Here is a 144,179-nt window from a genome sequence, read left to right on the forward strand (position 1 = left end):
ATTATTCTTATAATTCTAATAAATTTAAATTATATAGAAATTAATTTACAAAATGAAATTTTTGTTTTGCAATAAGTTTCTCTTTTTTTATAAAAAAGTATTTTTCATTGCTTTCCACACTTATTTTTGAAATATCACTTATTTTTGAAATATCCAAACAAGAAATCTCTCTGGCCAAAACAAAAGCATCCTTTAATTTTCTTCTTTTTTCACTTTTCTTACATCTCTTATTTATCTGAATCCAAGTAAAGTTAGGTATAACTACAACTATAATAAAACATTTTCATCTCTCCTGGGTTTCTTTTATTTACTCAAAAAATTTTTGCTTAATAATTTTTTTTTCAAAAATCAGTTTTAACTACCTGAAAGCAATAGTAACAGTAACAATATCTACATTTTTATTACACAACTACCATTTTATTTTTTTAATATTATTTTTGTCAACTTATTCTCACATATGTGATATACATTAAAACAATTCCTAAGAGATTGTTTTGTTAACATTGGCATCTTTTTATTGGTTGAATAAATTGATTAGTTTATTTATGTTAATTATAAATTTGGTCTTACATTAACATATAGATTTTATTATTTTTTTACTTTAAAAAAATTAGAAAAATCTAGGATATATAATACCAAAAAGTTCAAAAAAAAAAACAAATAAAAAAAATCTAGAAGAAGATAGAGACGTTGATAAAGAATAAGCAGAGGTATGAGAGATATATGGACAAAAAATGAGAAAAAAAAAAAAAAGATGTTGGCGAAGGAGAAAAAAAGGAGAAAAAAAAAACCAGGTGAAGGTTGAGGATTAGTTACATTTGAGTAATGGCCATTTGCATTTTATTTTCTTTAGCTTCATAGCAATAATAGTATGTCAAAGCTTTTGCTTTTGGGATATTGATATTTTTTTTATTTATTTTGGAACTAATATTTTACGATAATTTCAATTATTATCCATTTTGACTGTACTTAATTACTGTTTACTTGAAGTAAATCAACTTCTAATAATTGTTAGTAGATGGTCATCTAATAATTTAATTATATTAGATGTTCTTGCAAGAATTTTATTTTAACAATATGTGCAGATTAATCCCACACTAAACATGAAACTAATATTTGTATAAATAAAACTTGAGATTTTTAGAATAGAAACCTCAATTATCATATCAATAATAAAGTTTTAACTTTTAATTTCAATTATAGATTTAAATTCTAACCATCTCAAATATATATATATATATATATATATATCAGAAAACTTTTCAGCTAAAGCTAAAAGATCAAACAAATATTCAATCCTACAACAACGAATCCTCAAAGTCCTTCAATTTTTTCTTAATATGGGCATTTTCTATTTCAATTTTTTTTTCGGATTTTATGTGCTATGGCTATTTCTGGGTTTTGTCCTTTAGTTATGTCCATTCCCTTGCCCATCTCGCTGGGATATGTTGCGTTGGTGAGAAAACGAAAGGAAAAATTATAATTAAAGGAAATTCATTGTTAATTTGAATAATTTACTTCTGTTTGATATAAACTTCTCTCGGTTCAGCTAAGATTTATGAGCATCAGTTAAACAATCTTAACCTTTTTAATCTTTCATATGCTTATATTGGATATAAGAGCAGCTAAGCCAGGAACCATATTTTGTCTTTTATTTTCTGGGTTATCTAGGTTAATTGGTATTTCTGACATTCTGGATTGCTTGATTTTTTAAGTCCTTAGGGATTTCTTTTTATCTTTGATGATTTTCTGTTAAGCTTTCGCGGAAATTACATAGTTGTAAGTTACAATTTATTCTTGTAGTATGACAGTAGAAATTGCCTAATTTAATTTAACACGGTTTTGACAAAACTCTAGTGCCTATTTTTGCTACTATGTTTTATGGTTAATTCAATGTTTGTCTTCACCTGTGTTACTTGCTAATTAACTACCACATCGTAGAAAAAGTTGCAAACTTTTCTTATTTTCTCTCTTGTAATCTGGATAATCTTAGTTTTATTGGCTATCTAAGCACTCACATGATCATTTTATTGACAGCAAACTCCTCATGTCGATGGGGAAATACCTGATGTGAATGATGCAACCTTAGATAATGAAGTATCTAAAAGGTTGTGATCATATCATACTCACCATATCAATTTCTCATTGATTGTTTTATTTTAAATTGTTCACTACTTATAGTCTGCTTCAATTTAGGATTTTATTAAATAAAAACAAAGTTCAGTTTGGACTTCATTTTAGTCTTTAATTCTGTGGTTAGTGTATATTATGATGTTTAAGTTGTCTGTTTCTCTTAACAAAACCTTTGTGGTTTCTTTTCATTTTTGCAATAAGGTCTTTTGAATTTAGTTCCTCTTTATTGGCATTTGGCATCATGTGTTAAAAAATCATTTTGAGTTTGTGATGTTAATAAGAATACAGCTCTCCACATTGCCATCCTTATTGGGTCTGTATTTTTTAATTTTGTGGTTAGTTAAACAATGACAGATCTTGACGTTTGATTTTAAGGTGGTCAATTAGTATTATACTTTAATTTATCTTTTTCATACGGCATATTTTATGATACTTATTAATATAAAAATATATAAATGTGCAAAAATATGCATTAATAAAAATAACAAATTTATAAAATTATAAAAGAAAAATATTACAATGATAACATTAAATGTTAAAGAATAATATAACTTTTAAATTAATGATAATATTATTAATTACACAATCTTTCAATGGAATATTTGATTTTTTTTATTCTTTTGACACTTTAAAATTGAAATAAAAAATAACAAATCAATATTTTTATAAGCATCGATAGTTAAACAAATATTTTTATCAAACAAGAAAAATATATATACTTTTAAAAAATATTAAAAATTTTAAGAAAAAATTCATGGTACTTTTTAGCTTTTGAAATGATTCTAATATGATTTTTTTTATTGAAAAATTATTACAAAACAATATGAAAGAAAAATCTAAAGTAATTAAAAGTAAAATATGGTACCCAAGGAAAATTTGTAATTAGCTAAAACGAAAATAAAAAACACCAGCAGTCATGTAACCTATTAATTGAGTATTAAATTTCTAGTTTCAATGAACAAGATTTAATTTTTGATAAAAAAAAACACATTTAATACTTGGTTGAGACTTAGTATAGTTGATAAAGCTAAACAGTTAATTTGGTTTTTATTACAATCAGATGATTGTGATTTAAATTTATAACAAAAATTGTTGATTTTAAAGATTTATAAATAATGATTAGTGGGTACAATAAATAGACAAATAGAAATGGGAGTAGTGCTTTTAATAAATAAATAATAATAATGTTATTTTAACCCCTTTAAATTACAATGCACAAAATTAATTTATGAATTCATGATAAATAATATTAACATTTTGAAAGGGGCCAATTTAAATTTATTTAACACACACACACACATATATCTTTACTAAAAAAAGAATAAATATATACGCATTTTAAAGATTTTTAGAAATTTTGAAGGAGGACCAAGTCTCCTTCTTGCTCCTCTTATGGCCCGCCCCTGCAGTTAGATCTCAAATATGACATAAAGTAAAGATATACTTCCTTGTACAATAGTCGAAGATTTTGTATTTGACATCTAGCCTTTCATACACTACATTCCACATCTCACACATGCATATAAATTTGTTTGTATTTGTTTGGTTATGACAGTTTTGATTTTTGTTCAAGTTGGCCACTTATGGTTTAGATGAATTGCAAATCGAAGGTGATGGAAATTGCCAGGTCTTTGATTTTCTACTGTAATTTCTCATTTCTCTACCATTACCTTTTATACCAGCATTTATCATGCATATTATACCTATTTATATTTCCATATGTAGATGCATAATTGCACATATATGCCACAATGAGATTTCAATATGAAAGTCAATGATTCTTGGCATAGTTTCTATTTTCTTTGTCTAGATTGTCATAATATATCGATTCAAAAACTCGATCATTAGACACAAACATTCAAAATCGAGAAAAAATGAAAATTACCATTAATTTTTTTTTAGAGTGTGATTGGTTACAAAAAAATTTTTTTTTAATAAAACAATAAAACGAGCTTAAAATTTATTAAAAAGATAATTTCAATCTATGAAAATAGGATTGGGTTCAGGAGTTGGTTATGTATGAGGACAAATTAACATCCCCATAACACCCGTTTAAATCAATACCAATTAACCATGCGCTATCTATAATTTTGGACAACAATGATTTTTATTTAAGGTTTAATAATAATTTTAAAAAAAAGAAAGAAAATCAATTAAAAATCTTTATTTAGGAATATTGTGAAAATCTTTAGATTAAAGAAATATCTAATAATTCTCTAACGTATAGACAGAATTTAAAAATAGTTTTTTTCACCTAAGATTTATTGCAACATTCCTTTAAAAATAATAAAATAGCATTCTTTACAAATGATAATCATTAGCAATTCTCTAACATTTAGGCAGAATACTAAAAATTATATTTCTCAAAATGCTATTTTAATTTTATTATTAAATCAATTTTCAAAAGAAGCTTTTTATGTAATAAAAATGAAAAATACTATTATTAACCATAAACATCAATAATAAAAACAAGCATATAATTATGCAATAAATGCAAATATGTATACAAATATGTGTCATAAGTGATGAAGAGATCTGACTTAAGGTTTAACTCTAGCGTTTCGTCTAAGGTTTAAGGTTTCAATTAAGGTTAGGTTCTCACTAAGGGTTTTAGGGTTTACTTAAGGTTTAAGGTTTTATCTAGGATTTCTCTTTTTTGGGGTTTAAGTTTTCACTTAAGATTTTAGGGTCTCACTTAGGCTTTTAAGGTTTACTTAAGGTTTAAGATTTTATTTATGGTTTCTTTAAGGGTTTTGTTTAAAGGTTTCCTTTTAGGGTTTCACTTTAAGGTTTCATTTTAAGATTTGATTTTAGGATTCTACAAATTTACGAATATGGTAAACTTTCAGAGTAAGCTCATTTTTTATGATTTTTAAAAATTAATTTATATATTATTATTATTATTATTTAATAATTCTCCAACATTTATGCATAATTATTAATTTTAAAACATGATTTTTAATTCTTTCCAACATCTAAACAAAAATTTTAAAATTTTTTTTCTTGTTGAAGCTTTGCTTGTTAATAGAATTTTAAAATATCTTTTTTTTTAAATGTAAATTAGGATGACAATGCATGAATCGAATAAATTAACATAAATATGCTAATTAAAACGTTAATGCATGTGCAAAATTATTAAACAATCAAGATCAAACATAAACTAAAACAAATATATATTAATAACTATAATAAAAATAATAATAACAATAATCATGCAAAAAGCTATTTAAACATTCACATAATCTAAATTTTTTATTATTTAGATTTTTGTATTTATTATTATCTATTATTTCTTTTTTATCTACTTGTTTGTATTTATTATTGTTAATATTGTTATTTTCACAACCTCTGATCAAGTTCATATCGTGACTACAAACCAAGGAGACAAAACAATGAAACATTAAGGTACCCTAAACACAACCATTACTATCCCCACCTTCCTTGAAACACTAGCTTTCACCTATTTTCGCTATCTTCTCTCATCTATTTAAAGGTATGGAATATGAAAAACAAGACCCCTAGCTTTTAAGATTACATGCCCTGAACCTATGCTTTGATAAGCTCATTTTTTCAATTTCAAAAGTCGTTGGATTCACTTTGTTTTTATGAAATCCTCCATTATTAGTGTACATAAAAAAATTGATTTATCTATCTTGATCATACCTAAAAAATGTATGATAAATAATATAACTTTAACCTTTGCAAACAACATGAAGAAAAAGGAAACTAATCTATCAATGCAAAAAAATGAAGAATAAGGAAACCAAACTATCAGTACCAAAAATCATGGATAAAAAGACCGAAGCCTTAAGCTTCTACCTATTCTTTATGCAAATAAAAAAGATCGAAAACCATGAAGGTTAGAGCTTTGGGGTTTATTTAACAGAATTTCATATAAAAAGGAAGTAAGAAAAACATGGACTTGTCTTTTTTTTTTTTGTTTTTTCTTTTAGTTTTTTTTTGTCTTACGAGCCTTTTTTTCCTTGCCTAGTTTTCCTTTTTTTTTTGTTGAATGCTTCCCTTAATGTGTCTTTTTTCTTTTAGTTTTTACTTTTTTTTCCTACTGCTTTCTTTCCCTTTTTCTAATTTTTTTGCTTATGCCTGAAAACTCTCATCTCTCTTTTTTTTTTCTTTTTTTACTACTAGTTTTTGCTATGGTTTTTGCTCAGTTCTTTCTTTTGGTTCTTACTTCTTCTTTTTTTGTTTATTTTTCACCACTACCTAGTTTTTTCGCTGGTTATTCTGCCACCTCCGTTATTATTTTTTCTTTGTTGCTGTTCCCCATCCGGTTCTTGCTATTCACTTTTTTTTTCTATTTTTTCCTTTTCTGCTATTGCGGTTCTTTGCTTTTGCATCACTACCCAATTTTTTCTTTTTTTTTTGCTTCACCTTTCAGTCTTTCTATAGTTTGCTTTTTTTCCCTTCTTTGTTTTTTTTTGCTTCTAATGCTTCCCTCCCTCCTGAATGCTTTTTTTTTCTACCCTCCTCTTTCTTGCCTCACGCTCCTATGCACCATGCCATCAGCTTTTTTCCACGTGTTTATGCCGCTTATTTCCTCAGTGATTTTAGCTTTCACGTCATTATTATTTTTTTTAATATGTAACTTTACCTTAAACTTCCATGATACATCCATGCTAAACCAAATGGGCTTTAAAAAGGAGCCAAATGCTTGCTTCTTGTTTGGGCTCCTTTCATTTTGTTCTCATACTTTTTTTAAAATGGTTTTAGGCTTCCATGTTTTTATTTTAGGCCAAACTTTTTTTTTACTTAATTTTTATATTTTATATTATTTTGTTATATTTAATATTTTTTATATTTTTTATTTGTTTTTTATATTTAATAATCAACAACAAGCCTTTTTTATTAAGCCATTTTGGGCATTCATTTAAGCCTATACAATGGGCCTCACTATGGGACTTATATTGAGTCTCATCCTGAAGCATTTAAAAATGATCTGTTAATAAACTTAAAAAATTAATGATTGAGACCTAATTACAAAAATAAACATAATTTAAAAGGATAAAATATCTCATACAAAATTAAGTGTCTACATATATTTGCTATTTTTCTTGATAAATCTTCTATGATGTGTGTTTTTGAATAGTTTCGAGCATTAGCATATCAACTGTTTTGGAATCCAGACTACTACAAATATGTTAGGCAAATATCAACATGATATTTATATTTATCACATTGAACACATTTTTGTCTCCATTTCGCAAACTCATGGGATAAATATTTATCTAACAAGTAACTTAAGCCAATTATTTATAACTTGATATCTTGTTCAATCAAATTGTTAGTTTGACACCAAAAATTATAGCAAAACTTTATATGATTTCTTCAAAAAAAATTTAAAGCAATTAGTAATCATACTTTAAAAAAGTGCATTTCCTGAACTATATATTTGGTGGAGTACAATGTATGAATATGAATATTGGAGTAATTTTTCACATGTTCTAATTTTTGTAAAAGATAATTTTGTGGCCATCTCTAAAGTTTAGTTTCTCATGGTCTCTGATCACTAATCATTCGATCACTAATATTTTGTCCTTGTTTTATTTTTTAGCGATATGAACCTTAATACATGTGCTAGTGCGATACTTTTATTTCAACTTTCCTATCATCTTTATCTCAAAAGAATATCATGCCATTTCATAATGTGGGCTGGATAAGCAATAAATGAAGTACATTTCGAAAAGTTGTATGCAAGTTATGTCCCAATGACTAACAAAAGCTACCTAAAAAAGATGAAAAGGTTAAATAATGATTCTTGTTGAATTTCTCTTGAAAAATAGAAAGATTTGTTTAATGATTTCAAATGATTAAATGCTAACCCATTCTATGCAAAATCGTTTGTTCCACTAGGTTTGGGGAATAGGGAGATCATGTCACTCTCCAAGCTGCTACTAACCGCGTAAGTTGAAATTTCATCTTCTTACTTTTTAACTAAGTCTGTTTCAAGGTTAAGGATAGCAACGAATCGAATCATGTCGGATTTTTGTTCATCTTGAATTGACTTTTTATTTTTTATATTCGAACCTAATTTGATTCGACATTGTATAAAATATATTCGACCAGACTCGAAATTAATAAAATAATTTTTAATATAAAAATATTACTTTTAATATAAAGTATTATTTTTAATATAAATTTAAGATAAAATATTTTTAAATGTAAATATATAAATATATATAATATTAAATAAATAATTTTAAAAATTATATATACTTGAACCTGATTTTTTTTCTATTATCCGATTCGATTCAAAATCTAATTTTAAAAAAAATCGACCTTACGAGATCAAGTCAAAACCATCGAATTCGAATTAAACTATCATATCTATTCAAGCTATTGTCTGTTATTCGTTTCACTGTACAAACAGCTCAGATTTCACACTATATTTAAAATTTGAAGAGATATTATGAGCCTAAAGCAACTAAAATCAAGCTAACACAAGCCATATAATGAAACTTTACTTTGTCAAAAACCATTATAGAAGAGAGCCTTCTCTATCACTTTTAACTTGTTAATTTTGCTCTTATATTGAACTTATATTAGTATATTAAATGGAATTATAGTTTTTCCATCCTTAAAAATTAATAAATTTCCTATAGGTTTTACATCATTAAAAAAGTATCCTCTGTGGACCTGTTAAACTTTCTCTACTACTTACATTTAAAATGACATTGACTTAAAGTCTTTTTTTATTATAATCATCTCAGAGAATTTACTTTGTGAAGTACTATTTTGGATCTTCTTTAAAATCTTTTAATGAGCAAAAGTTTTAGCATGATTATTGCCATTGCATACTAGCTGATGTCTTTTACAGATGAGTTTTCAGCTTTTGATGTTGACCTTTGTGGTATCAATTGCAATTTGAAGCCAAAATTTGTCTAGTCACCTGTTTTGTGAGACATGCTACATTGAGATCATGCCCAAACAAGCAAGTAATACTAGAGGTAGATGTTATTTTTATGTATTGCCTGAATTCCCTTGTGGCTATCCTTTCTGTTACTTGATACAAATGTCATTCTCATTAGATTTTAAATTCAGCTTGCTTTCTCTTATAGTCGTTTTATTTAAGTAGTGGTAATGACATTTCTAAACTACATGAAAGGCTTAACAATGATAAACTTTTTCTTTCCACATGACCCTCAATGGTTATAGCATATCAAGGATATGATTAGCCTAAAGCAGAGCTGAGGTTTACCATGCTTGCTTCCATTTTTAAACAAGCTTTTTGCTAGCTCAACTTTGCTCAAATAGGTTTTTCCTGTTGTCAAGCCTACTCTAAGTAGAAGTTAAAATAATATTCATTTCAAAGTAATATTTTAAAATATTTTTGAAACAAATATCAATAAATGTCGATTATCTGAGTGCATTGGTTAAACCCTTACACCAAAGCTAAAAAGTTACTCCTCGTGGCAACCATAAATATTGCACATCTTGTCTTCCATTTATGGCAGTTGCTTGATGCTTAAAATTTGACGAACTTTACCTACTTATCAAAACTTAAGTATTAATTGTTGTAAATATTAGTAATGAACAGCAAGAATATTTGGCAAAGTTCACAATAGGTATATCAATATGGCACTGAACAAATCAAAGATGATAGAAGTATGCTTTATAAAGTTGCATTAACCAGGCACTTAAGATCACGAGTTACAATACCTATTTATGTGTAGGATTAGTGCTTACATATTTTTTTAAAAAGCACATCAAATTCATAGTCAACAAATTTTTTGAATTTTAAAAGTATGTAATGGATATATATCTAAAAATTATAGAAACTTTTGAAGATGATACTCTGCTATGTTCTTTTGACATGTAGCAGTTATTTCTCAATCAACCATATCAATTAATAAACTTGGTTGTATTCTATTATTACTTGGATTGGTTTGGAACCTTGTTGAGTTTTTACATAAAAAATATATAATAGTACCATATTACCAATCATGCATGGTCTCTTTCTCCAATTATAAATATTAAGAAATTGGGGTCCAGCCTCATGTAAGTGATTTTGGACCAAGTAAAGGTCATGGGTCTTGATCTTTCATTTTACACAGAGCCTTAGCTACTTAATAAAAAAGAGGTGGGGTTATTTTAAGGGTGTGTCGAAAATCAAGTAGAGAAATAAGAGAAAGCCAAAAAAAGCAGAGAGAAAAAAGAGAAGGGAGAGTTGGTTGAACGAAAGTCGATCCGTGGTCCAATTGAGTTGGAACCTTGTCATGAGGTTTATGATTCAGAGTTCTACATTCTGAACAGTGAAGATCGGGTTTGAAGCTTTCTAGGAACAAATCTAGAGTGTATTTGTTGAGTCACTTATTTGATGAGATTTCTTCAATTGTTTCTCTAGTTGTTGATTAGCTCTAGTTTTAGCTAGAGAAGAACGTTGTATACCTATTATTTGATAGTGAAAATTTTTTTGGTGGTCCGCGATTTTTTCTTTCTACACTGGAGGGTTTTTCACATAAATCTTGATGTACTTTATTTTTCTTGCATTTTTTTATTATTGATTGTTGTTTATTGCTTCTGTATTGTTGCGATTATTGCTTCAAGCACAACAAGTAGTATCAAAGCGAGGGTTATTTTGAGACATCGATATAGAAGCAACCCAAGATAGAAGTAAATTCTGTTTGAGATCATGGAGGGTGATACATGTTCCATGATAAAATTGAAAGCATCGAATTATTCAATTTGAAAGCCTATGATAGAGGATCATCTATACTGTAAAGATTTGTATGAGCCAGTATTAGGTGATTCGATTAAACCAACAGATATGAAAGATGAAAGCTGAAAAAAGCTAGGTAGAAAGACGCTGGCTACAATCAAAAAATGAGTTGATATCAACGTGTTCTATCATGTAGCGTAGGAGTCAGCTGCTCACATTGTTTGAAAAAAATTGACAGCATTGTATGAGAAAAAATAGGTATGAATAAAGTTATGCTTGTTAAAAAACTTACAACTTTACAGTACATGAATGGATGATCTGTTACAGAGCACTTGAGTAATTTTTAAGATATATTTAATCGGATGACTACTATGGAGCTTAAGATGGATGATGAAATAAAGGTGTTATTTCTTTTGGGTTCATTCCCAGAGAGTTGGAATACTCTAGTTGTGACTGTTTTTAACTCAACTCCTGATTATAAGGTGGCATTGGAGATGGTAAAGGACAATATGCTTAATGAAAAAGCAAGACGAAAAGATGTAGACCTTAGAAATCAAGCTCTGGTCACAGAGAATAGGGGTAGAAACATCGATAGAGGTCAAGACTCAAAAGGTCGTGGTAAGTCTAAACATAGATCCAAGTCTAGAGGTAAAGTAAAATGTTTCTATTGTGATAAAGCGGATCATATAAAATGAAACTGTAAAATCTTGAAGTAAAAGTGAAAATATGAGAAAGGTAAGAGTTCAGATGCTGGCAATGTTGCAATAGTGAATTCAGATAGTGATTCAGTTACTTTAATTTGTACACACAGTGATTGTAATCATGTTAGTGATCTCAACATTGAATGGATAGTTGACACAGGAGCGGCATATCATTGTGTTCCTAAGAGAGAGTTGTTTACAACTTACAAAGTAAAAGACTTTGATTGTACCAAGATAAAAAATAAGAGTGTATCGTAGATTGTTAGAATTGGTGATATTATTGTACAAACTAGTACAGGCTGCATATTGACTTTGAGAGATATCAGACATATTTCAGATATGAGAATGAACTTGTTTGCTATTAATGTCTTTGATAAGAAGGGATATGAAAGTCGACAAAAAAATGGATAATGAAAGCTTCTCAAAGGATCTATGGTAGTTATAAGGGAAAAACTATGCTGCATAATGTATAAGACATGGATGCAATTGAACAGTAACCAGATAAATACCGTTGAAAATGATGCTTCAGCAAACTTGTGGCATAAGAGGCTGGCACACATGAGTGAAAAGGGGTTACAGGTTTTGACAAGACAGTCTCTTATTGCCTTGACCAAAGGTATGTCTCTTGATTTATGTGATGTAGAGTCTCAAACCAGGAGATCTACTAGAGAGCCCAGCCCATCTACCAGGTATCCAACTTCAAATTTTATTTTAGTTCCCAGTGAAGGGGAGCTAGAAAGCTTTCAAGATGTGCAGGTTACTTCGGATAGAGAGCACTGGTTAAAACAATGAAAGAAGAGATGGAGTCATTGCGAAAGAATGGTACTTATGATCTTGTTAAACTTCCAACAGGGAAGAGACCATTAAAGAATAAATAGGTGTTCAAGTTGAAAAAAGATGGTGACAAACTAGTGAGGTATAAAGCTCGATTGTAGTAAAAAGTTTTTCTTAGAAATCAAGCATCGATTTTGATGAGATTTTTGCTCCAGTTGTAAAGATAAGTTCTATTCGAGTGGTACTGGGATTGGCAGCTAGTTTGAATCTTGAGCTTAAGCAACTTGATGTTAAAACTAAATTTTTGCATGGTGATTTACATGAAGACATTTATATGAATCAACCTAAGAGTTTTGAAGTGAAAGAAAAAGAGCACTTAGTTTGCAAATTGAAGAAAAACTTGTATGGCTTGAAACAAGCTCCGCGACAGTGGTATAAGAAGTTTGATTCTTTTATGGTGAGTCATAGCTATAAAAGAACAGCAGCGGATTCTTATGTGTATGTTAAATAATTTCCTAATAGTAACTTTATTATCCTATTATTATATGTTGATGATATGTTGATTGTAGGATAAGATGCTAGTATGATTTGCACATTGAAAGAACAATTGTCTAAGTCTTTTGATAGGAAGGATTTAGGTCCAGCAAAGCAGATTCTTGGTATGAACATTATCCGGGATAAGAGAGCTAGAAAACTATGGTTTTCACAGAAAAAATATGTTGAACGAGTGCTTGGTAGATTCAACATACAACATGCTAAATCAGTTAGCAGTTCACTTGCCAACCATTTTCATCTAAGTAAAAAATCTTGTCCAGTGTCTAAGGAAGAGCAACTAGCTATGTCTAGTAGTCTTTATTTTTTTGCAATCAATTCTTTAATATATCTTATGATTTGTACAAGGCCTGACATTGCTCATACAGTTGGTGTAGTGAACAGATTTCTTTTTAATCCGAGAAAGGTTCACTAGAAAGCAGTAAAATGGATTTTTAGATATTTGAGGGGTACCTCAAAAATGTGCTTGACTTATGGAGTTTCACAATCAATTCTAGATGGGTTTACTGATGCTGACATGACAAGCGATCTTAATGGTAAAAAATCTACTTCAGGGTATTTATTCACTTTTACAGGAAGAACTGTATCTTAGCAATCTAAGTTGCAGAAGTGTGTTACTTTGTCAACTACAGTGTTGAGTATATTACAACAATCGAAGCATGTAAAAAAATGCTTTGGATGAAACATTTTCTTCTTGAATTGAGGTTAAATTAGAAAGGGTATGTGATATTTTGTGATAACCAAAGTGCTTTAAATTTGATTAGAATGCCATGTACCATGCTAGAACAAAGCACATTGATGTTAGATATTATTGGTTACGTTCAGTGATTGAAGAACAGCAGATGCTATTGAAGAAAGTCCATACTGATAAAAATATAGTAGATATGTTGACTAAGATACTTCCTAGGAAAAAGCTTGAGCTTTACAGTAACTTGATCGGAATGAGTTTTCTGGCCAAGGTAAGTTTCAAATGAAACTGCTATGGTAATGAATCTCCTCCTAATGGGGCTAGAGGGAGAGATTATTAGGAAAATGAGGTCCAACCTCATGTAAGTGGTTTTGGACCAAGTAAAGGCTATGGGCCTTGATCTTTCATTTTACACAGAGCCCTAGCTACTTAATAAAAAAGAGGTGGAGTTGTTTTAAGGGTGTGTCAAACCAAGTAGAGAAAGAAGAAAAAGCCAAAAAAAATAGAGAGAAAAAAGAAAAAGGAGAGTTGGTTGAATGGAAGTCGATCCATGATCCGATTGAGTTGAAACCTTGTCATGAGGTTTATGATTCAGAGTTCTACATTCTGAACGGTGAAGATCAGGTTTGAAGCTCTCTATGAATAAATTCATGGTGTATTTCTTGAGTCACTTATTTGATAAGATTTCTTCAATTATTTCTTTAGTTATTGATTAGCTCTAGTTTTAGCTAGAGAAGAACATTGTATACCTATTATTTGATAGTGAAAATTTTTCTAGTGGTCCGTAATTTTTTCCCTCTACACTGGAGGGTTTTTCACGTAAATCTTGGTATGCTTTATTTTTTCTGTATTTTTTTTATTATTGATTGTTGTCTATTGCTCTGTATTATTGTGATTATTGCTTCAGGCGCAATGATAAAGTCCTAACTACCAAATCCCATATCCATATAAGGCAATCAAACTCTTTTTATCATCAGTTTATGCTAATGTTTCTAAAGAAAATATTTATGGAAGTTGTTTGTTTTCCATTCAATTATTTATTTATTTTTGACATTTTTACATGACAATAACCATTGATATGTAATTCAAAAGTTTGGCTGATCGAGCTTTTGGAATAAAGTACATTATAATTCATTGTATGCAAAAGGAGGTAAGACCATTTTACTAGTTTCGTTGCATTTCTTTTTTAGTACTTCACCTTTAACCTTATTGTTTTTATGGCATCGGTCAAATTAATAAACTCCATCCTTTCATTGGATATATATGTTAACAAATATTCCTACCAGAGCACCAAGAATAAAACATTGGCTTTTATAGGATCTATGATGCATTCACCATTTATATATCGACTTTATGTATGTTTTCTTTACTTTTATACTACCTTCAAAACTAGAGGCTGCTATTTAAACTTTGTGGCCTTTCGATAACTAAAATTTTACTTTGTTTACAAATAATTGGTGTTCATAACAATATAGAAAGCATTGCTTATGCAATCACTTTCACTTAACAAACATCCTCTGAGGCTATCTTGAAATATATGTATCAACAACTTCTCATCTTGAGCATGGACAATCATTTTATGGCAGTATATGGTAACATGAGTTATCGAACATTTTGTCCCACCATATTTTTCAGATTTGGAGACTTTAAATTTCAAGTGACTGACCACATTTAAGACTAAGCAAAGTTTAGGTACATCTATAGAGCTAAAATAATCCATTCCCTCGATAGCTCACACTTTCTCTTCTAAAAGATTCATTTTGTTGCAAGTTTGACTCTTTCATAACCTTAAAAATTTTCGTCTTTAGTTTTTCTTTCTTTTTAAGTTTATCAAAGTCGAGAATTTTAACTAGGTTAGAGACTTTCACCCTAAAGATAGGTTTAATGTAATGATAATACATAATTATATAGTAATTTTGTATATCAAAATGAGTGCAAATATTTAAAATTTCATTGATTTTGGTGCCTTAATGCTAATTTTGTGATTTTAGGGTTTAAAGTCTATAGATAAGGAAAACATACAATCCATGCATGTAAAGGCATATTCGACCATACAAGATCAAAGATTAGCCAAACCTCATTGGTTCAAGGCCATTCAACCATGTAGCCAAAGAAAAATTGTACATGCATATGGACTCTACACCATTCGACCAAAAGAGGTTGAACTCCATCATGACTTTTTTACTTAGCCTTGAAGAAATTCAAAAGCATAAAAACTCTGATCTCCCATATCCATTCGACTAAGACAAAATCCAAAAGGACTTCAAGTAATTTCAAGCTCACATGTACATTACCCTATTCGACCAAAGATCTTTTCATGTAGACTCTTTTATGTATCTATTGAAGAATTATGATAAACGAAAGACTCTTGCTATTTGAATGAAAGGAATTTGGATGGAATTCAACTACCTTATCTTGTAATCTTACCTTCTAAACCTAAGATGAAAATGTGATTAAGATGGACTTCAAGAATGACCAACAACCAAGATTGTTTCTCAAGGACTCCATTTGGCCAAAACAACTTCACCATGAAGAATCCACATTCGGCCAAGCTCTTTAAAGATGAAGATTAGCTTAATCTTTTAGTATTTGAGTAGAAATCAAACTCTTGTATGTTTATCCCTTATAGTCGAACCTATGCCTATAAAGGCAAAGCCATTCACTTGTTTCATCATTCCATTCTTTTCCTTTCTTCTTTTTTTTCTTTCTTAGTTTTCTCTTTCGTTTATTTATTAGCTTAGATGACAAATTTTCGAATAACAAAAGCTTTATTTCTTTAAATTTAAAAAGTATTTATTTTCAAGATTTTTTTTCTTGAAAACAATATTACTTTATTTTCTTACTTTTGATTTCAAATCTTATTCTTTACTTCCTTTTTTACAATAAGCATTCTTTTATTTTACAAGTTTGATTCAAGCATTCCTACTCTATTGCAATACAAGTTTCGACCATCCTCATTCTTTCACATTCAAGTTTTTTAATTTCATGTTCAACAATTTCAAGTTTTCTTAGTTTTCAAGATTTCTATTCTTATTCTTTTTAGATATTGTTTTGGCTCTTGTCTTTAGCTTACCGAGTGACAATTAGATAAATGAGATCTAAGCCTACATTACTCTTATGCTTTCTTATTTTGTAATCAATCCTTAAATTCCATTTGTTTAGATATAAGATTTTAGGATCTCAACATTGGTACTTGATAGCTACTCAACAATTACAATTTATAATTTCTTAGGAAACGATATTGGAATACTTTCATTTTATTACTTGATCTGTGCACTTGCAAATCATACAAAAAGCAACAATCATGTAGTTACGAAATGATACTTCAGGAAATGTGTAAACATATGCCCAAGAAAATGACATATATGGGGCTTGTGCATCTTGAAAAAATTAGCCTTGATTTAGGCCAAATTAGGGAAGGTACAAAAGATCCACGATGTCATATCACTCATTTGAATTGGGAGTCTCCTTTATCGTCTTACCTTTGCCTAATTTTTTTAACATTTCCATTATCTTCGCCAACTCTTCCTTTATCTCTTCTTAAACCTTTTCAATCTTATCGATATGATTATTCTGTTCTTGTTTCATTTGCCTTGTTTGTGACCTGGTGTTATATGAATGATGGGTAGGTTGGATTGGAGTCTTTGATGGTCGAGCTATCCTTAAACTTTTGATTACTAAAAATTAAGATACTTATATTACTACATGCTCATGTCATGAATGAAAGATTATAAAAATTATCTTAATATGCAAGCACCAAGATTTCAAGTTAACACAAATGACATGAATGAAATGTATGAAACAAAAGCGAAAAATATGCAGCCTAATGCTATCTTGCTTTAAGCGTAAACAGATGAAAAAATCCAACTTACACTTTATCATACACTCAAAAATGACAATTCATGTGACACGATATGTACAAAAAATTAATTACCATGCAAGAAACACCAATTATTGTAAAATATAATTTAAATGTTAAGTTATTTCTACAAAAGGGAAGATAAGGCTCTAGCTACAAGTTAGGTTCCTTATGATTCACTACATAAGTATTTGGATTCTTATAATCTAAAGGTCCTCAAATTGCTTCTCACTATCATCCATGATGAACTAGTAAGGCACTTCAATTATCACTTATCATAAGCTACAAATAGAATGAGTTCAATTTAAGTAGAAATATTTTACTAGCCAATACGAAGGCATTAAAACATCATAAAAGCGTAGGTATTCTATTCCCTCATAAAGTAGCAAAGTTCGAGTGTTAAGCTCATATTATACATATGCACATGAATGACATAATAATAAAAGCTTGAAATATAAATAAAGAAAAAAATATTTAAAGGAAAAAAACACATTTATTAAGCTTGGATAATATAAATTTATTTGCTAACCTGACTCTTTATTTATCCTCAATGAAGTCGCCAAACTATTATAACGTAAAAATCTGTAAACTTGACCACTAGATATGAAATCATCATCAATCTTTTTCTAAGTACAATTGGCTACTTAACTGAATATGTCTCATTTTAAAAAGAAATCACAAACTTAACTTGGGTAACTTTAAAAGATAAATTCAAGTCTATGAAACCAAGTTAGATAAAAAAATACAGTTACTTATGAAAAAGGCTACAGTACCCTTATAATGCCCATCAAAAGATGATACTAACTATTTTCATGTTATCCATTTAGCCATAAAAATTTAAACGTATTACGAATTATTCTTAACTGACTCCAATATTTTGAAAAAAAATTAAAATAATTCTCTTACTTTTGGAGTATATAAGAAAGCAACTATTTCTTCTGCAGAGGTTCCATCGTCAGATGGTGTAACATTTATCTTACTTTTTGTGAAGTTTTAAAAAATTTTAATTTTAAAAAAAATTAATATTTCAACTTTTTTCTCAAAATATTGAAATCATTTTCTTTTAAGGAAAGATTATATTTCAACTATTTTTTCTACTCTTTGAATTTTTTTTTTTTTAGGAAAGATTGATACTTAAACTTTTTCCTCAAAAATATGAAATTATTTTTATTTAAGAAAAAATTAATATTTTAACTTTTTCTTTATTTTTTGAAATTATTTTGTTTAAGGAAAAAAATTAACATATCAACTTTTTTCTCAAATTTTGAAATTATTTTTTATTTAAGAAAAAATTGGTATTTAACTTTTTCCTCAAAATTTGAGATTATTTTTTTAAGGTAAAAAAACTCACTAAAAATTTTAAATAAATAAGCAAAATAATAAAAAAGAAAAAAATTACCAAAAAAAAAAATCTTTACTCAGCTCAAGGAATCAGCTTGGTGGGTCGATTGCAGAGACAAGATTCAGCTTGTGGCTTACTAAATGGCTTGAATTATGACTTGACTTGACTCAACAGTATACAAGTTGCTAGATAAAGCATGATCCAACAAGTTAGACCGTAGAACGACACCCGATTCCTAGTTCTATAGGTTCCAAAACCACATTTTTTTCCCAAGTATAAAAGCTCAAATTATTTTTTCATACTTTCTTTTCTTCCCCTCTCTTTTTTCTCTCTCCTTAGTACTTATTCTTTTTTTTTTTTTGTAGATTTCAACTATTGGAATCTTGAACATTGCCAGAAATGTCGTCGATTTTTGGGCTTATTATTGGAAATTGGGAAATTGATGCTAAAAGTACGCCAAATTTTGGAAATTATCGCTAAAAACCGAAGAACTTCCCAAAATCTTGTCAAAAATTTAGTAAAATTTTAGTAACCTTTAATATAATTTTGGTAACCTTTACTACTATTTTGATAACTCATGACATAATTTGAGTAACCATTTATATAACTTTGGTAATCTTTGATAAAATTTTAATAAGTTAGATATAATTTTGATAGCTTTTAATACAATTTTGGTAAGTTTTAATATAATTTTGACAACCTTTGATATAATTTTGATTTTGATAACCTTTTTATATTTTTTGTTAGAAATTTGATATATTTTGATAAAGTTTTATAAGCATCAATAAAATATTGATAACATTAGGTATTAGTTTGGTAACATGATATAGTTATAGTGACCATTCATACAACTTTGGTATCTTTTGATAAAACATAGATAACTTATTGATGTAATTTTGATAATCTTTCATACAATTTTGATAACATATAATATATTTTTTATAATCATTTATATAATTTTGATAACTTTTGACAAAATTTTAGTAATTTATTGGTATAATTTTGTTAAATTTTAATAAATTTTGATAACTTATGATATAAATAATTAGTATTACATACATAAATTAATGATGAATTAAAATAAATCAAACAAATAACTTTTTAAAAAAAAGCTAAAAGTCATACATCCTTAAAAAACTAAAACTATAAGCTTCAAAAAACAAAAATATAAAGATCATAGAAAATTAAATTATAGGAATATCATATGCACAATATAAATAGCAATTGAATATTATTTTAATTATATTTTATCAACATGGAAAAAAATTGTTTTAACTAAAAAAAGAAAAAGATATAATAATAAATGTCTACATGCTTTGATTGGAAAGAAATATGTAAAATTTAAGGAGCAAATGATTTTTATGTTTAAAATTGATCAAATTATGAATATAAATTAAAAAATAAAAGTGTTAACAACTCATTAAATTTACTATACAATTGAGAAAAAATAAATTATATTTTTAAAGCGCCAAAATAGGAAAAATTAGATAAGATTAAGGGTGAATTGAGATTTTGAAAGTAGAAGGGGGCAAGCATAGGCTACCAATACATTAAGAGTCAACTTAGTAGTAAATCTATGATAATAATAAATCAATGTAAACTTAGTGATAAATTATCAATAACTCAATGCTAACTCCGTTATAACTTAGTTATGAATCAATGACAACAAAAATTAATAATAACTTAATAATAAATCATCGTTAATTTAATAGTAAATTAGTGATACCTTAATAGTAAGTCATTCATAACTTAATAATAAATTAATTATAAGTATTAACTTGGTGGTAAATCATAGTTTCTGAACTTAGTGGTAAATCATCAATAACATTGTGCTAAATTGTTATAATAGTAAATCAATGATAACTTAGTAGTAAATCAATATTAATTTAATAGTAAATTATCAATAACTTTATAGTAAATCTTTTATAATTTAGTAAATCATTGACAATTTAATAATAAATCAATATATAACTTAGTAGTAAAATGTTATCTATCTATTTTATTATTAACTAGAACTCTTTAGTAAAATAAATTGTTGTGTTATATGGTATCCTCTACAATATTAATAACAACTAAACAAAAAATTATGGTCCTTAGGGATGCATTTAAAATGAAAGAGAAATTAGTCTAAACTTACTAAAAATATATCATAAAAATTATCCACAAGTTATTTTCTTAGGTACATATTATTTTTAAATCAAAATATAATAATAATAATAATAATAATAATAATAATAATAATAATAATAATAATAAGTTAGGGATGGAAAAGAAAACATTATATAGTTACTTTTTTTTTAATAGTAAATAGTATGCATGATCTTTAAACTTTGGGTCAAATTCTATATTAATCTTTAAACTTTAAAAAGTTTTAATTAAGACATCAATTGCCCAAACGTGTATCAATGTAGTACCTCCGTCTACTGTATCGTCTAAAATTGACGAAAAATCTAATGTGGCAAGATACTAACCTTATAATCAAGGACAAATGTACTGTAGGCCTTTCACATGGATTGAATGGGTGTGGCCCCTTTTCTTCAACCCCAAACAACACCATTTGTATAAAGTAAAAAACTTTAGAGTCGGCAGTTTCTAGTTTTCATTCTAAACTTCCCTTTCTTGTCCAACCTCTCTCTAAATTCCCTTTTCTTTCAAGCCCAATCAATATCAACAATACTAACCTAAAAGCTAGCGCCTACCACCATGAAATCATCCACCACTTTTGTTATTGATCGTCGATCTCACCAATGACCGTCGTTAGTCTCCGTGCTTATGCCAGAACTTCTTTCGAATCCCTTCTTCTCTTCACCAATCGAGACCCAGCTATAACCCAAATCTCAACGAATTTGACCTTTCTTTTTTTGTTTGGAAAACCCACACAAAACCGCCAAATTCTGCAAAATTTTGTTGCCAAACCCTTTTTTTGCAATGCCTCGCTTTTTGCATACGGCTTTTGTTTAATCTTAATGGGTTATGTTTTTTAGGTTGAAGCTTTTGATTTTCTACAAACTGATTTAGCTTATGATCAATTATCAGGTATAGTTACTTATGGGTTGTGAGTATGGATGATTTTGGGTTTACTTGAAGATGTTGTGGGTTTCTGCTAAATTAAAGATTATGGATTGATTGGGTAGTGGTTTTTTTATTAGTGATTTTTGGTGGATTTCTAAGTATGAATTTGATGAATTTTTTGCTTAGGGGTTAATTGAATTTGCTGCTGAATTGCTTCCTATGTGTATTGCTTGATATGTGCTTCATTGCTTATGTCTTTGATTGCTTCTTGTTTGTCTCTCCAATGTTTGATTCCTTCTTTGACCGAGAATTCTTTTACCTAAGATTAAGGACAGATTATTAACCTCACATGTAATAGAACTTTATAAGAGTAGGTGTCATGCCACGTTGGATTTTTTATCAATTTAGATAGTTCAACAGACAAAGGGACTACATTGATACATGTTTGGGCAATTGAGAACTCAATTAAAACTTTTTAAAGTTTAGAGACCATGCTAGCTATTTACTAAAAGTAACAACAATTTTACGATAATTTGATTTTAAATCAAAATTAAAAATTTAAATTTTCAGTAGCAAATAGATGAGAAGTAAAAGCTTGAATAAGTTTAATGATGATTGATTACCTTATAAATTTATAAAAATGAATATATAAACCCACCACTAAAGAACTAATAAGAAATCTAAAAAAAAAGCATAAAGTAAAAAAAAAAAAAGAAAAGTGCATAACTAGATTTGATTATGATAGAACACAATCCTAAAGCTAAAACTTAAAAAATGTATAAAAATTAATGAGATAATAACCTAACACTAGAATACTTGAAAAAAACTTTTAAATAAAAAATCAAAATAAAGAAAAACTATATATTTATTTTTATTAAAACTTCATTTTAAAATTTTTGTTATATTTATTTGCTTTTGAATATAAATTTACATTTTCAATTTAATTTAGTATTACAATAATTATTTCAATTTTATTACTACAAACAAATACTAAAATTATTTAATTACTAGATTTCAAGTCCATACTTCACTGCGAGAATAAAATAAAATTATATACTTATAATTAAGTTGCAAAAGTAAAATAAAATTATGTATTAATAATTTAAATATTGAAAAATGTATAAGAGAAATAGTTATGCAATTATTTATGTTTTGAATATTTACATTAGTTAAAGTTAATGATGATGAGATATTAAACTTATTCATTGAAGACTTATTTGTTTGTCATCATCATTGGATCACAAAAAAATAAGTAACCCTAGCTGTAACTCAGCATTCAACATGAAGAAATATACCTAATAACTTGAGAAAAAAAGAAAGATCTACCATAATTACCTTCAGATTATGTAAAAACTCAACTGTTAGTTCTCCTTCTCCATTGTTCAGCTCAATAAACGGTTGCTCAAAAGTATAAGCTTAAATATGATCATCAAACCCTTCCCAATACTAAGTTCTTAACTGCAAATCCATGCAGAACAATAAAATTTATGAGAATTAGTCTTGTAGACAATTAAAATTGTGAAACTGATGATTATGAAGAATCCAACTCAACAAACCAACGGTATCCATGAGGCATTTATCAAACAAGTCAGCTGTAATAATTGTTGATAAATTTAAAATATGCAGATAACACATATTAAACATAAAAGAAGATGAGCATAGCAGTCATGATTCAAGTTTCTACATGAAGAATGGTAAAGTTAAAACATACATACCATCAAAGACATAGAATTGGATTTGGACTCTGGTATTGCTAAGCTTATGGAAAGCGTCTAATCGCAAATTCTCTTACATACCAAGCAAAAAGGGCAGCTCAAATCTCCAGAAAAAAATCCCAAAAAGAATCCCCATTAGTAAGATAACAAAAAATTTTAATAACAATATACCATATAAATACAATAATGCACATGTATTCAATTTCACATTCATTTATGTCATATAAAACACCGAAAACTATTAAAAAAATCAATAAACCAACCTATATTAAAGTGGAATAGTTCATACTCAAGAGCCTCAAGTGTTATTGGCACTGAAGCTCCTTTAGGTAATCATACCACCTCTCTTGAAATTCAAAAGGCATTCCTTTAGCATTTTTAAAGTATGAATTCTTTAAGTAAATACGACAAACATGTAAACATCCATATAAACCCAATTGGCACTTCTAGATTCTCCCCTCACTCACAGAAGTAGGTGCATCTCCATCGCTAGGGAATCCCCACTTAACCACATCCCCATCCCTAGAAGAGCTAACCAACATGGGGTAGTGCGGGTGCCAACTACAATCTCTTACAGGTGATGTATGGTGCTTGAGTACTGCAACTTGGCTCCAATTACTTGTAAGGAAACCATTTTATCCTCAATAAAAAAGAATTTCACTGTATAGCACAAGCCAAAAGTTTCAGGTATTCATGCAATGGCTTTAGCATATTATGCTGCAGTCGTTAAGTGACATTCATTTGCCAGCATAATCACTCATTGGCCACTGCAAGCATCTTTATCAGATGGTAATAGATTTTTTTTTTTTTTGTTACAATTCAGGAGAATGCACTTTACAAATATAGCCATCCAGTACAAAACTCCACCAATTAACAGTTTTGAATCTAACAAAGAGCCTGATATTCGTACATATACATATTTTGACAATATATCAATGGTGTATGCAATAGTGACTCTAAATGCAAACTATAGGAAAAGCAATAACGAATTTGGTTACTTACCACATCATAAATATAAATGCGAGAATCATAAGATCTAGTGTAAATGTACTTCTGACCAGTGTTGCAATAACAGATTCAAGAAATTGATGACACCCAAATAAATACTTTAACTAGAGTCAATAGTGAGATAAAGAAAAATATCTTGCTAACCAAAATGAGAAACCACTTATTTCTAAGTTGATTTGACAAAGTATTTGACTGATATCAAGCAAACAGCTTTTTATTATTCAATTGATCACCTAAGTTTCAGCTAAAGAGAAAGAAACTACAATGACACTCACCTGGATTCTGGGGAAAAGTAATAGCGAATAGAAGTACGCAAGACCAAGTGACCGTTATAAGTAGCCATTGATTCGTCACAAAGGTGTTTCAAATCTCTATCCTGTGGTGGGTAATCCATCCATCTATAATCCCAATCATAATTCCTAAACCCTAAATTGCTGCAATAACATAACAAAAAAATCTTTAACTTTAGTTGTATATTCTATTCAATCCCAAAGCTTGATAGTCTGATCTTTACCAATTGTGCAGCATTACTGTTTTTCTCATGATACCAAACATGCTCAAACAAACATCCATAAGCACAGAAACAGAAAGAACTTCAGTAAAGTGAGGAAGACTTTTATAGTGGAAATAATCATGTTTATGACTATATTACAAACATTCTGAAAGGAAGCTGATGACCCCAATTCACAACATTGTTAATATGTTTCTGTGCTTGGAAATGGAAAATTTTATTTTTGACACCAAACTGAAAGGTGGATTAACAATGATGAGCCACATGAGCGAAATGGACATACCTACATGGCCGAGCTCTCTTGGCCTTTTGGATAGTCATTGTTTATTGGCTTTCTTCCAGCTAGTAACTCAAGCAGCACAACACCAAATGCATAAACATCAATCTTGTCATTTACTTTGCCATGCATGAAATACCTAGGAGCCAATTAGCTGAAGCAAATGGTAATATCATTAATTAATCAATAAGTTGTACCAACCCTTTTTCCCAACAAAATTTTCAGTTGTTTCAAGTAATCTTGGGCAAACTTTGATATTTGTACATTATATTACCCTTGAAGTAAATGGACACAATTACATGCCCAAAGGTTTCAAAGAACCACATATATCTGACATCTCTTTCCTCAAAACCAAGTGGTAACTCATATGAAGTGGAGAAACCTAATAAGCTTACAGTACATAAAAGGCCATAATATGATATCAATCCTCAAGTTGATACTAAACTGAAGAAACTAAAAACATCGAAATATAAACAGCTAGGAATAAAAACATACAATAACAAATACATGGGAAAAACTAACGGTATTGATATAGTGGCTAAACCAACAACCAAAACAGTAAAATTCCTTAGGGTTAAGAATCCACAGCTTTTTGCAGATGCTTATCACCACATTAAACTTCCTCAAAACACTTGATGTGGAGTTGAATGCTAACCAAAAGCTTCACTTAACATGGATAACATTTCACAATTCACTAGAATGTGAATTAGTGTTATAACAATAAACACCACATTTAGTACCTAAGTGCCTAAGAATAAGTAGGAAAGCAAAAGAGTGAGAACATTGAAACTGAAAACCTTTTGTAATCAATAACTGAAAATGAAATCTTCATAAAAAGAACCAACAGATCATAATGTCCTAACTAATGAACTGAAAGCAGGAATAATTAAACAATGAGCTTCAAGAGAACAACATTTGCTGCAGACACACCATTTAAGAAGCAATTTAATCAAAACCCCATTTCGAGAGCCAAGTTCTTTTACTTGTAAAGATCACACCGACACATTAAATACTACTTTTAAAGATCACACAGACACATTAAATACTAAACTAACTCCAAAAAAAAAGAAAATTAAAAAAAAGGTATATGAAAACCAACAATCACGTAATTTGCAAAGAAAAAAAAACAAAAACCAAAACTTGACATTTATAGATACAAACATATATATAAAGGATTGAAAAAATTATAAAAAAATGCACATAAAATCAAAATCTAATAATCCCATGAATGGTGCAAACTCATCACACCCAAAAATAAAAAATAACCTACTACAGTCCCCAACAACAAAACCTAAATCAACAAAAATGAAATTATGATAAAAAAAAAAAATAGACTCCAAAAACACATATAACAAAATATCAAAACCCCATTTTAGCAACCACCTAAAAAAAAAAACTACCCCTTAAAAAATCCAAAAAGAAAAAGAAAACTTAGATAGAAAGATACTTCAAATGAAAAGAGGAAGAGAAAAAAAGTATCCCGAAGGAGGAGCCTCTGAACGGTTTCATTGGGATCCATAGAACATTCTTTAAGCATTGCTATCCATCATCATATCTTTCAACATCTTAGCTTCACCTGCGATTCCAGGCTTCAACACCCACCTCCACGGTGCTAAAACCGTCCAGCTCCACTCAGCATTTGGCCTTGAGAGACCCCAACAGAGATGACCGATGCATCGGCATTGCTGATGGTCGGATTTGAAGAAGAAAAGCAGCGCACAATGGATGAAGACAAAAAGAAAAAGAGAGAGGACAGCTAGAGGCGGAGAAAACAAAATAAAATAATTTTCATGACTCAAATTAACTTTCAGTTTTTTTTAATGACTTAAAAAACGTGGACAAAAAAATAAAAAGAGGGGACTACTACTTTTATTAATAGCTATAGATATTATAATTATAATTTTGTTAAAAATCACATGCATAGTACGTGTCATGAAAACTAATATATATATATATGGGATATTGTGATATATGATAATGCTGAATTTTTACTTTCTGGTTAACTTTTAATCTCAGTAAAAAATTCAATCTTGAATAATTCAAATATATTTAAAAAAAATCAAGCAGTTTGAACATTAGTTGGTACTGTAGCATGGATAGAACCACGACAAAGCGGGCAATGCAACTCCTTGAGCAGCCACCGATCTATACAACAAATATGGTAGATATGTTTGCACTTGGATAAAATCCTGCAACGATCCCTTTCTTTGAACTCTTCCAAGCATATCGCACACTCGTTGCTGCAGTACTTTGCTTCTTCTGGTTCTTCCTTAATATTCCTGTATATAACAACAGCCCCCGCCAGGATTATCGGCTTTGAAGCCTGCTGCTGCTGCTGCCGCCGCGGTTGGCCTTGGCCTTGCATGGCTTGGGGGAGAAAGCCCCCAGTTTCAATATCTTGGGGTGGAAGCAGCCTCTTGGCTTTCTCGTAGCAAGCACTTATGATATAAACTATAATTATTGCTATCAGAAAAGAAGCAATAACACCTAGAATCAAAAAGAGGTTTATTGATGTCTCAACCTCAAGGTTTGGAGTAGTTGGTGGCGTTGACATGGTTTCTTCAACAGTATGATCGATCCTGATATTATATAATTAAGAAAAACTTACCCAAAATTTCCGTTTTAATTGTTTCAAATGTCCCACTTCTATATGAATTATCAATCAAGTACTGCCATTACTAGTCCAGAACCAAATAGAATTAGGATTGCTATCAGTTATTTTTAAATTACTATACTTTTTTAAAATTATTAACTTTTAATTAAAAAATCTTCATTAGGGACCAAGATACATCTAAAGTGGTAGTGTAAAATTTCTTTTTTAATAAAATTTAGTCTGGTGCTGGTTTACGTTTTCTCTGTCTATAAATAATAATTTTAATTTTCCTTTGTTTTTCTTTAATGTAATAAATAAATAGCTAAAACAATAATAAATACTTTGTAAGTATAAAACTATAAATAATTATACAAAAAAATACATAAATAAGTAAATACAAAATTGAATAAATAATCATTAAACATATAAAAATTTATTTTGTAAATAGATAAATGCAAATAAAAGATACATACATAATTAATTATGTAAAATAAAACAAATAGATAAATAAACATTAAGCTATTAATATTGAATATTTATAATTATATTATTATTTATTTTAATAAATTTTCTTGAATTCTATAAATAAAAATCTAAACTCACCCTCTAAGATGCGTCAAGTCTGAGTGGTTGGTTGACAGAACGTCGACAAAGTGGGCAAGTACTTAGATTCTTAACAAGCCACTGATCAGTGAAAAGTATTTGGTATGTGCGTTTGCAGTCCTTGAATTCTGCCAAAGCATATAGCACAGTTGGTGCAGTTTGTTTTAGTTTCTGATTAGGATATTGAAACCTGTTGCCTTCACCGGTGGCTGTTTTTTTGCATGGTCGCCCATTTTCGGTGATAATTATTACAGGATTCTGATTGCTCGGAGTGACCCATTTGAATAACTCGTCAGTTTCCCAGAAATAGATAAAAACTAGAGAACTTGGGCATCGTCAGACTCCCTCAGATTTTATCGTAATGAAACAGTATAAAAGAAAAGGAGTTTGTTTCCAAAAGGGTCTGTTAGAAGACCATCACTCCACCTGTACATTCTAACCCACTACACATCCACATGTATTGGAGTCTCAAAACAGAGCACCAAAATAAAAGCTCCCCAGAAGCTGAACTAACTTCCAGTCACCCAACTCCCATCATAATACCACATTTATGCGTTACTATAACTTCCATCAACTTCCAATCTTATGATTCTTCTCCAATGATCTTTTTTTTTTTCAGATAAAAAGGGGGGGCGGGGGGGAAGGTAAGGGGATCATAACAAGAACCAAAGTGTAATGCAGATAATACTAGCCCCTCCAAACCAGACTTCTACAGTAAATACACATCCCACCTTGCTTCTGCTCCCCCGTCCCACATTCCATCTAGTGCAGTGTTCAGGGCATTTTCACGTTACCACACCATTGTCCTTTATTAACCCTTCACTGATTCAGAGTTTATTTGGCTAGTACTCCCAGCATGGGAATTGGATCCATTCACGGGCACAGATCGCTGAGAGAAGTCCATTAAAAGCTTCCTCTGAGCCTCATTTGTGTGAGGAAGACTAGCATGCAGTAGCTCACACGGCATTTCACACCTTATGGCCTCTGAACCAATTCCTTCCGTGGTTGGCTGAGACTGGTTGTGTATTGATTGCATTATCGTATCATATTTACTCACACAATACTTGGTAAGAAGAGTGAAAAATTCATCGAACGAAGCCCTCCAGAAAGCATAATTAGGCATGCTGCAATTTCCAGAAGGATGACTTAACAGTTGAGTAGCCCTTTCAAGAACTGATTTTAAAATAACAGAAGCACCATCCCCAGCAGGGCTTCCAATGGGCCTGAGTGGTGGCTGCTCTGAAGAACAAACAACTGCAACAAGACAAGCACTAAGAGCCCGAAGATCCATGCCATTAACACACATAGAAACAGTCTTTGCAAGATTAGTAGTTGTCTCGGCTGCTTCTGGATCAGAAGAAAGACCACCAAACAAGAACCTCAAGTGACGGAAAATGGCCATGCATGCTATTCGAATAAGCTCACTTCCAGGCATGAGAAGCTGAAGGAACCTGGTGAGGAGCTTACGGCCCTTGGGAAGAGAGACTAATCTTAGGAACACAATGTCATCTTTGGGAGAACAGCTAACAGCATGCCCACCTTTGCTAAGTGGATCAACAAGTTGAAGTGATGCCGCCATACCTTCAAGCAGGATCTGCCGCCTCCGTCTGAGCTGAGCTCCATCATCTTGGGTTTGAATAAATTGTAGAAGCCGGTCAATATCATCCACATCAAGAAGAAGACAGAGACCATCTTCAATGGTGATTCTAGCTGCAAGCATAGGTTCCTGCTCCAGAGGCCTCTCAGTTTTCTGTTCAGAACCTCCATCACCTGAACCTAAGGGAGGATCGACTTCAAGCAGAGGACGAGGTATCCGAATGGAAGAGAGGGGGACCTTCCCAAGTGCATCAACATGGAGATGCAAATGCTGCTCTCCACTGTTACGAGATCGAGAATGTAATTCCTTCACGTAAGATGGGCAAAACTGATGTTTGGCCCTGGATCCAGAAGATCTTTTGGCAAGACAAGCTTGGTGGTAATAATCATCTACATAAGGATCATTAATATGTGTGGCAGCATGCTGCATCTTAAGAATACTCTCTATCTCTTCAGCAGTCATATACTTAGATCTGAATTGCACCAACCCACTCTCACTTTTCTGGCTACCGGTATCAGAGCTTTGCTGAGAAATACGCATGCTCTGCCTGTTTCTTTGGGATGGTTTAGTTCGTTGATCCCTAAGATCAGCTTGTCCAAGCAACATTTTTTGTGATGGAGGATAGGCACTATACAGTTGAGATTGCAATGCTGCAAAATGCACCAAAGATGGTTGAGCTGAATGGTGCAGTCTCTGCTGTTGCAACTGCTGTTGTGGTGACATTAAATGTGGGGACATTAGGCCATTTTGATGAGGTATTTGCTGTTGCAACATATTATGCAAAAGACCAGCATGATCTACATGTAATAGACCAGAGTGGTTGACCCAGTGATTTTGTGACCTGCTACTAAAAGATAGGCCAGGAGATGTTAACCGGGATAGATTACTACCATAATGCAATCCATCAGAAAGACCAGCTAGATGAAGACTGGGGTTGGACAATGGAGAGAAGCTTGCTGCAGAGAAGGGTGGCTGAGATCCACTGCTAAGAGCAGGAATGTTTAGGTGAGCAGGTGAAGACTGCTGGCATCTGCTACCAGGAGGAGGGAAAGATGTGAAGGTTGATTTGGGTCCAACAATAGGTTCACTTATGAAGTGATGTGGCTGTGGTTGCTGCTGGGGATATGAGGAAGCTCTATACAAAGGCTTCGATTCTGCAACACGAGCAGAAGAAGGTTGTGGCTGCGAGGACCATCTCTTGCCTTCTTGAGCATCTTCTACATCAAACATATGCTGATCCATCCAGTTTACATACTCTCCATCTTGAGCCCAGTCGGTAGCAGATGAACCTGAAAAGAATTTTTCACAACATGAATCACAAGCAATTAAAAATATAAGGTATCAGCTAACTTTAAAAAGAATAAAATCCTACAAAATCATTATTCAACAAATGGGCACAGCTCAGATACTAACAAGGAACTTCTAATTAACAATTCATGCATTTTACAAAAATGACAAACTCTATGCTGTTATCTTAAAAGATGAGAAGTTAAGAAAAGGAAGTCAAGAGTAACTGCAATATCATACTCTGGTTAATCTTATGAGAAGTTAAGAAAAGGAAGTCAAGAGTTAGGACTAGAGCACCCTCCTTTAGTTAAGCACCTTCACATAGAAATAATAAAGAAATGTAATAAAAAAAAGCATCCAACATCACATAATTCACCATAAAACCATGTTAGGACTAGAGCAAGAACATATGTGAGCTTGCACACTTTGGAAAAATAAAAAAGCAATAAGCTTGAACGGCCTAGAAAGAGAAAAGGCAGCAGAATGTTGGCTCCGCAATATGTCAAGCATGTTCATGCAAGAAAAACAAAGAGACCAAAGTCATCTGCAAGAGAGAAATCATTAATTAAAGCATAAGCTTCGAATGGTTCAACACAAAGAGGGTAAGGCTAATTGCATCAATAGAAAATGAGATGACTAATTTAACCAAAATTACATATAATCCAAGAAAAAATAAGAAACTGACAGAAAAACATGAAAAAAAAATGCAAATGTAAGAAAATACTACCAAAAACTATTTAAAGAGAATATAGCCACAAATAAAGTTGCATTACTTAATATAATTAACTGCTGGGGTGGTATAAAACATTTTTCATCAAAGGCAGTTTGCAAGACAGAAGTTAAGGCTAAGGTTGCCTTCTTTAGACAGGAAGCATCCGGGAAAAACTTTGCCATTGATAGTCTCCAAAAGAGGAGAAATCCTTCCAAATAGATTCTATCTATGTGCAATCGGCAAAAGAAACTTCATTTTCATTTGTTGAATTTTTATTGAGCCAAACGCTCTAGTCCTCAGTTTTCTCTCTCTTAAATACATGACTAGCGGCAGGTTGAATGGTAAAGGAGCTATCAGTTTGGAAGAGCATGCATTTATAGACAAAAATGCAAGTGATTGAGTCCATCCCTCTCTCGATTTTTTTAGCTTCTATAAAGGGAATGCAATAAAGAACTTTGAACGAGGAAGAATTGCCCTCAATAAAGCTCCTAGATATGTGGTTTATGTTCATTCTAGGTTTTTCCTTTTTATATGTTTGGAGAAGCAAGATGCTTTAGGCCTCCTAAGTTTTTTAACTAAAAGTTTTAGCTTTGAGCAAGGGTTGGAAACTCCTTGGTGCCCTTTCCCACTTAAAAAAAAAAAAAAGATGAACAAACTGCTTATTAACTTAATGCATAGCTTAACAACACTCATAGTCATATGTTAAAAGAAGTCTATTCAAATGGCATAAAACAATATTGGGACATACAAAGAGACAAAAGGATGATGCTTAATCATTAGCATACATTGACACAAATGCAAAGTGCCTCATGTTCAAAAACAGAACCTTATTCCGTGTGCAATCACTACATGTCGCTTCGTATTAGAATTCTGGAAATCATAACTTTGTTAACAAAATCTCTAATCCGCATGCTCCCAACACACAAGTAAATAGCACATAAAAATTAAATATTAATCATAAAACAGAGGTCTTGACAATTTCCATTCAATCTAAAAATCTAACTTAAGATTTAAATATACAATTCCAGTGAGAATACCTAATTAAAGTTGAAAACATAGAACAATAACATTTATGTCTTCTTTTACTAATCCTTATCGATCAATGAAAATTTTGAGTTAAAAATATATATATATATATATATATAGTAATTTCACTTGGACCATATCAAAGAAGACAATATGTAAAATAATTGAAATGAAAGAATTCAAGATGATATTAGTTGTGCACATGCAAGTACTTTCTATTAAATGGTCATAAAATAACTCTTAAATTGGCTATTTTGGGAATCTTGGAGTCTTAAGTATAAGAGAGACCCCTCTATAATTGTTTTTATTGCTTAACATGGTATCAAACTCCAAGTTGTTTGTTGTTTGTTATTCATTGTTTAATAACAATATTTACTGACCACATAGTTGGCCTATTTGTTTGGGTTATTAGTTTTAGGCCTACAGCAAGGGTGATGAGTGGAGTTAACATGGATTATGTTGGGAAATATTTACAACTTCATTCTATTGCCAATAGGTTTTAGTGAAGACACTCAATATATATCTTCGTAAAACATTATTACATCCACTAAAAACATAATAAATAAAGCCTTGCAACACTTGTACCAAAAGAAATGCCTCATAAATTGACAATATGTACAAATTTCTAGACCAAGAACCAAGGCTTCCACAGAAACACCCTGTTTCAAGTCCTACTCAGTGAATAAATAAATAAATAGAAGGATATCATTTAAAGAAGACCCATCAAGGAATCTTGAATCTAGGGAAAGGGGTGAGAAGTGCTTGAGCAAGAGTTGCAAGTAAAAAAGTGGAATAAAAAATTTTACAGTTTTTCAAATATCAATCAATATTACCTCTTTCATTCATTAATCAAGATTATAACCACAATATAAAGGCATAATTCTACTCACTTTCCCTTGAATAAGATCCAGATCTATCACCGATAACTCCTGGATTTCTTGGTCCTGTAACAACCCTATTCAACTGTGAAAAAAAAAAAAAGATAAAATATTAAAATCCAATCACCATGAAAGGACAACAAAAACAAAACAGCAACCGCAGCAAGAGAAAAGAAAATAAACAAATATCTGCATCGGGAGAATTACATAATTACATGCATACCAAGATATTCAATCTTCCATCATTGGGGTAAAACAATGGTCTTCAAGGCAGTCTTTAGAAAACAAAAAAAAAATGATAATGAAAAGGTTATCTTATTTAAAACATTGATTCTGAACTCCCCTCTTTCACTCTACGCTTGTTCATACAAGGAGAAAAAAGCTTTCACATCTTAACCCACAATTGTTGGGGAGAGGAAGGATTACTTTACTAAGTAGTCATATGAACAGATCCAGCAAGTTCAAGGTGGGACCTATGGTTCACAAGGATTAAATCATCTGCCTACAACTAAGGGCTTTTAATCCTACCCAATCTCTTTATTATTCTTATTTCAAAAATAAAATAAAATTTTCATCATTCTAAATTAGACATTAAATAACTACTATTACAATGAGAACAAGATAAGGAAATAGCTATACAATGCATGCTTGGAGCAAACGTACAAGCTCAATTAACAGTGCCACAAGTGAAGAGACAAAACAACTTCAGTTCATCTTCCTTTGACATTTTTCTTTAATATAATTCCTTTCACATACAATTAATATATAGAAAAAGTCCCTTTAGTTATGAGATCATCCAAAGGAAACCACATCAGAGAATCTTCTTTTAGATTTTTCTAATGCCTAAAACTTTGGATTATTATTAGTAATAGTCTCACTCAATTAGTTTTAATTATTAACATATCAAAAACAGTCCTGTTAGTTATAATTGATCAATGGAAAAAAAATAGACATCCAACAATCTTCTTCTAGTTTTTTCTAAGGTCTAAAACTTTGGGTATGATTAGTAACAGTCCAGATCACAAATCATATTTGATAAGTTTTTAATTATCTAGAGTTCACATCATAATACATTATTGATCCATTCGTTATGCAAGAAAATTATACATAGATCACACACTACCCACAATTGGCATTCCTGACTAAAAGTCAAGCCATAATTTTTAACAAAAACTTCTCTACGCAGTACAGAACCAAGTCAATGTTATATAACTAAACATAAAACAAAAACAAAAATCCAAACATTTCCGCGAAAAGATCAATTAAATATAAAGGCCATCAAAAACTCAAGAAACAAGCATATCAAATCTTATAAGCAACAGTCAGTGAGAAATGTTAACTATTGACATTCATCACACTGCAACATTTATAAATTAAAAAATTGACCTTTGCAAAAGTACTAGCCAGATCATCCATATCAGATAAAGATCCTAAACCTACAACCTGCAAATGAAAAAAGGAAAATTAGAGCTGAAATAGTCTTATTTCAAAATCCATAAAGATGAAAGATGAAATCAAGATTGAGTTTAGCAGATGATTTATTACTTCATAAACCAGAAGGGATGAAAGCAATATCAACAAAAAAATTAAAAATAAGACAAAATAAAATCAATGTGCATGACTGCAAAAAACAATGGCATAAATTCCTTCACAGCATGAACAAAATGCAGCAGAAAGCTAATACAATAAGTGCTTCACTTGAAGTATGACAATATAAATATAGGAATCATATGTTCTGTTAAAGCTTTATTTTATGAGTGCATATTTCTGCTTTAGGGTACCCCTTGTCAACAATTAAAGCAACTACTTTTTCTATCCCATATTACCCTTAATTTCAAATTTCAACATACAATCATGATGCTTTTACAAGGACATGCTTGTAGAATAAATATAAACGGTAAGATGCTTTCCTGCATCTTAATGTCCTCAAATTGATTACACATTTACCAAAGGGTCAAATGGATAGAGAACATAACTAAATTTCAAATCAACAACTCCCTTCACTTGAACAACAAAATTTGGAACACATACCAAGGAAGCTTTGAAACCCAATTATCGTCCGACAACCTTAAATAAGTAGCAATTTAGAAATTTCAAACCGATAAGCATAATCTTCTTATAGGCATTTTAAAATTTTAGTGAGGAACCCTTGAAACCTAATTGTTTTCTCACTACCTTAAATAAGTTGCAATTTTAAAAATTTCAATCCTTAAAACCTAATTTTTGTCTGACTACTTTAAATAAGTAGCAATTTTGAAATTTCAAACTGACAGGCGTAATCTTTTATTAAGATTCTAAAAATTTAATTTCCAAAATGACCAAGAAATAGAACTTTTTATCATTCAAAGATAGTATTCATACTTTAAATTAAAGCTGCAAAGTATAATAAGGTAAGTTCCAATTGCCAAGTGTTAATATGACACATGTTAAGTTATGAAACAACTTAGACTACAGCTCAAGTGACAAATAAGAAATTAAAGGCCAACAAACACCATGACAAATTTTATGGTCAAAAGAAACTCCAACAAAAAGTACTTTTTAGGGGCAATAACAAAATATTATCACATAATGGAATGAAAAGGTAGCACTAGCTACAAAGCAATGAAGAAGGTTCAGCGGCAAAGACACCAGGATTCGCAGCAAACTGGGAAACCAAAGGGATGAAACCTACCTCTCCTCTATCAAACAAATGATACTCGTCATCTTCAGCAGATGCAAACACAGGAGCATCATCTTCACCATCTTCTAGACCCCCCAACTCCACTTCTTCCATAGCATGTTGACCAAAAAATTCGTACTGGGATGCATCAAAAAGCGCATTATCTGTGAAATCACTAACTAATTATCAATTAAATAAAACCATAGAAGCCGATCAATCAACATAATACAGCTTAAGAAACCATCAAATCGCAAGAAATAGAAGAAAAAACAAAATCGCTAAAAGCAAGCCCCAGAATTAAAACTAACAAAATAGGAAGAAAAAAAACAAAGCTTTGGTAAACAAGTAATCAAGCAAAGACAATAAAGCTAGTGGTTAACAGTTAAAACCCGTTTGGTAACTGAGAAAATGAAGTAAAGGTCCAAATTTTCCAACGAAATTTATTTTCTTTCGCATCATAGAAACAAGCTATTAAGTAAAAGGGAAAAATCCATAAGAAAAAAGAAAAAAGAAAATAAACAAATGAAAGGATTGAAAACAAAAATGAAGGAAAAAAAAACCTGAGGAAGTTTGAGAGAGGTTGTAGGGAGGTTTGCCATCGGATCTCTCCATACTTTACAAAACCAACCTAAAAAGAAAACCCTAGATACCGCAGCAGAAGAAGAAGAAGAAGAAAAAATAAAAGTTCGAAAAATAAAGATAGGGTTTGCGGGATTTTTTCAATGAAGTTAGAGGCATACGGGTAGGAAGAGCGGCAAGTTGTGTAAATTAAGGGGGATTAGGAGGGTTTTTACTTGGGCTAGGGAAGGTAGAAGATAGAAGGTAGAAGGAAATCTCTCTCAGAGAGAGACGGAGAGAGGGAGAGAGATCAAAGAAATGGGGAAGAAAGGGGGCATTGTTTGGTTTTGGGGTTTCTTTTTTTTTTAATTAAAAAAGGATGTGGGATTTGATTAATTTTGTGTGTTTTTGAGTGCACGCCGAGATTGAGGAGAGACACATGTGCACGCTGAGAAAATGACGGTGATGACTGATGAGACAGATAGAAACCATTAATATATAAAAACAAAAAAAGAAATACGAAGCATATTACAAAAGTAAAGCTTCATCCCCCACAGTTATATTCTTTTTTCTTTTGTTTCTCGTCACCAAATTTATAATTATTTATATAATTACTAAATGTTATTTTTTGACTTAATAATCTTATACCAAAAGCTTTTTCTTTTCTCTCTCGTAAACATATTTTTTGTTGATAGAATACCCAAATTGTTAAAATTTACAATTTTCAAGTAAAAATTTTGAGGTAACAAGTTTTCATGGTAACAAGAATGTAGTTTTAAAATTTAAAATTCAAATTTTATTTAACTTCATATTAAATATTATTTAATTATATCATATAATTTATCGGTTGTTTGTTAATTTATATATCAAATTTAATAATTTATTTTATATGTCAATTGAATATTAATTTAAATGATACATATGGTTGTTAGATTTTTAAAAATTAAGAGTTAAAATAAAACTTAGGTTAATAATATTTTCTCAAATTAATTAAATAGATACGAGTTGAGAATAAAAATAAATTAAAATTTAAAAAAAAAAAGAGAAAGAAATACTTGTTCATTAGACTCTTAAAAGTTGTTGGGTAAAAAAGACCTAAACCAATCATGTTTTTTCTTATATTAATTAAGTAAAAAGCAATTGAGTTTAAAGATAGATTAAAAATTAAAAAATATTAGCCTAAATTATATGTAAAAGAATTATAAGAAAGTAAATTACATCCAAAACTATGAGATTATTTAAATAAGAAAATTTTTACAAATTTAATGAGAATATTTAAATAAGAAAATTGCTTTTCATTGTAACTAATTTTAATAAATTTGAATTATTATCTTATATATTAACGGTAAAGATTTTAAATTCATTAAATAGATATATGTCTTTGACCCATGTTTCACTTCAATATTTATATTAATTTATTAATTTTATTTTCTTCAAAAAATTAATTATTAACTTCCTTATTTATATCATATGGGTACAAGAAAAATTGAAAATCTTATGAAGTTGTTTTTGAGGTAATCAAAGACATGCCTAATTGATCTCCTAATGCATATTTTCAAGTTTTGTTACATTTTAATGTACTATTTGGTTTCTCAAAGTTCACTTTTTTTTTTCCGAAAATAATTCCAATCATTGAAATTTTCCAAAAAAAAAAAGAAAAATCATGGATTTGTCTATACTACAACTTACTTGAAAATAATTCAAGTAAATCCTAAAATCTATAATAAATTTTTTTAAAAAAAATACAAACAAACAAAAAAACAAAGCATTAAAAATAATAATAAAGATCATTCAACTTTCTTAACTTTCTCCATCTTATTCTTTCTAACCCCAGTTTGGCCAGAGGCATCATGAAGGTAGAAATTAAAATAAAAAAGAGGGGCAGGACGTGGAGTATAGTAATACAGGAATTCATATCATCTTTCCCATGCTATGTTGTGGAAGTTCTTTTCTTTTGCATTGTCCAAAATGCAGCATGGTAATGGTTCTGCAAAGAACATTGTAATCAGTACACTGTGAGTAAACCTAACAATTTGTATATATCTATCTTTATCTGTCTATTTTGTATTTAATATATATAAAATATAAAAATTATCATATCGTAATTCGTATCGACACACCAAACATAAAACATTTTTTTCATCAAATTTATATACAATTTTTGTTAAAATTTTAAATCGTATTGCTTTTGTGAAATTTTCTTTTTTATTATTTTTATAACGTTTCACTATATTATGTTTAAAATTTCCAGATTTCCATATTAACTCCCACAAACTTCTATATTTAACTGTATTAACAGTATAAATGGCATTATCTAAAAATAGACAGCTGGTTCTAGCAACATATAAGCGCAACACTCGGGTATGATGTTTCTTGGCGTCTTTGATAGGCAAGTGATCGACCAGCTAAGCGCATGTGAGCATAGGCAAAGAGGCACTGATGAACTGTTCGATTAAGAACATGAAAGCCTGATGTTTCATTATGAGCAGATTTTGAAATTATACTCCCTTTGACGGAGATATACAGATTACAATATGCATTCATATTAACATGGCATCGACACAGGAAGAAGAGAGGCATTTCTATTTAGATTTAATAAGATAGAAGGTGAAGAAAATGGGAATTTACGAAAGAACAGGGTTTAAGAACTTACTTGCATCATGGATCGAGGATTTGTGGTATAGGTTGTTTCAATGGTCTGTTCTTTCTGCAGTCATGAATATGTTACTTTATCAATCATATCTGCTGCAAGATGTACTTGGCCAAAACTAAGTGAATTTTAAGGGACAAAGAAGAATGAAAAGGAGGGTGTGAATGTTACCTTCAAATGAAACCCATAATGGAAAGCAATCTTCTTTACATCTTCCAAACTCAACTCAATTGACATCTCCTAAAAGGAGGAAAAAGCGAGCAAAAGGGGTAAGGGAGGAAGATAGGTGAGGTGAGATGAGCAACAATAATATCAGCCAATAAGTGTGCTTTGGCATAGAAGTGCTTGCAATAGAACTTACATCTTCCTGCCCATACATGTCTGCGAAGTGATACAGTAAAGGTCCAAAGTTTATCCAAACCTGTCATCCAACCAACTGTTTAAGCCAATCCAGAAGTAATGCGAAAGATAAAATGAATATAACTGAAGGAAACAGAATAAACAGTATTCAATGTAAGGAACTCACTCCCCCCTCCTTCAAAACTCTTGATATGATTTCAATGTACTCGATGATGTTGTGTGCTGTGTCAATAAAGAAACAAGTCACAACAGCATCCCAGGCGCCTGCAGACAGCATAAATACACTCCATTAGGTTTAACAATCTGATATACATATATGGTACAGCTAATATACATATAGATCAGCATCTCTACGAGAAAGTGAGCATTGCAAATTAAATTGTATTTTCAACCTAAACTCACTGATAGCAATGCAAAAATATAACAAACATTTCATACAAGTAAGAATGCATCAAAAGCAGTAAACCTTGGGCTACCATACTGAGAATATGCACTTTGCTCCGAGTACAAACTTAAATCAGGTTCATGTAATTCCTAGCTTCAAAAACTACACAGCATGATTTGTATCCATGGAGTGATAAGAATATTTTTAGCACAGGGTAGCAATCAGTTTGGTTTTGGTCAACTTTGTTAACTATGTTGGTCCCACTCATTTTTCTTTAAGTACCCACATCAGATTCATATCTGTCACCTCAAAGTATGTATGGATAAGAGAATATGACCCTCCAAATATAAGGGAAATCTTAGGAGCAATTGAAAGCAAATGTGCCAGACATATACCTACATCCAACATTCACACCAAATTTCGAGAAAACTTAGGAACGATAGAACAAACTTTACTCATACACATGTCCATTTCAGAGATTTGTACCTAATTTCATTCACATAGGTTATTCATAGTCACTTCATGAACCAAAAGTCAAAAACAACTGATTGCAAACAAAACCAAAGGCATTTAAAAGTTTGGTTACATAGGGCTCTTCTGATTAAGTAAAATAGAGATTAACAAATAGGAGCACTCCATAAATAGAGATAACCTTAAAATCTGCATACAAATGCTAAAAATATGCATGCATTAAACTTGCATATAATTACATGCACTTCTCTAAACTATATATGGAGTCAATTCTTGGGTGGTAAGTTTACCACACACCTTTGCTAGTCCATCTTTAGTTGGTTCTACTCCAAGAAACTAGATACAAATGACACACAAAACCAATATTTACATTGGCTTTGACATCAACTCATGGTGAAGGAAAGGATATGAACCTACTCTAATATTGGATGCTATGCTGTGAATATGTTTTACAGAATATTCAAGAAGAATCTCAGAACATGCAACTTTCTTCTATCAACATTGGGATGAGAAAAATTAAACTGGACTTAACTACAAAGAGCTAAGCTTATATTGGAAATTAGGTTCATTGAATCAATATATACATGAAAAAAATTCCCATACTGCAGTCCTCACGTGGAATGTAGCCAACTCATGGCAATCTCCTTTATTCACAGATTAGTATCATCATTAGATGAGTATCAATAAGAAGATAGATTGCAAACCTAAAGGATAATTGTCAGCCACAAAATGACCTATGTTATAGTACCATTTCAATCAGTTTTGAGGACAGTGGTCCTACTATGCCTCAGTCTTAAAGAAAAGTTTTCTACTATATATATATATATATATATTATTTTAGTTAGCCTAATTAATTAGCACCATACAGCACAACATTTTTATTCAATACAACGACAATTACAATATGTAGGGAACAAAAGGTTGTAGGGAAAAGAAGTCATAGACCTAGTAAGTGACAGTAGTTTTACCAATCTGGCTGGAGTCATTGTAGACTTCAACAAAATCCCCACCACACATAGAAAAACCTTCAGTAATCCCTGCACTGCCAGCAACCAGAAAAGCCAATGGGAACTGAGAAATGAAAGTCCAATAAATATTGTGGAAAAAATAAATACATCAACTGACTCAACAAGTTTTATAAGCAGCAATATAAAGATTTGTCCATTAAAGTTTTTGTAGGCTGATAGGTTTATAAACAATAGGCTAAGCCTTTGCTACTCATAGGCTTGATAATATAGATCATTTTCTTCCACTAGAAGTTTCATAAAGAATAAAAATTGAAAATAAATCAACAATTGATCATCATGGAAAAAAGCGACTTCCAAGCACTGGAGTTGAAAAAGCAAGCCTTGTAAGGCATATTGCACAGAACAGGTTCAAGACAAGTAAATAACATGAACATGTAAAGCATTTAAGGGGAAACACAGAAGCAAACGATGGCTTAATACCTCGCCGGATGAATATCTGGTATTGATACTGGACGAAGTTGATCATTCTCTGAAAGTGAATTGCAATTGCTGTGGATCCAAGGATATATTGTCCATTGTCCAGTTGTTACAGTACTGGAAAAATAAATAGAACAAATAAATAATGCAGGGCAGTTTATGCCCCTTGGGAGAATGAAGAGGATAGATGTAGCAGAAACTCCATCTGCACCTAGAGGCACTAGTATGCATAAATGCACTAGAGAGGTAAAGTTCTTACTGATTAAGAATAAAACTTGAAGATATCATCATGTAGTATGAAAATTCATTTCCCTGACTTATGAAACCTGTTTTATAAAATGAGAAATGTTAAACATAATAGTAGTCCCTGTCAAGTCAAAGCGATAACAAGTTGACATAAAATACATACCAAGGCATGAAATCTCTAGGGCTAGCCGACCAAGTCCAGCACCAGGAACCAAACATGCAGGAGGGCTGTTATAACAAAATATATGGTTTTACCACGCCAGTAAAACAGAACACAGTCACATACCAAATGACAATAATTTATCATCACAGTCATTAGATTCTTAAACAAGCAGGAAGTTTGCTGTCTATCAAAATACTACTCCCAAAATAACCACAATATTAATGGTTTGCTATGCTCAGAAAACAAAATGCATTTGCACACTAATTGAAAATTAATGCTATCATCACAATCATTAGATAAGAAAAAAGCAAGAAGTTTTGCAGTGTATGACAGGACTAAATAAGAAAAAAGCAAGAAGTTTTGAGGTGTATGACAAGACTATGTCCAAAGGAACAAATCAGAGGAAGAATTGTACCTCTCCTTACAGCGATTGGGAAATAGGGTGTCCAGTTCTTCAAGAATGGGCTTGTAGCACTGATCACGTTCTCTCTTTCCCTGTAACAAAGTAATAATTCCACCGATGTCAAAAGAACCACACAGAAAGGAACTTAAACAAGCTTGTCCTGAAATCATCCACGATGACTCCAAAACTGAAAATCAATTAAAATAAATAGAAAAAGCAATACCTCTGCCGCCCAATCTCTAGCAATATTCCTTATTATACAACGGACCTGAAGAAATAAGAGAATTAGACATGAACTAAAACACTTTTTGTGTAAATACAGTTAGTTTATAGAACATTAAAAAAGCAGAAACAAAAGTAAAGACATTACTGATCTAGAAATACCCCAAAAAACGGATCACATTTACTAATTTACTACAATCCTTCCGTATATTTTATCTCATTAATAACATGTGCAACAAGTCCATACTAAATAAGTCAACTGATTCTTAAATAGGCCTAACAGGTGGGTTGCCATCATTGTGACATTGAAGATGCCGATTGAAGTTTTAAACAAAACAAACTGTGATTCAGTCACAAAAAGCACTGTGCTATGCCACTATCTAAAAACTAAGGTGTTAAAGAGGAAAGCAATCCACTATAACGGACTGAAAGAAGAAACCCTTCTAAGCATATGAACTCACTAATCTAGCAGAAAGCATGGCGCTGGAACTCCTAAGTGGACCAAGACAGGAACCACAATATCATGTAAAATTGACTTTAACTAAACTGTTTAAGGTAAAAAAAAAAAGCCTATAAAATTTGCTACTCCCAGTTTCAATCCCAAATGGAAGGAGGCAAGTCTCATGCTATATCCTTATGTGAACTCTACAAAAAGCAGCAATCAAAGTTCAACTAAAAGAAAAGAAGTACCAATCAAAGTATTAATGTTTAGACTTCTAAGGTTCTACTTTTCTCCAACAACAACTGTAATCACAAACAAATCAGTTTATCCAGAACAAGTTATATCTTTTCCTTACCAACATTATGTGATTTGATCATGACATTATAAACCAGCCGGATTATATATCTGGTTCTTTCCACTCATAAATTTATCAAAGATTTTCTCAAAATTATTCCCTTCCTGCAGACAACTAAACCTATTTAATGCCAAACATTCCAAATCCAAATTTCTTACTATGGCAGCAAAGTGCAAGTCAGAATAAGTCATCCCCATAAGATAAAACCAATGAATTAAGATAAGGTTGTGCAAGAATTCTTCAGACTAACAATTCAATTCAACAATCAACAGCAAGAGCACCAACATACCTTATCAACATCAACCAATGGAACATTCAACTGCAATGATGGATCCAACCAGTCATGTGGATATGAAAAAACCTGAATTTAATACCAGACAGACAGTGATAGTTAGGATAGAATAGCAAACAACAAATAGATTTATATCATACTTGAAAAAATTATAGACATTGGTGACAAAAAAGTGCATGGAATTCTTGTTTCTGAATCCACCAAAAAACAAGAATTGGAAGGAAGTTAAAATATCATTGCTGTTACTTTCTTTCGCTTCTTCAAATACAGCAACATTGCAGTATTCTGTGTTTCAGAAATTACCAACCAACAAATTGGCAAAAACACGAGAGGGAAAGAACAAAGCATTAGACTAAGACATCTTTTGATACGACATCAATAAAGGGCTCCGTGCAGCCCTCATCATCTCTCATACATCCAGCCTCAACTTGTCTCCAAACAGTAGTTAAGAAATTCTAAATTCGTTTTTAATCTTTATTTCCCTCTAGAAAGGGAAACTTCCCATCAATGATCACTAAAGTTGTGTCTGTATTAACACTTGTATGCATTGCACCAAAGCATTTTGTTTAAATTAACAGTAACTATTCCAGACAATGCCAAGTTTATACACACAAAAAAATGGCTTACAGGTCTCATAAAATAGGAAGAAAAAAGAAAAGGGGAATGGATGGGGTGAGGGGACATAGACAGTAAAGCAACATAAAGTTTCTAGCCCTGAATATCAAAGAAATATGTAATTATGGAAATTTGGGGAAAGAAATCATGTTTTATTTGTAGAAGGGGATATTTGAATCTTACTCTTCAAGTAGAGAATCATGCACCAACCAGTTGAGCCAATGCTCAGCCGGAAAGAAACCATGATATATCAGAAGGCATAGCCCTATTTTTTTTTTTTTTTTGGGGTACAAACAACACAGCTAATTAACTTGTTGCATCTTTAAGCACTTGTTTACAAATACAAAACTGAATTTTCACCTATTCAACATCCAACACCTTGTTTTTCTAGGTGAAAGATAAACAGTATGAAAAGAATAAAAAAAGTATTACATTCCCATTAGAATCAGCAACATCAATTCCACAACATTCAACTATATCTTTCTCATTTCCCACTTCTCCAGCGCAGCTTCCAGAAATGGGCTCATGTTGATGTTCACTTTGCACCTCCTGCAGCTATCTACAAAAGTCAAATTTCTAAATGAAAAAGAAACAAATTAAGAACCAATCATATGTAGGAGTTTGGATATTTATTATTCATTAAACAAGCAAATACAGTTAATTATATGTTGCAAAGAGCTCATGAGTAGTCACATCTGCTGTTGGATTGCTCATTATGCTGCTTCTTTCCTGAGATTGAGCATGGTTGGAACAACACATTCTTCCACCGGTTGATGCAGACCGACAAGAGGAAGCATTTCCCTCCTCAGAGTGACAATGCTCACTTCCAAAGGTTTCTAGATGTGAATCCTCACAAATATCCACATACTGGCTCATGTCTAAAGGAGGTTCAAATGCCTGCCAAAAAAATAAATAATTATTATAGCATTCCAAGCCAAGTATATATTCTTCTAAATTATCTCACCTCTTCAGAAAGAGTGAACTAGTGGAGAAATAGAAATGTACTGTGACGCACCTGAAGCATGTTAAATATGAAATATGCATTCATAGAAATACACCTGCAGCAATAAATGCAAGAAATTATAATTTGTCAAGGTGTCGAAACAGATTTTAATTGGGACACACCACACAACAGTTTTCTTTTCGCTAAAAGGTTTAAGTATGAATATAGTCCTTGCACTCATACAAATTGTTTAAAAGAAGCAAATCTAGTCCTTGTACTTTTGCAAAGGTTTCAGTGAGGTATGATTTAGAGTAACCAATCAAAATAAGTTTCATGTCAAGATTTAGCAACTTTTCACAATTAAGGCAACATAAACTGAAACCAGATTATTAAACCACAAAAAGCAAGTAAATAGAAAATTACCTTCTCAGACTTTGGAACTTTGAAGGATAGTGGGGCAATAAAGCCTGAAAAGTACAAAAACAAATTGAGGTCATAAAAAAGCAAGGATAAGGAAGGTAACCGTTTAAGAGGAGAACAGCTTTGCACAAAAAGTTGCTGTTTTACTGAAGATTTTCAGCATATAAGAATGTTAAATGACAATATTATATACATTTCCAAGCAATGTTTCATGTAAAGTATGATGAAACAAATGGCAAAAACCCAATTGGGATACTGAGACAGATACATAGACATTTATTCTCCATAGGCATGCCTGGCTATTTTCTTACTCCAATTAAGGAAATTACTCAAACATTTCCTCTTTCTCCTTCTTGCTTCCCTCCCCCCCTTTTTTTGACAATTAGCATTGTAGCAAGAATCTTCCCCTTAAACCATGACATCATTCAGGATAAGTATCCTAATTTTCAGTTTTCTCTTGTTGAGTTCAAAAATACCCTTTGCTGTCACCCTTGACAACAGCAGCAATTAAGACAACAGCCAAGCTCCCTTCACTTCATAGCAATAGGGAGGCACATTTTCATCCTCAATGCATGAAATTATGGAAGTGTCAGTTATGGCTAGATTGAATGTTACACCAAGCTGTCCCAAGCACTTTCCTCAGGTTCTGAGCCATGGCAGCACATTTATCAAATGTTTCCTAAAAGAAAATTCTTGTATCCATCACTACAGTTGTCTAAATGTGAAGCTCACGAGCTCAATTCTCAAAAGGATTTATTAATGTCAATTTCAATAAAATTTCCTATTTGGTTTGCTTTAGAGTCATAGGTAAGGGTTACACCTCCTTAACAACTAAAAAGACCTAATCCCAGTATTTAACAAAGAAAGGTGCTATTATTTTAGATTCCCTTTTTTTCTCAAAATATAATGGCTAATCATCATAATGAACAAGGTCTTGAGAACGTTATAGCTGTAAAAGATAACAGTCAACAGTATTCAATTTTCTAGAGATCAGTTGCAGCAAAAAGTAAATTCAACAATTAATCAAGCAAGAGGGAGCACCTTGTGAGCAGGTGGAAGCTTCTTAAAAGATCTTTCATATCTTCTGACATCCTCTTCTGCAGCCTCGGGATAACTGCATAAATTGTCCACGCAAGAATAGGAAAAATATCATTGATAAGAGAAAGAGGGTTGGGATAGAAAGTTAGAAACTGTCTATTGGTAGAGATCATTGATAGTTTATGTGGTCAGGAATGACAGAACCCTCTTTGTCATTTAAGATTTGGTTATTCCTTTAATACTTGATTTAGCTCTGGAAACAAGGTAAAAAGTGCATTTGAAATATTAAAGCACGTAACTTTTTTTTGGAAAATTAAAAGCTATTGTATAATTTATTGATTTTGCTTTTACGACTATTATTCTATGCATTGGCGGTGCATAACTTTCTTAGTTTTATATAAAACAATCATGTTTTAATTGTCTTATGTTAAGTCACGTTTAATCTAATATATAATTTCTGTTTTCCTTTTAGAACTTTTTTTTTTTTTTTTTTTGAAGAAGTAACAAGCAAATAACAATTAGCAAGTGGCAAAACAGCAAAAGCAACAACCTAAAAGAGGCTAAAAGAAGCAGAGTTTCGCAACCAAAAGCAAATGTAGAATAATAACAACAGAATTTGTATATTAAATAACTAGTAAACTTATTATGCTATGTTTGATAGGAAGAATAGAAAGGGGAAAGGATGAAAAACTTTTTAATCCAACGGTTAAGATTCCTAACAAGGTGTGCTATTTTGTATCTCAACCATTAGATTAAAACTTTTTCTTTTCTTCCTACCAAAGGGAGTGTAAACATGCATACCCATTGTAATGGAAAACAATATATTTACAAGAAAATGCTTCAAATCACAATAATCAACAATATCTCAGTCTCACCTTCACTTTAAGCTTTAAGTACCACAAATTAATCCATTCTTTCATGCTAATCATTTTCAGTTTAAATTAAAATTCAATTTTTATTTTATATTTTGCATTGGATTATACTTCACTATGATGAAACTGTATCCAAAATTCAAAAACAAGAACCACACTAAAAAATTTATTATCTTTTTTTGCTACTCTTTTTTCCTAAAAAATTAAAACAAAAAAAAATGAATCTAATCAAATTTAATCGAGGATTCCCGGGAGAAAAAAAAAAAGGCAAACAAAAATAATAATAAGAAAAAGCGAGAGAGAGAACTGGAAAACGTACTTGAGGTAGGCACTAATAATACGGCGAAGGGATTTGACTTCAAGAGCTTCTTCAAGCTTCCTTTGACGACGTCGTCCCTCGTCTTCTTCAATCTCTCCGGACATTTTCTCTTTACTCTTTGCTCTTTCTTTTCCTCACTGATCGCAAAAATGAGAACAAAAAATTCTTTCTTTTCAGCAGAGCCGAAAGTGTACGTAAGGGTGCGGAAGCCGTGTGCCCCACTAACTTACAAACCGATACTGTTCAAGTAATTGGTTTAATTTTCGTTTTTATATTTTCTACTGCCCCAAAGTTGGTTTTTTTTCCTGAATTAAAATTAAAATTACTTTAATTTTTTTTATGAAATATTTTTAATCTAATATATATATATATATTATATTACAACATACAAAATTACATAATCAAAATTATTTATATAAATATTTAAGAGGATAATCTTATTTAATAACACATAAGATAATATTTATATTATTTTATTTATCATAAAAAAATTTTAATAAATGTTTAAATTAAATATTTTAGATAATTATTTAAATTAAAATTAATATCTATCTAGGATTGAAATTTTTGCATAAGATTTGAATTCAAATATATTAAATCATAATTTACCTTTTCTTTTTAAATTTAATGGCAATTCCAAGTATATATATATATATATATACTTAATAAATTTTTATTTTTTACCAAATAATTTTATTTAATAAATTATTTAAATTTAATATTTTTAGATAATTATTTAAATTCAAATCAAAATCTATCAAAAATTAAAAATTATTTTATAAATTATTAAAATTTAATACTTTTAGATAAGTTGATGAATTATTGACCAGAAAATATGTATTTTTAAAGTAATAAAAGCTTATATCTTTATATGAAAATATAGGATATTTGAATGTTGATTAAAAAAATTAGACAAAAATATATTTTTTCTTTTAAAATAAATATAATATTTTATTTATGTTCTAATTCAAATATTTTTATATTTTATATTTGGTCAATTTATTTATTTCTCTTTAGTCCATGACTTTTTTTTAATTTTGCTTAGATTGAACTTTTTGTATTATATATATTTTTTGCTTTATTCATTTCTTCAATGTTTTTATTCTCTGTTAATTTATTAACATATTTGCTTTTATTATTGTGTATATTTAATCTTGATAAATTAATATGTAAATTTATATTTTTTGTTTCCTTTTGCTATGCTTTTTATTATTAAATTTCTTTGTTTACAATGAATAATATGAGAAAAATGATGATCACTACCATATTTAACTCACAAAAAATTCTATCAATTATGTTAAAAATAATTAAAAATAAAAAAATATTTCAAAAAAAAAATAAAGCATAACATAAAACATTATTGTTTCCCTTTTATCATATAGAAATAATTATTAGTCCAATATATTTGTGTCAAAATAAGAATTAATAAAAAGCAAATGATTATAACAAAACTAATAGTTGTGATCTTGTTCAATCAAATATATATATATATATATATATATTACTTAATCAATATTATGATAAAAATAATTATTAATTTTAATTATTTAAATATTGATTCTTGATTTTTTTTATCAAACAAGAAAAAAACGATAACAAAATTTTTAGTATTTAACAAATAAATTGAAAAAAAAATTAATGAAAAAAAAGATTTTTATAATTCTTGAAAATTTAAAAAGATTTAGATTTTTGTTAGATGAATAAAATCATTTATAATATATTATGTATAAATTATCATTTAATTATAATTTAACATTTATAAATAAATATTTATATATTAAATAAATAATTAATAAAATTTTAAATTATGAAAATTTTAATAAAAATCCCGTACATTATACAAGTTAAAAAAACTAGTTATTAAAATATACCATCCCCAAAGTTAGTATTTTAATAAATTAAACTTGAAATTTAATTCTAAAAGTTAGTAGGCAGTTTTGCTTTTTCGAGGACTTTTGAGTGTTTGACAATTCCAACAGGAAACTCAACTTCGCTTCAAGGAAAAGGTGGTGCAGTGCTTCGCCTTGCTAGCTTTGGCCCCACGCTTCTACTTTGACATTCAGAATGTATTGATGAATGTAGAATCACTCAAAATCGTCACTTTTGGAGATTTTGTTTTCAAATACTGTCGTAAACTATAATGAACAAAATCCAACTTGACAAACTCTAGCTCAAATTGAGTTGGCAATGCCTGGTTTGACTTCATCTGTTTGCAGCCTGATTCAAAGTTATGAAAGATCCACTCTATTGAATTTGTTGGTTAGATCCATTTTAATAGCTTTTCGAAAGATTCAATTTGAAATGTTGTGTTAGGAGGCTCTCTCTCTCTCTCTTATCATCTTCTTGCTCGGTTTCTTGATCACTGAAGCTCGTTGGCTTGTTCTTGTTCTTCAAGCTGCCTGCCTTTGATCTTTCCTGTTCTTTTCTCTGGTTTTCTGCTGGAAATCTATCCCTGCATCAAAATGTCATATTATTAAGCATCAACGTCTTTTGAATTTGTAATGCACCAATTAATTCTGCCAATCGCGAGCGCTGCATTGCAAAATTTCATCAGTTTTCCCCCTTGGAGCCAGCAGATAAAACATTTTATCTATATTTTAGCTGTCTAGATTAAATTTGACTTGCTCTTGACACCTGCAATGTAAATCAAAACCCCATTTGGTGTTTCTCATCCATGATGCAACATCAGGAGAAAGAACAGTGGGAAAGGCATATGACAGTAACAATTGTCATGCAGCAGATAAATGGAAAGCTTACTGCTACATGTCTAAACCAGTTTTTACCAAATGCAGGTGAAGATATATAGTGAATTTGTATCATTTCAATCATAACTTATGAAATCAGCATATACTTCTTCCTCGCCATCTAAATATTTCAGCGATTTAAGTTCTCTTGAAAATTCAACATAGCTTAAGTAGTTAGCTAGCATATTAAGAAGTTACAGCAAATGCCAATAGATTTAAATACCTAATTGTTTGAACTTGCTGCAGTAGCCCAGGATCAATGATGATGCATTCCTGCTGCTCCAGAACTGATAAAAGTTAGTGCTCTTGGCTGTTCTTGCCTATTATTTGTGGATGGAGGTGGCAGCTCTCTCATGAACCATAATACAAAAGCAAAGGGGACTGATGAACCTGTCAATAGACCTCACAAATTGACTTAATATTACATATTTAGCTTTAAAATATACTAAAGTGAATAAAGCTCCAGACCAAAGCCTAAAATGGACAAAAAATCACTATCAAAACCATATTATAACCCGATCTTCAGAAGACTGAAGGAATACCTAACACATAGTGCAAAATGAGCAGAACCAGTGCCTTTACTCCATTTATCTTCTTCAGATTCCAATTATGAAAAATCTGCCAACAGAAGCAAGAAATTAACCCTGTATGAAAGAGTACATGCCTAGCTCAGGAAAACAAAAAAGATCTTAACAGCATGGCAATGTCTTAAAATTATCAAATACTTACAGGAATATCTGTAAGAAGAGCTATTAAAGAACTTGATGTGAAACCCAAGACAGAAACAACTGATAAACCAACCACCTGCAAAATGTAACAAACTTCCAGAACTTTTTGAAATTATTTAACACCAAGTTCTTAATAATGTGTTTTTGGCATACCTAAGCATTAAGAAATCCATACTCTGTTTCACCCCAGAAAAATACATACAAAAACAATGCTAAATAAAGAATAGATAGCAAATACAAACCTTCCACATTTCCGATGAAGCTTTCTCGGACCTTACTCTCCTCAATTTGGAAAATAGAAGGAAACCTGAAAAACAATGAAAGAAAAAAGTTCAAGAAAGAGGTCAACCTTTTATAGGTGAAGGCACATAATTAAAACCCCAGCTAACAAATCAAAAGTAGTTATGTAAAGAATTGTTTTTGAAATTTTTGATGCACTTGATTAGCATTGAACAGTCTTTCAATTTCAATTTCTGAAAGTGTTTAAATTAGCATTGAACATTATATTTAAGCACTTGATCTATAAATTATATTCATGTATAATGGTTTGCATAAGTTCGATATTTAACAACTTATGGCCCTAACACTTCTGGAGACTTAGTCATTGCCACAAATGGTTATTTTAAAAAAGTACACTTTATTCCATCTTATTCTACTAGCATGAACTCAAAGGTAAAAGTTCTCAAAAACATAGCGTAACCAATGCACTCTTACCCATATCCAAGTGGGAAAGATAATAACAGCAGAAAAGCTTGAAACATGCATAGTATTAACCAAATAACAAAAGAAGTCATTTCTCACCATAGCAACCGAAAGCTCCACCCAGAATAAGTACTGATATGGCAAAGAAATCTATATATACCTGCACAAGAATCGTAGTCATGTAACAATAACTACTAGTCACACTGAAAACATAAAAATGTTTCTTTTCCTGAATATAGAATTTAGTTCTGATGAATCATAACAATCAGAGAATTTTGCATTCACAATTTCAATCTTGAGAGAACATCATTTGCTCTGATGCTACTAAAACCATCAAGGCCTATGCAGACATTAAAAAAAAAACATTAAAATTGGATATCTAGGTTGATATCTATTAGCATATGGGAGATCCAATAAAGAAACACTGATAATCCAATATACAAATCGAAGGAATCACACATAGTTATCCAGAGAAACAGCAAGTTAAGGTATCAGTCATAACTTGGAAGTTAACAGTATATCCGTTTAAATAAGCTTAACCTGAATTGATGCGGGGTTGGCTAAACCACAGCCAGACAGAGTTGTGGCAAGGTGATTCACAGCCAAGCCTTGGGTTATTCGTCATGAAAATTTACAATTATATAGCCCATATTGAATTGGAAAATATTTTTGAAAAAAAGAACCACTAAAAACAAAATAAACATTTGAAAAAGGACAGTCAATCATCTTCAGCAAAATATAGCATAAGATGTCACATGGCCTGTCAAACAAACTATCGCAGGAATAAGATCTGAATTCTCAAACCCACCAGGGACCCTTTTTGTCATAATGTTGCATTTCGAAAACCATCTTCACCAATAAAATAATAAAATGAGGTTTCTTCCATGTCATTAAGATTTAAGACCTTATTGTTTGATCAAACATCATAATCTAGCACGACATTAGGTTGTACAGCAAGCAACTTCTAATAAAAATCAAATACAAAGGACTTAATATGAAATATATATATATATATATCAAGGGATATTTTAAAGTTATAATCACCATATCATAGTTATGGAGTAATATGATCCATACCCGAGCAACTACTAAAGAATCACTAGGATTCTTCCCTGCACCAATCCAGATTATTGCAGCAAAGGAGATCATTAAGATGATGTTGAGCAAAATGACCTGGTGGAAGAAGAAGGAAAAGGAAAATTAAATAACTCCATTGATGATAAGATTGCATCTTAAATAGAAATTATTCCTACTCGTACCACAATAACAAATTTTTGTCTGCTACCAACATGAATGCCTTGGAATGAGCAACATTTCCAACGACTATTGGTCTTTGACAAACCTGCCTTGCTCTTTGAACTTTCCAGCAAAGCCTGCTGATTACTATTTTCTTCATCACCATCCTCTTCATCATTTGCCTGATGGCAAAGGTCGACCCTATAAAATCATTGCCCATAAAAGCATATATGTACCTTATAAATTACACTACACTAGTTCGTCAAAAAATGTCTTATATTTAAAAAACAATTACTTGCATGTCCTTCATAAACTCTTTTTAATTTTACAGAAATATGATTTCTAATACACGACAGACAATACCATGGTATTTTCCAATTTCTCATGTAAACTCAACATGAGAGCATTTTGATAATATACTATTGATTTGAATTTGACATCTAATGCCTAGCTTTAGTTCTATGATGAACACTAGTAACCTACAGGACATATAAAGCTATAGTGATCAATTAATATTTATTTTATTATTAAATTTCAACCACCATTAACTATTAAAAAACTACTTAATGTTGTCAAGGTCCAATGACCTGCATTAGATCAGCTTATGTGGCATTCTTGAAAGGAATGGTCAAATAAACTAGTGAAGTGTGAGAGCAATGCAAGACAGAGAAGGAATTTGCAGAAGTGCTGACACAGAAATATATTTTAATTAGTTAAGTGCTTTACCTAAAGCATTTTTTCCTTATCCATTCAGGGTTACTTACAAACAATTATAGTTTTGAGGTAGGAATGTGCCACATAAACTACTACTAGATAACATTGTCCCTTATAATATACTAATAGGTAGCATCACCTTAACATAGAAGGACATAGTTTTCAAATACCACAATTGAAAATATGGCTTTCAATTTGAGATTGGGGGAGTATTGACTATTGACCTGATTACTGACTATAGTATACGTAGAATAGGATCTATACAATGTTCAAGTTGGCACAACCTTATCTTAATTTTTAAAAGACCCTGATAGTAGAAGAAACTCTAATGAATCATAAAATCATTAAAAGATTAAAAACCTTTAAGCATATGGTATTTAAAATTAAATGTTGAAAGACAAGAATTTTACATGATCAATAATTAAATGAAAAACAAAATGCTAAGACATGGTCAGACTTACCAGAAAGATAGAAGAAGAAGAAATGCGGCCAAAAACAGAATCTTGGGGAAGGCTGCAGTAATGTTTTCACCATTAAACCACACACAATCTCATTAAAAAGGCTCTAGAAGCAAGTACTAAAGTTACTATAAGTTGTTGTCACTCAGGAGAAACATACCCATGAGAACAAAGCCACACACATCAAACCAGCAAAGCCACCTTTTGCATGTGGCAACAACCATGCACAAAAAATAAATGAAATAACCTGTCAGAAGACAAAACAAATCCAAAGATAATTATCTGATGCAGAAAATATCAGAAATCATTAAGCATTTTAGTACTATTGCATTTCAGCGCCAAGGAATTGGTTTCGGATTTCTTTAGAACACTTTGAAGGTAACAAACCCTCAAGAAAGGTTTCCACATAAAAGAATAGGGTTAAGTTCTTTTCACAGTATTGAAGACATCGAAGCAGAACAAATATTATTAATTCAGGAAAATAAAGGGAGAGAGAGAGAGAGAGAAATGATTTTACATTCACAACGCTGCTGTTTTGTTAGCAGTACCTAAGAAAATGTGAATGATTCAAACATATAAAGGTTCAAGTGTTAATGCATGAAAGTAATGAGAAGGAATTAAGGAGGAGGATCATACATTTCCATTGCAGAAGAACAGAAAAAGCAGGTACACTCAATACTGAACTTTTAGGTCAGAAAGTCTCAAAAGAGTCTCATTCGGTATGGAGAAGGGATACGGTAGAAATCAAGTGTATGGATAAGTTAGAAAATGCATGATTATGCAGATGACAACGGCACATAAGGAAATGGGAGGATTACTAATTACAAGTTTCTAGTTTCTAGTGAGAGCTATCAGAGACACCAATAGCAATCAAGCAAAAAATGTCCTTGACTGAGTGATGTAGAACATCTTTAGTGCTAGGGATAAGCTTCCAACTTTCAAAGGCCTACACACTGTTTCTCCATAAATGAATGATAGCACAAGGTTGGACTGAGAGAAACATGAAAAAAGTTTTAAGTTGGCTGTAATGAGGGCTGCAACCAATGAAAGAATACTACTCACAAAAGAGAAAAAAAAAAAAAAAAAGGCATAAAGGGAAGCCCGAGAAATTGTTAGGAAAGTCAAGGATGAAAGAATCCTATTTTACAAAAAGAAGAAGAAGGCATAAAATATATCTTGTAGTTTGGAACTTGAGAAATTGTTAGGTTGGCCAACAAAGATTAGTCTTCTTGATGAATCCTGGTTGGAGACAATTAAATCAAATCCCAATAATTGGCATTCCAAAATATGATAGCACATATTATGGATTAAACCTATTCATAACAATCATATTGTAAATTCATGTTCTTCATCTTAGAAGAACTCCTACCCATATCAATTCATAAGTAGCTTCTACTTCAAGAAAAAGTGGTACTTGATATTGTGGCTTCAGAACTATGAATGAAATATCCTTTCTAAAATACTAGATATCTATTCCAATTAGATCAATGCTACTTTTAGTTTAATTAATAAGATAACAGAAAACCCACTATAGACCACAGCTTTTCAATATCTTAGTCTTACTCTTACCACAGTTAGATGAGCCTATCATGAGATGCAGAACCTGCAATCAGCATTTGCTCCATCAATATAGTTTCTTTCAAAAAAAGAAAAAGAAAAAAGGAAAACAGCATTGAATTTTCTTTTAGCAAAAATAAAAAAGGTATTATAGGTAATCAATAGACAGGAAAAGAATCATAAACATAGTAGTCAAAGAACATCATTGCTTTTACACAACAATCACAGAACAGAAGATGTGAAAATTGAGCTGTACAATATATTGAAAACAAAAATGTGTATTATCATAAAATGAATGGAAATTCAAGATTTCTGTTATGCATATAGGAGACCATAAAAAGAAATAAGTTGATGCAAAAGAGAATAAAGAGATCAATAAGTTAAGAAAAGAGAAAATACGAAAGACAATTCTGCTCAATCAGATGTCTAGCACACAAAGAAGAAACATTTCTAATTCATAGTTAGATGAGGGGAAGTGATCACATGCTGCAATATCACAACCAGTAACAATGCTCTGGCTAATTCAAAGCAATAAAATTATTCCTTTCTGTAGCTTACTTAATTGAAGAGAATTCAAAATACAAACTTGTTATCACCATGATGTCAGGGTAGCTTTTTTTCTTGTTTTCTTTTCTATTCTTTTTGGAATGGCAAGCTTTTTCTTTATTTGGTTCTCCTTTTTTTCACATAAAGGCCAAATCAAGAAAGCCATATACACATATGAAGGATATCATTACCAAAAAGGATCAGATTTATGTTTTCATTATATACAAGATTTCCCCATTTCATATTTCTTATCAATAGAACTTTATTTCAGAATTTGATTCTACATCAACAAAATTCCACTTTTCATCTGATTGGCATTTGACAATACAGACTATCCTAATTGATGTCAAATATATATTACGAGTTTTACAGTATCTAACATCAAGGGCTATGCTTCACTAAAAATCAGCATTAAGGACGCATCATGAAATACAATGACATCCCATACATTTATCAAATCCACATTCTTCAACCCAAGTATCTAAGATTTCCTTCCGTGCACTCTAGGAAGTGGAAACCGAAATTTTATTAGCCAAGGTTCACAGATGAAGAACCACATGCACAGGCACACTCTGAGCAAACCACAAAAGACTAGTGAAATAATTAGAAAATCCCACTTACTTTTTGACGTGTCCATCCTACTTGTTGATTCCACAGGTGAATCCGAGAAAGCTGGTTAAAAAAAAGCTACAATATGTCAGAAAAGAACAATTCTGATGAATGTAACTGAGAAAATCAAACTAAAAAATATGGACTTGTTTACTCAATTATTTATGAAGATACTTCTTGTTTTATAATACTTTTTAAGGCATGTAATGTGATTAACTCGAGCTTATTATAAATGTTAGTTGTTATTTATCAAAATTTTAAGTTCCATAATTTTAGATTTAAGGCAGTACCTGAAAGGCATATGCCCCAATGTTTCAACTAGAGGTCAAGAACCATTAGGGAATAAGACTTTCAGGTACTAATTTTCGATGTTTCTCAGACTAAGTAATGAGTGTCAGATATGTTACGGTCCAACATGGATATTTTCTATTTTTTCTATCTTTTTTCACATATTTGGAGGGTCGGATCTCCATACCAATGTTGGTCCTATATGTATGTTTGAATATATGAATGTCGGTTGGATATGTATGGAGCACGAGTGTTCCAAGAAAATGAAGAGTCGGAGCAACATAGCTAATATTTATATCGGTTCACTTTTCACTGCCTTTGCATTCGAAGCCATTGCTTGGAAACCAACAAAAACTTAAATTTCAGAAACTTTAATAGAAAGAAGAGCCAAAATCTTCACTAATACAAAACCTTTTTTAAGAAGAAAAAAAAAAGGAATATGCTCAATAGGGTATATTAGGAAGGAGGCTATCATTGCTCTCCTCTCTGCCTATCCTTCCAAAAAATACCGGACCAGGAGTAGCCATTAATCAATTTGTCCAGAAGCTGAAATGTACTGAATTCAGAATTAATTTTTTAAAACTAAAATTTTCAAATAATGCCTGTAAGATTCTATACATTTATATGTTTTTCTAACATTTTCTGAGCAACCAAGCAAGACCCAGATTTCCCAATCGAGCAAACATCACTCAATTCCCTTCAAAGAGAAAATAAGAAAAAACCCATATGAACTAATTACGCTGTCACAGAAGCCAAATGCATTAATTAACACTTTGTTTGATAAGAATGAAGGAAAATGGAGCAAGGAAAAAAGGACATTTAGAAAGATTAGATTAAGAGGAAAGGGAGAGGTTCAAATCCACTCTCTCCAAACGACGAAAAAGGTGGAAAGAAACCTTCTTTCCTTCCTTTTTACCTCTTAACAAACACAAACACAAACACAGCGTAAAAGCAAAAGGGTGTACCAAACAAACCTGAAAGAAGGCAAGAAATGCAAGAAGAGCATTAAGGCAAGCCAGAGCGATATTTACAAAGAGAAAGTCGAGAGGATAGCACTTAACCATTGCTTTGATACAAGAACGGTTTTCTTTTCTTTTTTATTTTCTTAGCCAAAAGGAAAATAAGTTAGAGAGCCAAGGAGGAGAAGATATCTCTTTGCCACTCTGTATCAGAGTCCTCTAACACATAAAGCAACAGACAAAGAGAGCAGAGAGCTTTGTCCTTGTTTTCAAGTGCTGCTGTGCTTTTTGTCCCGTGTTTCAGTGTTTGCCCTTTCGGGTTTTATGTAAAGTAATAAAATAATTAATAAATACGGTGGTGGCGAGATGTACGAACAGATTAGGACAGGGGATAAAAAGGGAAAGATTTTTAATATTAAAGAGTAATTATGGTGATATAAATTAGATATTAATATATTATAAGTATGATTTTTTTCGATTTAGTATATTAATGTATTACAAGCAATAAGTCTGTCCTTTTTTCATCTTTCCTTTTTTCGATATGTTTCAGAATTATATTTTTTTAACATTTAAAATTTAAAATTTTTTATATTTAAAAATCATTTTTGATGATTTTTTAAAAAAATTTACATTAAAAACCTTTAAACTTCAATTTTATAAAAAATTTAAAAATTTTAATATTAATTACACTAAAATCAAAATTTCTTTAAACTTCATGAAAATTTAAAAAATTCAAACAATTTTAAACAAAAAAAATATTTATTTTCTCTTATATTAAGGCAAATTTTATGATATCATAGCCAAGATTTAAGATTATTGTCCACACTAAATGAATCTTAGAATTAAAATGTATCCTAATTCATAAAATATTAATAAAGTACCTTGGAGGAGATTTTATAAAGAGATTGAAATTATCATGTTCATCTTAAAATTATTTTTTGTATATTGAATCAAAACTTCTCGTTTTGAACTCTTTTTTTTATTAATTTTGCATGAATTTTTAAATTCGTTTCCATGATATCTAGATTTTACTTAATAATAATATTTTTGGTGTTTGTATTCCCGAATTAATTCATCTTAAAAGGTATCCTACTTCCTTGTGACCAAAAACAAAAAAAAAAAAGCCTCCAACAATGTTGATAATATATATATATATATATATATATATATTGCTATATCATTGCCCAGTAGAGTTGAGACATTAATAGTTGGCGCTATAAGTGGTCCGACATTATAAATGTACGCATGAAATTAAAGTTAATTAAATTATATATAAAAACATAGTAACATATTTGAATATTTAGTGAGAAATTATCAAATATGCTAGTAATGAAATTTTTTAACTTCATAAATGAAGTTAAGATAGTAATACATATTTGTTAATGTATATTTTAAAAATAAAAAAATTAATTAAAAAAAAAGTGGGACATGTATCACATATTAATTTTATTTATAAAATTAAAAAATTTAACTATTAATATATTGAATAAATTTTTATATTTAATTTAATTGGTTGATGTGTTATGGTCAAAATTTAAATAGAATTTTAATTTCTAGCACAAATAAACAAAAGTTTAGAGTGCTATTAAATGCACCTCACTCTTTTTTCTTTGTACCTCAACTTTTTTTTTCAAAATTTTTGTAAATGAAATTATTTAATTATTTTTTTCACATTAAATTTTAAAAGTAAATTTTTGAAAACCTTTAAGAATTTATGAAAAACTATTTTTAAATGTTTATAAAAATTTATTTTAGAAAGTTTTTAAAGACTTTCATATATCTATTTTTAAAAATTTTGAATTTAAAAAAAAAATTTAAAGGTTTTTAAACATCTATTTTTAAAAATTTTTAAAATTTTTTAAAAATTTATTTTTAGAAGTTATATGATATTTAAAAATTTTAATTTAAATTTGTATTTAAAATGTGAGTTGTGTTAAATAAAAATTTAGGTATTAAAAATAAAAAGATAATTAAATAAATTTATTTCAAAAAATTTTAAAAATGAAAAAAAAAATCTATAATGCGTTTGGCAGCACTGAAAATTTAAATGCATAAACGAAGGAAATAAATGGGATGCATTGGGGTTGGTCAGGTCAGCGTTAACAAATCAATAAACAGATTCTAAAGCTGTGGTGAGACTGTGATATGCTAGGACCGCGGCGCCCATGAAATAATTGTACAAAACTTTATGGGTGACTGGTGACGGTCACCACAAGATTTGGGAGGGCCGATTGGAAGATAAATCCACCACAAAATAATAAAGAAAGAAATAATATAAATCCGATGTTTATCGGAAGGAGGAATAGATGGCCGTGTGTGGGGGATGCCGTTGGTTTTCCATGATTGCAAAGTTCCTTGCTGTCATTTTCAACAGGCATGGTCACTCCTGCATGGAAAATCGACTCTTTCGGTCTCTGAAGTTAATGATGAATTTAGGGATTACTTCACTTGTTGCCACATTTGCTATAGAAAAAGAATGGGCAAATAAAAATCAATCTCAGTGATTAATCGTCCGCTATATCATTCATTTTACATGTATTAATGCAAAAGCTTACCCAATCGTAATGTCAAACTGGTCTTTAAAAATTCACTAGAATCAAAAACTATTTAGTAGGATTCAGTTTTAATGGTGTCCTATATTAAAGAAATGATAAGAGATAGTAAAAACACGTATAAAAATAAACTCATGGTCAGATATTTCTGGCTTGCCATGATTGAGAAGTTTGATTGATGCCTCCAATGATAGTTTTAAGGAGAATTATGTATATATTTTTTCTTATGGGTTATACATGGTATGAAAGGATATGCCTCTTCATTGATACCATTACAGTTCATATAATTCAGAAATCTTGTTGTTTAAACAATCTGAATCTTTCTATCAACATTTAAAAAAAAAAAAAGCTATAATCTTAATGATATGCTAGCTGTCTATGAGACATTCACAAAAAAAAAAAATTTGATCAAAGAAAAGATACCCAAATTGAAGATAAGAGTCTTTTCTTCTTATAATTTGCCAGTTCCTTTCATCATATTCTCAATTCCATCATCTTATCTTTACAACCTTCAACACAAATCTGATTAACCCTTATGGCTCACTAAAAGGCATTAGGGTTGTTTAACTTATCCAAGAAAAAATATCGACTGTTAAGGCATGTCATCGGCCCTAGGGGTGGGTTCTTATGGGCTTTACTGAGGATATTAGGCAGTGGGTTTCAAATCCTATGGACTTTTAGTTTTGGATTTAGGGTTTGAATTCTCTTTTTTTTTTTTTTTTTATAACAAAATTCTTTTATATTACTTGAAAAAGATCTGTTTTATAAACTTGAATCTCTGTGTCCTTTAGCACAAAGGAGACAAGATCTCAAGTCTGGTTGATGAACTATGACCTTGTGAGCTGAGCGCGATTTAACAGCTTCTTGGTCCCTACTGGAGCAGTAGAGGATTGATCCCGACATGGTGTTTACCTAGTTGGAATTGTCACAGGTCTGACAGACTCTCCCAATCTTTTGGTTGTACCCAAAATATTTTTTTTATGTTAAATTAAATTAATTAAGATGAAATCAAGCAATCAACAGAATAAAGTTTAACATCTGTCAATTGGCTGCCATTTGACAATCAATTGGGAGTTTAATTGGGACTTCGATTAAAAATAATAAAATAAAAAAACCCAATTTTAATAGAATGTTTGTGACGTTTGGTTGTTAAACTTACTTTAATTCTTTCCTTAAATAAAACAATTACTTTTTTGTCATAATATAAAAAATGACATTAATTCTTGGAGACTTCAGCCATGACTCATGCACGGACAGTTGGACACAGTGAGGCAGATTCAATTTTATTATTTTCTCTATACTTTTATAACACAGCGAGAACCATTATCTCGATATTTTATTTTATTTGGATTTTTTTGCCGATTTTAAATATACACTTTTTATGTGGATTTGTTATATTCAAAATTTTATTTTAAAAATATTTTTCATAAAAATCAAATTTAATAAAAAAATTCATTTCTTTATCAATTAAATTAATTCTTATCGTTCTCTCAAAATATTACTTATAGTAATTGAACAAACTTTTTATAAAAAAAAATGGACGAAAGGCCCGAAATTAAAGAATTAAAATATAAAAAATAAAAATCATTAGCAACAGGATTATTAATTTATAATTCCAAATCTCATATCATCTCATATCTTAAACCAAATGAGATTCGGTATGTAGTTGGGGGATCCCGAATCCAGAGTCGAGGCCCCACGGTTTTCCTCCAACTCCAAGAATAATTATGATTATTATAATACAAATTAAGTCATCCCATCTCCACATTGCAATCAAGAAGTGGGCTGGAAAATGAGGAAACAACTTTAATTCGCCCTTTGCACGCATAAAGCTATCAACCAACCTAAATATAAATTAATAAAATTGGACCGGCATTCCATAAAGGTTTTTAATCATCCAAGTGTCTTACCTTTAGCTAGCCGTTGCAAACTACTTTTAAAAAATAAATAAATAAATAAAGATTGTGAATAAAGAAAAAAAAAAAAAAAAAAAGCTACCTAAATGTGAGGAAGTAACGGACATTAGCACTATTTGACCGTTTGGTTGCGGTTCTTATCGAGTATTGACGTCAAACTTTGTTATTATCATATTATCAACTTTTATAATTGAGCCGTTACAGAATCAGAAGAAAAACAAGGAGAAAAATTAGCTGGCAAAGGAAGTTGATCAGTTGATGGATGCCAAATTCTCATTTTTAACTCCAAAACTATTGATTTGGAAAATTAACAATCAGAAGCGGACCTAGAGTTGATATCGGATTGGGTTCGGGACGAATAATCCAACTCGACTTTATATGTTATCAAATTCGAATATGACCTTACTCAAGTTTTTTTTTTTTGTTTTTCATATTCAAATCCGATCTCGATCTAATACTATATAAACAGTATACGATTCAAAATTAATAAAATATTTTTTTTAAAATATAAATATTTAAAAATATCATTATATAAATATATATAAATAAAAAATTAAATAATTAATTAAAAAATAATTTTTTATATAATATCGGATCGAGTTTACTTAAAACTCGAACTTAACCCAACCCCGATTGTTTCATAATTTTACCTGACCCGAAATTCGAATTTTGAAAAAAAAAATTGATTCCGTAAGATCGGATCGAATCGAATCCCATCGAAGATGAATTAAATTATCGACCTTAGACGGATCAAAAAGGTTAGACAGGAACTGCAGTCCTTAAAAATTTTTTTATGTTATTTAAAATTTTATTTCGGTAACTTTATTCATAAAAATACATTGATTGATAAGAAAAATGAATTCATTTCTTTACCAACCAAAATATGATAAAAAAATGATAATGTTAAATGATTAAAATATCCTAAAAATTTTAGCTCAAATAATTTGAACCTAAGAGGCTAAGACATTGAATTTTTATTTTTAAAAGTTATAACTTTCACAATCAAACCATGTAACACATTGAGATTACTTTTAGAATTGGCAAACTTCATAAAGCATTTATTTTATTGCTAATGTATTATTTTTATGCCTAAAATCCACTCATGCTAAAACACTTGTCGCTAAAAAAAAAACACATATTGATCAGCATTTTTCAAATGAAATTAATATCAGAAAAGAGAAGAATATTGCTCTTCCAGAAACAGTCTTATACTTTTTTTTTTTTATTTTAATGCTTGAAATTATTAAAATTTCTTAATCATTAAAATTAAAAATTTAGTACTAACCACACAACTGTTCTAAAACTAGAAGTCTTATATTCCTTTTATATACACGAAAGAGACACGGTAAGGCAAGAAGCAAATACAACCTTGCCGTAGGACCATAAACCTAACTAGAACTAGAATATTAAAATTCCATTTGTCCCACCCACGATTCATCTGCCTGCCTGTGCCAGAAAGCGCCCTTCTTTTTGAAGAAACTAAAGTGCATCTGATCCCTCCCCCGCATGTAAGTATATATTATTCGTTAAGCTTCCCTTTTCTTTCTAAGCAACTCAGATAGAGAGAGAGAGAGAGAGAGAGAGAGAGAGAGAGAGTGCAGGTTCTTCATAATTTCCCTTGTTATTGGTTATTGGTGATGGCAAAGAAGAATTGGTTACTGAAGAAAGTGGTGGGAAAGGAAAGCTTTTGGCCCTGGAAACTCTCCTCAGCTTTCAAGTGGAAGCCTCTTGATTTTCAGATGAAAATAGTTGACAATTTGGTTTTCAGGGTTCTTTATGTTGTGGAAGCCATTGTTCTTGTCTCCACTCTCTGCTTCTTCTATCTTTGCTGTGGCTGCCACATTTGACCCTTCCCCCATCTTCAACACTTTCATTTAATTTTTTGTATTCATTCATTCGACTTTGATTTTCTTTTTCCTTTCTTTTGACATGATAGTTTCTTCCCTTCAACTTATAGCATACGGTAATTATTTTTTGTAATTTCTTTTCTTGAGCACTCGGAGGAGATGATTGTAACCCTATGGTATATATATTGTATAACATATGATGAATTACTATAGCTCTTCATTCTTCTAAGGAAATGTTTTGAATAAATAATTCTTCCATCTACTAGAATTTGATTTAATTCTATTACTTTTAGTTATCATTGAGGAAGATTGCAACAACAGCCTTATGATTGGGTTTTTTTTTTTTTTTTATAGTTTTAATGTTTTTTTTTATATATATAATATAAAGAATAAAACAATTACTGAGGAAGAATGCATGATTTTTTTATTAAAATGGGATAGAAATTTTTTTTTTGAAAAATTAAATTTATTCTTGAAATATTGATAGTAAAATTTTTAATTTGATAAGTTAGGTTAAAATATTGATCCATGCGTTAAACCAATCGAATTTGAAAATAGAAAAAAATAATTTATTGACTATTGAGTGTAAATAATATAAATTTTAAAATTTCATATTCAAATTATTTTGAATTTTTTTAACAGTTTAATTTAACGACGTTATTATATTAAAATTGAAAAGTAGGAGAAACAATTATAAGGTCCGACAGGCAGACTCCTAGACCAGGTGCATCTGGGCCACTTGGAAGCACCACAAGTTTTGAGTTAGTAAGATATTGGACATAGCAGTATAGATTGTGAACAACTGAACATGGGTTTGTCTGAAATTTTAGGCTGTTTGTCTGAACATGTGTCTACTTTTGTTCTAGAACTTCGCAGGCACTTTGGTTACTCGTTTTAAAGGCTAGCCAGTCAATCATGTAATTATTCCAAAAGCAAGTTCTAAGTTTAAATTTCAACTTATCTTTCCAACATCATCATGGCATTCTGGTTGGGTACTCGGTTCAAAAAGTTGTGTTCCGAATCTATAAGACGTTCTTCTTTGCCATGTATCTGGTTTCCTTTCACAAATTTTTTTTTATACAAAAAAAATTGTAGCTTGAAAAAAAAAAAAATTGCATGCACTTAGATTTGAACTATAAATTTACTGAATGCTATCTTTTAAGTTACATGAAAAACTAAATCAAATATGGTTCGACCCTTCGACTTCGACTTCCTTTCACTATTTTTCAACTACTCTATAATTAATATTCACGGAAAATTACTGGACCAAAAAGTAAATGGACAAAAAAACCCTTCTGCTATATTGACTTTGACTCGATCATTTTTATGAGTTAATACTGAGGTAGGAAGAATAGAAAGAACTAAACAACATTGATATTAACATGTAAAAAATTCCATCCTAGTTATTGAAAACATTTTAGGACAAACCTAATACTGAAACCACCAAACTAAAAAAAAATGATCCAGAGCTATATATGCTCCTCTAGATAGAACATGATTACCATATCTTTGCAGTGTAGAACATGATACTAAAAGTAAACTCAAATCCACCATTAGAAAGTGGAAATCCAATCTCAATTCAAATTGGTTTAGAAAGCCAAAAGCACAAACACGAGCCAAATCTCATCACAAGACTTAAACCGGTTTTCTGGTCCCACATATACAATATAGGTTCCATTCTAAATGCAGGAAACAAGCCATTGAACCAAAAAAAAAATCAACTTCCATTTCTATATGTATAGAACAGAAAGCATACACTTTTCAGGTCTCTCCTGATTCCACTACTTTTTTGGACATGAGCACAAAATTGTGGAAAAAATAGAGGAAAAAAAAAAAGAACACTTTATCTTTTAGTATGTTTAATGCAATGAGATTTACCATAATTAAGTTGCTTTCTGACAAACAAACTGCTCCAAACTTTTTGGCATTTCTGTTTTCCATGTTAGCTTTTGGCTTCTTTCTAGACATTTCTTTTTACTCTATTCGTTGCTCCAAGAAAGGCCTCTTGGCTCTATCTATAATCTCCTTTCTCTTCTTTGCTCTCTTACTTGGTTTGTTCCTTCCCTTTGTTTTCCATTTAAAGTCCGTGTCCTTGGCAGCTGCAACAGCAGCTTCCATTACAGTTTCTCTCTCCTCCTTTGTTGGCTTCTCTTTCTTGTTGCTCTCACTGTAGCAACATTTATTGGGTCCAACATGATTGTTTCAGGGGGAAGCTTGTCAAATAGATAGCGCCCTTCTTTCTCTCACCTCTGTTTAGATGTTTCGAATGGGTTTGCCACACCCAAGAATCAAAGTTGGGTTCCCCTGATCCTGGAATAAAAATACTAGACCAACCCATGGAATGCCCCATCTCCAGAACATCTTCATATGGCTGAAACAGAACTTCTCCTACCTGGTAACCTTTTGTCATAGAATGAGTCATATATCTGCTATAATTCTGACATCAAGAAAAATCGGCCAAAATTTGTACGAATGAGCCAGTTCCAGCAGCAAGCAAGCCTTTCTGACTGAAATTCAAGGTCTTTGCATGGCCTGGCAATGTTTGGATAACCCCATCAAAGCATTTATTTTTCCTACTGTCCAATAAAGAAAAGTATAAAAACAAAAGTAGGAGAATAAGAAGAACATAGATGAAATAGAGTTCACTTAACTGGTTTCCAGAAAATGATACATGGTGAAAAACCATGCACAACTCATTAAGTTGAACAATTCATGGAAAGGCATACTGACCTTTAAACAATGAAGTTCAGTTCCATGATGATTATAAATCTATAAAGGTACCTCGTTTCAAAAAACTAATAAATAAACATAAAGGTACCTGAAATAATTAGCATCTTAGCTGCATTACTCCAATAAAGTCCCACCTAATTGTATAATCTTAGAATACTATTACTTTGCTAATATTTCTATATTAGCAATAAAATCCCCAGGATAGAATTCTTATGCAGTATATCAAGTTTATCAACCACTTATATAACATTCAAAGCATGTGATCAAAGTTCTACTTTGGTCTAAGTTGCAAAGTTCTGTACGCACCTTAGAGATGCTACCTACTGAGGACTTAGAAGCACAAAATGCAATGACAAGAACATATGCACATTAACAAAATTAGCCTATATCCTTTTAAAATTGTCTACTTCTATAACTTAAATATATCATCATGAAAATAAATTTTTACCATGAAGTCTACAAAAACAAGAGCTTCAGTGGCATATTCAGATTTCTCACACCAAGATGATGCCACAGGTATAGGATGATTGTCAAATACAAGAGCCAAAGAATGAACCAATTGGTCTTGCACTAGAAAAGAAGACACTTGTTTGCAACAAATTGCATGGTTCACACGAATTTGTCTGCCGTATGTTCTAAAAAGATTTAAATTCAATCTAATAAATTTTAGATTCTCCCAGCTGAGATGCATTTGAACATTTAATCTTAAATATGATTTTCTAAAACTAAAACTTGCTAATCAAGCCCCCCCCCCCCCAACCCACACACACACACACACACACACACACACACAAATGGGAGGAATGAGAGACAAAACATGTATCACATGCATTCATTTTGTAAAATGATTTACAAGAAAAATCGCTCCACATGACACTCATTTTCAAGAACAGACATTAAATTGAAACCATAGAAAAACCCCATGGTGCAAACATAGGCCAAAGTCAACCCCAAGAAGACTTAGACAAAGCATAGGTCAATTTTTCTTATAAATAACATTAAATTGGGAAATTTTGAGATGTAAAATAAGACAATATCGCTGAAGGCACAAGAAACAACATCCGCTTATCAACTATAAAATTTGATTTTTGTTGGAGCAGTGCATACCTGAATCCCTTCAATTAGGTTTAATGTCTTCACATCAACAATATCCAGATGGCCCTTGCGTCCAATAGCTGCTACATACCGACCATTTGGGGTAAAATCTGGAGTGTATGGACCAAGTTCTGCACATGTAGAGGGAAAACTAATGAGTACAAGGAAAAACATAAAACTCAAAAAAAAAAAAAAAAAAAGAGGCTACGACTAACATCAATTAAACAAAATACATCTAGAAAATTGCAGTCAAAACTCCTAGAAAGGCTGGTTAGTTATGTTAGCTTGTAATGTAGAAAAAGAATGCTTATAATCTAAACCACTACAACCTTCTTCAAAAACTTGTCACCAAACAAATGATAATAATATCTTGAAATAAATTACGAATATTTGGGAATGTAGGCACCTGGTAAAACAATATCATACTGGTTCCTTGAGCTGAAGATAACGATCTCGCGAGCAATGGATTATTGCTTGATCTTCCATGTTTCTCAATACCTTCTGCCTCCAAGTAGCTATCCTCACTTGGTAAAAGCCACTGAAAAAACAAAAATGGCAAATTTAAGAATAATCAAATTCCAACAGACAAGTAACTTAATAAAAAAGAACCCATTTGTTAAAAGGAAAGAAGGATTCACTTTCTCAATCTTGGCAGCAGCTTTTGCAGATTTTCCATACAAATCTTCTCTTACAGCAAGTTGACCCTTTAGTTTTTTGCCATGTAATCCCTGCAGAAAATAAACAACAAATGATGAAAAAATTAAAAAAAAAAAAGTAAACCAAGAAATAACCAACTACAAGCATTCATTACCGCCAAATTAGCAGCATTTGCTCTAAGATACTTGTTTACTTTTTCGTCCATCTCATCATCACCATTCTATTGTTTTGCACCCATTGTTATAGAAAGCAAAAGGAAGAGAGGCAATACTGGCCTGCCTGTCGCAAGGGGGTCGGTTGAGACGTTCACGTTTCAGTCGCCGCTTACGGAAGCTTGGCTGCTGGCAGCTTTGGGGGGAAGCTGCTGAAATTGAAGGTCCCGAAGGAAGAAGCACGACGAAGCGAAAGGATTAAGGCCACAAAGAATGAATGGGCATATTCATCCATGACCAAATTTGGGCTCGAAAGTCCGAAAGTTATTGCCCAAACCCAACTTGGAAGCCCGGCTCATCAGCATTTTCTCTCTAATATTTCTGGTCTTGAGCGGCTCAACCACAATTAGGTTGAATTGGCAAGTTCGGTCAAGTTTCTAAAATAATGATTTTTTAAAGATAATTTGTAAATAAAAAAATTTGTAGATATTAAAATTTAAAATTATTAGATGATAATTTTTTTAAAAGCAATTGTTAAATTAAATAAATTAAACCTTAAATTAACGAAACAAGAAATTGGAGCATTAGAAGCTGCCAAGGTGAGAGAAGATACTTTTGCAACCATAAGGATTGGTTTGTTCACGCAGTCACTATTATATATATATATATATTCCATTTTAATTAACTTAATTAGATTCTGAGAATTTTCAAATTTTTGTCCCAAAGTTTAGTCATCCTAGTCCAATTTTAAAATTGATTTTTGTCCCAAAGTTTAAGTATGAACACATAAATATATGATAAAGATTTATTTGACATGATTATGTTTTAGAATGGTCCAAGTCTAAAATCAAATTCACCTTCCCTTAACTTTCTAATTAATTTTACAAAAATAAAAATCATAGATGCCATGATTGTAGTCTAGAGATAATAAATGTCATATAACAAGTGCTGAGATATATAATAATTACAGAGTGTAATAGAATTCAAAATTTTAAAATTTGAAATTTGATCGATCCAATTTTATTTTTCATTTTTAAATTTATTTATAATTTAGTTCAAATTTGATTTGATAAAATCGATTAGATTCGATAAAATTATAAATAAAAAATCATATTTTATATTTTTTTCATATATATTTTGTATTTAAATATTTGAATCTTAATCATTAAAATTAAGAATTTAATATTTTATTAATATAATTATTGACTGTTATTTATTTGTATTTGCATGTTAAAATTAAAAAAAATATACTTGATTAAATTCGTAAACCTTTTGAATCTATTATTAATATACTTAAATTTAGCTTGATTCAATAACAAACAAATTAAACTTAAATATTTGATAAGTCAAACATGAATGATAAGGATTAATAATTCCTTCACATCCAAATTTCAAGATCTTGATTTGATATGTAAGATGTGGAATTGGAGAACTATACGCTCTTCTATGTTCCTTTCATATTATTAACAAACAAAACAAACGAATACAATCGGTACCTAATGTACAATGTCCTTGATCACGGCCGCACACAATGCATTATAAAATTGCTCATGCCCCTTTCAATTTAAATGAAAGTTTTTTATGCTGAGTTCGACAAGATAGCTACGTGAAATTTTTTAATTTTATAAATGAAATTAAGAAACTGATATATATATATATATCATATTTTTTTAATTAGTTTTTAATATATTTTAATGAATATGTGTCATTTTGCAAATTTGGATTGTAAAGTATAAAAATTCTACTCTGATGACTGGTAGTTTTAGCTGTGAAACCAATGCTAATCATCCTATTAATAATATATAAAATTCAACACGTGTTATGAAACAAATACAAGGAACTTCAAAGGGTACACATATTATTTATTTATTTATAAAAAATATCGTAATTTAATAATAATAAAATGAATTATAAATATTGAATTTAAATATAAATATATCGAATGTCACTTAAAAAAAAAATTATATGAATTAATTAAATTAAATTTTTATATTTTTATTTTAAATTAAAGTTTAGTTATGCAAACTAGGGATAAATGCTCTCATATCATCGGCCATATCACCTTCCCTTAATTCTAATCATAGTGTTTTTTTATTTTTTTTAATCTTTCCTCTTTTCCTTTCATTTTCCCCTTTCTAAGATTGGAAAGAACAAGCAGAAGAAAACGATCCTTCAATAGTTGCCTGCGCGTCATCAATTCCCTTCCACCTAGTAGCTATCATTTCATATTCCTAATCATTACTTCAACTAAATCTTAATTAATTTTAATTTCTACCTTAAACCACTAGTAAACAAACATTTGCACATTTTCTCTCTTCATACGTTGAAAAGTAGAGACAGAAAGAAAGAAACAAATAGGTTGGTGGGTGGGCAAGGATTATATTCCTAATAACAAATTTCATTATAACATCATTATCACCATGTCTTAATTTATTTCATGAATTTTCACTTGTTCTGTTCCTTATTAACTATTCCTTATTTTCATATACATCTATTTCAATTTAAACTTGGTATATATGCTGTAGCGGAGGTCTTGGAACATCCGCTATGGCAAAGAAACCTCAGAGGCTACTCCGATGAATTAAAGCAAGTTGGAAATTAGCCTTGAAATTATGGGAAAGAAACCATTTAGACAAGTGCAAGTGAAAATATCTAAGACTACAACTTGTGAAAAGAAGCAGCTGGTCAACAATTTGATAAAGGTGGAGCGGCCCAAGGTGTACATCACTGACTGCTCCAGCTTCAAAAGCCTTGTTCAAGACCTAACTGGCAATGGAAGCAATCCAGTTTCACAATTATTATCTTTACCTTCTTCTTCTTCTTCTTCTTTACCCCAAATCCTTCAGAAAGTAGTGCCTGTTGAAGATGATCATGGAAACCCTGAAAGTAGCATGGAATCATCCTTTGATGCATCACTTGAGTCATTCCAGGTCTGCAACCATTTAGCCTTGTGTAGTACTGCAGAAAAGATAAATCAAGCCTATGATCCTTTGCCTTTCGATGACACCAATTCATCAGAATATAATTTCATGGATAATCAACAGGAGGATTCATTGGTATATGGGAATCTTCAGTCATTGCTACTTGATAACATCGATAAGCACCACCCTTGTTTCAATTTCTATTCTCAAATTCAGCAGGAGGTCAGCATTTATGACTATGAACTATCAGGACTAATATCAAAGCCTCTGCTCCATTAAATTCCTATGCTTTTTTGTTGTACCTTATTGTAATTAAACTACAGATATATATATATATATGAATAGAATGTTAGAATAGTGTATTTATTTATTTATTTATTTATTTATTTATTTATTCCATTTCTATGTGTATTCCTTGCATAGAGAATTGGTTTTTCACTTTTCATTTGTATTTGTGCTCGTTTGAAGATACAGTTGAATGGGTAAAAAAAAGCTTGAATATATGAATTTTTTTTTTTGAGCATTTTTGTTTGAAAATTTGATTATTGTTCAAATTTATCACGCAACCTCCACGAACTACTGTTGCAATTGATAATTTGCAAGAAAACTTTTGGTATTTAAAATTGCCATGAATTAAATTTTAATCATCAAAATTAAAAATTCAATATTTTATATTGACAAAAAAATATGAGTACAATCCGAAATTCCAAAACTAAAAGCTTTGTTTAAAGGAATGTTTGTGAAAGATAAGAGTGGAGTAAAATTTTGATTTATAGAGAAGAGATGATATAGTGAAAAGTTTATGAGCGATAGGCCGCAATTGGAAATTATTACTGTATATAATACTTAATTAATAGTTTTAAAAGGTATTCAAATAGAAATTATTAAGAAGATGCATGTGAAAATCACCAAGTTAGAACATTATAACCTGCAACTCCAAACCTCTCAATCAGAGAATTTAAGAAGGCATCTTCCAAAAACGGATGTGAAGGATTTTGTTATATAATATTGCTATATCATTTTGCAAGTTTATCCTGTTTAAGAATTTTTTATAATATATACTTGCATAAATTGGTGATGAAATTTAAAATTTTCAAAAGTTTCGTATATATGTTTTTTTTTTAACATATGGTATTGAGTTATAGAATAAAATTATTACTAGTTATCTCTAGGGGTGTAAATGATACATTAGTACTCGCAAGCTACTCAGGTTCGATTCGAAAAAACCTCGAATTCGGTTCGATTATTATCGAGTCGAGCTCGAGCTCAAGTAGCTCGACTTATCGATCGAGTCGAATTCGAGTATTCTTATATCCGGCTTGAGTAGCTCGCGAGCTTAATCGAGCTTTTATATTTACATATATTTTTATTATTTTAATTAATAAAATATTTCGAGTTCGAGCATAAATAATCGAACTTTTATCGAGTATATGAATTGAGCTTATATTTACATATTAATCGAGTTTAATCGAGCAAGCTCGAATAGCTCGAATTCGATCACGAATTGAGCTCAAACTTGAAAAATAAAACTTGATCGAGTTCGAGTTGAGTATTGAGCCCCGAGTTATAAGTCGAGTTTGAATTCGAGCTTTTCACTATATCGATTCAACTTGACTCGGTTCGATTACACCCCTAATTATCTCTTCGAATTGAAATTGTAAATCGGTAATGACTCCTTTGACAATAGCTTATAACATACATACATATACATATATATATATATATATTGTTGTTGGAGGTTGAGTCGGTGAATTTGTTAGATTTATCATAAAAAAAAGTTAAAAGATGCTTCAACATTTAAGTTAGTCAAATGTAAAAAAGAGTATAAAGGAGGTAAACTAAGAGAGATTAGAAGGGAATAGATAAAATGAAAAGAATGGTCAAAGTAGTTGTATGTCTTGTTTAATCATCTCTTTTATATTTCATAAACGATGATATAATTAGTTGAATGTGTGATTATTTATTATTTTAAAATCATGTTTAAGTGTTAATGACCCAGCAGCGAAGATGCCAGTGACGTGGCATTATGATGTAGCAATATTAATTAATAAAAAATTAAAACCAATATACTTGTCTTAATTATACAAATGTCATCTTTGAGACTTATCTTAATTATACTAGAATACAAATGCCATTCTGGAACTAGCTAGACAAAATCTGTTAATCCACTTTATATTGATCAGTTCAAAACTCTTCAATGTGATACACATTTACTATATAGTAAATCATAGAATAATCTCCATGATGCATAGCTTACGTCTTATATAAATATATAAAAGCTAAAACTTTTGGTAAAAAAAAAAAAAATCTAATGTGAATGGTTTTATAATATCGAGGAAAACTTTTATCTATTGTTTTGTGTTTTGCATTAATTATATTTATTCATATTTATTTCTCTTTAAATTGAAATGATTTGATTTGATTTTATAAAAATTTTAAAGTATTTTAATGTATTAATTATATTTATTTTCTTTTAAATTTTCAATTGACATACCTTTTATATAAGATAAAATATCCTAAATTATAAATCGAAGCTAAATTAATAATACATTGTAATCAAAGAATTTCTTAATGATTCAAAGAATTAATAAACACTATAATTATGATCATTAAATATTTTTTATGATTCAAAAAACTTCTATTGAAATAAATATTATAAAAAAATTAATAACCACTATAATTACAGTCAAGTTGACTCCTTAATCAATTATTTGATACATTCATATGATTAAATATTATATACAATTGAGTAATAGATGTTATTCATATATAAATATATAAAAATAATATAATAATTTTATATATTTATATAAGATTAATGATACATTATAATGTTAGATTTTTATTTTTATTATAAAATCAATCATAAATTATAATGTTAGAGTTTATACATACCAGTTGTGATCAATAAACCATACATTGCATATATGTTAATTGCTCAAACTAATTCAATTAATAATATGGATCATAATTAAATCAATGATAAAATATAATCAAATATAGAAGTCAATAAATATATCTAATTAATTCTTCATAATTAATATTTCAATCATGATCAACCGGTCAAAATAAATCTTTCTTAATTTGACAAAATTAAATCAATTAATATGATAGCTAAATTCAATTTTTACTTAATTTTACAAATGATTCAAATAATTAATAAATACTATAATTATAGTCATAAAAAATTTTGTTTAATGATTTAAGAATTTCTAAAGAAATTTGACATGCGTACAAGATAATTGTCACATGTCCTGCATTTAATAAATATACATTCTTAATTTAACAAATAAATTTTTTAAAAAATTAATTACAATTATTCACTTCTAAATGACTAATATTCTAGCTTTCAATAAATAAATTACTATTAAATACATTAAATCCTATCAATCAAATTAAATTAAATTAAATTAATTAGACAAGAAAAAGTTTTCTTTTATGCTATAAGTTTTTAATTGGTTACAATTTCGACAACTTAAAGTACACCATATATATATTTATGATAATATTTAAATTTTTTTTGGAAGAACTCCCACAATGAAGGCTAGCATTTATTTGCTTTTCTTGGTATAGAAACAATTAAATTAATTAAAATTTGATTTTTCACCTAAAATCATAGGGATTTTCCCTTTGCCATAGATAGTTTACATTGCCTATAACTACCATCCTATGAAGGTGAATGTAGATATGGGTTTTAAACTTTACTAACTTTTCATTTTTTATTTTTTATGCGATAATCAATAGGTCTTAAAACAATTTTCTTTTATGTTCTTTTTTTAACATAATTTAATCTTCGTGCGATATTAATTTATCGATATGTAGTATATTTTATGGTATACTTCATTGATTTTATATAGTTTATGTTTTATTGATTTTTTTATTATTAGTTTTTACATTATTTTGATTTATCAAACTATTAGATTATTTATATTACTTTGGATACTATACAATTTTTTTGTAGGTCCATTAGCATATCTTACTTTTTCATTAACTTATTTTAGTACTTAGTAAGTTTGTTTTTGTTAATAATATCTCTATATGAGTGGTATGGTAAATGATTTTATTTTTTGAACTTTATTATCTCCTTTTCTTAATAGTTTTTTTTAATGAATAAATGTTTATAAATAATATCTATGATCTCTCATATATAAAAAAAAAAGTTTTATTTTGGAAAAGAATAATACTTTAAAAAAGTGTGCTTCTTTTTTTAAGTGGGTAATTTTTTTTTTCAAATTGAAAATATATACACTTGCATAATTAATTTTATTTTTTTATTTTTTTTTGTAATTTATTTAATTAAATCAAATAGCATTATTATAGATGAAATACTATTTCAATGTGGAATACTTTTTACATAAAGTTTTTCTTTAATTCAATAAGATTACATTTTAATTCATAAATTTCTCTATTAAAAAAATTGCATAGTCTGTATCTAATCTCTTTTTTTTTATTTTTTATTTGTCATTTCTTTAAGTATGCATTGTTTATATATAAATATTTTTAACCTATTCCAACGTAACCAAAAAGAAAAGAAGAAAGGGAATATTTTTTATTTATTTTTTATTAATTATTGTATTTATTACTATACTTAAAACATTATGTGATAGTCTTTTATTATCTAAATTGGCATTATTCATTTGTATTCAAAACTAAAACCAACTATTCATGATATAAAAGAGGTATTAAAAACCAAAACCAACTATTCATGATATAAACTATCTTTAATATTATTTTTGTAACATACAAATCTGCATTTACAATGAAAATTTTGCTGTTTTGAAAAAGAAAATAATTTTATATTAATGATGGCAATTAAAGTTTTATTATCTTTTATATGAATTTTAACTAAGAATAATTTAAGTTAAAGTAATAAAAAATAATTTTTTATTCAAATTAGTTTAAAAATAAAGGTTGACCATTAACAAAATTAGAACTAATTATATACCAAAAATATTCAAATTGAAATAAACATAAATAATACAAAATTAATGAAGCAATCTTGAGTTAATCAAAAAGGTTTTTTTTTTATATATATTCACTTTCTTTTCTTTAATAATATTGCTCATTGAATATTTTAAAGGTTTTATTTTCTTAGATGCCATGTTAAAAAATGCATATGTAAAATTTATATTTTTTATTAAGAATATTATTTATGTGTATAATTATATATAAAAAAACATTAATCCGTACATCACACGGATCATAAACTAATTTGTATAATATTAATATACTAAATTTTTCAATGAATAAATTATATTTGATAATATACGTGCGTGTGTATATATATATACTTTTACCAAACAAAGTAATTCACAACCCCAAAAGTTTGATGCATATAGGCACATAGCTATATAATAATATATCGTAAAACCCACCAGATATCTATGCTATTAATTGCACTTCTTCAGAGATTCATTAATTATTTTATTATTATTAATTGCTTAATTAATACTTATCTTATGCACTTTGATACCTGAAAAGAGAGCTTAATAAAATTGACTAGCATATTCTCCATCCCTTGGATGCAAACTACAAACGTTGGCATATATTGCTAAAAGGATATCATGCATTCTCAGGTTGATGATTGAAGGAAATCTTACATGATAAGGGTTTGGTATGGACTCCTATTACAAAACCTAATTTAGAAAAAAACATCATTTTCAGCATCTTTTCTTCATGTCCTGCGACTTGGTTCTTGTCCCTAATCCGTACACACCTATCCATTTCATGGGAAACTTCATATTTATAGCTCTCATTCAGATCCTTCATTTGATCATATAACGAACGAACCCAAGTAAGATTTTCCTGAAACAATAATGGGAAAGAAGGTAAATCGCCTGGCATCAACAAAAACGTCTAAGAACGAGAAGCAGATTCACAGTCTGATAAAAGTTTTGAGGCCTAAGGTTTACATTACAGACAGCTCAAGCTTCAAGCAGCTTGTTCAAGAACTAACCGGCTGTCGGAGCGAAACTACTGCTAAACCTGAAGAAATTGAGAAGGCCGTCCCCGTCATAGAAATTGAAGACCAAAGAGAAATACCTGCCACCACAACATTATCTATGGATTCATCATTCTATTCATTCGATTCATGTGACCAAGCATTTCAGTTGACAGAAATAAATCAACTAACCGGCCTGATACAGACCGCTGATGATGACATCTCAATGTTTGATCATGTGTCTTTGTCGACGAACCAACAGCCGGATTGGTTAGCATACCAGAATCTGGAGTCATGGCTTCTGGATGCTGAGCCATATTACACTCAGCATGAACAAGAGGTCAGCCTATTTGACCATGAGTTATCTGGGCTAATATGAAGTGCTTGTTCCATTACAAGTAGTACTGCTGCAACCAATTGCATAACACACCAAAAGCCTGACTTCATAAACCATTGCAGAAATGCAAAATAAATTGTAAAACATGTATAAGTAATTAACCTTTCTTGTATAGAAAGTTCAAATGTTATTTATTCCTCAAACGTGCTTAATGCTACTTTTTGCCAATAATTAACCAAGCTAAACCTAAATTAAAAAATAAACTTTAATACGAATATATGCCATGAGTTTAATTTATTGTCAACTTGATTAATCCATTTTTAGTCCAACAGAAATATGGAACTTGGGCCATTCTTGGAAGTTGGAAGCCCCTTCGCGTGCACGTTTCTCGTCAACATTCTTTGGCATTTTCACAAAAAGTTTCCTTTTAAAATGTCACTAATCACTAGAGGAAGAAAATGAGAATATAAGCTTCACAATTGCTAGGTTTATCACGACTAGCTTTCACGATTCTTTGTTCATATTATACGTACGTCCAGATAAAATTCTCACTGTTTACCTCTATTTTAGATAGATATTATAGGTACTTTCTAATTGATAAAAAAATGGTTTCATTTAAGTAAATAATCTGAATACGAACATTATATAAGGGGAGTATGACTATAGATAAACATCCTTAAAATTGAATCCTATTCATGTCAACCCCACAAATCCCTAACCCACTAAAATCCAAATTTAAGAATTATAAGTATTATAATTTCTTCTCAAATATTGCAGGATAGTTGTCTTAGAGGAAATTATATAGAAGAATTTAGAGAAATCATTTTAAGCATTCAATCTAAAATCAATTGATGATAAGTGGAGAAATCTAACTTAAATATAAAACTCCAAATAACACAAGACTTAACAAATATAAAATAACACCACTTAACAAATCCTGTGTTGACAAAAATAAAAAAGTTTGTCACGTAACAAACTTATAAAGATATCAGATAGAAACAACAAAATAACCCATAACTTTGGTACCATATTACAATTAAAGGAATTTCTATGTTCTCAACTATGTAAAAGTATATAAAAAGAATGTTCTATATATATAATTCTAACTAATTTAGAAAATAATTAATTAAAATAAATAAATCATAATTATATCATATTCATATCGTATTACACAATTATTATATTAACAAGATACATGTAGATAAAATTGCTAAATGGTTAATTCTCCTCACTATATAGCATTCAAAATAAAACTTTTTGCAACGATATTACAGATGGCCTAAATGATCTAATAAATCCTTATGCAGCATTAGTATCCAAAATAAAAGATTTTTAATAGATAAGCCTAAATTGGCATAAGTAGCAAAAAAATTAAATTAAATGAGATAATAAATCTTTGGCCTGGACAAATGGTGAAAATGTCAGCTTGCCAAAGATATTTCTGGGTGTATGGGTGAAAGCTATGCCAAAAGAAATAACCAACAAATAAAGAATCTTAGAAACAAAAAAAAAAAAAGAAAAGAAAAAAACCGCAATAACAGCCTAGCCATCCTAGTATACTTTTCACCTCGACCTGTGCTCGCGAATCTCCACACACTTAAAGCCAGAATTATCTTTCCTGCAAAAATTGTTTCCATAAGAATACAGTTTAAAGAGCGAAGTGCGTAGACCAACTTTCTTCCCAAATTACATAACTTTTAAGTACTTTGCAAAGAGAGGGAAGTAAGAATTTTGTTCATGGTTATGCTTGAATCGGTTGATATTTAGCCATGGAAAACTGCCTAACAGCATAATAAAACACATGCTCTTTTTGTATATTTCCAGGAAAGGTGGTATACATTTGCTGATTTTGGTAAACTAGGATGAGAAAGCAGAAAAAGTCATTTTAATTATTGAAACAGCACACATATTACAAAGACACGGAAGACTCTGATTCTGAAACCGAGTTATTCAGTGAAAGCAATGGCCTTTTGTTATCTTGGCATTCCCTGCGCTTGTTTTGGAGCTGGGAGGCTGTACAAGGACTTCAATTGTCTGCTTATCAACTTGCTCTTATTTAGAGCAAGCTGGAGATCCAAGTCATCAGACCACCACTGCTCCAATCCATGAGCCTCAAGGAACTTTTGTTTCCCCTTCGACATCACAAACAGCTTTGCAGCAACTTGCCCATTTGTAGGACCAACATTCTCCTTGTCAGCATCTTTTTCTTCTGTTCCATCAGGGTCAGTGTAGTGGCAACAGATATAATCACTATTATTCAAATATAAGTGAGGCACCCATTTTTTCAATCCCACAGAAGTTTTCTGCCCATATATATGGGTTAACCAATTCTTTAGGCCTAAAGAGTTATCCTTGATCCCCTCATAGCCACTGGACTGAGATTCACTACTTGAAGGAAGCATCAACTTAAGTCTCTTCCAAGCTAACCCTGCTTTTTCTCCAATATTTCTTAAGCTCATAGCCAGTGAAATAGAAGGTGGGTTAAACAAATGAGCATCCACATATATTCCTTCTTTAGCCAATGCTTTTCCCACTTGTAAAGCAAAGCCAGCTCCCAAGGAATGACCTGCAATACATACATTGCTGCCTCCATACCTTTCAGCGACTGATTTTAATGCCTCCAATGCTCCTTTAAATCTTACAGAACCCTTCAAGCTTTCCCAAGCTAGAAAGCGGAGGTCATCCTGAATATCCCTTCTGATAGTTGGACCTTTGAGTAATGTTCCTCGAAGTGCTAAAACAGCCTTTGGTGCTCCACAAGGTCTAATGAGCACAAAGTCAGCCAGGGCTGCTGACTGATCCCATTCTAATACTGCTCCAAATATAGATCCATCCCTTTCATCAATCAAAGTTTGGGCTAGCTTGTACTTGAAGGTCATCCACCACTTTGGAGCAAGAGCATTTTCCTCTGTTCTGTTCTCTTGTCTGTCCAATTCAAGCAGATAAACTGCTTGTATGAAGCACGCAATTACAGTTCTCTTATAGTTTGCATCTTTCCTGTATTTGTGAATCATTCTATTAGCATGCATTATTGGCAGAGTTACTCATCCCATTCTAAATCTCACGGCTTCATTCAAAGACAGACAGCTAGGATTATTTGTCGTGGATTTGGAACATAAAATTCCTAGACCTCTAGCCTAATAATCAACTAGGTCTCAAATTTCTAGTAACCCTGTTCCTAACTTTCAGATGTTAATAAAACATCGAAAACCCTGACACAAAATTTTCCATCAAAATCCGATGCAATGTTTTTGAGATCATTCTTCCCCAATCACTCAGATTACTACCTTCTAATGCAAGTACTAACAGACTTTCTCTGCTCATAAAACCGTACCATTGAAATCTTCTACTGTCAAACATGGTTCTACCACATAGGCTAAGATATTCATGGAATCATTAAAACTGAGGAACCTAAATGACAAAAACAGTGAGACAAGAACATAAATTTGGAGCAAAAAAAGGAAATCGGTATCTTAAATTAAACATTTAAACTTCTTTTTATCAACCAAAATTGTATATATATATATATATATATATTAGCAGAAAATAATTTAATAAATCCAAAAAAGAAGCCATGCTTGCAAATTAAGGAAAAGGTTGAAATTAGGAAACATTTACTTACCAACTAGAATTGATGAGGTCTCTCCAGTTAGGTTTAGCCACATTGCGAGGTCCAGACACGTGAAATGCATATGGATGTGCTTCTACTTTTTCTTTTTCTTCTTCTTCTTCCACCACCACCATTGCTCCTTCCTCCTGCTCCTCCTCCTTTGTTATCTCCTCTGCTCGACTCTTTGCCATCCCTAACAACAATCCAATTCAATACAAATTAATCTACGTCTTCTTCTTCTCTCCCTCTTCTTATTAATCAGTTTAATTTCTTTGTTTGCAATTGCATGCCTGGGAACAAGAAAGAGAAAGCTTTGACGACAGGGTTTTCCTTTTTAAAAAATGTATATTTAAAAGTAATTTGAAACGCCTGGATTTGCAGAGCTATCCATAACGGTCATATTTCTTTCATGGTGTCGGTTTCGAATTGAAATGACCGTACTGACCTTCTATCGTCGACGAAAAGGTAACCCATTGACGTTATTGTTTTTACCGAATGGGACATGCAAATATGTTGTCTTTGAATGTTTAGAAGCACTGAGGTCATTTTAGACTTTTTGGAAAAATATTTTTTGGATACTGGACTACAGTTGTATAATATTAGGGAATTAATTAAAGCGTTAACAGAGGTTCATAAGTAGATATAGTAAATTGGATAACCAAACTGATCAAGAACTGGTCTAAACACTCAATTGAACTTGATTTAGATCAGATCGGTTTATATGTTGAATCAATTTTGAATTATTTTATTATAAAAAAATCAATTTATATCAATATAAAATTAAAAAATTTTTTTTTTTTTTAGTTAATGATTTCAATAGATGAAAAAATGAAAGAACATTATTATTCTTTTTATTGTAACTATAATTGTCAGGACTCTCGAAAGGATCTGAATGCAATGTCAAATGGGATTCGAACATGTGCTGGCGTTGGGCCGCATAGAATAGCCAGACTTGATGGCCTCTCATATAACGTGCGGGGGAGCTCATTTCCGCAACAGAAAATTGAAAACACTGGCAACTGAAACAATAGATAGGCTAGCAAACTAAAATGAAAGCTGCTTCAAAGCTCTCGTCAGTATTTCTCCACAAAACCATCAAATAAATTTGGTCATGGCTTTATATTTCATGGCTGCTTCTCTTAACCCAAAACCCTGCTCTAATATTCCTCCTCCATTGCTTTGCCCAAAGCACAACCACCCTTTCAAGCTCATCTCTTCTTCTTCTTGTAAAACATTTGCTCAGTCAGAAGGAAAAGAAGGGGGAGTCAAAGAGGATGACCCTCCTACTTCTTTCACTGGTACGTTACCTCTTTCATTTCATTAGCTTAGTTCATAAGTTCGTTTTAACGGCAAAGAACATTATATATTCCTTTGTGGGGTTTGATTTTGCATTTGTACTTGAGAAGGATTATGTATGCTTATGAGAGTGTCAGCATATAACAATTTGTCTCTACCTTTTGGTTTAATAGAATTTACTTATTATGCGATTGAGAAACCATGATTTATTATGTTGGGTTAACGTTGAGTTGATTTCTTGAAGTTAAAAGATTTTAGAATTTAGAACTCCATCCAACTTGGGTCTCTCTTGCCTATGAATATGAAGGTTCCTTCCATATTTTTCCCTAACTGTAAAAATATACACCCTTTTCTCCCGTATCAAAGCGGACTTGGTATGCTGATTTTATTTTAATAATTGCATGTTACAGATTCTATTAGCTCCCAGACAGAGGAATCACTACAGTAGATGTTTCTTTTGTAGCTGAGTAAGATCTTTTGTAAGGATCTTTGTTAGTTGCTTCTTGTTTTTGCGTGAAGTTGGGAAATTTTCTCATAATTGAGATTCCTGTTTTATGAAGATAGGTTTCTGTATTGTGGTAAAGAACTCCTCAATTGATGAATAGGTTTCTTGTTTTGTGTTTGAATTCCTGAATAGAAAATACAAGATCATGAAGGTAGCACCACGAACATGAATAACTTTCTGTTGCTCTCCGTACCTCACACTTTCAGGCAATGTGTCATGGCACCAGCTCAAAGACAAGAAAGACTTTTTCTTGTTCAACTTAGAACATTGAATCTAGAGTATTTTGCTTCCTTTGAAATGATCATAAGCTACATTGAATTTCTTATCAGAGTGTTTAATTACATGAGATGTTGGTGAAATTTTTTGGCATCTTTTAGACTGCTGATTTCCTATATACTCTTGACATTTTTGTTAAGGGTCTTTGTCTTCTACACGCACACAACTGGATCTTTTGGAACAACTAAGTTATACTAGCTCTGCTGTCGATGGTATGTGAATCTTATCCCTAGATAAATGCCAATGGTTATACATTTCTTTCTCAGAAAAAGGACTAGATGGAGGAACAATACAATTTGCAAAATTAAGTGAATGTTTATTTCTTTTAGAACCAGGGTATGAGAATGATGGCAGCTTTAGGAAACTCACTATTCGTAAGAAGCTTGTGCGGTTGGTTGGGGATAGAGACGATGATTTCATTTTTCCATTGGGTAAAAATTTGAAGAAGGTTAGTCCAAAGTTTTTAACCATCTCACAGAAAAGAAATATCAGGAGACAAACATACTTGGATGAAGTTTCTCGGAGGAATGATTCAGTTTTCTTTGCAACAGTTGGAGCATTTATAATTGTTCCACCATTTATAATATTAGGGATTGCTATATTAACAGGTTATGTGCTGCCCTTTCCATGATGTGGGTTACACCAATCTGAATATAGTGCTTCTAGTTACTTGGTGCCTTTTCTTTTCTTTTTTATCCAATCAATCTTTTAGTTATCCTGCAAATTTTTAATTTGCTATGCAAGTTCATTAACTTGATGACCGTAATTAATTTTGCGCGTGGTTGTTTTCAATCAATCCTTGCGTAAGAAGGATAATTTACTGTGAAAGGTGAAACTGCAGGCATATCATGATATCTAACACCAACAATTTCATTTTGGTTGGATAAATGTAATGCCGTTTTGTTTGATCAGGGACTAAATCTGCTGATATTAAATATGCTTTATTTTCATCATACACTTCTTTCTTTAATTCAGCCGATTGCATGCCTATGTTGCCTCCATTTACCATATTTTAAAGCCCCGTTGGCAAAATATATCTCCTTATTTGATGGATAAAACTTGTACATATTTTGAACCCGAAACTTAACACAGTTGATTCATGCAATTGTCTTAAAATCCAGCAAGTTTTGGGTTCAAATTTATATTTGCAATCCTTTTTCTTGTCATGGACTACCCCTCTTTTGTACAAAAAAAACTTGTACATATTTTCAGAACTTTTTTTTTTTTGAATTCTTTCTCCATTGTCCTTTTTTTCCAGCTAATTACCTGTTGGAAATTTATAGTACGAACCAATTGCTCTCATTAATTACTTTTCTAACTGCATTAGTTGTCGGTCAATGAATATGATGCTAAATGCTGTGCCTGTTGTTGGAATTTTCCGTAACTTGACGGTTTTATAATTGTCTCTCAAGTTTAGAGCCCTAGAGCTGATGTTCTGTATTCTTCTGCTCAAGTTGCTAACAGTTTCTTATTGTTTGGAAAATTCAAATCCTTGCCTTTTCTTGCCTTTCACCAGTTCCAGGCCATTGCCTTTAGTAATGTCTGTGTTCAGGGTAAAAAAGATACTTTTTTAATCTTTTTATCATTAAGAGTTGAGTAATGTCTCTAAAATTCAGAGTTTCTCTCCCTGGCCTTTCATGGAATCTCAATGCTACATATTCCTAAATTTATTTATTTTTTTTTATATTTGAGATTGTTAAAATTTAAACTTTGATAACTGGAATAAAGAGTTCAGAATCTAAACAACAGTCCAATTTGACCAAATGTCCCATGAAACTCTAGTCCCTTGTACAACCAATCGAACCTCCTTACCGATGATGGCTATAGGACTTCATCATGGTCAGATCACATTGAAAATCTAGCTTAACTTTGCCTAGTGTTAATTTCCTGTTATAGATTTATAAAAAAAAAAGTTGGAAACAGGAAAAAGAGGGAGCTAGTGGGAAGCAAAAAGAATGAGAAAGAATGAACAGCAGCACACCCTCAATTCAGCCAACCAATTAGAAGATTCTGTATACAAAGTTTATTGCGGTCTAATGACCAATCCTTCTAAAGAAGAAAATCCAAAAAACAAAAGAAAAGAGAGAAGGATGAAAAGAATTACTCAAATTTTACTAAGGATTAATGTTAAAAATGATTCTAGAATTTAGTGTCATATTTAATATGATATTTGAACTTTAAAAATGTCTAATATAATATATTAACTCTGAATCTATTAATTAACGTAATATTAAAAAAATTATTTTTTCATAACGTGTCAACATTTGAAGTTAATCACGTTATGAGTGAGTATCACGTTAATTAATAGATTCATAATATCACATTAGAGATTTTTAAAGTTCAGATATCATGTTGAATATTTCACTATAATTCATAGATCATTTTTAATATTAACCCTAATTTAGTCACTGATAGCATGTTTTTCAACAATTCTCACTAGTTTCATTTTGCGTCTCTGTGTGTGAAATATCTTGTTCTGTAGGTCTGACTGGTTCATGTCCCAAAATCACTCCTTGCTTTTGTATATACAACCATTTGTCTTGAAACAGGTAAATGAAAACAATCAAAGAGATCTCAGCAGTCAAAACTATGGTCCAAAGCTTTATGCTTCTTGATGTCTTTTCATGAAATGCTTCCAATCCAGTGTAAATGCTGATTACACTTAAAACAGACACTGCAGTTCCTAGTAACCAGTGTGCAAAAAACCATGCACTTCTTCCCTTGGATCCCCTATAGAGAAGGTCTTATGCTTAATATATGCTCAACATATGCTAAAATTTGAGGAAATGGCATTCATAGCATTACAATTAATCCAAGGATGAAACGGGAAAAACAAGAGACGAAGATAAAAAATGTCGAAAAAAGCCAAGAAACTGAACCAGTATTTCTCAGATGAGTTACATTCTAGGTGTTTGGAAATGACTAGATTCATTGGAACCAGTGGAAAATGTTTGATTGTGCACCGGTGTGCTAGTGCAGAATGCATGGGCATGTATGCTGTAGTTGTCAAATTAAGAGAATGAGTGAGGGAGATAGATGATGGTTTACCTCCATGGATGTAAAACCCCGGTCAAGGCTTGCAACCATATGATACCATATAAAGCCACCCCTAGCCTTTGATGATGATTGTTGAAGGAGTTATTGAAGTTTTTTACAGACATTACTGCTCCTGCTGTTGCAAGTAGTACAGAAAGTATCTGCTGAACAAAATTAACTGTTCAATAGATGAAAGATACTTTAACAATCATGTACCATAGTAAATATCGGAACTAATTACTATCCTGATAGAACCATTAGTTTAATGTGCCTTCACGTCCCACACAACAATATTTACAACAGCATCAGATTGAAGATCTATGGATTGCTAATCGACTTTTATTCATAAAATCATTGTCCTTTTCTTGCCTCTCAAGCATTCATGATAATCTCCTTTGATCAAGTTAAAGGCAAATAAAATTTGCTTGGAGTTAGTTATTAAGAACCTGTGGGCTATATATATGTAAAATATTGCCAAACCGGGAAAATTTTTTTTTTTTTTGTACAAAGGAGGTGGCATTTTAGGAATAAGGATGTAGGTATGGGATTTGAATCCTAGATCTGTTAGATACAACCTCTTAAAAGTGCCAACCTAAATTCTCGATCCGAAAACATCCTAGTTTCTCATTCATTATCATTAAGAAAGCTAACGTTAGGTGTCAACCTTCGTTAAAAAAAACTTTGAAGCTATCATTTTCCAACTCTATAGAGATACCATTAATTATTCAAGTGAAAGAAGCAGAAATTATAACCTATGTAGAAAGGCTCTTATAGTTAATCCGGATATATTGGTGGGAAAGACGAATTGATATAACGGTAACAGTAAAGATGAACTTGCCTGTGAAACTGCATGAACATAGAAAAGAATTTTAATTCTTCTTCCACGTTCTTCTTTATTTGACATTCTGATAGCAAGTATCCCAACGGGCATCAGAAACCCCATTGATACCCAAAAGAGGAATCCATGTAGTGTAATCTCAAACATCAGTTTGTGACTCACCTAAAAAAAACAAAAACCAGAAAATGAAATTGAATTATATTCTCAAGCTTCACAATTTTTTATTAAAAAAAAAAAGATGTAATCTTAAAACAATGTATTAAACTGCATCAATTGTAAGCAGCTAAGTTAAAGACATGAATCCAGTACCTTGTGAATGTTGTCTTTATCGTTTGTATGGCTGCCAACGGATTTCACATGTTCTTGAGATGAGATGGCAAATGGTAGCACAAGTATGATAAGACCTACACACATGGTGAAAGAAACCAGTTTCCCGGCCAGAGATTGCATTGTTCTTCTAATAGTGAAAGATAAAGAAAACACAACCGGAACTGAAAAACTGGGAAATCCTCTTTGATGCTCTTGAAGCTCTGAATTTGAAGTTGGTGAGTGGACTATAACTTATAAGGTGTAGTGGTAGTAGCAGTAGTAGTAGTAGTAGTGCAGTACCATAGCAATGACAGTGTAGAACTATGGTGAAAAGTGTTGTCAATGTTGTTATAATAAGATGACAGGCTCAGCTGCAGCAGTTCCTGCAGGAACCGGCATACTCAATAATGTGGACTCCCTCACTCCTTTCTTTTCCACATACATAAGCACCCACTTTAATGAATGTCTTCTTTGAAATGAATAAGAGATTATGTATTCTTTTTCGGAATAAATTTCATAAAGCTGATGTTTAGCTTTCACAATATTCCTTTTTAGTTTAAAACATACCAGAGTCGGATGTTTGAAATACAATTCGTTTGTGTGTACTGCATGCAGGTGGATGGTTTGGGGCATGAGTTTGGTCCATGCCAAAAAGATAGTGGGGAATGGAAATAGATTGCAACTTCAACCATGTGGGGTTCAGTTCTAGACTAGCTTTTTGGCCTGTTGCAGAAGGTGGAATTTCAGGGCACAAAGGGAGGTCAGATTTCAACAGTGGGACAGAAGAAATTCAAAAGAGAGTATAAAGTAGACATTAGCGGACTACTCTATCAAATGTTATAAAAATGTAACCCACGTGATGATGATGATATAATTAATGAAAATAAATATTTAATTATCTGATTATTATTATCTAAAAAATTATATTCAAGTCAAATTACTTTAATGATGGTGGAGATAAACTTTTAATTTAATTTCAACTTGATATAACAACCATTTTGTCAATTCTCTTAGAAAAATTTCATTATCATTATTACAAATTCGATCAACTTGTTAGAAGATTACAATATTTACATCATGAAATAAGGAAAACTGGTTTTGTTTTCATGAATGCTTACAAAGTCCAAAGGCAAAAAATAAAGAATGGATCATAAAAAAAATATAACGAAACAAGTGGACCAAGACAAGACAACTTCGCTTATACAACTTTTTATACAACTTTTTGGTTGTGGGAAATCTTTGACGTAATTAACTGTGCAAAGGGAGCAGCTCTTCATGTTTTTTTTTCACATTTTTTCAAATTTTTTTAAAGTAAAATTATTAGTTACCTTTTTCTTCATTCTTCTTTCACTTTCAAAATTTTCCTGATTTATATATCTAAAAATTTTAAAAATTTTAAAAGATATTTTTTAATCATAAATATAATTTTTTATTTATCAAATATAAAAATAGAATAAATTATATACCTTATATGATATATATATATATTCGATAAATTATATAACTTATCGAAAATATATATTTTAAAATTGAGATGAGAAAGATGATTAAATAATTTTATTTGAAAAAATTAAATGTGAAGAAAAAAATTGGTGTATTTAGAATCTTCCTGTGCAAAATCTGCCTCTGAATTATGGAGCTTGTGGTCTTGTTCATCTCAGTAACTGCTGCACTCAATTCCTTCACCCCCCATCATAATTGCTTGGACCTATATTGTTGGTCATCTACTTATACGATAAGAGTCTCACTGCTGACTTAATCTTCCCAGTCGGCAGATAAAATTGAAAATGGTATTGGAGACGAGATTAATAATTATTGTTAGGTGAAATTAAAATTAGTTATAAAATATATATTTGAATGTAAAAATAATAGTAATAGTGAGGTGAATTATAATAAAAAATAATTATCATAGATATTATATTAAAAACTATATATAAGAAAATTTTAAATTATTTAATATTTATAAAATTTATTCAAAATATTTATTAATGTATGAAATAATAAAAAAATTTTTGCTAAGTCTATTCTATTATATTATATAAATAAGCTTATTTTACAATTTTTTTTTTAAAAAAAAAAACCTACAAGGACATTTTTTATATTATAGTAAAACTTAAAAGATTAAAAAAAAAATTCACTGACCGATTATCAACCGGATAAAAATGACTAAGTTGATGACGAACCATTTTCAGATTGCACCTCTATTTCATTTGGAATCAAAAGTGACAAATGGCTTAGATTTTGATTACATCTGCACTGCAACCGGAGATGCAGTGTAATAGTTGCAGTGCAGATGTAATGGTGCCTTAGCTTATACAATTTTTCTGGTTGTGGGAAATCTTAGATGTTACTGTGCAAAATCGAAATCTTCATATGGATTGCGGAGATTTTGGTCTTGTTCATTTCAGCAACAACTGCACTCAATTCCTTCAGGCCCCCTCATAATTACTTGGACCTCTATTGTTGGTTATCTACTTATAAGAAAAAAAGTCTCATTGCTGTTTTAATCTTCCCAGTGGGCAGATAGGATTGAAGATTCTCACATTTATAGATTAATTAGTAATTTTTTTAATAAAAAGGGATAATTTTTGTTTCAACCATTCCCAGTTTCTTCTCTTGCAATTAAGGTCTTCCTTTTTTTTTTTTCAAATAGAAATTGTGATACCAATTATAAATCACACATTCTGATGTGGTGAAAGCCACCTAATTCGGCTCCCAAATGAACTATGAGTCAGCCAATAACAAATAAAAAAAAATGGCCTCTCATTTTTCTACAGTTTAATTACACTACTTGCCCATATACATCGTTATTTCATCAATTTTCCCCTCCTTTCAAGTTTCATGGTTCCATTCCATTTTAAACTTTTTATAGGGAGCATCTATGACTCAATCCTAGGATCCCTATCTCAATTCCAAAATATCCTTACTTTAAGCAATAATTGATAAAATAAATAAAATTCTTTTATTAAATCAATTTTGTGGAATTTTCTATCACAATGAATATAAAAGCTAAAATTAAAAAAATCAAATCCATAAATTAAAAAACTTTGCTAGATATATAAATAAAGTATACAAAATTTGAAACAATTTGAACGTGTTTTGATACTTCTTAAATATGCATTTTTATTGAAAGTTCTTATTAAATTTTCATCTTTCAATAAACATCAATCGAATTTCGTGTGTGATGTTATTTTTAATTAATTTTTTTTACATAGTATTAATATTTTTATTAAATTTTGTTAATTTATCGATTTTAATTTTTAAATTTAATTCTTATTCAAGCTATTTTTGGCTTTAAACTTTACAAATTTAACCTAAACAACCTTATCTAAATTCTCTTCAAAATATTAATGATGTGGAACTATTAAGTTCATGATGAAAGAGAAGAATTATTATTAACTTATTATTAATTTTGTTTCGGTTGATTAATCATAGTAACAATGACTTTCAGTGCGATTATTATCAATTGAAATCGATTATTAGTAGTTGCATGGCTTGATTGACGGGAGAATCATTTCAAACTCATTTGGATTAACATTCTATTCTACTAATGTGTCTAATTAGTTTGGACTGACACATGATCCAATTATGACTATTTTTCTAACATTTGTTGGCATCTCACATGTGACTCAACAGCATTGTCTGTCCAACCCATAGTCATGAACTTGAAAGAAAATCATAATGCATTTGAACTTAATTAAAAATTATATATATATATATCAAAATGATTTCTTAAATTTTTTTCCCTTTGACAAATTGTGTTTGAAGCATAATCAAGTGCATATGTGGTTTGGGGTTTTTCATTTGATTGGAACTTTCTAACTGCTTCCATTTTTATAACAAGGAATTTCTTGATTTGATCCATGAAACATCATAATTTATAAGTAATTAAAGCAAATTAGTACTATGCCGACAATTAAGTTAGATAGACTGTCTTTCAATAGTGAGTAGGATTAAATCCTTCTGGGCAGATTCTTTTTTTTTTTAAATTTTAAACTTCAATTTTAATTTGAAATTATAAAAATGACTTTAAATTTGATTTTCTATTAAGTTAAAAAAAATTCATAACTATAATTTGACAGATTTGAAATCTGAAATATTATTTGAATTTAAAATAATCTGAACTTAAAAAAATTTGAAATTGCATGTTTTGAATTGACCCTGACCCATTGCTACCTTAATGAAACTCTTTTTCATTCTTTTGCTTCTTTCACTATATACATAGTAATTTCATCAAAATTCAAAATTTATTTGAAAAGTAAAAAGGAGATTATAAGAATGAATTGGTGGGAGTTGGACTCTCCACGCCTTTGCCAAAATCTAACCAAAGTGGGCTGTTCTTGAGATGTGGCTTTTGAGACAGAGAAGCGAAACCCAAGAGTTTAGCATCCATCCATGTCCTAATTCTCTTCTGGAAAGAAAAATAAATGGGCTCTAAAGCACCGAAGGGAAAGCTCACGATCCGAAGTTGCACGTGGACGTGTAATTTTAAATATGAGAATATGTTATAAAAATGATAATAAAAATAAAAATAATATGATTTAAAATAATGATATGATATTATGGATTTAGCCTTTTCAGATTTGAATTATCAATTTGTGCTTAGTAAGAGGCCATTTGGATTCAATTGCAACTTCAGGGGTGTGATTGAGATCCCAAACTGGACTCAGATCATATTTAACGCACCAATATAACGCTACGGGGTATTTTGCAACTTCACGACAACCCCGTTTTCCCACTGGTTATCAGTTATCACCCCTTCGGTGGAAATTCTCTTTCCCACCGCAACTCTTCTTTTACATATCATCCCAGCTCTTTCATTTTTTCTTTCTTTTTTCACCTTGAAATTATGATGCATGGACAATTATATCCCTACATTTATATATTGGTTTAGCATTTTATTATTTGTTTAGTTTTCCTACTTCGTTATTTTATTTTTCTTTATTTTTAATTAAAATTTATCCAGATTAATTTATTATAATTATTTAACATATTTTTATATACTTATTTAACAAATTAATTAATGAATAAATAGTTGAAAATAATAAAAGCATAAATAAATAATCAATTTTATAGTTAAATAAATCATTATTGAATGAAAAATAGATAACTAGATAAATAATAAAGTAAATAAATATTAGTTGTTTTTATTTTAAGATGTATAAATATATTAATATTTTTTATAAAATATTATTTTGTTAAATTTAATTTTTAACAAAATTATGATTCGACAAAAAATAATTTTATTAACTTTTAATTATTTTTTAAATTTATAAATATCAAGTATAATATAAAATTTATTATATATATTTTTAATCTAATGTCCTTAATAATTAGTTTCTAGTTTTACTATAATTAATCTCAATACCACCATTACTTTTACATTCAATTATATATCTTACCACTAATTTTAATTTCACTGATATTGTCATAACAGTTTTAGGATCGCTAGACACATTAGAAAATAAATGAAATCGTCATCAATTTTTTTTTACTAAATGTGATTTGTCACCGATTAAAACTTACATTCTTAATAAAATTTTAAAATTAATTAAAATTTATTAAAAATATAGCTTTTTGGTTTGCAAAACAATTTGGATTCGATAATCAATTACGCGTGAAAAATGATTAATTTCTCCATAGCGCTTGTTAAAAGTAATATTAATTAATTATATGTTATCTTTTAATTTTGACAAAAAGACCTTAATTTTGGTATTTAAAAAATAATTCCCTTGACTACTTTTATTAATTTATTTTTATTTTCACTTTTGTTATTTCACCCTTTTTCTTTTTTGTTATTTTATTTTTTAAAAAGATTAATCCATTTTATTTGAGAAAAATAAATTATAACTTTATTATAAAAATTTTTTAAAATATTCCAATACGTTAATAACATTAAAATGATTTTTCTTACCAAAGGATTTTTTAGAAATCACTATTCAAATTTTCATAAAATTCCATCATCAGAGGCTCGTATATATTTTTTCAAAAGTAAACGATATGCAAGCTATGCAAATGATTAAATATTAGTGCGCATGTTTTATTTATCTATTTTTTAAAAAATTTGTTTATTGATTTTTTATTATATATTTTAGAAAAAAAAATTTAAAAGAAAATTTTTTTTATTGTATTGACAATTTTTTACAAAAACTTCAATACAGTTATAGTATTTAAAAAAAAAAAAAACTTTCTCACTTATAGATTTTTTAGGTATCATTACTCAAATTGTCTTTGAATCTCATCATCGAAAAATTTTTATTTTTTATTTTTTATTTTAGAATTTTTTACAATTATTTTTTTATTATTTACTGTAAAGATTTAAAGTTTAAGCATGTATAAATAAACAAATAAATAACTTAACAAAAATATATTTAAAAAATTAAATAAAAAAGTAAGAAAATACCTATAAAAGATTGATCAAAGCTTAGTCAACGATTCAGTAATGGTCTGGTTTAGTTCAATCGTTCAACCCGGTTTAGTTGTTGAGAAGAATTCGGCTCATTCAGGAGCTTGGGACAGTTCGGTCGGTGGTTCATAAGTAGTTCATTTGAACTGGTCTAGGCCTGAGAGTTGAGAAAAGGATCGGGTCAGGCGCACGGACCCCGAATTGAATTAATAGGTCACAAACGGATCCTTGGGGTTCTATACGATGTCGTTTTTTATTTTATTTTTTATGCTATAATAGACAACAAAATTTTTTAAAATTTCTTTTTTTTTTCTTAAAAAAAAAAACAAAACTCTCTAAAATCTTTAAAGATAGCTGGCCACCTTTTTCAAAAATCAATTGGTGGCCATTGTGCCGACAACCACTGTCCTCATAATTGGTCACCACCTCTGGTGGCTAAAAATCACTCGAAAGACACTAAAATGCTCTTCCAACCTTTTTTGTCCCTGATATGGTTTTTTTTCCACTTGAAAACTACACTGGTTTTTCTAAATTAACCTTCAAAGTTTCAGCAAAATTTTTTTTTTGTTTTTTTATTTGTTTTTATGTGTTGTCGTTGGATCCCTATTCCGAGGGCTATATTTAAGGATGGCAACAAGTTGAGTAAGGTGAGATTTTGCTTATTTCGAACTTAATCTGATTTTATACCCATAATACCCAAATTCAATTATTGTTTTTATTTTTTAATACCTGAACATGACTCGATATGATATTATATAAAATCATACCTGACTCAATTTGAAATTAATAAAATATTATTTTTAAAATATAAAAATATTAATTTTTAATGTAAATATAAAATTAAATAAATATATAAATATAAAATTAAATAAATAATTAAAAAATAATTTATATATATATTGAGTCGGGTTGGGTTGGAACTCGTTGAGGACAAGTTTGACTGCCATCCCTAATTGTGTTGTTTTTTGCTTTGATATTAGTTGTGTGTTTGATTTTTTTGGTTTTTTAAGAGGTTAAAAAAAAATTTGGTTTTCTTCTGTTCTAGTTAGGAGTTTTTTTTTTTTTTTTTTTTTAAGTTTTGATAATTAGGATTTCATTGGTGAAGGGGAAGTTGTGATGGAGTTTTGGTGGTTGTCAATAGGGAGGGTTTTAAGTGGTGGTGTCAGTAGTTGTTTTGGTTGGTGATGGTCACAGTATGAGGAGTTTTTTTTTTTTTTTTTGTTGAAGATAATGGTTGATCTTTTTGATTGTTGGCTAAGGTTCGGTTGCCAGATGGTGAAGGCAGAGGAGTTCAACTGCCAAGGTAGTTATAATGTTGGAAGTGTTTTTTTTCTTGATTGGAAAAATGTTTGTTGGGATTTTTTTGACAGTGTTATTGATTCAAAAAATTGGCCTTATCTTGTTTGTTAAGCCATAAAGGCTCATTTTATAGATCCAAAATGGGATTTTGAATCCCTTATTTTATGGGGCAGTGGGGTTTTTCATAGTGTTGCCAGCAACCATAAAACTGGTTGAATTTTCCACTACAAATGTGGCTTGGCCTCAATAAGGGCTGCTTAACAAGGCTAAAAGAAGATTGGGCACCAGAAGAGGTTCGTAGGTGTGTATGGGTAGAAGCCTAGGTGGTGTCGTATAAGGCATTAGGCTATAGTTTTTTTTTATTATATATATTTTAGGATTAAATTTTAATTGAAAATAAAAAGTTTTGAATAAAATTATGATTAATCCGAATACAATTATGTTTTTATAGATATAATAATCAATTACACCGTTACAATAATTAATCTCACATTTGTTGTTTTTTTTAATCTCACTGTCCATTAAAATAAACATATATTTTCTTGACATACAATTTTTTATATGTATAGATAATTAGATTAATATAATTTTATTTAATTCACATTTTATTTAAAATCGATAAATATAAAAATTATTGTTAGTTATTATATAAGTAACAATTTGATTTCACATCTATGTAGTATATGTTATTATTTATTGAGTTTGGTGTCACAAATTAAATGATATTAACTTAATTACTGAATTTACATAAAATTCAAATAATAATAAATATAAAATTAAATAAATATATATGTCATTTATAATTTTTTTATAAAATACTTTTTTAAAAGGAACCAATTATTAAAAACGTTACCACAATCTTTATCACCTTTGCCGATTTAAAACTTAATTCCTTTTCAAAATGTCCAAGTAATAAGTGACCAAATTCTAATTATTTTTAATGCATGTGTGATATGATTTAAATTCATTCCCATATTTTTCTAAATAATAATGTAATATAATTTACATGCATATGACACGTTCATTTAAAGATAGTACTACATAATAGTAGAGTTAATTAGCGTTTAACATTTGAATTATAATGATATTATTAATTTGGCCCAAAAAATTGTAATTAAACACTTTAATTATGTTTTAATATATCATTTTGCAGGGTTAGGCAAACGAGTAACGTGCTAAAATATCCGAACCACACTGTGTTGTATATCTAAAAATGGCATGTGATTTTTTATTTTATTTTTAATATTATAAATAAAAATATAAAAAATTTTAAAAAATAAAAGCTTAAAAATGCTAAAAAAAAAGAAAGTGAGAGGGAACCGAGGGAAGTGTGAAGAGAGGAAAGCGATATCCACTTATGGTTGATGTAGCTGATCGACTTCCTGCCACGTCACCTTTTTCTAAAATTTTAAAATATTTTTTAATTTTTGAATCCTTAATTTTTTTTAAAAATAAAGTTACTTTTTTTAAATATATGGCAAGTCATTATCGATTATTGGCAACGCATCTCTTATTTGATTATCGAATTAATTAATAATATTTAATTACAAAAATTTTTAAAAATATTTAACTAGATTTTTTAGTATAAAATAATATTAATAATTTCTCACTTCTTCCTCGAAATATTATTTATAAACATTTATTAAAATTAATTAAAATCTTATTTTTGAGAACATTTTTTCATTTAACAAACAATTCTTACCAAATGAAAAAGAGAATCATAAACAATCTATTAATCATACAAATTTTTTTTTGAAAGATCACTCTAAATAATGGCAACAGACGCTTTTTATTTTATTTTCTAAAATGATCGTCCATAATATTATTTTTTTTGTTTAACTAAAAAAAAAAAATCATCTAATTAACCCCACAACAAAAATGGCCAACGTTTGCGTTGCTGCAGAATATCAGCTCCTCTTCAACAGCCGCTACCGTAAACCTCAACTCTTCCCAATGGGATGGAAACACATGGACTTATCCCGAAACAAAGTCGCCTGCTCTCCCTTCGGTGGGCCAATTGTGGTGATCCGCGACGATTCCAAGATCTTCCAACTATATTCCGAATCAACTCTCCGCAAACTACGTATCTTCACTTCCTCCGGCTTCTGCATCTCCGACACTGTATGGAAACACCCCGGCGGACGTCTGATTGGCATGTCCTGGACCGAAGACCAAACCCTAATCTGCATCTTCCAAGACGGCACCGTTTACCACTACAACGTCCATGCCGAGCTGATTGAAGCCAACGTTTCGCTCAAAAAAGAGTGCTTCGAGCAAAACGTGGTAGAATGTATGTTTTGGCGCAGCGGCGTCGTTTGCTTGACGGAAGGAGGGTTGTTGTTTTCCATTCCGGATTTTAGTGATGGATATTAATTTCAAGGGAGTTTTGTTGGAATATAATTGTGAGGTTAACTGGTAATTTTTCTTTCCTTGTTCTTTTTAATTGATTCATTTGATTACTTTTACGAATGCATGATTATATTATTTATTTGCAGTTTTACTCAAAATTTATATTTTTGATTTATTTAAATGATGAGAATAGAAATGTTCAAGATGGTATTGTTCTTGTTGCATCAAACTTCAATAGCATTGACGAAAACTTTTGTGAACGCGTTAAAATTCTACAGAGGCATCTGAATGCTATTGGTTAATTTTATTTGGTTGAGTGCCATTTGTTGTTGCTTTTGGTACTTGCCTTTTTCTTTTCTCTATGGAAGTAAAAGAAAAATTTATGTTGGATAGAAAAATAGAGAACATTTTTTGAAGAATTTAAACTTTGAAATACTATTTCTTTTTGGAGAACAATATAATGGTTTTATGTTTATATGAAACAATTTTGTTAGAATTGTTCATTTTTAATTAATTGCTTGCTTTCTACTATTTGCTATTGCTTTAAATCCACATTTTAAGAAATAAAAAGCAAATAATAAAAAGAAAGAACAAAAGAAATAGCCAAATGGAGCTTTAGAATTTCAAATTTCTATGTGGAAAATGATGAAAATATAAATATTCAAGATGCTACTTTAATTGTTGTGTGAAACTTAAAAAGCCTTGCTGAAAATGTTGGCAATTCATTCCAACTCTATGAGGGCTATCTGAATGCTACTGATTATTTCCTTGATATAGAATTTTAATCTCCATTTTTAAGTGTTTACTCTGTGTGTTATTGCTTTTGCATATATAGTCAGCTCTTCCTCCAGAGCAGCTAGCTTGGTGTGGATTGGATAGCATATTTCTTTATTGAGATGATACACCATTATTGATGGTGGGCCCTCAGGGAGATCCGGTGCATTTTTTTTATGATGAGCCACTTATTTTGATCCCAGAGTGTGATGGAGTGAGGATTTTATCAAACACAAGTATGGAGTTTCTGCTACGGGTTCCAGATTCCACTGTATCTATCTTCAAAATTGAAAGCACATCACCTGTCGCATTGCTGTATGATGGCTTGGATCATTTTAACAGGCGAAGTGCCAAGGTAATCAATGGTTTCTTTTACTGAGATAAATAGTTGATTTCAAGTTTGTTTTGGTAAATGTTGTCAATTTCACTGATTTCTTTTTCTGCAAAAATGAAGTTAGCTGTATTGGTGCTTAGTTTATGTTTGAACTTTTCTTGTTGATTTGATAATGTATATAAATGTATAAGCGCAGATCATTTCTTAGGTGCTATTTGTGGGCATCTTATCCTTACTCTTCTAATAGTCTTGATAATTTTTCCCTTGTCATTCTCTGAAAAAATCACAGAACAGGGAAAAATAGATAGTGAAATGAGTTTTTTGATGGGACGGAATGATTCTTTTTCTTTTGTGGTATGGTTTTTTAAAGACATACACAATTAAAGGAATGTTTTTATTACTATTATTCTTAAATATTCTTTTAATTAAAGAACTTGATAAATGTCCAAATTAAAACTATTAAAGGCTATATGCAAACATAATCCAGGTAGCCATGATATGCTAAAGTCTCTGAGAGGCTGAAGAGAAAAACATGTGGCACTAATTAGATGTTTGTGATACTTTGACAATAGCTAGTGAATAGTACTGAGTAATCAGAAGAATATAAAATGGTAAATATATATTATTTTATGAGGTAAATTATGTACCTTGATTTGGACTTTTGCCTTTAGAATAGGGGTTTGCATTGGTTTTGGCAGTGTTGAGCTATTTCTGATTATTTATTTGATAAATGTTGAAAATGAAGCTTTTATCATCTAGGATTTTGTATTTTCATTTTTTACACTGTAAGGGTTATTTTTATGTGTTTATTTATGAGATTTTGTGTTTCAGGTGCTATAAGCATGGATTTTTGAAAGATTTCTTCCTATCTACCGGACAACTTCAAGTAAGTTTCAGCTGTTTTGTGCTTTTGTTGATCTTATTACTACCAAATCATGTTTCGGATTATTGTTGATGTTATTATCATTAGTGTTATTTCTATTATTGTTGTTGTTATTATTGTTCATTAGAAAAGATTCAAACGCCAAAAATGATATTTTTGGTTTGTTGTTGTATGATATCTGGTATCAAAAAGGGTATTCAGCTATGAAATCATTGAGTCTCAGAATCCCTTGAGTTTCTGATCATAAGACCGTGCAGTATGTTAAATTTTTGAGATGATATAACATGCAATGTTTACTGATTGTAATTTTTCAGATGATATAACATGCAATGTTTACTGATTGTCATAGACTCTTGCAGATTGTCTCAGTTATCAGGTTGACTTTCAGCTATGGCTGGACCGCAGAAACCAATATGGTCTCTTAAATAACTCTTCCATGGATCAAAGATGTTTAGTGGTGTATACTCTCCTTATGGATAAAAAATGTTAATTTGTATTCATTATCAAGAAGTGCTGGTTGACACAACTACTAATGACTACAATATTTTAGTTTGCCAGTGCGATTGGTCTTATGAGGTGCCTTCAGGAAATTTGTTAAAGAGATAAGTAAGTATAAAATTTTAGGCATGAAACCTGGTGCCTCCTTTTTTAGTGTGTAAATGTTCATGTTCTATGTTGCATGAATAATTGAATATGTAATGCTAATCTATGAAGGTGTCCTAGGCCTGTCTTGCAATTAGAACAGTAGATCAGAGAAGGAAAAAGTTAAAGGGTAATGGCAAATTTGGAACTGACCAGGAAAAGAGAAGGATGGATCCCTACTCTCTTTCTTGCTCATTCAGTCCATCAATGTGTTCTAAGTTGAATGTTTCTTCAACTTTAAGCTTCTGCTTTCAAAGCTTAAATATTCATCAAGGACCTATAAAGTAACAATTCAATGTTTGGTTCAATATGTGATGAATGATTGTCCCCTTAGTTTTAATGTGAAGTTTGCTGTTCTGTAGGAAGTTGCATTTCTTTTGTTGAAGGAATCATGGGAACTGAGAAAAAATCCAACGGCAAGCAAAGGATCCCCACTTCATGGTCCACGCATAAAACTAATTGAAAAGGCCCGGCATCTTTTCTCAGAAACCAAGGAACATACCTTTGAGTCCAAGGCTGCTGAAGAGCATGCAAAGTTGTTGAGGTGAGGGATATCAATTACTTCAGTGCTTGTGTTTGTCAAAGCATCAAACCTCAAACTAAATTGCAAATGGAGAGGCCTAATCTTGTTAGAAAATAACCACAAATGCCAAATGTAATTGATGTGAGGCATAAAACTACATAATAATTTTCATGTGAAAAGCCAACTCCTATGGGGAGTAATAAGTTCTATTCCAGTTGGCATTCTTGCTTGTTGCTATTTTGATTTTAGCTTGGATGCTAATATGATATTAAACTACAGACTGTTTGTTGCCTTGTTTTTTTGGTCCATTTGGTGGGTCTGTTCTTCTCAGTTGTACTCTTCAAATAGGCATCTTTATCTATGGCCAATTTGTTTTTGATCAGGTGCTTAAGATGGTTTAGAACTTGAATTATTTCTTCCCCCAATTTCATAGTGTGGAAACTGAATGTATATTGAAAAATAGCTTATTATGAATTATACAAGAATCTTAGGTTTATATACAACTAACTAGGGGTTAAACTAGGAAACTAAATCTTCCTTAATTCTAGGGATCCAAATACTTAATTCTAGAGATACAAATATAAATATACAGATTACAAGATTACAACCAGCTGTAAATAAGTGTTTTCCCACACTCCCTCTCAAGCTGGTGAATAGGTGTTTTCCATTCCCAGCTTGGAAATAATTTCTTGAAATGTTGCACTGCTGAGACCTTTAGTCAACACATCTGCAAGTTGACCTTTGGTTGATACATAAGGTGTACAAATCAACCTACTGTCTAGTTTCTCCTTTATGAAATGCTGGTCTACTTCAATGTGTTTTGTTCTGTCATGTTGCACAGGATTGTGTGCAATGCTTATTGCAGACTTGTTATCACAATAGAGTCTCATTGGTCCATCCCACTTGATCTTCAAGTCTTCTAGGATAATCTTTAACCATAGTAGTTCACAAATTCCTTGAGCCATTGCTCTGAACTCTGCTTCAGCACTTGATCTTGCCGCCACATTCTGTTTTTTACTCCTCCAAGTCACAAGATTATCACCTAAGAAAGTGCAGTAGCCTGAGGTGGATCTTCTATCAGTTACTGAACCTACATAATCAACATTTGTATATGCTTCTAGAACTAACCTCGAATTTCTTTTGAATAAGATGCCTTTCCCAGGATTGGCCTTCAAATAGTGCAATATACGGTAGACAGCCTGTAGGTGCACTTCTTTAGGACTATGCATAAATTGACTTAAAACACTCAGCATATGCTATATCAGGTCTAGTATGTGAGAGATAAATGAGTCTTCCAACTAATCTTTGGTACATCTCTCTATTTACAGCAGTATCTTCATTAGCTTCTCCAATTTTATGATTAGGATCTATAGGGGTATTTGCAGGTTTACATGCAAGCTTCCCAGTTTCCTTCAAAAGATCCATCACATATTTCTGTTGTGAGATAAAAATACCCTGCCGTGAGTGAGCTACTTCAATTCCTAGGAAGTACTTCAATCTCCCTAGCTCTTTTATCTCAAATTCTCTAGCCAAACATTGTTTTAGAGATTCTCTCTCTTTTTCATCATCACTAGTTACAATTATATCATCAACATACACTAATAGAACTGTGACTCTCCCTGAATCAGAGTGCTTGATAAACAATGTGTGATCTCCTTGACTCTGTTTATATCCCATTGCTAGCATCACTTTGGCAAATCTCCCGAACCAAGCTCTAGGGAGACTGTTTAAGGCCATATAAAGCTTTTTTTAGCCTGCATACTTTGTTTGCTTCTAGATGACCTCCAAATCCCGATGGAACCTTCATATATATTTCTTCTTCCAAATCACCATGTAGAAAAGCATTCTTTACATCAAATTGTTGAAGCTGCCAATTGTAATTTACAGCCAATGATAACAAAATCCTAACTGTATTCATCTTGGCAACTGGAGCAAAAGTTTCCTGGTAATCCACTCCATAGGTTTGAGTGTAGCCCTTAGCCACTAACCTGGTTTTATTCCTTTCAACAGTACCATCTGCCTTGTATTTTACAGTGAAAACCCATTTATACCCCACTGGATTTTTTCCTTTAGGCAACTCTACCAGTTCCCATGTTTGATTTTTCTCTAAGGCCTCCATTTCTATTTTCATGGCTTGCCTCCATTTCTCACTAGATAATGCCTCGGATAATGTAGTTGGAACAGAAATAGTGTTTAGGCTCACAAGAAAATTTTTGTGGGATGGTGAGAATTTTTCAAATGACACAAAATTAGATATTGGGTATAGTGGATGCTTGGTACATTCTCTGGTTCCTTTCCTAATGGCAATAGGCAAATCATAATCACTAGTTATAGTTTTAGAAGATTCATGCTCATTTTGAGAAACAGAGTCAAAAACTGTAGTTACCTCATTTCCAGAGTTAGGATTAGGTTCTTGGACTAGCACTGGTTCAGGATCTGAAACTTTTCTTCTTGAGTACACCTGTAATTCCTTCATAGAATCAAGAACAATATTATCCTTTGTCACATCTTCTGTTTTTGGAATGGGTTCAGACTCAAATTCAGTGTTTAACTTGGGCTCAGCAGAAACATGTTTCGACTCAGAAGAATTAATGGGTGTAAATGTTGAAGAAGGGGGCAAATCAAGCAAAAAGAAGTCTTTATCCTTATCTTCCATAAATGAAGTCTCCCCCTGAAGATAAGGTTGAGTAAAAAATGGTTTATTTTCTTCAAAAGTGACATCTGCAGACACATAGAATTTTTTGGTAGAAGGATGATAGCACTTATATCCTTTTTGAGTTGAAGAATACCCCACAAAAATACACTTAATCGCTCTTGGATCCAACTTTCCCCTATTATGACTGTGAACATGAACAAATGATGTACAACCAAGTATCCTAGGTGTGAGATTGTTTGTGGTATTGATGTTGGGATAAAATTGTGAGAGTAGTTCCATAGGAGTTTTAAATCTCAAAACTCTTGAAGGTAACCTATTTATAATGTGTGTGGCAGTGAGAATAGCTTCCCCCCAATAAGATTTAGGTACATTTGCTTGAAAAAGAAAGGCTCGGGTTGTGGCTAGTAAATGGCTGTTTTTCCTCTCTGCCACTCCATTCTGCTGTGGAGTATTAACACAAGATGACTCATGGATAATCCCCTCTTTTTGGAAATAGGTGGATAGACTCTGGTTGAAGTAGTCTCTTGCATTATCAGACCTAAATCTCTTGATTCTCACTCCAAATTGATTTTGGATCATGTTTTGGAAGCTTAAAAACACACTATTCACATCTGATTTGGATTTAAGTAAAAAAACCCAAGAGACCCTAGTACAATCCTCTATGAATGAAACAAACCATCTCGCACCAAAAATATTAGGAATTGTAGAGGGATCCCAAATGTCACTATGAATCAAGTAAAAGGGAGTAGAACTTCTTTTGTTACTGATTGGAAAAGACACACGTCTATGTTTTGCAAATTCGCAAATATCATAATGAAAATCTTCGACATTTAATCCTTTGAACAAAGAAGGAAACATGTTTCTCAAGGTTCCAAAAGAAGGATGTCCAAGATGAAAATGATAAAGCCAAATTTTGTCTTTATTGAAAGATTTTTCAGAAAGAAATGACAAAGGTAAACTATTTTTGATACTACTTGTGTTATTTGATGTCTCAAGATAGTATAGTCCATCCTTCTCCTTAGCAAGTCCAATCATCTTCCCTGAACTCTGGTCCTGAAATTCACAATAAGAGGGATAAAAAGTTATTTTACAATTCATATCTCTAGTAAGTTTTTGTATAGATATCAGATTAGTAGACAATCCAAGAACATGAAGAACATTTTTGAGAACAAACGAGGGATTAACTTGAATATCTCCTAATCCTGCCACTGTGGTAAGTGAACCATCAGCAACAACAATTTTCTTATTATTAGGACACAGGTTATATGTACTAAACTTTTGTGAGGAATGTGTCATGTGGTCTGTGGCTCCTGAGTCAATGTCCCAAGAACTCGTAATAGACTTAGCCGAGACATTTAATCCATGAGAACCAAAAGCTTTACTTGAACTAGAAACTTTACCCAAAGAACATACCATAGTAGGCTTTTTAAGGATTTTCAACAAGTTTCTCAGCTTTTCAATCTCTTCCCTGTTGAACTCTCCTTGTTTCTGAGACATCTGTAGTACTCCAGTGATTTTTCCAATTAACATTTCCTCAAATTGGGTGGTAGTGATATCTTTCTTTGAAAGGGTTCGGCAATGAAGGCCTAAACAAGATTCGGCAATGAAGGCCTAAACAAGATTCGGCAATGAAGGCCTTAAAAAGTCAGCAATGAAGGCTGAAAATTTTGCTTCCCAAGAAGAGCCTAAAGCTTTGATACCATGTGAAAAAACTAAGAAATAAAACTGTGTGAAAAACTAAAAGTAAAACCGAATGTATATTGAAAAACTGCTCATTATGAATTATACAAGAATCTTAGGTTTATATACAACTGACTAGGGGTTAAACTAGGAAGCTAAATCTTTCTTAATTCTAGGGATACAAATACTTAATTCTAGAGATACAAATATAAATATACAGATTACAAGATTACAACCAGCTGTAAATAAGTGTTTTCCCACACATAGTCCACATGACAAGTCCATACTTGTCTGTTGGTCTATTGGACTTAATGTGAGGGGAAGAATGAAGTGGTGTTATATTGCACATCAGTTTAATTTGGGGTTTTTGTGCCCTTATATTTCTTTGATTTACACAAGCAGGGTTGTTTAGGTTGTGAGACTGTAGTTTATTTATTTGTTTGTGTTAAGAGAAGGTAGGAAAAAAAGGGTTAAACTTGAAATTTTAAAGACTAAAGAAATCACATTGTATATTTGGTTGAAATGCAAAATACTCTTTAATATGTATTAGATGTATTTATTTTGTATAACAGCAGTGCATAAACCCCCCCTCTTCCCCAAATCAAAAGGGGAAAAATAGGAGGATAAAAAGGAGCTAGGGGTGGAGATGCTTGTGGTCCTTCATATAGCAAGATTTACTATATTAGAACAGGAAATTCTATCTCATGCTTCATACTCATGATTGGAGTATTATAGTTTGTCAGTGCGTCCATCCTGCTTTCCAACCATCATAAACTAATGTTTACTTTTCTGTCTTATTCCTTTTAATTTTCTTATGAAATGAGTTACCTACTAATATAACTATTTATTTACTTTTTCAAATACTTCCAAAATTACAGAATTCAACATGTGTTAGAAGTAAGTACAAAGCAGGCCATATTTGTTGATTCAATTATCAGTGATACTATGTGAACATGTGTTGTTCTGGGGAATCATCAAGCTGCAATGAAAGTAAAGACTGAATTCAAGGTTCTTAAACTGCCCCCATATTCTATTTGGAAAAAAAAAAAATTGCCCCTATATTCTATCTTGCTGAAAGAAGTTTCCCTTGGTTGCACAAGTTATAACATTCATTCTTCAGCTTCTTTGACAGTTTAGACATCTTGCTTTTAGATTGCTCTAACTACCTATCAAATCACAATTGTTGTTGCTTTTTTGCTTAGTTGTCTCAGGTTTCTGACAAGAGATGGTATTGGCTTAAAGTTTTTGCTTTGGCTACAATTAGAGATTGGGATGCTCTTGAGAAGTTTTCAAAAGAGAAAAAACCACCAATAGGTAAGTTATCAAACATTCTTGTTCAATTTGGTCAAGAAAGTTAGATAAGACTTAATCATACATTTTCTGCAAGTGATCTTGGCTACCTGCTGTTATGAAAGATATAGTTCTTGCATTGTTTGCAAGTGATATTTGTTACCTGATATTATGAAAGCTTGGATTCTAATTAACATCATAAGTTGAAGTGAAGTGGGATGGGTTTTCTTAAGGTTTTTCTTTTGCCCTGTTATTTGTATGCTTATTGTTTGTCATTGGCTGGGATAAAAAAGACTTTGGCAATGTAGAAAACAAAGAAAATGGGAAAAAAATAAAAATATTTGTTTACATTGAAACTTTAAACTACTGAATTTTTAGAAAGATGAGTTTAATCAGTTTTTTTTCTAAGTATGTTTAGCTTAATTTTTTTTATGACTTAAAACATATAATACTTTTGTGCATTAGTTCATGCAAATGTGAAACTGCTAGTCTTTTGTCTTGGATAGCTTTTTTGGTTTCAAAACACTATGTATGTTGAAATAGATCCTGCTGAAAAATATGTGAATTTGATTGGTAAGAATCACATTACTGTCTGATCATATATTTTTCTTTTCTTTTCTTTTATTGGTAACCTAGGAAGAGGGAGTGTGGTAATGACTGGTGAGGGTGTTCTAGTCTGATTTTTGTTGTTGCTTTTGTGAGAATTTCCCTTGTGTTGGAAAGGCAATTGTAAGAATCAATAACACAGTTTGCATTGAATTTGGATGTAAAAGGGGTGAAAGTCAGTGGGGATTGGGGGGTGGGGGGAGAAGTTTTGGGGTTTGTTCAAATACATGAATAAAATACCTTTTTCACCACAATGAGTGTTTGTTCTTCCCTTTCTTTACGAGATATGTTAGTCACTGCATGTCTTTTCTTTTTTTGTTCACCAAACAGGTTATAGGCCATTTTTTGAGGCATGCATTGATGCTGATGAGAAAGGTGAAGCTCTAAAATATATCCCTAAGCTTGCTGATCCCCGAAAGGGCTGAGGTACAACAATTCAATGAATTCATGTACAATATGTCTTTGATTTCCCAACGTTCATGGGCATCATTAGTTTCTACTTTCCTGTTTGATAAACTCTTTGATGAAAGTGATCTCTTTTCTCGTTAGAATAGATATAATAAGTTTTTATCTTTTATACCCTTGCTCAAGATCTGTCAATGGTTCTGACAGGCGTATGCTCCGATTGGCATGGCCAAAGAAGCTGCTGATGCTGCTTCTCAAGCCAAAGACGGTGAATTGCTGGGTAGATTGAAATTGACATTTGCACAAAATGCAGCAGCTTCATCTCTTTTTGATTCTCTTCGGGATTGATTGTCTTTCCCAGGCGTTTCCTAGACTTATATCTCTTTATTTTATTATTGTTGTTGTTATATGAAATTAATGCTATTTTTTTTTTAAAGTTTCAGCATATTTATCAGAAAAAAAAAAGAGATTGCAGGTTGGGTGTAAAGGACAGTAAGTTTCCCTTGTAAGTATCTCTTTTCCAATGAGATTGCTTCAATTTACCACCAGTTTTCATGGTTACAGAATTATTAATATTTACCAAAATTGCTTAAAATCTGAAAGCGATTTTGAAGAGTTTAATATACTTTGATGATTTGCATATCGTCCTTGCTTTCATATGGTTTCTTTTCAATCAAAAGAAAAAATAAATCTTAAGTAAGCAATATAATATTATTTTTTTATATTTAAATTATCAAGATTTGAATATTAATTAATAAAATTAAAAATTTAACATTTTATTAACAGAGATTATGCATTGTTAACTAAATTTAGAAATGTTTTCTAGAGTGGCTATTAATTGCATAGGATGCTTTGTAATGATTATGTTACGTGAAAAACTTATAAAAAAATTGCTTTTAATCATCAATAAATAACAGTATTTACTTTACTAGTGATTAAATTATTAAAGACAACGTGGAAGTTTTAAGTGCACTTTACTATCAGCAAACTTTTGAGTTCGAAATTGAATCACATTTTTCTTTCCTTGTTCAACACGATGAACTTGGTGGTGTGTAGTTAAAAAGGCGAAATTGGTTAAGCATCCTGTGACGCCTTTCTTCGAAACTGCCTTTCTTTGAATTCTCCATTGATGAGTCATGTCTCATGATTCATCCATTACATTATATTATTTCTCCGACGCCATTTTCAATTTTATACCTAGCATCCTTTGACGCCTGACCGCCGCCAGGATGCCTAATGCCCTTAGCCACAAGGTAAGCAAAAATGCTGTTTCATGGAAAATGGATGACGACGATTGCAAGTAAACGCTCGCCACCCACGCTATGTGAAACTGCCTTTCTTTGAATTCTCCATTGATGAGTCATGTCTCATGACTCATCCATTACATTATATTATTCCTCCGACGCCATTTTCAATTATATACCTGCCTTTCGGTGAGGACTAGTGCTTTAATCAAAAGAAAAAGAAAAAAAAGAGAGAGATTCAGGAACTTTAAATCTATGGGCTCTAGTTGCATTTGAATATTGACAACTTGGATTATAACTCTATTTAAATGAATATTTAAATGACTAGCGAGTCTACTCAAATTTTTAAGTTTTTTTTTTTATGATATATTAATATAATAAACAAATAATTAAATAAGTAAATAAATTTTTTATTATATCTTATTTAGTTTTAGTTGATAAGTTTAACAGAGTCAAATCAGATATTAGTGCAATCAATTTTCTAATCAAGCTTGTTTTTTTTTTTAAAAAAAGATGTTTAATTAAACTTTAGCCAAATTTCAGTTTCGAATTTTGGGTTGGAATCAAGCTTAAATATTTTATTTACCATCTTAACTGAAATATTCCACTTGTTGTATGAGCAAAATTTTAGTAGTAAACCCACCTAGCTAGTTTAGAACCTTTGCTGGTATTAAAAGAGTAATAAGACAGACACCACTCACCTTACCATCTCTGAATCACCACAGTAATACAAAACCTTCTAAAAAAATTGTTCCTTCACATTTAGTTTTATTCGATTGATGTTTCTATTATTTGTATTTAAAATCACACCTGATAAGCCTAACTCAAGGAGTCCTTCGTCTAACATACTATTAAAGTTGGGATATATGGGGTATGGACTATTAACATTATTAGAGTCGCAAAACTTGTAAAAGGTGAAGGCCAAATTGACAGGCAAAAAGGAAGCTTTTGATTGTTAAGTAGAAGAAGTTTGAAAGAAAACTCAAAAGATATCCGTTTGGTACAACGGAAAATCACTTCCGAAAATGATTTTTTATGTTTTTTTGTGTTTGGATAACTATAGTTAACGGAAGTTATTTTCTGGCCAAAAAGTAATGATACCCATTTGAGAGAAATTGTTTTCCATTCTAAAAAGTTTAAGGAGCAGACATGAATGATAAGACTATATCTCAGCATTCATTTGATCATATAAAATCCACAGAGAGAATACGCACTTTTCTGAAAGTTCCAGTTGAATTAGCCCTATTAGTTAATCGGATAAACAAAATTAGCATCACATCAAATGAGTTTATTATACATTACATTTTCTTGGTGGCAGGAGGCCAGCAGGATCAACGGATTGGTCTGATTTGATGCCACCACCACAAAAAAAAAAAAAAAAAAAGAAGAAATGAAATAAGAATGAAGAAGTATGGTGCCCCCCTAACAGTTGACTTGTCTTATCTTATATGACAGAATTACAGTTATACACCTAATAGTTGACCCATTCTTTTTCTGTATCAGTATGGAAATTATTGGTAACTTAAGCACAAATTGTTATTCTAGCTTTCCTCGTAATACAGCCCTATATTACATCTAATTATTTGTATATTATATATATTTATTTTGTATAAATTATTATATCATAATTTATCTTAATTTATCAAATATAAAATATATTTTTTTATTTTTATCAAATTTATATCTTTTTTTTTTATAATTTTATGGTACTATATGTGCTTGCATTTGAAAATTTAATTTCAAGTTATCACCAACAAGGTTTGTAAAATCTAATGCATGAATGCAAAGAAGACATTTATAAGGATTCGATTTGGTTATACAACAATTCAAGAATTAGTACATTTATGTGTAATTGATTTGTAATTAATTTAAATTTATATTTGATGATTATCAGTATATAAATTTTATATATTATCAGTTAATAGGATTGTACTATTTTATTAAAGAAGTAAATTAGATAATGACATTTTTTTTAAAAAAAATTAATTTTTGTATATTTATTTTAATAGTTTATATTTGTTTATTAATAAAATAATATTATCTGATTTATTAATAGTGTATAAAATTTATATACTGACAATATATTCAATATAAACTAAATCAATTTTATTTTATCATCTTAAGTTCTGAACCTTAAAAAAAGAAAAATAATGAATCTAATTTTTTTGTATGTCACCTCTATTTTCGGAAGGAAAACTTGAAAGAATATTACTCTCCAGAGGCTCCATGTTACCAGTTCCTATCCTATCCTACCACCTTTAACTATAACCAAGATTTTAAACATCAGCACACTTCATTGGTGCATATCCCAGCCTAGACTTCTTTGTGTCATACAAAATATGGAAATTCTGCTGCTGATAATTTCCAATAATTGAAAAGGCTGATCTTGGAGTACCCAAAATTGTCAAACAAACAACATTCTCTTCAAGCCAGATGAAGTAGTTCTCTACTGGGAAATTCCATACGGCCCCATCAACAAACTGAATCCCAAAATCAGGCAGCTCTATGTTTTCAACCCCAGACACATTGTAACAAGGATCCAAGACTGAAAAATCTTTAAAAAATGGATAGCCTTTTATTTTCTTCACAAATGAATCCTTAATAATCTGGTAAGTTGGGTCTGCAAAATAACTTAGAGTAGTACCAGAATCAATGATTGTACCACCAGCACCATCAGCTGATAACTGCCATGTCTCCTCTGGTATATTTAACACCTCTCCTCCTACAATGACTGATTTTATTAGGACATAGTAAAATGTATCAACAGAATTTTCCTTGCCAGCAACCAATGATGTAAAATTCAAATTAGGGTGGCTCAGAAGATCTTTGTCCTCCCCAAAAATCAACTTGCTACTGACATTGGCATCACTGTTACTATCAACAAGACAGTATGAAAAGGAATGACCATAAAGTGATTGCAGCTGAGAGGCAAACGAGAGAGGCCCTCTTCCAAGCCCTAACAACCCCGCAGCACCATGGAAGAGGCCTCTATTCCAATGACCACAACCAAACATCACATTCTCCACCTGTCTAAATTCCGATTTCCCACTAGGAGATGTGAGATTGACAGTAAATGTCTCGAGTGCAAAATCACCAGTAGTGTTGGAACTATCCCCATACCAATAATAATAAGGACACGTCTGATTCTCCTCTTTGCAAGGCTGAGGAGGATCAGGTGATGAAACCAAATGGCACCTTGGATCCTGGCAACTTATATTCCTAAAGGAAATCGATTCGTTAGGATCATAATAAGGCCCATTTTGCTCGAAACAATCATAACAAGGAACACATTGAATCCAATTAAGGTCACTACCGGTATCAAGTATCAAAGAGAAGTGTTTTGGAGGAGTACCAACGAACACATCAATAAAATACTCTCCTGAGCCAAGACTTGCACCAGACTCCAAAGTTGCCACAAGCTGGCCAGGAACCCCACTTGTGTAAGATTCTGGTTCTGCTGCTTCTTCAACCACAGGGTTCAAATGCTGCTTTGATTGTTTCCTATTATTGTTTAGCCTTGAAATGGCATTTTGGTTCTTCTTCTCAATGACCCTTGTATGAAGTGTCCGAGTTCTGGTCAAATCTCTCATTGTTGACTCCAAAACTGATTTTTTTGGCTCAGCCTTTCCATCCATCTGCCTATGCTTCAAGTGCAGCTTCACTGTCTTCTTTGGTTCTTCTTCTTCTTCTTCTTCATCTTCCTCGTCATTAAGATATGAGCTTTCTTGTGAGAAAGCTAGCTTTTGCGATTCTTTTGATTTCTTTGGTTTTGACAGGCTGCAATCAATGCTGCTTGTTGAAGAAGAAACTGCATTGAAGCTCATGTGGCCAGGGAGTTGTATGCCAGAAGCTGTGGAGATATTGGAATTTCCAGTTTTGATGTGATCATCATGGACTCTAGCAATTGCTTCAAAAGCACTGGAGGAAATTGCAAGAAGAAGAACAAGAACAAGACTTGGAGAAACTTTCACCAACATTGCACTGCTTTTCTCGTTTTTGGTCACAGAGAAAATCCTAAATGAAATGAAAAACAAGAGCCCCAAAGCTGAAAAAAAGTCTCAAAATGTAAGGCCTAGCTTGTGAGAGGAAAATCAGGAATCTTTTTTCCAATTCAATAAGAAAGTAAAGTATAAGCACAAAAACCCAGAAACAGAACACTAAAAACAAGAAAAATAAATGAGGAAAAAAGGCAAGACTTAAGAAAAACCAAAACCCATAAAGGAAAAAAAAGCTTAAAATTGTTGGGACCTTTTACAGAGAAGAGAAAATTAGTTTTCCAGGAAAGAATGAAGGGAGAGGAAATGGAAAACCAAAGTAAATAAGAAGGAAAAAAGGGAAGGGACAGGTTTCATGCAAAGAATGAAAAGTGATGACTTTTTTTATGTTTTGGTTGGTGGTATTCTTAGAATAAGTGCTAAAGACTTTGAAATTTGAAAACGCGGTTTCATAAAAAAACAAATGCATCCGGAATCACCAACTTCATTAGTTTAAACTGCATTTGGGTTTTAACTTCTTGTTTTAAGTAAGGCAGTTCACATTTACAGCCTTCTTACATGATTTCAGCAATGCCAAGTCAAAAGGCCTAGAGTAAATATGATAATTTATGTATTTTTTAATTATTTCATGTTAAAAATATAAAAAATATAAAAAAATTTTATATTATAAACAGTTTAAACATGAAATATATTTTTTATTTTTATTAAAATTTTTAAATTTATTCATTTTATATTTTTATACCCTATTTAAAATAAAAAAAGCTTTCTAGTTTATGTATTTTTCTCCCTTGACCTTGGGTTTTTTTTTTTTAAGTTTTTTGCAGATTTTTTTTAATTTTTAAAATATAAAGTCATAGTTCTTTTTTCAGGAAAATTTAAATTCCATATTTAGAGAGGAAAGAGATCTACTAAAATCATAGTAAAATTATTTTTTATATATATAAAGTGAGCTTTTAACACTAAATGCAGGTTAAATTCAAACAAAAAAATTGAAAATTATGTAATATGAGTTCTATGAAAATAAGCTAGCTTTGAACATTTGACAATGAACTTTTAAAAGTTGTCATTTGATTTGAAATTTAAAAAAAAAAAACTTTTTGAATAACTCATTAATTTCTTTTTGGCTTCATAAATAGTAAGGAGAGGAAATATCTTTTTGAATTAAAAATAAATATATTTTTATCTTCATAAATAGTAGAGAGGGAAAAAAAATAAAACATTCATACATAATATAGAAGTTGTCCCCTCTTTCAATCCAAAAGCCACCTTAACTTTAGTTTAAATATAATTTGAAGGGTAATTTTAAAAGAAATGATGGTATATAAGGATAAAGATGTCTTTGGCAATTCATTTACTTTGAATTCATTACTTAGATAATGAATTGTATCAACATCTTTACCCATAATCGAATACTCTTTTTCCACACAACCAAGCGATGAATATTGAAGAAAGAGTAAATCAACTGCTGCAATCAACTATAATACATAAGACTACCTAATAAACCTCTAATTCTCTAAGGATGAAATAAAGCTAGGAAGTGACCAAAATCTAATTAAATACTTACAAGCCCTTTTTTGGTTATTTAATTTTTTTACATGAATTAAATTTATCATTTGCTTCTTAAATTAAAAGGTAAGAATAAAAACTAAATATAGTAATTTATTTAATAAATTAAATGATAAAAAACTATTTAGGAAAACTCTTTTTTATTAAAATAATTTGATATCATAAAATTTAATTTATTTTTATAGCATAAATAAAAATATATGTTAGGATATAAAATAAAATATAAACATATTTTTTTAAATGCATATAAATTAAATTTTCAAATGCATTTTTATTATGTAATTTATAAATAATTAATTTTTATAATTGAAAAAAATACAATTATATCAATATCAGTACATATATTTAAATATATATATATAAATAAAATTTTTTAAAATTAATTAATTAAAAAAATTATAAATATTTTTAAAAAACTCCTCAATGAAGTGAGGGTATATATCAATCTAATTAGATTAATTTCAATATTTTCATGTACTATTAAATAATAATTTGAAAAAAAATCAATTTTATTTAAAAAAACATTTCATTGTTCATCATCTACTGAATTTAATTAGAATGATAAAAAAAAATATCATAAGATATTGTTTTCTTTATATATTGATTTAAAAAACATTTCATTAACCTTTTTTCTTAATCATTTACATACCTTTTCTTTCCTCTGCTGCATTTTTAATAAGTTCTTTTCACATCCTTTTTCACTTTTTTTTTTAGGCTGTAATTGTACAAAGTTTGATTAATTTATTCAATACATGGACAAATTTCTTAAGAATATATATAATAAGGTGATTTACTAGAATCACGATAATTAATTAAAAAAATTAAACCAACGATAAAATAATTGGTTGATTTTGAGATGTGGCTTTTGGAAATCTGGAGATGTTTGGTTTGTCGAATGAAATAAAATGATAATGAAATTAATATTTTGTGAGAATAAAAAAATTGGAATGGATTAAAATAAAATAATTATTATGATGTTTGCTACAACGAAATGAAATATAATAGAAATTAATATTAATTTATTTGGCAAGTTCAAAAAATATTATTGAATTGGCCAAAAAAGAATATTGTTGACCTAAGTTTAAAGATTATTTTGCCTTTTTATAAAATTAATTATAAAAATGATATTATTCATAAGTAATTAATTAAAAATAATTATATAAACTCATTTCTCTTTCATTATTAATTATTAATTAATAAAAATTAATATTAATCACAATTAATTAATTAATTAAATTATTAAAAATAAAAATTATCCTATAAAAAATAAAAAAATTAATTATTAATTAATAAAAATTTTCCATTTTGTTTATTCTTTTCTTTCTTCTTTTTCTCTTTCTCTTCATCTTTTTCATTTCTCTTCTTCTCTCAACTATTTCATCGGCCAACGTCATCATCCTTGACTGCTGTTGACCAACACTATTTTTTACCAAATTTCACCACATGCAAATGTTAATCTTCTTTTCACTTTTATCCACTTGGTTTTTCTCAAAAACTGCCTTAAAAAAGTCTAGATCTAACTTTTAAGTTTATAAATTCTACCTTAATGCTTCAAATTATCTAAAAAAAAGATATTAATCGTCTTTCAACAAGTTTTTTCATTGCCGACCTCTTTCATTCTCTTCTCTTCATTCATTTTTTTTTTTTGCTTTTGTACTTTTCTTTCTTAAATGATGTTGTTATTTCATGTCGTTGATATTTGGTGGTGCTATTGTTATTTGATGATGTTGTTGGATGATGCTATTATTGGATCTGAAGTAATAAACATAACAACGTAGAGGTAATATATTGTAATAAACCTACAGCAATAGACAACAATCAATAATAAAAAATATTAAAAAAATAAAACACATCAAGATTTATGTGAAAAACCTTTAGTGTAAAGAAAAAAAATCACGAACCACCAAAAAAAAACTTCACTATCAAATAATGGATATACAAAGTTTTTTTCTAGCTAATACTAAAGCTAATCAACAATTAGAGAGACAATTGAAAAAATCTCATCAAATAGGTGACTCAATAAATACACTATGAATTTGTTCATAGAGAGTTTCAAACTCGATCTTCACTATTCAGAATATAAAACTCTGAATCATAAACCTACTGATAAAGTTTCAACTTAATCGGATCACGGATTGATTTCCATTCAATCAACTCTTTCTTCTCATTTTTCTCTCTGCTTTTCTTGACTTTTTTCTTTCTCTTCTTGGTTTGCGACACCAACTTAAAACAACCCCACCTTCCTTTTATTAAGTTGTTAGGGCTCTATGTAAAAAGAAAGACCAAGGTCCATAACCTTTGATTGATCCAAAACCAATTACATGGGGTTAGACTCTATTTTTCTAACAACCTTCCCCTCTAGTCCCATTAGGAGGAGATTCATCATTATAGTAGTTTCATTTGGAATTTACCTTAGCCAATGAACTCATTCCGACTAAGTTACTGCAGAGTTCAAGCTTCTTTCTAAAAAGTATCTTAGTTAACATATTTGTTACATTCTCATCAGTATAGACTTTTTTCAACAACATCTGCTGTTCCTCAATTACTGAACATAATCAATGATATCTAACATCAATGTGCTTTGTTTTAGCATTGCACATTATATTTTTACTCAAATCTAAAGTACTTTAGCTATCACAAAACACCACATACTCTTTCTAATTCAATCCCAATTCAAGAAGAAAACATTTCATCCAAAGAATTTATTTACCTGCTTCAGTTGCTACAATGTACTTAACCTCTGTAGTTAACAAAACAACACATTTTTATAACTTAGACTGTCAAAACACAGCTCTTTCTATAAAAGTAAACAAATATCCTGAAGTAGATTTCTTACCATCAAGATCACCTATCATATAAGCATAAGTAAATCCTTCTACAATTGGTTGTGACACTTTATAACTTAAGCACAATTTTGCGGTGCCCTTCAAATATCTAAAAATTCATTTCACTACTTCCTAGTGAACTTTTTTTGGATTAGAAAGAAATATGCTTACTACATCAACTACATGAACAATGTCAGGTCATGAACAAACTATAAGATAGATCAAAGAACCAACTACAGAAGAATAAGAAATACTAGACATAGCTAGTTGCTTTTCCTTAGACATCGGACATGATTTTTTACTCAGATGAAAATGGTTAGTAAGTGGATTGCTAACTGATTTAGCATGTTACATGTTGAATCTACTAAGTACCCGTTCAATATATTTTTTTATGACAATCATAGCTTTTCAGCTCTCCTATCTTGGATAATATTCATATAAAGAATCTACTTTACTAGACCTAAATCTTTCATATCAAAAGATTTAGATAATTGTTCTTTCAACTTACGAACTATACCAACATCTTATCCTACAATAAACATATAATCAACATATAATAAGAGAATAATAAAGTTAACATTAAAAACTTTTTTAATATACACACAAGGATATATTATTGCCATTTTTTTATAGCTGTGACTCATCATAAAAGAATCAAACTTTTTGTACCACTATCGCGGAGCTTGTTTCAAGCCATATAAGCTTTTTTTTTAATTTGTAAACTAAATGCTCTTTCGCTTTTATTTCAAAATTTTCAGGCTGATTCATATAAATGTCCTCCTATAAATCACCATGTAAGAATACAGTTTTAACACCAAGTTACTCAAGCTTAAGATTCAAACTAGCTGTTAATCCTACTACCACTCAAATAGAACTCAACTTCACAATTGGAGTAAAGATCTAAGCAAAATCGATGCATAGTTTCTGAGAAAAATCTTTTACCACTAATTAAGCTTTGTACTTCACTAGTTTGTCACCGTCCTTTTTTAACTTGAACACCCATTTACTTTTCAATAACCTTTTTCTTTTTGAAAGTTTAACAAGATCATAAGTATTATTTTTTCGTAATGACTCAATTTTTTCTTTTATTGCTTTTAACCAATGCTCTCTATCTGAAGTAGCTTGCACATCTTAGAAGCTCTCTGGCTCTCTCTCACTAGTAACTAAAATAAAATTTAAACTTTGATACCTAGTAGATTACCTGTGCTCTATAGTAGATCTCTTAAGTTGAGACTCTACGTCACTTGATACCGAAAGTAGCTCTTCTTGCTCAACACTCGTAGGTAGAGAAGATTGCTTCATTTACTCAAAATTGATTGCATTTGGCTCATCACTAACTATGGTTGACTCATTTATATCCCCAAGTTTTGTTTCTTACTTATTTTCATCATTTGTGGCTTTTTCTTATGAAACCCTTGTCGGTGTTGAAACATCATACTCAACAACAATCTTGTAGTCCTCTCATTTTTTTTAAGGTTTGTTATGATTTTTTTTTCATGAAAGATCACATCTCTGCTTCTAACTATTTTTCTCTTTACTAGATCTTATACTTTGTAATTAAATTTTTCATCACCATATCCTACAAACACACATTATGTGGTTTTACTGTCAAGCTTTGACCTCTGCCATTTTGATACATGCATGAATGCTTTACATCCAAAAACTTTTAAATGAGAGTATGAAATATCTTTTCATTTTCTTACTCTTTCTGGAATGTTAAAGCCCAAAGAAACTGATGGTTATTTATTAAGCAAATAATAAGCTGTGTTAACTACTTCACCCCAGAATGACTTTGAAAATTTTGTCATCCTTAATATACATTTGATTTTTTTCATAATAATGCGATTAATCCTTTCAACTACACTATTATGCTATGGTATTCTAGGTTCTGTCATCTCATGCTTGATCTCATACTTTAAATAGTACTTTTCAAAGTCTTTGGATGTGTATTTTTCACCATTATCAATTCGAATATACTTCAAGGGCAACCCTATCATCTTTTCAACCATGGCATAAAATTTTTAAAAATATTATAGTACTTGACTTTTGTATTTTAACATATACATCCAAGTTTTACATGAAGCATTATCAATAAAAGTAATAAAAATACCTGTTATCACATAATGACTCAACCTTAGTGGGACCACATATGTCATAATAAGTCAATTCCAATCTATTTTCTTTTCTTTGAAAACTTTTACGAAAAGAAACTTTACGATGCTTTCCAAACAAACAATGATCACATGAATTGAGAAACATAACTTTGGTTACATACCTTTGATTAAGGGAATGGGATACTGCCTTACCAAAACCTATAACCTTTTCTTGCTCAGGTGTGCCAGCCTCTTATGCCACAAGTTTACTGAAGTATCATCTTCAATGATATTTATCTAGTTGCTATTCAATTGCATCCATATCTTATACATTGTGCAGTATAGTTTTTTTCTTACAACTACCATAGATTTTTTGAGAAGCTTTCATTACTCATTCATTTGTCGACTTTTATATCCCTCTTTATCAAGGACATTAATAATAAGTAAGTTCATTCTCATATTCAAAATACGTCTAACATCCTTCAAAGTTAACATGTAGCCTGTACTAGTTTGTACAATAATATCACCAATTCTAATAATCTGTGACACACTCTTGTTTCTCATCTTGGTGTAACCAAAGTCATTTACTTTATAAATTGTAAACAACTTTCTCTTATGAATACAATGATATGCTACTCCTGTGTCAACTATTCACCTAATGTCGAGATTATCAATATGATTATAATCATTATGTGTACAAATCAAAGTAATTGAATCACTATCTGAATTTACTGCTGTAATATTGTCATCATTTGAACTCTTACCTTTCTCATTTTTCGCTCTTGCTTCAAGATTTTACAGTATCATTTTATATGACTTGCTTTACCATAATGAAAACAATTCACTTTATCTTTGAACTTGTATCTATGTTTAGACTTACTATGACCTTTTGAGTTCTTACCTCTGTCAATATTTCTATCCCTATTCTCTGTGACCAAAGCTTGATTCTCAGGATCTATATTTTTTTACTTTGCTTATTTGTTAAGCATACTATCTTTTATCATCTCTAATGTTACCTTATAATCAAGAGCTGAATTAAGAACAGTCACAACTAAAGTATTTCAACTGTATGGTAATGAACCCAAAAGAAACAATGCCTTCATTTCATCATCTATCTTAAGCTTTATAGTAGTCATCCGATTAAATATATCTTGAAAATCACTTAAGTGCTTTGTAATCGATCGTCCATCCCTGTATTGTAAAGTTTCAAGCTTTTTAACAAGTATAACTTTATTTATACCTGTTTGTCTCTCATACAATACTGTTAATTTTTTTAAAATAATGTGGGCATCTACCTCTTGTGCTACATTATGGAATACGCTGATATCAACTTATTTTGTGATTGTAGCTAACGTCTTTTTGTTTAACTTCTTTTAATTTTTATCTTTTATACCTGTTGGTTTAGTCGAATTACCCAATATCGACTCATACAAATATTTGCAATATAAATGATCTTTCATTATAAGCTTTTAAATTGAATAATTTAATGCTGTCAATTTTATCATGAAACATGTATCACATTTTATGATCTCAAACAGAATTTACTTCTATCTTGGGTTACTTCTGTATCGTTGTATCAAAATAACTTTCACTCTGATACCACTTGTTGGGCCTGAAGTAATAAACACAATAACACAAAAGTAATTTATCGCAATAAACTCATAGCAATAGACAATAATTAATAATAAAAAATATAAAAAAAATAAAACATAGCAAGATTTACGTGAAAAACCCTTCGGTGTAGGGAAAAAAAATCACGGACCATAAAAAAAATCTTCACTATTAAATAATGGATATACAAAGTTCTTCTATAGCTAAAGCTAAAGCTAAAGCTAATCAACAATTAGAGAAACAATTGAAGAAATCTCACTAAATAGGTGACTCAATAAATACACCGTAGATTTATTCCTAGATAGCTTCAAATCTGATATTCATCGTCCAGAATGTAAAACTCTGAATCATAAACCTACTGATAAAGTTTCAACCCAATTGGACCATAGATCGACTTTCATTTAATTAACTATTTCTTCTCTTTTTCTCTCTACTTTTCTTGACTTTTCTTTTTTCTCTTCTTAGTTTACGACACCACCTTAAAATAGTCCCACTTTCTTTTTATTAAGTAGCTAGGGCTCTGTGTAAAAGGAAAAGACCAAGGCCTATGGCCTTTGATTGATCCAAAACCAATTACATGGGCTTAGACCCCATTTTCCTAACAGCTATTGTTATTTGATCATCGGAGCATTAGTTACTGATCAAAGTATAGTTCATAGAGCATTTTTTTTATAGTGGCAAAATGGGTTTATGGTTTATTTTAGTTTTCCTAGTTTAACAAAATAGCAAATCTTATAAGGAGTGAGATATTTGCAATTTTGGTCAAACTTAAAATTAATCGAGTTTCGAAAAATGCATTCTCTTCTCTTTTATGAACCCAACAAATGAGTGAAAGAAAGAAAAAAAAAAGACAAAATGAAATCTTGATTCCTTTAAACCAAACGTGCTTTGGAAGTTTTAAAAAGAACAATCAATTATTTAATTATGAAGTGCAAATCCAAATAATTACATTGTCAAAGGCTTAAGGATAATATTTTATCTAAGAAAATGTATTAAAATTATGATCTTTAGGGAAAGAAAAAAAAAAGTAAGAGCTAATGGTAAGATAGAAAATAATTCATATGAAAAATAATACATAAAGACCAATTGGTATTGGTTCAAGTGACAAAAAGAGTTTGCCTATCTTTTAAGAGTGTTGTTAAATGTTCCATTATTTTTTTCCTTTTACATCCCAACTTTTTTTTTTTTCAAAATTTTTTGTAAATGAAATTACTTAATTACTTTTTTCATAACTTTTTGGAGTTATATAACTTTTCAAAAATAAAATTTCAAAAAATCATATAATTTTTTGAAAATGAAATTTTGAAAAGTGATAAATTTTTCCAGAAATGGATTTCTGGAAAGTTATAAATCTTTCCAAAAATTTAACTTTTGGAAAGGTTTATAATCTTCTGAAAATCCATTTTAGGAAAGTTATATGATATTTAGGAAATCCATTTTTGAAAAATAATATGACTTTCCAAAAAATTCATTTTCAAAAACTTGTGTGAAAGAGAAAGGATAATTTAATAATTTTACTTACAAAAAATTTTGAAAAAAAAAGTTGAGGTATGAAGAGAAAATGTTCGAATGCATTTAGCAGTACTTATCTTTTAATTGTTTGAGTTTAAATCTGTTAAAAATTATAAAAAAATAATTTTTTAAATAAATTTATTAGTCCCTACATAGATAGTTTTATTTAAATATGCTAGAGAAGGGAATGTGCTAAATAAAATCCATAAACCATTTATTATTAAAAAATATGTAACGAGATTAATAATGGTTGCATACATACATTTAAATTTCAAACAAAGTTATTTCAAATTTCAATGTCTTTTTTTAATTTATAATTGTAAAAAAAAGTAAAAATAAAAGTATAAAATTTTTTATTTTTTTAAAAAATTGAATGGTCCTATGGTGAATGGTAGACTTGTTCATAGGGTGGACGGTTCATCTGAACCTGAAAATTCGTTAGAAATTTTAAAAGGCTTGAACATGAATATTAAACTCATTAAATGAGTTTGAACAAATAAATGAAGTTTGATAAAAAAATAGGGTTGGGTTTAGGTTTCACCATTTAAGGTCCGAACTTTTTTTGAAAATTAAAAAAATATTTTTTTATCATAATTGGATAAAACCAATTTGATTTTTTTTTATAATAAGTAAGGCTCATTTGTTTTATTACTTATAATATGATAAAACTTATTTTTTTTATACAAAATAATGATCTAATTTTAAATTACATTCAATAAAATTAAATTGAATCTAAACCCAAATGACTCATAAATTTAATTAGTTAAATTAATAACTTATAAAAAAATAAAAATATATATTTTTTAATTTTAAATACTAGTGCTTTAGATGTGTTTGAATTTTATTATTATATGTAAGAAAGAGTTCGAGTAAAAAATGAAACTCAAAAAATTAAGTTGAACTTGAACTTATTTAAAATGTTTGAATATCATGTCAGGCCTACCTTGAACCTAGCCTGGCTCAATATATGAGTAGGTCTAGTGAGTGGCATAAGAGAGGACTTAATTGCCCAAAAATTAAATTTGCTAATGGCATTCGTTAAATCATATAAGTTAGAGGGCAAATTCAAAAATCAAAGAGTTAAAAAAGGACGATGTTCAGATTTTAATTTTTAAAATAAAAAATGAGGAATGAATGTTTCTCATTCCAAAAACCAAAACCTTATAAAACATACAAATATGAACACAAATATCTAGGGATGTAAATGCCATTGGCGCAATAAAATTTATTTATTTTTACAAATACAATAAATTTTGATGAAATGATTTTTTAATGGGTCAAAAAATTAATGCTAGGACATTGGTGGGCTTGAGGAGTGGAATTTGTAGTGTTGTTGACTCCATCTCCCATGCGAAAGGCTATAAATAAGCACATCACCAATGCTTTGAAACTTGAAACTGCTATGCAGTATTTAATAGTCTCACAATTGTTAAATCCTATGGGAAACGCAAAAGATTTTGAAAGACGGAAAATCAAATGGGAATTTCCATTAGAAAATTGTCCTCTTGCGTTTGGACATGACCAAAGATAGCAACGTCTTAGGTTTTCCCCTCCTTTTGTCTGTTTATAATAATGTCAACAAAGAATCCATGCGCATGGACTTTTTGAAACTTCACCCTCGTACGTCAGAACACGAGTTTTCTTAATATGTCTTCACAGTAAACAACTGATGATGATGACGACGATGATGATGATGACGGGACTAGCCATTGCAGCATAAGTTCATATAAAATGACAATGAAAGATTGGGGCAGGAGGCGAAACATATCCTATCTAAGTGAAGAATTCATAAGGGAACTAAGACTGATTAATAAGATAAGAAATTATTTACATTCAAAGTAAAAAAAACCATGTTTGTAAAACAACAATTTTTAGATAGATGATTGCCAAGGAAGAAGAACATACAACGGCTGCACAGCCATTCTTGACAAAAAATGAGTTCTTAAACCAATTTAGACAGAAAAATTACTAGGAGTCAACGTGAAACAAAGAAAAAATAACAATTTCTTTGGTAGCAAATAGCATGTAAACAAACAAGACAGAGAAATAGCTCAACTAGAAAGGTATGGCATAACTAAATGTGGAAATCAATTAAGGTGCCTCATACTCTTTCGAGTAAGACAACTTTGATATACTTTGATAGGGATGTTCCAATTAACAGTACCAGATAGCTTGTTCTTTGACTTTGAGCTCTTTAACAGAAGTAGAAGATAGCTTCCTCATTCTAATTTTGCCAAAATAAAAGTATATTTCATAGAAGTTACGTTTCATGTTAAAAGTGTTTTACAGAACATTCAAATATATCTACACAATTTATTCACAGATTACGACACAAAATCATTGCAAATAACCCTACTGTCATCTTTTGGTGCTGTACAGCCATACCTGATTATCTTTAGTTTGATGCAGCCTGAACCAGCTTTGCAGAATGATCTTTGTAAACCACCAAACATGTTTGCTGGGACAGCTACATCAACAATTTTGGATATAGAAGATTTAAATCTGTAAAATATACGGAGTTACCGATCAGATGGTAGCTGTACAACACAAAAAGGCAGTAGAAAATAAAATAAAGATTTACTTACTTTCCATGATTTTCTCAAATGTTTCCTACGCAGCAGTTGGAAATTGAAAGATAAGCATAAATGATTTTATCCATAATTAAAAAAGAAAAAACAATTCAGATGCCCAATAAGATGGAAACACAAGAATTACCCAATTGCAAAACAAAAATAAGTGAAATAAGTAAATGAGCCCAATTCTATAAATACCAACCAGGAGCTTTGTCCTGTAGAGAAAGTTTGGTTGTCCAGAGTCCATTGGACATTATGTAACAGACAAGAAAATCTCAAAATTTAAAAAATGTAAGCATACACACCCCCAAAGATTATAGTTCTTTAAACCAATCATATATCATACGTACATTTCTTAAATAGAAGTATCATAATGAATGTATTTATTTTATTATGCTGATAAAGCGAGCCAGTCTCATCAAAGAAAAAAAGTTCTACATTGTTTTTTATCAGAAGGATTATTTTGTGGGAGCAGTGGCAAATATTGGACAGTTCAAGAAAAAGGAAAAAAATAATCTGGAGCTGTGAAGGTTGTTGCCACAATGTAATTATATCTAAGAGGTATTCTGATGAAGTGGAATGACTTAACAGAAAGGTAAAACCTTCCAATTGCTGGTCAAAGCAAAGTGCTGAGATTACTTGAGTTCTTCAAGCTTGAGCTACTGCTATCACAAAAGCAGCATTTTTGGTGCTCTTCATCTTCTTTTGCTGCCTACATGCGCACAGATTATTTTGTCTCCTTTTATTTTTTATTTCCTTTTCCAAATGTCATTATGGAAGTTATCCCAAGAAATCTAGAAAATTTGTTTCTGTTTGGTTGAGTTCAATGGAGGACACGCTCATTAGCTTCATATGACATTTGACCGGTGGCACACACTTCTCCGTTGACATGTCAATCACAAACATTTACTGGTAAAATCTAAAACTCAGGAGAAAACGTAATTAAAAGCAGAAAGGAATATGGCATGTGCCGTGTAGGGCCACAAGAATCACCTCATCCTTTGCGTGTCTGGGATTATAGAGCTTCTCCTCTCCCACAGTACTAACCTGGATGTCACAATATCTGACATAAGTAACCATTTCAATTAAAAAGATAGTCTAACAAAAAGAACTAAGAGCGGCTCACACAGTGAATCCCTTGTAATAACGAGCAGGATAGACTAATGTATCCTCTGGCAATGTAAAATCTGGGGAAAGGGAAAAGAACAAGAGTCAGCATCCAAGCTGTTTATTTTGCATCACAAGCATGATGCACAGTTCTTTAATTTAACATACTTGCATGTGAATGCACTGACTCGTACAGTTGACATTAACTTCCACCATATGAGAACATTAATGAGATCAAGCAGAGATAACCGGTAAAATACAGCACTAATATTTTAGCCGACGAATATTTTGAAAAAAGCTTTTGATGGTGTTTTTCTTATGAAATAAAACTTTACAAAGAAATAAAAGAAATAATAACTACAAACTGGACACTGTCAGCTTGCTAAACCTGGAAATCAGTTCTCCCACATCCACGTATCAGGAAGGCATCCCCAGTAAAAGCCATCCTTGGATGGGGCTGAGCAGGCCCATCGCCTGTAACATTAGTACCACAACCTAATGTATGGCCCGGAGTCTCAGACCTGCCAAAAAAGGTTGCTATTATATATGAAAGTTTGATTAGTGGTGTAAGTACATCATGAACTTGTTTTACCCATTACTCATTTCCTGCCCTATTAGGAGACAGGAGACTAGCAAAAAGCATCAATCGCATCAGGCGGTACCATGGCCTTTGGTGCTTTCTATTTATTATCCATTTTATGTTGTACAAACTCACTTCATATATATTCTTCCCAATCCTATTGAGTTAATAAACCTAAATTATTACTGTTCAACTTTAATAAAAATATATGCATTAATTGTAATTACAGCAAAAAAGGAAAATGATTGAAGAATTAGGGCAGGAACTTGTCAGAGCAAAAGCTTTGGAATTGCTTGCTTTTGAAATGACAGATTTCACACCGGAACCTTAGCCTGATACAAAGTTGATTCAAACACTAAAATAAGAAATTCGAAAAATTGGCAATTGAAAGGCAAAGCATAAATTCACCGACTTATATTGAAGAAAAAGACTTCCCAACCTTAATTAGGCCTGTTCCTGTTACATGGTCGCCAAGAACATGCGTGTCCATGGCATAAACTAGTTTCAATCCTAGCTCTTTAACAAGCGATATGTCCCTTTCCACTGTCTTGTCAACAGGATCAATCAACTGCCAAAATTTTGGAACTTTTTGTTTTGGGTAATTCATTCATAGCACAAAACTTACAGTACTGTGTTGGTTTTGATATTTTGAAAGAAAAATGAGAATGAAAGAATTAACTAACGAAAGCAGGCTTGTGAGGTTGAGATATCGGCGTGCAAAAGCTGGCGAAACAAAAGCCTCCTCTTTGTCCTGGATGAATCGCCGAACGTGGTGTAAGTGTAAGTCTTGGATGCACTGCGGAATTCATGGGTTCGGAATTTGAGCCCCGATTTTGGGAAGGAGAGTGTGGTTTTAGAGTGCGTTTGCGGTCACAAATTCCTTGCATTTAGAGGCGTTGATTTGACGAGACAGAATCTAAGCGCATTCATTCGTACCGCTACCATGTTTTTCTGGAGCTCCTCTCTCTGCGTTCCACACACTAGTTCTACACTTCCACTTCTGTTGCAAGGTCAGAAAAAGAAGACGGCGAAGATCAAACATCTTGATTCTTGGTTCGAGTCTTAGAATACGGGCCTCTTCGAAAAACGGAGCGAGCTCTTGTTGGGCTGGATTTTGCAGATAGCAACGTAGTGGAACGAGCCCACCTCAACTAGCTGGTATTTCATTTTCCTTTTTACTCGAAGGTGGTAATTTGCAATGCAAAACGTTGATTGGGTTCGGCCCCTTTTGAATGAAGAAGAAAGGGAGGGATTTGCTCACAGCTTTCCGCAAAACCTTTCTTACCCTCCAAAACCCTACTCCCCAGGCACTCTCTCTTCCACTTTTGCCACCCAAAATCAATGCATTTTTATCTAAATGCATAATCTGGTTTTTTTATTATTTATGTTTGGATTTTGTAGATAAAGATGGATGCATCATCAGAGCGTTACAGTTACAACCCCGTCTTGCGATGGAATCCTCAGGTGGAAGATTACTTCATCAAAGCATATGGGTCTCTTCATTTTGCTCAAATCTCCGAGGCCTTAACGTATGATTCTTTCTCATCTACAAAAACTCTAATCTTAGCACCTCTTTTTGCTTTTGGCTTCTTTCATTTTAGCTTTCGCTTCTTTTTTAATGGTTTTTCAATGGCAAAAAGCAAATAGTAAAAACAGAGTCCACGGTTTTTCATGCTTTCTTCATACATTCTTGTTCTGCCATTATTGATTTGTTGTTAGGCGTCCATCTTGCTATTCTTGTATTCGAGTGAACACTCTCAAGTCGACAAGTGATGCTGTCATTGAGAAACTTCAGGAAATCATGAAACAGTCGGGGTCTAAAAATGTTGTTGAAGACATCAATACGAAAGAGACTAAAGCAAGTAATATTATTGACTCGGATATGGCTGAGAAGCAATCGAGCTTACAAAATGGGCCCATCTCTAAGTGTCAGATACCAGGTTTAGAGTATGTTGTATTTGTTAAGGGTTCTGGACCACATGCAATTGATTATGGTTATGCACCCGGCAAACCTCCGAAGGAGGTACTTGTTAGCAGGAAATGTGCTGAAGCTGTTCTTCGAGGTGCTCAGGTGTAGCATGTTTCTTCTAATGCATAATTTAAGAGCAGTTCGTTATTCATTTTTATCTGTCACCTAAATTTTTAAGTAATGGGTTTCTTTGTATCATGAAGCCCTGCAATTACTTCTTTATATTAAATTTGAGGTTTATCTTTAATCTGTGAAAGTTATCAACTATTTTTCTTAACGACTCCAGAGAGCTTATCTGTAGGTATATGTTCCTGGTGTAATGGCCTGCAGTTCTCATGTTGAGGAAGGGGATTTAGTTGCAGTTTCAGTTGCTGTGGAGCAGCCTATTTCTGATGGTGGATGGGGACTTGGTATAACCCGTGGGACTGTTCTGCAGGGACTGCAGACAGGTAAGTAGTATTTGTTTTCTTATTTTTAAGTCATCATTCTTTAGTACTAATGCTTTACCATTTTGATCCTTTGGTCTTTAGCGATTAGATGATACTTAGATTTAAGATTCATTTTAACAAAATAAGAATATTGGTGACTTATATTCTGATTTAAGTTTTGTCATGAAAATTTGTAGCCTCTTTTGTTAGAAGGGTTAATTGCCTATTGGAATGGGATTTGTATAAGTCTCAAGTTAACTTGTTTTATGCTCAGTTATAACTATTCTGTTTTTTATGAAACTCAAAAGAGGGTCAAGATGTTGATGCTACAAAGTTCAGGTGTTGTGGGAAAAGAAAGAGATTTAGGGCTTTAAGGCTGGACGCAAGGAATAATTAGTGTGCTAAGTCACAACGAATTATGTATCTATTTTAATTCCATTCTGTTTTTCTTGAATAAAGTGTAATACAGCCTAATCTGAAGTAAAGATTAGAAAAAGGATATTAGGGTAGAAGAACAGAAGGCAAGGTAAAATGAAGAGCCAAGCTCTGTTGGCAGCAGCTGTTGACTGGGGCTTCTTATATTTTATAAAAGTGAAATTGAGGCCACTATTGAATTTACTTTTATGGTTTTGATAATCATATTGAACCTAAAGACCAATTAGTGTGATTAAAATTGTTTGTTACCTTACATATCATTTCTTTTATTTATGGTTTGTGTTTTTGATCATATCTCCTACTACTACAAACTTGCTAAAATTTCTTGGATTGATATGCTATGGTACATTGTAGATCCTTATTACTTTGAACGAAATGGATTATTCATTGGTCAAGGAACAACAATGTTGTCAAGAGCTGGGATCTTTCGTGCTTCTCAAGGAATTGCTGTTGATATGAAAAATCGAGTATTTAACTTGCCTTCATTTCATGGTATAGTTCACCCTTTATCCAAATGTTGTAGAAATGCTGCAATGGACTTATGGAATTTTGGTTTAAGTTCTGGATGATGTTTTCTGAAAGTTTGAATTGCTCTTAGTACTTTTCTTTTGTTTTTCACAGATGTGCTTGAGGGGGAAATATTTCTTCAAAACCTGCCAAGCATTGTTACTGCTCATGCTCTGGGTATCTACCCTCAAATCATTGTTATTTTTCCTAATTTACAAGTACTGTTTCTTATTTAGGATCCTTTATTTTTGAGCTATGCCATACTATGTATTTACATGCTTGTTTCTTTCCTCATTTTTCTCAATTGTTTTAAGCTCTGAAATCTCTTCACTAGAGAACTGTTATGGAGCACTTTGTACATGTTCTAGAACTTGGAAATTAGGCACTGAAGAACATTATGCTGGGTGTTGTTGTGATAATGAAGTGGAATTGAATGAAATCAGTTGAAGTGTTCTTATTTTTGTTGTCACTGAGCGTGCAAAGGTATTCTAGAGGTTTGAATCTCTGACCTTGGCCCTGGAACCAAGGCTTTAACAAGTTAGTCAGTACCAATTCTAGTAGGCTATATTTGGTGAGGAGGCCTTTGTTTTTTTTTTTTTGCTACCTTGTCTGTTCCCAGATGATGCAATCTGATTCCTACTCTTGGATTGGAAGAATCAATGTGGAAATTGCTTAACTACCAGCTAAACTTATTTTGTGATTGAACTGGTCACAGTAGGAACATCTTTTGTTATAAAACATGATTTTAATTGTTTTGGGATCTGAATTGTTTTTATTTGGTTGGAGGATTTTTATGGAATTGAATGAAATCGGTTGAAGTGTTCTTATTTTTGTTGTCACTGAGCGTGCAAAGGTATTCTAGAGGTTTGAATCTCTGACCTTGGCCCTGGAACCAAGGCTTTAACAAGTTAGTCAGTACCAATTCTAGTAGGCTATATTTGGTGAGGAGGCCTTTGTTTTTTTTTTTTTTGCTACCTTGTCTGTTCCCAGATGATGCGATCTGATTCCTACTCTTGGATTGGAAGAATCAATGTGGAAATTGCTTAACTACCAGCTAAACTTATTTTGTGATTGAACTGGTCACAGTAGGAACATCTTTTGTTATAAAACATGATTTTAATTGTTTTGGGATCTGAATTGTTTTTATTTGGTTGGAGGATTTTTATGGAATTGAATGAAATCAGTTGAAGTGTTCTTATTTTTGTTGTCACTGAGTGTGCAAAGGTATTCTAGAGGTTTGAATCTCTGACCTTGGCCCTGGAACCAAGGCTTTAACAAGTTAGTCAGTACCAATTCTAGTAGGCTATATTTGGTGAGGAGGCCTTTGTTTTATTTTTTTTTTTGCTACCTTGTCTGTTCCCAGATGATGCAATCTGATTCCTACTCTTGGATTGGAAGAATCAATGCGGAAATTGCTTAACTACCAGCTAAACTTATTTTGTGATTGAACTGGTCACAGTAGGAACATCTTTTGTTATAAAACATGATTTTAATTGTTTTGGGATCTGAATTGTTTTTATTTGGTTGGAGGATTTTTATGGAATTGAATGAAATCAGTTGAAGTGTTCTTATTTTTGTTGTCACTGAGTGTGCAAAGGTATTCTAGAGGTTTGAATCTCTGACCTTGGCCCTGGAACCAAGGCTTTAACAAGTTAGTCAGTACCAATTCTAGTAGGCTATATTTGGTGAGGCCTTTGTTTTTTTTTTTGCTACCTTGTCTGTTCCCAGATAATGCAATCTGATTCCTACTCTTGGATTGGAAGAATCAATGCGGAAATTGCTTAACTACCAGCTAAACTTATTTTGTGCTTGAACTGGTCACAGTAGGAACATCTTTTGTTATAAGACATGATTTTAATTGTTTTGGGATCTGACTTGTTTTTATTTGGTTGGAGGATTTTTATTTTATTCATTTTTTATATCAAGCGTCAATAATTTTTTATTCTTGATTAAATTTGGCGTATACTGAGATCACGTATGATTTATTTTTAATAATCTAAGGCTGCTGAAGCTTTTAGTCAGAAGAGGCAGTGATTACTCATCGGAAAGATTGAATTTTCAAGATTGTTACCAATGCTAGTCAACATGCAATTAGATTTAGTAGTCCAATATTTTGAAATTATTATTAATGATGCTAAGAAAAAAAAAAGTTCACTATCCTCCCAAAATACGAATGCTTTGCTTTTATCATAGGTCACCACGGAGGTGCAATTTTTCTGACTGGAAAAGCAAAAGTTTATGCTTTTTGGATGGACAAGAGAGGACTCTTAATAACAGATGCACTAAAGATGGCTGACTTGTTGGGTTGTAGGTTTCGAATGAGGAGTTCATGACATTGCCTAAATTTTATATTCCTTGGAAAATAGAAGATCTGTCTCTTTTTATCTCTCTTTCTGTCCTTCAGAAAGATTGTGTTTTTTCTTTTGTCTTAATTATTCTTTAGCTTGGAGTTTCTGTGCATATATGCTTTGAATTGTGAAATCTTTGCATGACTTGGTCATTGTGTTTGTGCACTTTTTTTTTTTTTTTGTAGATCCTCAGAAAGGTGAGCGGGTACTAGACATGTGTGCAGCTCCAGGAGGGAAGACAACAGCAATTGCTATGCTTATGAAGGGTGAAGGGGAGGTTATTGCTGCAGATAGATCTCATAATAAGGTGCAAACTTTAAGCTAAATGAATTAGTAGGTTATCATTTACTTTTTTACATGTGGCTTGTGTATTTTCCAGGTTTACTTAATTAATTGGCTGTTGATATAGTAAACAAATGTCTGAGGCTGTTTTCCCGCAAAAAAAATGTTGCAGAAATTTTATACTTTTGTTGGGTTTCATCAATGTTTGCCTTGCAGGAGGTCACTGATCAACTCATCTGACATTTGACTTTCAGTCCCCTTGAGAAAACTTCATGAACATCTATAGTGGGGGTCCTTTGAATGGTCATTATCAATTAATTTTACTTAAACACATGATATAGTTGCCAAGTTTCCATATTCGTAATAATTAACTAGTCTCATATGATAATATTTGGCTTCAGACTACAAATTACACTACGTTTATTTCTTGTTAGGTGATTGCTATGAAAATTTTACTTCTTTATTTACTGTTGGGATGATGTCTATTATATTTGAATCTGGAATCTGTAGTTTCTTTATTTTGAGGACTCCAATTTCCTTACTAATAGGTGATGGATATTCAGAAATTGGCTGCTGAGATGGGTTTGACTTGTATAACAGCATATAAACTAGATGCACTCAAAGCTGTTTGTAAAAGAAATGGGTCAAGTGATATGACCACTTTGTGCTATAACAAGGATAACAATGATGTGATTCAAAGATCTGAGTTGAGGTCTCTTGAGAATGGAGGGTCATCTACTACCATTGTAGGATCAAACGTTGATACAGCTTGCAAGGAGAATGGTAGGTAAATTCTGTCAATTGGTCATGAGCAGATGTTTGTGTTTTTTTTTTGTGTGGCTGGGGGGGAAAGGGGGAAATGTGTAATTTCCAAAAGTAATCTTCAAAGAATAGAACATTCTTGAGATAATCAGATTCATATAACGACTGTCAAGCTCAATTTAAGTCTGTGGATCTAGCATTAGTTATCCAGGTTAAGACTTTTTATTATACTCATATATAGATCTATCTAAAGACAGACCAAGCCTTGTTGTTTGTGCATGAGAGACTCTGAGATAATGACAACTGCTGAAGTGGCTTTACGCTTTTCAGTGTCCTAGCTTTGTTATATCCTTCATGAGGAAATTGTCTCTTCTTTGCATGTGACCCAGGAAAAAGCTGGACCACTTTTTTGATTATCTTATGTGGTTATTGCTTTCTTTTCTGTTTGATTCTCAATAATCATGGTCTCAGATTTTTCTGTTCAGCATGTCAATCATTACACCACTTTTGCTGATATTCTGATTTGCTGTAAATTTAATGTTTTAGATCTAGAAATGAAGTTTGTGGCAATAATTCCTATAGTCTATTATCAATAGTTTTAAGTTTTGCTGAAAGATGGCTAATGTGCCTACTTGCTCAAGGATATATGACTCTGGTAAAATTATAAGTTCAAGTTTTCTACAGTAAACAAATAATGAATTTTCAACGTAAGACTTCTTGCATCAATGTGGAACGTGAATGCTATGTTTGCTTTAATGTGCATTGTGTGCTTACATTTAGGCTTAACTGGAATTGTTCGAAAAGATAATGAAATCAAATATGCAAGACTTCTCTCTTGCTAAGAATTATAAACTAGAGTTTTTTTTTTTTTTTTTTTTATCATTTAATCTCTTGAATTTGATTTCTGATTATGTCATACTTCCTCTACCATTTTCATTTTGCATGCGTAAGCTGCCTATAGTTAAATATTTGTCTCTGATTCTCAATATTTTAGTTAGCAATGAAAAGCCGAATGAGAGAACTTACGTTAGCAAAGCTGACATCAGGAAGAACATGCGAAGGATGAGGAATGGCCCAGGAAGAAATCAAAGCCTGGGTGGTAGAGTTGAGAATTCAAAAGGCTTCCTTCCTAACAGCTTTGATCGTGTCCTTCTTGATGCTCCTTGTTCTGCTCTTGGTTTGAGACCTCGGCTATTTGGTGGAGAGGTAGGACAATTCCGTATATGCTGGTTAGAAATTGATGCTTGTTATTGTTCCTGGTTATCTGGTGCATTCTAGCTTCTGTCCATTCACATGCATAGTATCAATAGAATGATGAAAATCTATGTCCTTAACTCAAGAAATGATTTATCCTCTCTTAGATGCCTGGACTATTGAGAAGACAGCTTTTGCAAAAAATAAATAAATAAACAAATCAAATAAAACACAACATGAAATGTATGTTTTGTATATGTGTACACTTGTTCCATTTAGGGGATTGATTTATGTGAACTATGCTGGTATTTGCATGTTTTTACTTGAGAGTTGGTAGGTGCTTAGCTGTAAGAATTTTCTTCCTTTTTCTTCCATCTCTTCTGTTTTTCAGTAATGGAGCCTGTCATTTTACATTTTGCTTATTTACCTTTTAACCTTTAAAGCGGATTGCTAAAATATTCATCATGGTTTGCTTAGTTTTAATCCAAGATATTCATACATTAGGTGAACTTTACTCCAATTTACTTCCTTCCAGAATATCATGAGTAAATGTTAGCTTCTGCTTTTTCATAGATTAAAGTATGGTTTTCACATGTTTCATCCTTCTACAAGGATTTTGGCTTCTGATTTGTTGTTGCTACATGTTGCGTTAGTTTGTATTTTCATTTATTTATTTGTTGGGGTGGGAGGGTGGTTTGAGGATAAGTAAAACATACATCCACCATTTAGGTGAGATTTGCAAGTCCAGAAAGAGATGATGATAGCAGATAATGCAATAAAGTGTTATCCACAAGAGAAACTTGTTTTCTCAGTTTTGATCATATAAAAGTTAAATAATTTGCATTAGTTTTAGTTTTTCTATTTAATGTTTTTCATTTAATTTGATTTAATAAAAAGAACTGAAAAACATTTTACTGAATCAGATCAAATTGGTGTGTCTGTTTGCTTCTTTTATTTTTTGGTATACAGGAAACAATAGAGACATTAAGAAACCACGGGAAATATCAAAGGAGAATGTTTGATCAGGCTGTTCAGTTAGTTCACCCTGGTGGAGTCCTTGTGTACTCAACGTTAGTTTGCTTTCTTATTGCAATTTTATATTTATTTGTATAAATTATTAATCCATACTGTTCTTATAAATTCTAAATGTATTATGTGCCACATGATACATTTCTGATTGGCTATGTGTTTCTATACATACAAATACATGCGTCAAAGAAATTTTCGGAATACTGACAATATTAGTAGTGAGCTTAAATTTCTGAAGTAATTAGATTTTCTTTACTGAATCCTTATCTAGGATATGGATAGCCTAGTTGAGCAGTAACTGCTAGGGTTAGGTGCTTTTATTGAGATCTGTACCTTTGCTTCTAGTGCGCTCTTGTTGTTTGGTGCATATGCACACAAACTGCTAGGTTCAGAGTGTTTTTAAGTTTTATTTCTTCATTCTTTTTTAAGAAAAAAATCTCAAGTTGCAATCTTAAAAAAAGAGTGATTCATGTCTTTTAACAGGAATTAGGAAAGGGTAATATATCCATTCAAAACTTTTTGTTGCAGATAAAAATGTAAGAAATTTTGAACTAGGGTTTGATGTGGACTTTGGTTAATTATGATATTGATTCCCTTTAGAAATCCTAGTGCCTTTATGTGCTTTGTGCCTTTGATCACTATGATCTAGGATCTAAATGGTATAACTAGGGTTATTAAGCCTAATTACTATGACATTTTGCTTATTTTTGTTGTATAAGTAATGATAAAGATTAAACTGATTTTTGATGTTTTTCCTTTCTTGATTCTTTCATATTGTTAGATGTACAATTAATCCTGGTGAGAATGAAGCATTGGTCCGATATGCTTTGGATACATATAAGTTCCTCTCTTTAGCACCACAGGTTAGATGCTTTAAATTTAAACTTACAAATATACAAACTGATGTACACATTAAAATTTACTTTTTTCTTTCTCATTGATTTTATTATTTTTAAGCTGGGAAAACTCCAGAGATGCTTGACTCACATTTCAATGGTGTTTATAGGGTTACCCTTGCATTACAACAATCATGTTATTAAAAAATTTGGTATCAATCAGTGTTTACTTTTTTTTTTGTGGGATGGGCAGTTTATAATGAAAATGGAAATAATCTGATTGATTAAAGCACTGAATTAATTTAGCTCTCTTATGATACTTTCTAGCATCCAAGAATTGGAGGACCTGGTCTTGTTGGTAGTTGTGAATTTCCAGATGGATATATTGAGTAAGTATTTCAATCCAATCGCTTGCCTCTTTGTACCCCTCTTCAACAAGTGAACTGATATGATTGTCCATATGTAAAGTCCTTTATAAGTGGATGCCATGTGGAAATTGGATCATTGATCTGAGTGCTTCTGCTGAATTGTCTGAATTTCTTGTTACAGTTTTTTTTCATAATATTTGCTTATTCATTTAAGCTTTGTTTGTGGAAGATACTCTTGGCTGAATTTGATCTTAGACTTGCATCATTTTAACTAACTTTATTGTTGTTGCTGTTGGTCTCTTGAATAATCTGTTTCCCGGATGATACTTAAAGTTTCTGAATCCATTATTTTGATTTTCCATTCATTTCCTACATAAGACACAGATAGGCAGCTCAATTTTCTTGTGGCCTACTGTTTGATTAAGGATGAAGATTAGAGGGTAGAATGAAGAGCAGGAACATATCAAAAATGGTTGGGGTTGGGGTATAGAAGTCCATCTTGTTGTGGTTGGGTGTAGAAATTTACCTACCCAACCGTTCATTGTTACTGAATTCAGAATAGGAGGGTGTAGTTGATACTCTTTCCTGTTTGTTTTTCAGCTTAATGTAGTGTCTTATGTTGTATCATCTTTTTTGTTCTTTGGTGATTGATCCTTTGACCATTGTTGATTGTCCTTATTCTAACCAACAATTACTTGGCGATGGTGACTACACAGAGAGTGGTTAAGACCTGGAGAGGAGGAATTGGTTCAGAGGTTTGATCCCTCATCTCCACTCGATACGATTGGGTTTTTCATTGCCAAGTTTGTTGTAGGCTCGAAAGATACTTGAGTTGCAAGTTGGATCTAAGGTGTTCGACCAGTGAACAAATTTGTGCAGTGGTCTTTGGTGTTATAGTATTTTCCTCTGCAGAGAGAATTGCTGAGAGAATAAAGGCAGGCATGCATGGTCAGGGAATCAAGAAGAGCTATTTGTTGTAGTATAATATGAATTAGATTTATGGTTAACTCAAATAATTGTATCAGTTCTGTTTGCTGCATAGAAATTTGTACGATGAATTATTTTCATGAAGAAAACTATAAGATCCAGTTGGAAATTTTGACATTTTGGTAAGCGGATTTGGTGACACTCAAGCACAAAGGAAAGAGGTGGTTTGTTGACCATTGGCTTAATTGAAGCAGATTTTGCTGCCCCCAATTGCAGGGGCTTGCTTTCTTCTTCCTTTCCAGAAGCACTGTGTCTCCTATTAGTCGTGCTTAAAGCTTAGTTTTGATGACGGCACTAGGTTTTTGATCCTTGAGGTAATTGATAATCGGAACTAAGAAAGCAGTATTTTATCAATAAATCACGTGGCCGTAGACAAACAGCTTTAGTTGTCTCTTATGAATTATGGAGTTGACATTTGTTTAAATGGTAGTTTTGCCTATACATGACTTCTATCCAAATCAATCATTGAATGAAACATAGGTACGTGGTTTGTCTTGCTTACCATTATTCTTGAGATCAAGTTAGGTTTATGAAATTTAGGTGGATAATTGTGGTACTTTTTATGTGAGGGGTTTAGTTTTTTTTTTTTTTTTAATTATTTTTTTCCTTTATTTTCTCTAACCAAAATGAACTTCAAATTTTTTGGGCTAATATAATTTTAATTTTTTGTATTTGTAAAAAAATTTTAAAATTTTCTTACGGGAATTTAAAATAGTTTTTTTTTTAAATTTAAAAAACATAAAAAATTATAAATTTATATCTAAGAGAATATGAATATTCGTACATCAACGAATTCGATTAATTTTTGTTACTTTTTTTATTCAAATGTATTTATTTTGCTCTCAAAAGTGAAGAACCAAAGGACAAAGTACAAATCATGTCAATTCAATCAATAATCGAATCACTCTCCCTTCAGTTCCAACTACAAGGCCTGGTTACGATTAACTCATTTGCAAGAAGAATGGTAAGAATTTGAAAACTTTTTGGGAGGCCAGAGCCATTGGTGTTAAATACATTCCGCCCCTATTTGCATGGAATATTTCAATTCCAATAATCGTAGTATAATTAGATTTAGAGTTATATGAAATGTATTAAAATTTTGTATGAACTTCATATTTATAAATGTGAATTTCTATATAACTTTTATTGTGATTAAAAAATTATAATATTGTAGTAAAAACATTGTAAGTGATATATTTGCTGTATTTCATTTTTGCCAATTTCATGAAGAAAAGAACAAAGATCCATCCACCTCCCCAATCAATCTAATGTTTAAAATGCAATTCTACCATAAGGCTACATGATAATTCATTTATTCATGTTCATTTATTTCTTATTAAACAAATGTAAAATATAAAAATTATTATATTATGATTTATGTCTGACACGCAAAGCAAAAAACTTTTTTTTTTTTTAATTTTTGTTTTCGTTAATCTCTTATATTATTTTTGTTAAAATTTTAATCTATCACTTTTGTGTGTTTTTTAATATCATTTTTTAGCATATCACCGTAAAAGTTTGAAAAGCTCTGCGAAGTTGCCTTTGCCAAACCCTCCACATCCGCCTTTTTGGTACATATTTCCATGCTCATCCTTGACCATACAGCCAAATCTCTGAATTATCTCTATGAATACGGTAGGCCTGCCAAAAACATCAACGAATCATATTAAACAATTAGACAAAAAGTTTTGATTTATTATTATGATGCTTTTAATCAAACAATTGTATGCTGATCCCTAAAAACATGTTTAACAAAATAAAATTCTTTCATCCTTGTTTTATTTATTATTTTTTCTTTTGTCAAATATAAATCTCACATACATTAAAATCATGACAAACTTAATTAAAAATTTATATTTAAATCATCATTAGTATATCATAAATTGTCATATTATTATTAAAAAATTTAAAAATTTAAAATCTTTTAAAATAAGTCTTTTAAATTTTAAATATTTATTATGTTAAAATAAATTAATAATATAATAATTTATGATGCTGTATAATAAATATTTACTGACATTGAATCATTTTAATCTTTTTTAATTAATCAGCAATTAATAAAGAATAAAACTGCTAATAGTATAATTTGTTGATAAAGTATTTCTACTCTTATTAAGAGTTCAATTTGATCAACCTACTATATATATATATATACAAAAAATACCTATCTTCAAATGGCTTGGAGAAAATCTGGAGCAGAGTACCCTGATCATCTCTGTCAACCATTATACCCAAATCTTCACACTCCTTGATCTGCTCATCGCTTAATACATCACCAGCTCTCTTCTTTAAATTTTTGTAGTATGTTGGCAGTGGTGGCGGCATGAACTCCAAGCCTCCAATGCCACTTCTCTTCTTCATCTCTCGCAGGGTTTTGAAAATATCCTCACTCACCAATGCAAGATGTTGCATCCCTTCCCCATCTTTATGCTCCAAAAACGTCTGTATTTGGCTCCTCCTCTTCATCCCAAACACCGGCTCGCAAATCACAATCAGCACCATCTCATTATTGTTTCCTAGCACCAAAGAGTTTAGTCCACTCTCTGCTGTTCCTACTTCTTCTGCTGTAAACTCTGCAAACTCATGAAACCCCGTAAACTCTTTCAAATAAGACACGCCTGGACCCAGTTCCGGCACCGCTCCCACCAAATGGTCAAGCCGACGGATCCCATAGTCCAAAGGATATGACAAAGTATCTTCCGTCTTTTCAAACCTTGGCAAGAACCACGAACAAATTTCACTATCATTAGGACTCTCGTTAGAGTTCTTATAACTAATGTACCTCAAAACAACGTCATCGACGAAAAAGACTTCAGCGAGAACAGTGTGATTGTCGAGGAGTATTGGATAGGATGAAGGCTTGGCACCATGGGCGACGCTAATGAAGAATGCAGCCTCAGCGTCTTCAACTTCCACAGCAATAGCTCGTGCCGCTAGGCCATGGGAGGAGATAAAGGCACGGCAGATGGCGTGATCAAAGGTAGGAAGGGAAGCAGTGGCAGTTGGAGGTAGACTTTCAGCTTGAGCGATTGAGGGAGAATAGGGTGCAGTGAAGAGAAAGTTGCACTCTCCACAGCGTAAGAGATAGGAAGCATGAGCCATGTTTCCAGTGGAGAGGTCAGACTTGGTAGCCAATTGCATGCCAAGTGCCCATGAAAACCGCCGAGCCACGTTGGTGGCATCGCTGCACCAAAACTCTACATGGTGAAACCGCTTCACTTTGAAGCAGTCAGACATGGGGTTGGTCCACACGAACTTGGAGGCTCCTAAAAGGGTGAAGCCATTGCTCTGATCATTATCTTTGCCCATTCTTGGCCAATCTCAGTTGATTGATTAGATTGGAAATGGTTTCGGGAAAAGGAAAAGATTTGAGGAAACGGAGGAGCTTTCATATGGATTTATAGTGAGGACTACAAATACGAATCACGTGATTTTTTTTTTTTTTTAATTTTTAATTTCACACGCGACTAAGGCGATTTATTTTTTAATGCTACAGAAAGGTGATATATCATTTTATGCAATAATTTTTTTTGTAGTGAGTTAATGGACCCTTCAATGATAAATAAATTTTTTTTATTCAAGATATTTTTTATTAAAAAATGATTCTAATTCTGGCCCCAAAAAAATTCCAAATTTTATAGTCATGTATTTCTTGTTGAAATGTTTTTTCCAACCTATTTATTTACTTATTTTTTATTGAAAAAAAGGCTGGAGTTTTTTCTTCCAAGGAAAAAAAAAATTAATTAGGCATTTTCGTGTTGAAAAATGGAAACCATGTAAAGATGGACAAATTTTACATGAAATATTTTAAATGAAATTTATGAAGTTCAATTAAAAAAATGATTTAATAAAAATTTTAATTTAAAATTTAAATCAATAAATTAATAAAATTTATTGTGAAAATTAATAATATATAAAAATTATTAAAAATATTATTTATAATTTAAATTTGATCGATATTTATTCAATGATAAAAATTTTGTTAATATTTTTATTCAAATATTTATCTAAAAATATATATTAAATTTTTTTAAAATTTTATATATTTAATTTATGTAATCAAATCTTTTAATTTATCGATTTTAATTTTAATTTAATTATTTTTAATGCAAATTTTATAAATTTTACCCAAATAAGTTCTTTCTTGCAAGATTGCTAACGTGCCTTACAATTGGGACTCGGGAGAACATTTTATTATTGCGACGTGAGAGAAGATCCTTTCAAGTAGTGAAGAGTTGTCTTGTATTTTTTTTCATTCGATTCTAATCACCGACAGAGTTAAAAATTTGTATGTAGTGGGAGTTTAGCTTAAATATATTAAATTACAAAAAATAAAATAATTATAATAATGATAATAATAATAATAAAAAGTTAAAAATTTTATATTAAATCATAACTATTAAAATATTTATAATTATCTTTGACGCCATTTCATATTTTTAAAATATTGTACAATAATTTTATTATAAATACTTTTAAATATATATTTTTAATATACTCAACTAAATTATTATTCAATCATTAATCTTTTACTCAATTATGCAAAATATTTTTTAAGATATTAATTATTGACAATAACAAATGATAAAATCAATGCTAATCTCTATAATAAATTTCGAACTTTATTTAGAACTTAAAACACACGTAATTTAAAGAATTTTTTTTAGCCTCCACTAGACCCTACATAGATCTGCCCTTGATTACAATTAACGATACATAATA

General features: G+C 30.8%; 11 protein-coding genes, 2 long non-coding RNA genes and 3 pseudogenes across 27 annotated transcripts; 4 read left to right on the forward strand and 12 right to left on the reverse strand.

Annotated features, from left to right (window-relative positions):
- Window positions 1–22,901: 22,901 nt before the first annotated feature.
- On the reverse strand, window positions 22,902–28,086 carry LOC149512195 (LEC14B protein-like). Of its 2 annotated transcripts, XR_016332288.1 has the most exons (4): window positions 25,253–28,086; window positions 24,734–24,892; window positions 23,451–23,554; window positions 22,902–23,193 (listed from the first exon to the last, which is right to left on the reverse strand). XR_016332288.1 is itself a non-coding variant. In XM_089752091.1 (3 exons), the coding sequence occupies exons 1-3, from the start codon at window positions 25,288–25,290 to the stop codon at window positions 23,524–23,526; spliced, it is 228 nt and encodes a 75-aa protein (XP_089608217.1). In that variant the 5' UTR covers window positions 25,291–28,086; the 3' UTR covers window positions 22,902–23,523. The 2 variants fall into 2 exon arrangements, 1 of the variants encoding a protein (XP_089608217.1); XM_089752091.1 differs by having other exon boundaries at window positions 22,902–23,554.
- On the reverse strand, window positions 27,306–27,800 carry LOC111313151 (putative RING-H2 finger protein ATL19). The gene has a single exon (XM_022913840.2). The coding sequence runs from the start codon at window positions 27,798–27,800 to the stop codon at window positions 27,306–27,308; it is 495 nt and encodes a 164-aa protein (XP_022769575.2).
- A 140-nt stretch (window positions 28,087–28,226) lies between the features above and the next one.
- Window positions 28,227–37,632, reverse strand: LOC111314749 (protein PAT1 homolog 1-like). Its single transcript, XM_022916367.2, has 5 exons — window positions 37,162–37,632; window positions 36,614–36,765; window positions 35,329–35,385; window positions 33,955–34,027; window positions 28,227–31,328 (listed from the first exon to the last, which is right to left on the reverse strand). Exons 1-5 carry the CDS (start codon window positions 37,211–37,213, stop codon window positions 29,254–29,256), a joined length of 2,409 nt encoding a protein of 802 aa, XP_022772102.2. The 5' UTR covers window positions 37,214–37,632; the 3' UTR covers window positions 28,227–29,253.
- A 1,226-nt stretch (window positions 37,633–38,858) lies between these two features.
- LOC111314583 (uncharacterized) lies at window positions 38,859–49,000 on the reverse strand. 6 transcript variants are annotated; one of them, XM_022916073.2, is made up of 18 exons: window positions 48,801–48,994; window positions 47,613–47,685; window positions 46,575–46,618; window positions 46,224–46,266; window positions 45,902–46,105; window positions 45,641–45,757; window positions 44,591–44,662; window positions 43,506–43,550; window positions 43,295–43,374; window positions 42,880–42,944; window positions 42,730–42,796; window positions 42,474–42,587; window positions 41,994–42,067; window positions 40,336–40,433; window positions 40,171–40,230; window positions 39,981–40,049; window positions 39,813–39,866; window positions 38,859–39,146 (listed from the first exon to the last, which is right to left on the reverse strand). In XM_022916073.2, the coding sequence occupies exons 1-18, from the start codon at window positions 48,902–48,904 to the stop codon at window positions 39,090–39,092; spliced, it is 1,440 nt and encodes a 479-aa protein (XP_022771808.2). In that variant the 5' UTR covers window positions 48,905–48,994; the 3' UTR covers window positions 38,859–39,089. The 6 variants fall into 6 exon arrangements, 4 of the variants coding, with proteins under 4 accessions (XP_022771808.2, XP_022771807.2, XP_089608674.1 ...); XM_022916072.2 differs by having other exon boundaries at window positions 45,641–45,763; XM_089752548.1 differs by lacking the exon at window positions 38,859–39,146 and adding an exon at window positions 39,392–39,627 and having other exon boundaries at window positions 48,801–48,997.
- A 1,688-nt stretch (window positions 49,001–50,688) lies between these two features.
- LOC111314584 (tobamovirus multiplication protein 1-like) lies at window positions 50,689–59,590 on the reverse strand. The gene is made up of 13 exons (XM_022916075.2): window positions 59,357–59,590; window positions 58,107–58,157; window positions 56,952–56,985; window positions 55,543–55,629; window positions 55,386–55,437; window positions 54,234–54,411; window positions 54,052–54,147; window positions 53,074–53,134; window positions 52,515–52,579; window positions 52,274–52,348; window positions 52,087–52,162; window positions 51,768–51,934; window positions 50,689–51,252 (listed from the first exon to the last, which is right to left on the reverse strand). Exons 1-12 carry the CDS (start codon window positions 59,444–59,446, stop codon window positions 51,801–51,803), a joined length of 999 nt encoding a protein of 332 aa, XP_022771810.2. The 5' UTR covers window positions 59,447–59,590; the 3' UTR covers window positions 50,689–51,252; window positions 51,768–51,800.
- A 3,039-nt stretch (window positions 59,591–62,629) lies between these two features.
- LOC149512196 (small nucleolar RNA U3) lies at window positions 62,630–62,836 on the forward strand (annotated as a pseudogene).
- Window positions 62,837–66,051: 3,215 nt separating this feature from the next.
- LOC111313552 (U3 small nucleolar RNA-associated protein 7-like) lies at window positions 66,052–70,534 on the reverse strand (annotated as a pseudogene). Its single transcript, XR_016332565.1, has 5 exons — window positions 70,293–70,534; window positions 70,120–70,209; window positions 69,888–70,019; window positions 69,494–69,612; window positions 66,052–68,229 (listed from the first exon to the last, which is right to left on the reverse strand). The product of XR_016332565.1 is annotated as a U3 small nucleolar RNA-associated protein 7-like (transcript).
- An 8,240-nt stretch (window positions 70,535–78,774) lies between these two features.
- LOC149512197 (uncharacterized) lies at window positions 78,775–80,155 on the reverse strand. Its single transcript, XR_016332723.1, has 3 exons — window positions 79,345–80,155; window positions 79,168–79,253; window positions 78,775–79,016 (listed from the first exon to the last, which is right to left on the reverse strand). It is a non-coding gene; the product is annotated as an uncharacterized LOC149512197 (long non-coding RNA).
- A 1,036-nt stretch (window positions 80,156–81,191) lies between these two features.
- Window positions 81,192–83,623, reverse strand: LOC111313553 (GDSL esterase/lipase At4g10955-like). The gene is made up of 2 exons (XM_022914233.2): window positions 83,112–83,623; window positions 81,192–82,486 (listed from the first exon to the last, which is right to left on the reverse strand). Exons 1-2 carry the CDS (start codon window positions 83,288–83,290, stop codon window positions 81,463–81,465), a joined length of 1,203 nt encoding a protein of 400 aa, XP_022769968.2. The 5' UTR covers window positions 83,291–83,623; the 3' UTR covers window positions 81,192–81,462.
- Window positions 83,624–84,088: 465 nt separating this feature from the next.
- LOC111313152 (uncharacterized) lies at window positions 84,089–85,900 on the forward strand. Its single transcript, XR_016332676.1, has 3 exons — window positions 84,089–84,397; window positions 84,806–85,388; window positions 85,506–85,900. It is a non-coding gene; the product is annotated as an uncharacterized LOC111313152 (long non-coding RNA).
- Window positions 85,901–87,127: 1,227 nt separating this feature from the next.
- On the reverse strand, window positions 87,128–90,074 carry LOC111313555 (cytochrome b561 domain-containing protein At4g18260-like). Its single transcript, XM_022914234.2, has 4 exons — window positions 89,360–90,074; window positions 89,051–89,212; window positions 88,225–88,373; window positions 87,128–87,906 (listed from the first exon to the last, which is right to left on the reverse strand). Exons 1-4 carry the CDS (start codon window positions 89,498–89,500, stop codon window positions 87,600–87,602), a joined length of 759 nt encoding a protein of 252 aa, XP_022769969.1. The 5' UTR covers window positions 89,501–90,074; the 3' UTR covers window positions 87,128–87,599.
- Window positions 90,075–98,856: 8,782 nt separating this feature from the next.
- Window positions 98,857–109,693, forward strand: LOC111314585 (protein VACUOLELESS1-like; annotated as a pseudogene). Its single transcript, XR_016332384.1, has 9 exons — window positions 98,857–99,434; window positions 100,249–100,291; window positions 100,407–100,542; window positions 101,353–101,407; window positions 102,409–102,590; window positions 107,784–107,913; window positions 108,117–108,219; window positions 109,132–109,227; window positions 109,414–109,693. The product of XR_016332384.1 is annotated as a protein VACUOLELESS1-like (transcript).
- A 2,839-nt stretch (window positions 109,694–112,532) lies between these two features.
- On the reverse strand, window positions 112,533–114,867 carry LOC111313556 (aspartyl protease family protein 2-like). Its single transcript, XM_022914235.2, has one exon. It carries the CDS (start codon window positions 114,425–114,427, stop codon window positions 112,727–112,729), a length of 1,701 nt encoding a protein of 566 aa, XP_022769970.2. The 5' UTR covers window positions 114,428–114,867; the 3' UTR covers window positions 112,533–112,726.
- Window positions 114,868–126,963: 12,096 nt separating this feature from the next.
- LOC149512198 (persulfide dioxygenase ETHE1 homolog, mitochondrial-like) lies at window positions 126,964–129,199 on the reverse strand. 2 transcript variants are annotated; one of them, XR_016332359.1, is made up of 5 exons: window positions 128,996–129,135; window positions 128,752–128,880; window positions 128,121–128,253; window positions 127,754–127,812; window positions 126,964–127,672 (listed from the first exon to the last, which is right to left on the reverse strand). XR_016332359.1 is itself a non-coding variant. In XM_089752183.1 (5 exons), the coding sequence occupies exons 1-3, from the start codon at window positions 129,197–129,199 to the stop codon at window positions 128,627–128,629; spliced, it is 351 nt and encodes a 116-aa protein (XP_089608309.1). In that variant the 3' UTR covers window positions 126,964–127,672; window positions 127,754–127,812; window positions 128,121–128,626. The 2 variants fall into 2 exon arrangements, 1 of the variants encoding a protein (XP_089608309.1); XM_089752183.1 differs by having other exon boundaries at window positions 128,121–128,644; window positions 128,996–129,199.
- A 214-nt stretch (window positions 129,200–129,413) lies between these two features.
- LOC111314586 (NOL1/NOP2/sun family protein) lies at window positions 129,414–139,574 on the forward strand. 6 transcript variants are annotated; one of them, XM_089752178.1, is made up of 13 exons: window positions 129,414–129,619; window positions 129,714–129,841; window positions 130,032–130,383; window positions 130,583–130,730; window positions 131,499–131,636; window positions 131,766–131,828; window positions 134,185–134,306; window positions 134,830–135,068; window positions 136,042–136,249; window positions 137,207–137,307; window positions 138,048–138,129; window positions 138,430–138,491; window positions 139,187–139,574. In XM_089752178.1, exons 1-13 carry the CDS (start codon window positions 129,545–129,547, stop codon window positions 139,299–139,301), a joined length of 1,833 nt encoding a protein of 610 aa, XP_089608304.1. In that variant the 5' UTR covers window positions 129,414–129,544; the 3' UTR covers window positions 139,302–139,574. The 6 variants fall into 6 exon arrangements, with proteins under 6 accessions (XP_089608304.1, XP_089608305.1, XP_089608306.1 ...); XM_089752179.1 differs by having other exon boundaries at window positions 136,090–136,249; XM_022916079.2 differs by having other exon boundaries at window positions 129,482–129,619; window positions 134,830–135,064; window positions 136,038–136,249.
- A 41-nt stretch (window positions 139,575–139,615) lies between these two features.
- LOC111314587 (4-hydroxyphenylpyruvate dioxygenase-like) lies at window positions 139,616–143,223 on the reverse strand. The gene is made up of 2 exons (XM_089752182.1): window positions 141,622–143,223; window positions 139,616–141,098 (listed from the first exon to the last, which is right to left on the reverse strand). Exons 1-2 carry the CDS (start codon window positions 142,764–142,766, stop codon window positions 140,963–140,965), a joined length of 1,281 nt encoding a protein of 426 aa, XP_089608308.1. The 5' UTR covers window positions 142,767–143,223; the 3' UTR covers window positions 139,616–140,962.
- Between the last annotated feature and the right edge of the window lie 956 nt (window positions 143,224–144,179).

Source organism: Durio zibethinus, chromosome 23, assembly GCF_047325235.1.
Source record: "Durio zibethinus cultivar Kanyao isolate XHJ-2024 chromosome 23, ASM4732523v1, whole genome shotgun sequence".
NCBI classification, from domain to species: Eukaryota; Viridiplantae; Streptophyta; class Magnoliopsida; order Malvales; family Malvaceae; genus Durio; species Durio zibethinus.

Excerpts from the sequence above, each read along its gene's own strand:
- LOC111314749 (XM_022916367.2), bottom strand. The coding sequence starts at position 37,213 with ATGGAGAGATCCGATGGCAAACCTCCCTACAACCTCTCTCAAACTTCC. Across the intron at positions 34,028-35,328 it reads TGGCTAGTACTTTTGCAAAG|TTGAATAGGGTTGTTACAGG; the intron begins GTCAATTTTTTA and ends TTTTTTTCACAG. Across the intron at positions 31,329-33,954 it reads TGGATCTTATTCAAGGGAAA|GTTCATCTGCTACCGACTGG; the intron begins GTGAGTAGAATT and ends AATTCTTTTCAG.
- LOC111313151 (XM_022913840.2), bottom strand. The coding sequence starts at position 27,800 with ATGTCAACGCCACCAACTACTCCAAACCTTGAGGTTGAGACATCAATA.
- LOC111314584 (XM_022916075.2), bottom strand. The coding sequence starts at position 59,446 with ATGGTTAAGTGCTATCCTCTCGACTTTCTCTTTGTAAATATCGCTCTG. Across the intron at positions 53,135-54,051 it reads ATTCTTTAGTAGTTGCTCGG|GTATATATAGATTTCTTTGC; the intron begins GTATGGATCATA and ends ATTCTTGTGCAG. Across the intron at positions 51,935-52,086 it reads CATTTTGCACTATGTGTTAG|GTTCATCAGTCCCCTTTGCT; the intron begins GTATTCCTTCAG and ends GTCTATTGACAG.
- LOC149512195 (XM_089752091.1), bottom strand. The coding sequence starts at position 25,290 with ATGACTATCCAAAAGGCCAAGAGAGCTCGGCCATGTAG. Across the intron at positions 24,893-25,252 it reads AAGAGAGCTCGGCCATGTAG|CAATTTAGGGTTTAGGAATT; the intron begins GTATGTCCATTT and ends ATGTTATTGCAG. Across the intron at positions 23,555-24,733 it reads TACTTTTCCCCAGAATCCAG|ATTTGAGCTGCCCTTTTTGC; the intron begins GTGAGTGTCATT and ends TTTTTTCTGGAG.
- LOC111313556 (XM_022914235.2), bottom strand. The coding sequence starts at position 114,427 with ATGTTGGTGAAAGTTTCTCCAAGTCTTGTTCTTGTTCTTCTTCTTGCA.
- LOC111314583 (XM_089752547.1), bottom strand. The coding sequence starts at position 48,904 with ATGTCCGGAGAGATTGAAGAAGACGAGGGACGACGTCGTCAAAGGAAG. Across the intron at positions 46,267-46,574 it reads AAGTTCCAAAGTCTGAGAAG|GTGTATTTCTATGAATGCAT; the intron begins GTAATTTTCTAT and ends TTATTGCTGCAG. Across the intron at positions 44,663-45,640 it reads TTGCTGATTCTAATGGGAAT|GTTTTTTCATATCCACATGA; the intron begins GTAATACTTTTT and ends TATTAAATTCAG.
- LOC149512198 (XM_089752183.1), bottom strand. The coding sequence starts at position 129,199 with ATGCAAGGAATTTGTGACCGCAAACGCACTCTAAAACCACACTCTCCT. Across the intron at positions 128,881-128,995 it reads AACCTCACAAGCCTGCTTTC|TTGATTGATCCTGTTGACAA; the intron begins GTTAGTTAATTC and ends AAATTTTGGCAG.
- LOC111314586 (XM_089752178.1), top strand. The coding sequence starts at position 129,545 with ATGAAGAAGAAAGGGAGGGATTTGCTCACAGCTTTCCGCAAAACCTTT. Across the intron at positions 129,620-129,713 it reads TCCAAAACCCTACTCCCCAG|ATAAAGATGGATGCATCATC; the intron begins GCACTCTCTCTT and ends TGGATTTTGTAG. Across the intron at positions 129,842-130,031 it reads CAAATCTCCGAGGCCTTAAC|GCGTCCATCTTGCTATTCTT; the intron begins GTATGATTCTTT and ends ATTTGTTGTTAG.
- LOC111313555 (XM_022914234.2), bottom strand. The coding sequence starts at position 89,500 with ATGCAATCTCTGGCCGGGAAACTGGTTTCTTTCACCATGTGTGTAGGT. Across the intron at positions 89,213-89,359 it reads ATAAAGACAACATTCACAAG|GTGAGTCACAAACTGATGTT; the intron begins GTACTGGATTCA and ends TGTTTTTTTTAG. Across the intron at positions 88,374-89,050 it reads ATGTTCATGCAGTTTCACAG|ATACTTTCTGTACTACTTGC; the intron begins GCAAGTTCATCT and ends TTTGTTCAGCAG.
- LOC111314587 (XM_089752182.1), bottom strand. The coding sequence starts at position 142,766 with ATGGGCAAAGATAATGATCAGAGCAATGGCTTCACCCTTTTAGGAGCC. Across the intron at positions 141,099-141,621 it reads TCCAAGCCATTTGAAGATAG|GCCTACCGTATTCATAGAGA; the intron begins GTATTTTTTGTA and ends TGTTTTTGGCAG.
- LOC111313553 (XM_022914233.2), bottom strand. The coding sequence starts at position 83,290 with ATGGCAAAGAGTCGAGCAGAGGAGATAACAAAGGAGGAGGAGCAGGAG. Across the intron at positions 82,487-83,111 it reads GACCTCATCAATTCTAGTTG|GAAAGATGCAAACTATAAGA; the intron begins GTAAGTAAATGT and ends TCACAAATACAG.